Source organism: Heliconius melpomene, chromosome 21, assembly GCF_056956725.1.
Source record: "Heliconius melpomene rosina isolate 202511_hmr_F chromosome 21, ASM5695672v1, whole genome shotgun sequence".
In the NCBI taxonomy this organism is placed as follows: domain Eukaryota; kingdom Metazoa; phylum Arthropoda; class Insecta; order Lepidoptera; family Nymphalidae; genus Heliconius; species Heliconius melpomene.
The window spans coordinates 14,785,582-14,929,760 of NC_140409.1; the positions used below are offsets into that span (position 1 = coordinate 14,785,582).

At 38.9% G+C, this 144,179-nt stretch overlaps 4 protein-coding genes, 1 long non-coding RNA gene and 1 other non-coding gene across 15 annotated transcripts; 4 read left to right on the forward strand and 2 right to left on the reverse strand.

Moving 5' to 3' along the window:
- Positions 1-8,085: 8,085 nt before the first annotated feature.
- On the reverse strand, positions 8,086-51,309 carry MESK2 (misexpression suppressor of KSR 2). 9 transcript variants are annotated; one of them, XR_014879221.1, is made up of 12 exons: positions 48,841-49,234; positions 48,449-48,620; positions 48,153-48,230; positions 40,439-40,632; positions 31,981-32,098; positions 24,370-24,511; positions 22,559-22,705; positions 21,512-21,757; positions 20,426-20,510; positions 19,135-19,256; positions 18,275-18,372; positions 8,086-9,940 (listed from the first exon to the last, which is right to left on the reverse strand). XR_014879221.1 is itself a non-coding variant. In XM_085205579.1 (11 exons), the coding sequence occupies exons 3-11, from the start codon at positions 48,613-48,615 to the stop codon at positions 9,816-9,818; spliced, it is 1,302 nt and encodes a 433-aa protein (XP_085061705.1). In that variant the 5' UTR covers positions 48,616-48,620; positions 48,841-48,984; positions 49,244-49,260; the 3' UTR covers positions 8,086-9,815. The 9 variants fall into 9 exon arrangements, 8 of the variants coding, with proteins under 8 accessions (XP_085061705.1, XP_085061708.1, XP_085061707.1 ...); XM_085205579.1 differs by lacking the exons at positions 18,275-18,372; positions 19,135-19,256 and adding an exon at positions 49,244-49,260 and having other exon boundaries at positions 48,841-48,984; XM_085205582.1 differs by lacking the exon at positions 18,275-18,372 and having other exon boundaries at positions 19,120-19,256.
- Positions 51,310-79,009: 27,700 nt separating this feature from the next.
- Positions 79,010-105,211, forward strand: Fkbp14 (peptidyl-prolyl cis-trans isomerase Fkb14). Its single transcript, XM_085205612.1, has 4 exons — positions 79,010-79,286; positions 100,637-100,725; positions 101,752-101,939; positions 102,445-105,211. Exons 1-4 carry the CDS (start codon positions 79,099-79,101, stop codon positions 102,625-102,627), a joined length of 648 nt encoding a protein of 215 aa, XP_085061738.1. The 5' UTR covers positions 79,010-79,098; the 3' UTR covers positions 102,628-105,211.
- Positions 105,212-108,454: 3,243 nt separating this feature from the next.
- Positions 108,455-114,142, forward strand: LOC146527406 (heparanase-like). Its single transcript, XM_085205586.1, has one exon. The coding sequence runs from the start codon at positions 108,642-108,644 to the stop codon at positions 110,184-110,186; it is 1,545 nt and encodes a 514-aa protein (XP_085061712.1). The 5' UTR covers positions 108,455-108,641; the 3' UTR covers positions 110,187-114,142.
- Positions 114,143-115,869: 1,727 nt separating this feature from the next.
- hig (locomotion-related protein hikaru genki) lies at positions 115,870-122,579 on the forward strand. 2 transcript variants are annotated; one of them, XM_085205588.1, is made up of 9 exons: positions 115,870-116,236; positions 116,586-116,677; positions 116,970-117,072; positions 117,649-117,737; positions 117,985-118,144; positions 119,606-119,776; positions 119,965-120,095; positions 120,805-121,108; positions 121,513-122,579. In XM_085205588.1, the coding sequence occupies exons 1-9, from the start codon at positions 116,155-116,157 to the stop codon at positions 121,770-121,772; spliced, it is 1,392 nt and encodes a 463-aa protein (XP_085061714.1). In that variant the 5' UTR covers positions 115,870-116,154; the 3' UTR covers positions 121,773-122,579. The 2 variants fall into 2 exon arrangements, with proteins under 2 accessions (XP_085061714.1, XP_085061713.1); XM_085205587.1 differs by having other exon boundaries at positions 115,871-116,236; positions 119,965-120,099; positions 120,758-121,108.
- Positions 122,580-123,632: 1,053 nt separating this feature from the next.
- Positions 123,633-124,354, reverse strand: LOC146527408 (uncharacterized). Its single transcript, XR_014879222.1, has 3 exons — positions 124,230-124,354; positions 124,042-124,129; positions 123,633-123,750 (listed from the first exon to the last, which is right to left on the reverse strand). It is a non-coding gene; the product is annotated as an uncharacterized LOC146527408 (long non-coding RNA).
- A 9,084-nt stretch (positions 124,355-133,438) lies between these two features.
- Positions 133,439-133,734, forward strand: LOC146527409 (signal recognition particle RNA). The gene has a single exon (XR_014879361.1).
- Positions 133,735-144,179: the final 10,445 nt, after the last annotated feature.

A 144,179-nucleotide genomic window follows, 5' to 3' on the forward strand; every position in this document is an offset into this window, starting at 1 on the left:
TATATATATATATATTATATATATATATAGATACATATATATAATATATATATATATATATATATATATATAATAAAAGGAAAAAAAAAAAACTAAACTCCGCTTTGCAACGTGGAATATTGGCTCTCTAACCGGACGATGCAGGGAACTCGCAGATGTACTCATGAGACGTCGGGTCCAGTGTGCTTTCCTCCAGGAAACTCGCTGGAAGGGCAACAAGTCCCGTAACATCGGACAGGGTTACCGGCTTATATACACTGGGTCACCTTCGGGTAGAAACGGTGTAGCGGTAGTGCTTTCTGAAGAGCTTCAGAATGGGCTCCTTGAAGTTGACCGTCGCTCCGACCGCTTGATGCGAGTGAGGGTACTGATTGAGGGCGTTATCACAAACTTAATCAGTGCCTGTGCTCCCCAGGCGGGATGTAGCGCGGCCGAAAAGGAGACATTCTGGGAGCAGTATGAAGGGGTGCTACTTGCTGTGCCCTGTACTGAAGTGGTCTTAGTTGGGGGGGATTTGAACGGGCACGTCGGTAAGGCTGCTGAGCCGTATGAACGTGTTCACGGGGGTTTTGGGCACGGTCTTCGCAATGCAAAGGGAGAAAACATTCTGAGAACCTGTATTGCGTCTGATCTGGCCGTTGTGAATACGTTCTTCCAAAAGAATTCTCAGCACCTTATCACGTATAAGAGCGGGTCCCACTCAGCTCAAATAGACTACTTATTGACCAGACGGTGTCATATGGGCAGGGTAACTAACTGTAAGGTCATTCCAGGCGAAAGCCTAACGGCCCAACATTGTCTTCTTGTCATGGACTTTAACGTCACTCCGAAGAAGAAAGTAGCCGAGAAACGTAGGCCTCGGATCAAGTGGTGGTTGCTGAATGGACCGATGCAGACCGACTTCCTGGCAGAGGTGAAAAGTCACGATATTTCGACTAACACCGAGACTGCTCAGGATGCTTGGGATCGGGCTCAGTCGGCAATCATTGCGGCGGGCAGGCGAGTTCTTGGCCTTTCTAGGGGAGGACGTGTCATCGACAAGGAGACATGGTGGTGGAATGACGAGGTGCAGGAGGTGACTCGTGAAAAGAAGGCTGCCTTTAAGAAGTGGCAGGAATCCAACTCTCCTGAAAACAGACTGTAGTACACAGTAGCTAAACGTGCCTGTAAAAGAGCTGTAGCCAGAGCCCGCAGTGAAAGTTTGTCACCATTGAAGTAGAAGCTCATTTACAAACTGGCACGTTCCCGGGATAAAATGACGCAAGATATCGCAAAATGTCTTTGCGTCAAAGATTCCCAGGGCACGCTGCTCTGTAGTCATGCCTCTGTGAAGGAGAGGTGGAGAAGCTACTTCCAGGAGTTGCTGAATACTCAGCACCCATGCAGTCTTCATCACGACCCACCGCCTAACCTCGGACTTATTGCCCCAATAACCCTTGACGAAACACGTAATTGCCTTCGAGGCAAGAAGAACGGAAAAGCGGTGGGACCTGACGACATTCCGATCGAAGCGTGGAAATCGTTGGGCTCTCTTGGTGTGCTCATGCTTACTGACCTTTTTAACCATATCTTGAACACTGGTAAGATGCCGCATCAGTGGCGGCTTAGCTTCATTACCCCTATTTACAAAGGAAGGGGCAGTGTTCAAGATTGTGGTAGTTATAGGGGCATTAAGCTTATGAGTCATACCATGAAGCTCTTCGAGCGCATGATCGACCTCAGGCTCCGCCGAGAGTGCTACTATCTCTGAGTCTCAATATGGATTTCAGCCAGGATCGGGCACCATGGACGCCATTTTCGCCCTCAGAACTTTGATGGAGGCATACAGGGAAAAAAGGAGAGCTCTGCATGTGGCATGTTTTAGATCTGCAGAAGGCCTTTGACTGTGTGCCTCGTCAGTGTATCTGGTGGGCATTGCGATCCAAAGGGATCCCTGAGGCCTATATTGAGATTATCAGAGACATGTACCACGATTCCGCTTCTATGGTTAGGACTGCTGTTGGCATTGTTGATGATGTATGCCGACGACATAGCACTCATTGCCGAGAACCGACTGACGCTGGAGCGTTAAGTGAACCTCTGGAAGGGTACGCTTGAGAACGGCGGTCTTAAACTAAATGTGTCGAAGACAGAGTACATGGCCTGCGGGAGCCGGGACTCGAGCACCATCCTTATAGGTCCTGAGCCAGCCGTTAAGTCGGAGAAGTTCAGGTACCTTGGATCCGTTATGCACGAGTCTGGAGGCATCGATCACGATGTCCAAGGGCGGATAAGCGCTGCCTGGGCCAAATGGCAGAGGGCACTGGTGTGGTCTGCGACCGCAGAATACCGCCCAAGCTCAAGGGGCTGATATACAAGAGCATCATCCGACCGGTTCTTTTATACGGCAGCGAATGTTGGCCGGCATTATCTCGGCACACTCAGGAGCTTCACGTCACGGAAATGAAGATGCTGAGGTGGATGTGCGGCGTAACGCGGTCTGACCGCATACGCAACACATTCATTCGAGGTAGTCTTGGGGTCCGTGACGTAGCGGATAAGCTCCAAGAGCGTCGTCTGAGATGGTTTGGTCACGTTACGCGCCGGCCTAAGAACTATGTCGGATGCAAGTGCCTTGCTATATCAGTTCCTGGAGTGAGACCTCCTGGACGCCCAAGGTAGGGAGTAGGTTGAGTAGGAGGGCAGACCCTGGCAATAGCCGGGATTAATGCCAGGAGGAAGGAAGGATATATAAAATAAAAGGACTTATCCTCACCGACTGAGGTAAGACGCACGCACACCCGTAACCGCTGTGCATAGAAACCTGGAATTTGGACCGATGTTTACTTTCGTAATCTGGACATCTACTAAGAAGGGATTTTGAAAAATTTTAACCCTAAAGGGGTGAAATAGGGGTTGAAAGTTTGTATGGGAAAAAAAATTAATTGTCACCGATTTTTATAAATTTGAAATTTAGATTTTTAAAGGTATTTAATTGAACACTTGTTTCATCATTTTCTAGAATTCTCCCACTAAAGGTGCAAGTAAGGAGTTGAAAGATGGTATAGATTTTTTTTAAAATCGGCACCAATTTTTATAATATTTGAAATTCAGACTCTTAAAAATATTTAATTTACATGTGATTTATGGTTTTCTAGAATTCACCCCCTAAGGGTGCAAATAAGGGGTTGAAAGTTTGTATGGAAAAATCTTTAAATCACCACCGATTTTTATAAAATTTGAAATTTAGACTCTTAAAAATATTTCATTGAATACATGTTTTCTGGTTTATTAGAATTCACCCCTAAATAAGCAAGCGAAGCTGCGCGCGTCCGCTAGTGTTATTATAATTATATATTGTATCTTTTATAATTAGTGTATAAATTCAAATAGTTGTAAGTAAAGCCGGACACGATATACAAAGTGTAATAGCCACTAGCAAACCAAATAAATAAATAAACTCAAAGCCACGCATTGCCTTGTTACAAAACAAATTAATTAACAGCATCAGCTCTACAGCGCTTTCGCAGAGGGAACCTATTGTTAAGACACTCTTTTCCCCCTTTTCCGCCGAATACTGGTAGCATTGCGTGTTGAGTTGCGATACTCAACGCCACGGCATGCCGCAACACCAGACCAAAGAAAATGGAAATATAAATAAACTAGTGGGCCCGGACGCGGCTACGCCCGCGAAAATATAAGCCTAAATAATTAAAATAAGTTAAAAAATAATGTAAGTGGAGATTTATTATTAAAAAAAATATATAGAAGTAAAAGTAACTAAAGGAAATTCTTAATATTAGAAAAAGTACCTAAGTTTGCCGTGCGCGCGTACTAAACATTTTTCTATATTAAATAATTATTAATTTTGGTGAACAATATTAAATAAAATCCCAAATGATTAAAATTACGATATTTTAAGTGTATAACATAGGTATAGATAACCGAACTGAGATAAATTAATTATAAGCAGCAAATAATTACATAAAAATTAACAGTAATTCGAAAATATATAAAAATTTACAAAATCATCAAAGACAATTGCCCGTTCGCGTCGGTCATACTATACCACTCGTAGGCTAGCTCATTTGGAATCAGTAACATCTTAATTATTTATTAGAATGTTATACAGTAAACTATAATTTCCATCTAGATGAAATGCTAAAAGTGACTATTATATTTATTTTCATAAGGATGAATATCAAATTATAGAAATCATCAAATTTTTGTTAATGTATACAAATCTATATCGGCGCGCGCCATGTATGCATTAAGCAAACTCATTTTGGGTGACGTTTTCTTAAAACAACAAACTTTGCAAATCGTTGCTTAGCAACGCGTAGCGACCATTGTTATTAACATGGCGGAATAAATTGCATGTCAAATTAATTATTTTAATATATTGGTATATATCGAAAATATTACAAATATGAGAAAAAAAAAGTATCCTATGTTCATCCCGGGACCCTCAAGTATCTCTATACGAGTATTTTATCACAATTAAATTGGCGGTTTGGCCCTGATTGCGTAAAAGACAGACAGACAGACAGAGTTACTTTCGAATTTATAATATACAGTGGGTAAAAAAAGTATTTGCACACCCTAATTTTTAGATGTTACATCTACAAAAAAACAGAATGCTTTTAGTTAATTATTGTATTTAATAGCTTTATCTATATATATTTCGAATTGGTTAATAAAATTTCTCAGAAAATAGAAATTAGAGAATGAGACGGTATAAACACATATTTTAAAGTCAAATAAGTATTTGCACACCAACCGGCTTGTACGTATTTTGTAAAAAAAATCAATAATAAATGAAAGAAAAGACACTTAATATTTTGTGTGCATTTCATTAGCATCAATGATGGCTTGCAATCTCCCTGGCATCGATTCCAATAATTTGGACGTTGTTTAAATCGAGATTTGAGCCCATTTCTCCACCAAAGCACCCTTCAAATCATTTTTAAAAATTTCATTTTCCTCAAATTTTAATCCAGCAGATGCCATGAATTTTCAATTGGGTGGATGTCTGGCGTTTATGGCGGAGTTTTCAGCATTCTACGGACATTGTACATCACCCATTCCTTAGGTTTTCATAGCTGTATGCTTAGGATCATGGACCTACTGAAAGTAGTACGTCTCACTTACGCCTAATTTCGATGCGCTGCAAGACAAAATATCGCGCAACACTTTACCGTAATCTACTGCTTTCATTATTCCTTCGAAAAAAGCCAAGTTTTCCACACCATTTGCCGTCATGCAGCCTCAAACCATCACATGACCACCGCCGTGTTTGACTGTACTATGCACATGTTTCGCCTGCCGTTCAGTATTTGGCTTGCGCCACACAAATGTTTGTCTGTCTGTTCCAAAAAGATAAAATATGCTTTCGTCAGAAAAAAATAAAATTGTACCAAAATTCTAAAGGGGTATTTAAGTATTCTTTCGCGAAAGTTAGTCTTTTTGCTATATTGGCCTCACTTATGAAATAATTTTTCCTCGCTGTTCTGCTACGAAGACCACCATTACCCAGTACGTTTCTTACAGTTTGGGTACAGGCAACCTTACCTGAACTTGACGCGATATCATTTGCTAAGCTTTGAACGCTTGTAAATGATTTATTTTGTACCGATTTTAAAATTTGTCGCCTTTCTCTCGTACTGAGCTTCTTCGGAAGAACGGATCTTTCCCTATTTTCAACACTACCCATTTCTTCTCGGTTTTTTATAATTTACTACACAGTCGAGTAATTTAACTTTAAATTTGACCAGATTTGGCGATAACTTCAACCTTCAATCCGGAGTAAAATAATTTCTTCACGCGTCGATAACGACAGTTCAAATTCTTTCGGCATGTTGGCTTCAAGATTTTTTCTGAACACTAAACAAATGTATCGTTATTAGAATACGTTTCCCGATGTTCACATGTATACATACAATGTTCACATTTTACCTAAAGTGACAAAATGTCGCGGGAATAACATTGTATCTAGGGAATGGTTGGTGTGCAAATACTTATTTGACTTTAAAAAAGGTGTTTTTACCATCTAATTTTTTTATTTCTGTTTTCTAAGAATTTTTAATAATCAATTCTAAATATATATAGATTAAGCTATTAAATACAATAATTAACTGAAATCATTGTGTTTTTCTAGGTGTAACTTCAAAAAATTTAGGTGTGCAAATACTTTTTTTACCCACTGTAGGTATGGATATATAATTTTGTCGAGTGGGGATCGAACACACCACCACTCGCGTGTTCCTTCGCCACGACTGGTAAGCCTGCTCCACCATCGTAAGTGCATCCTCACTTACCACCAGGTGAGATAGCGGACAAATGCTTGTTTGCCTATCTACAATAAAATATACAGGTTGTCCCAGGAGTCAACGATAAAACGAAAACAGGTGATAGACCAAGTCGTGACAGTTATGAGAAAAATATAAAAAAAATCTGTGTCATGCATTTTTCATATTATATTGATTTAAAAAAATATCGGAAAAACCGACGCCCTGTGATGGTTTTTCAAGTCCTAAGACTACAAATATTACTCTTTTTTCATTTTTTTTTCTGTAATGTAATCATGAGTTCATTCTGTGAATTACAGTTTAAGATTGAAACATACCTGCATCGGTTTTCAATAAAATGCCGTGTTTTTGCCAAACATTAAATTCATAATATTTAGTACACCCAACTTTAACCGGCTGTACTATAAAAAAAATGTACTACACTGTTTTTGCAAGTAACTTTAAAAGTTGGCGCATTTAATCTGGATTCCGAAATGGTACAGTACTTGTTGGATTACTTCTTTGTTGAAGAGAGAAAAATCTAAATACACGATAATCGGGAAGACGTTCAACGTCTTGGTATCTTTTCCGATACATTCTAGCTGCAGCATTAGCATTACATAACCACTCTCCATGAATGAAATGCATATTGGCAATGTATCAAAGACGGAGTATATGGCCTGCGAGATCGCAGACTCTAGCACTATCCTTATAGGTCTTGGGTCAGCTCCTAAGTCGAAAAAGTTCAGGTATCTTAGATCCGCCATGCACGAGTCTGGAGGCATCGATCACGATCTCCATGGTCGGATAAGCGTTGCCTGGGCTAAGTGGCAGGAGGTCACTGGTGATCACTGGTGACACTGGTGGTCTGTGATCGCAGGATACCGTCCAAACCTTTTCCGACTTAGGGGCTGGCCTAGGACTTTTAAGGATAGTGCTCGAGTCCGGGCTCTCTCAGGATATATACTCGATCTTTGACACATTGCCAATATGCATTTCATTAATGGAGAATGGTTATGTAATGCTAATGCTGCAGCTAGAATGTATCGGAAAAGATACTAAAACGTTGAACGTCATCCCGATTACCGTGTATTTCGATTTTTCTCTCTTCAACAAAGAAGTAATCCAACAAGTACTGTACCACTTCGGAATCCAGATTAAATGCGCCAACTTTTAAAGTTACTTGCAAAAACAGTGTAGTACATTTTTTTATAGTACAGTCGGTTAGAGTTGGGTGTACTAAATATTTTGAATTTAATGTTTGGCAAAAACACGGCATTTTATTGAAAACCGATGCAGGTATGTTTCAGTCTTAAATTGTAATTCACAGAAGGGTTACTCATGATTACATTACAGAAAAAAAAATGAAAAAAGAGTAATATTTGTAATCTTAGGACTTGAAAAACCATCACAGGGCGTCGGTTCTTCCGATATTTTTTTAAATCAATATAATATGAAAAATACATGACACAGATTTTTTTTTTATATTTTTCTCATAACTGTCACGACTTGGTCTATCACCTGTTTTCGTTTTATTGTTGACTCCTGGGACACCCTGTATATATATATTGTAATTAATTTCCCCGAGTGGGAAGTGTTATTAACATGGCGGGATAAATTGCATATCAAATTAATAAATATTTTAATATATTGGTATATATCGACGATACGACAACGATGTTCGTCCCGATTGCGTAAAAGACAAACAGACAGTCACTTTCCAATAGTTAAGTTGGTACAACTTAACTTTACGGAAGCATGCTCGTGGATCAAGTCAATGGGAGGACAAGGAAGGGGAAGGGGCAAAACTAAACTCCAATTATTATAAAATCACAGTTTAATATATATAATAAAGTCACACAAAGTAACATAAAATATGAAAACAAAACGTAAGAAATTGTGATTCTACAAATCAATGATATATTCATACAATTGTACTTCTACAAGCGTTAATGTGGGCTTGAAGGTTGTATGTGTGGCAGACAGACAGACAGACAGACAGACACACAGGCAAGCCTCCACGCCGTAGACGACTACGCAGAGCTACGGAACACCTACAGAGTATAGAATCCAATTCGTTCCGACTATGACGGATCTCCACTCTTCTACGCAAGCAAGTGACAACCGGATATCGGGAACCGGAAACCAATATGGACAACCAATAGGGACTTCTCCGGACTTCGGGGATAACAGAACAGAACAGTCCAGAAGTCGGTGTATTGAATAAAAGGTCAAAAAAGAATGTAAGTTGGTCGTAACATAGCACCCAGCGACGTGATCTCGCAGCCCCTCTTATAACTATGTCGTAACGTTGCTAATGCCTAAACCGCGCTCCGAACCGAGTGACGCGGAGAGCTAAGTGTTATAAGTTAGGTGTCTATTTGAATATTTGATAAATGCTAATAATGTTAATAAGTGGCTTCTAAAAAGCCTTAATATCATAGTGATATAAGGTGCCAGCTGGCTCGCCCCCACGTGCCTCTATTTGAGGAATATCCTGGAACGTCACTAAATCGTGGATATAATACTTATAAAAGGCTTTCCATGCGTGCTTTGTAAAGTCCTCCATCCCTGCATTTGTTCATAACCTAAGCTGTTGTCCCGCGAGATATGTACACTTACAATTACTACCAATTCTTCCCATTTTGGGAATATCTGGTAATGTTATTACCAATGATTACCGAATATTCCCAAGGTGGGGCAAGTCATTACAAACCTTAGCATACAATACGACCTAACTGTGAGTTTACCCACCATCCTATATCTTTGGATAAGTCTCACTAAATAATTACTTACAGCTAACTCAAACTCGCCGCAAGCGAGTCTTTAACAACAGTTATTTAACAATAATTAAATAAAACATATCTTTATAATTAAATGGATAAAAAAGGAAATTACTAGCATATAAAGGAACCTTAATTATAAAAAATAAAAACTTCAGTTTATTAAAAATATATAAATAATACACGTGGTAAAACCATTAATTTGGTGTTCATAAACGTGAGAAGCCTCGTTTAAAGAAATATCCACGTGACATGTAAAATACATATAATATATGTATGTATGTATTTATGTATGTATATGAAGTAAACATTTCCAAAATAAATGCACTTTAGAAAACTTGGTATAGAGAGGGCATACATATGGTCATTAGCGTATCTAGAGATATTATCTGGGAGGGGTGGTTTTGGACTTTAGCTTTGAATAGATATGTTCGTGTAAATATTGTTTTTTTGTTTTTCGGGGCCAATTTTTTTGTAAGTAAAATTGCTGGAGTGGGCACCAGATTATTCTGGGTTGGGCACGGCCCACCCGGCTCCCCCCTTTCTACGCCCATGCATATAGAATGTATAATAAGTGAGCGCGAGCCGGTCCTCTATCTATACTTGCTAACTCCGTGTTGGTGGGACTCCCGAGCGTGTCGAAAGCGGGAGTTGTCCCTACCGTACACTATTAACTAATACATTTAAAAGAATCATCGATGTGTGGCAGGTGTGGTGGAGTTAGCGTTGCTGAAGCGGCGAGGGTAGCAGGAGACTGGTATGTGGTTCAGCAGACCACGGCCTCAGATATAGGATTCTCCGTGATGCGGATGACGGGCGAGTGGCGGCACGGGCGGCGCGCGTCCGACAGCCGACGGAACAGCACTATCTTTGTGGGCGACAGTGGCGCCACTGCGAATTAAACATCGACACAAATTAAACACAATCGTTCAACGATCATACAAATACTTTAACGCCGCTTCTAGCGACCAGTAAAGACAATAATCTCTCAAAATGCCCTTTTAATCTTATAAACGACTTATGTTGTAACAATAACTAAACTATAACGAAAATGTTTGCTTAAAACAAGGACAGGACCGTGAAGCTATAATAACATTTTAAACTTATTTCTTGTACATATACGTACTCATACTTCAATTAATTAAAACATTGTTCTAAAATACAAAAGAGCACTTTGGAAGTGTACATGTACAACTTGAGTAATTAAGAAATTTGTTTATTCGTATAGCGTAATATAGGTACGTTGAAGGTATAATGAGAACTTATGCAGGTATATGTTTTTTAATGAAAATTATTTTTACGAATGAAGTCAAAGTCAAAATATCTTTATTCCATAAAAATGCATAACATTCACTTGGACATGTCATAAAAGATAAAAAAAAATGGAAAACAAAATAACCAAAAAAAATGTGCAATTTTGACTTGAAAAAAGCCCGATCAAATGGTTGAGCTCATGAGAAGATACAGGCAAAGAAACTCATGGCCACTCTTTTTAAATGCCAACATTTGTTATAAATCACAATTAACAATTTTAACTTAGAAATAGAGCAACTCATTTCCAAACATCTTTATCGCGAACATAATCTTTAACAGAGTAATAAGCTTTTTGGCAGAGCCTGTGCTTTACCACTTTTTTAAATTTGTTCAGTGATAAATTAACCACGTCGTTTGGAAGTTTGTTATAAAAGTGTATACTTTGACCTACGAATGAGTGAGACACTTTATGGAGCCTAGAGAAGGGCACAGCAAGCTTATTTTTATTTCTTAAATTATATTGATGGAGGTCACTGTTTTTATTAAATTTATTAATATTCTTATGCACATATACTAAGTTGTCGTAAATATATTGGGAGTGTAGTGTGAGGATGTTAAAGTCTTTAAATTTATTCCTTAGTGACTCCCGCGGACCCATTTTATAGACTGCTCGGACAGCCCGTTTTTGGAGCACAAAAATGGTATCTATGTCAGCGGCACTACCCCAAAGTAATAGGCCGTAAGACATAATGCTATGAAAATAGCTGAAGTATACTAAACGCGCGGTGTCAACATCGGTCAGTTGACGAATCTCACGAACAGCATACGCTGCCGAACTAAGTCTACCAGATAAAGTTTCTATATGCGGACCCCATTGTAACTTAGCATCTAATGTTATACCTAAGAAAACAGTTTCATTAACTACTTTAAGTTCCTTATTGTTCATCAAAACCCTGGTTTCTACTTGTTGAACATTCTTAGTAAAGAACCTGATACATTTAGTTTTACTACTATTTAAAAGCAAGTTATTGGCACTAAACCAGTGCAATATCCTAGAAAGAGCATTGTTTACATCGTCAATTTCCAATTGCTGTCTATTAACCTTAAAAACTAAAGATGTATCATCTGCAAACAACACCATTTCACAGATATCTCTCATAAGGTGAGGTAAGTCATTAATGTACAAAAGGAACAAAAACGGACCCAGAATAGAGCCTTGTGGCACCCCCAATGCTACAGGTGACCCGTGTGATAGTTTCCCGTTGACATTTACCTTTTGAATCCTATCACTTAAATAAGAAGTGAGAAGATCCAAAGCAATGCCTCTTATACCATAGTGGTGTAGCTTCCTGATAAGAGTTTTATGCTGCACACAATCAAATGCTTTGGATAAGTCACAAAACACCCCAAAGGCATCACGTGACTCCTCCCAAGCCGCGAATACACTCTCTAATAATTTGACCCCAGCATCAGATGTTGACCTTCCACGAGTGAAACCAAATTGACCTGTGTGCAGTAATTTATTTTTATTAAAATAAGTAAGAAGCTGACTGAGTATCAGCTTTTCAAAAATTTTACTAAACGTAGGTAGTACTGAAATCGGTCTGAAATTTGTGGGGTCTTGCGTACTACCTGATTTAAACAATGGAGTTATTTTACTATATTTCATCAAATCAGGAAACACTCCACAATCAATACATCTATTAAAAATTGTAACTAAATCAGGAATCAAAATATCAATTAAAGAATTTATGATATTAACACCCCACAAGTCGGCTGTCTTTTTCATACTAATTGATTTGAAAGCTACACTAATGTCTGAATAATTTACATGACGGAAAACGAAACCATTATAAAATTCGGGAACATTGTCTTTAATTAACGATTCTGCAATAGTGGTGGAAGAACCTAAATCGTTTGTTAGACTGACTGGGAAAGTAGAGAAAAACTTTTCAAATGCAATGGCCACTTCCAAATCGGAATCAACAATGTGACCGTCAATACTAAGTTTAAAATTAGAATCTTTCACCCTAGTTCTCCCAGTCTCGGCATTAACAACCTTCCAAGTGGCTTCAATTTTATTATTACTATTTCTGATTTTTGTTTTAATAAATAAAGATTTAGCAATTTTGCAAACTCTTTTGAAAATTTTAGAGTAAGATTTTAAGTACTCTTTAAACTCTTCACCACTATTAAACTGTTTTTCATAATATAACATATACAGTGTCTCCCTACTCTTATAAATACCTGCTGTGGCCCAGTCTCCAAAGATAGGACTATCAGTAATTGTAATCTCTTTGGGAGTAAATATTGAATGAAATTTATTAATAAAAGAGTAAAAAAAAGAATTGTATAAAGAATTGGGAGGTAAAGTTATATCTAAAACTAGTAAATTAGTTAGTAAACTAACTCTCATACGTTCCAAACGACTAGCTGTGACAGGTACAACAGCAATTCTTTTCTTAGCCACCTGTTTTTTCTTACTATAGAATTCTACTAGCTGACCAGAGTGGTCAGAATCCAATTTATTAATAATGCTTTTGTAGCATGGAATAATGTCAGTAAATATGTTATCTATACAAGTACTAGTCGTAGGAGTTATTCTGGTTGGCTCCATAAATAAATTAAGTAAATTGTGTGACTTAAAAAGACTTAATAAATTAATGGTGGGACTAAAACTTTCCAAAATATTAACATTAAAGTCCCCACACACTAACAAAGGCTTACCCGACTTGGTAAGTTTGCTTAAGGCCTCATCCATTACTTCTAAAAATAATTTTAAATTGGCGGAGGGAGGTCTGTATACACATATAACAATGAATTGCTCTAATTGAACACACGCTAATTCGATAGAACATTCTACAGAAAGGGACACAATATCTTTCCGTTCCTTGAACTTAAGGTTCTTGTTTAATATTATAAGTGACCCCCCGTGTATTGTGTTGATTCTGCAGAATGAGCTTCCTACCCGGTGGTTTCTGAAATTAAACATGAGCTGGTTCACCTTTAACCAATGTTCAGTAATACACAAAATACTAATTTCCTCCGAGTTCATGAATAATTCCAGCTCTAGCTGCTTGCCCCCCGTCAAGCAACAGATGTTCTGATGAACTAATCTAATAGAATTAACATTTTTATTATTATTTTTGCACGGATATTGTGATGATGTGCAATGTGCGTGATTATTGTAATTTAATTGTAAAGCTGGCTGGATCAAATGGATATTTAATAATAAATTAGAGCTAGAGGTTGCTACCTCTGTTGTCTGAGAAATTAATTTAAATGTTGAGAAATGTCAACAGAGTGTAAATTATTAGACATAATGTCAGAATAAATTGGAATGTCAGTCTGCTCAATAGAAGCAGTTGAAGTAGTAGCCAAATTCTTGGCTGATAAGTCAAAATAATAGGATAGCACAGAAGCTATCTGTCTCTTAAAGCTATGACCAAAATAATATTTACTTTGAGTCAAAAATAAAGTTTTACTAACTATTTTGTTAGTGTCAATTAAATGAAATTTGTCATTATATGTACTTATTGTGTGCAGAGTAGAGTTTAGCTTATATCTGTAATTATTTTCCGCTTCTGGCTGATTTTTACAATAAGGAAATGTAAACAAAATTATTTTACTTATATCTAAGTTTAATAATGACTTACAATACTCATTTAACTGTTTTTTGTTTAAATTTCCCCTATTACTTGATAATATAACAAGTTTGTCACACTTATTAAATTTATAACTTAAACTTCTCTGCATGAGAACTTCAAAGGATGCTGACGGATAACAAAAACTAACAGCTGACTGTCCCGGTAAACAAGAATTCAAAATTGAACCCATATTCCTTCCAATATCATCACTAAATAAAACTATGTTTTGTGCATTAACTAATAAACTAGGTTCATGAATTGATGCACGAAATGACTGCTGTGACCTGAACCTACTACTACTATTATTATGAAGGCTGTCACACAAGGGGTCGGTCAAGGGGACACACACCGGGTACTTGCAGGTGATTGCTGTGATGAACGGGCACAATCACAAGAGTGATTGTTGATTAAAGAATCAAAACGTTCAGTGTTATTTGTGGACAGTGTAATAAGATTGTCCATCACCTTGGAATACTCTTGTATTTCGTTCAATGAATTGACATACTTTTTATTAAGTATATCAAGGGAGTCTTTTAAATAATTAATTTCACTTTGTAGTGCTTGTGTATCAGCTTCATAATTTAACCTACACTTATTTAGTTTTTTTGTGCACATTTCTAAATCATCATATAGTTCCAATTTCTCCTTACTTAATTTTGCACACTTGGACATATAACTATGTTGTTTTATTAATTTTTTAGTTTTGACAATAAACTTATTGATTTTTATGTATTTTTTTAGTTTGTTTCTACTGCAGTGAGGCAGACTTGATCCTTTTTTAAGATTGAATAACGATGTGTCATCCTTGGTGAGATCAATAATTGAGTGACTATGTCTGTCCAACACAGGAGAAACCAACTGCGGGGCACTCTCAACTAACTCATTATACAAGCTAATATTATGTGACACGGTAGCATTCTGAGCATCCTCCTGTAACTTAGTAATGAGTGTGTGAGCCTCTTGCAGCTCCTGCTCCAAGGTAGTTATCCTAATAAGGGCCTGCTCATATTCATCGCTGCACCGGTCAAACTTATCTACTAAATCTTTGAGAGTATCCCGTTCCTTTACAATTGTTGTTAATTCTATGTGTATAGCAGTCATTTCTTTCTTAAGCCTAGTGTTATTGTCTAATAATTGTAAAAGTTCTATTTCATTATCTTGCCTTTCACACTGTAATTGGGCACACAAATCCTTAGTGTTTTTTAATTCTTGTAAAGTCAGTTGGAGTTTGGACTCCTCCTGACGAGATAGTGCTCTGCGAGTCATCATTTTGAGTAAAGTATTTTTTGAGTAACGTTAAGGATTTGGATTATATGCAAATAACGGGTAGTTTATGCACGACGGAAAACTAAGCTTTAACTACTAATTTACGCAATTAAACCAGAATTAAATCAACGTTATATGGTTTCTATAGCACCTAATAATTAAAAACAATGATAAAAACGCGTACTTACAGTAAAATATACTTAAATATTATGCCGGCATACTACCAGTCACTTACACAAAGAACACTTTACAATTCACAATAAAATCTATTTAAAACATAAAAACTATTATAATTACGTAAGTAACACTATTTGCTTAATTAAATTTAGCAATTATTGTGGAAATGGGCTTCAAATTGAATTAAATTATATGAAATTAAAATTCTCAGTCGGAATCAGCTGTTAGCACCGGGGTTGCCAGAAGCGGAATCAATAATCTATCAATAATGATAGATGATAGTAGATGATGATAGATTACGTCGGGACTGCCGTTGCCAAGAATCGTGCCGCAATCACATTTCATTAAATTTATAGTATACTAGCGGACGCGCGCAGCTCTGCCTGCTTATTGCTTAGGGGTGAATTCTAATAAACCATGAAACACGTGTTCATTGAAATATTTTTAAGAGTCTCAATTTCAAATTTTATAAAAATCGGTGGCGATTTAAAGATTTTTCCATGCAAACTTTCAACCCCTTATTGGCACCCTTTGGGGGTAAATTCTAAAAAACCGTGAAACACGTGTTCAATTAAATATGTTTAAGAGTCTGAATTTCAAATTTTATAAAAATCGGTGTCGATTTAAATTTTTTTCCATACAAACTTTCAACCCCTTTTTCATCCCTTTAGGGTTAAAATTTTGCAAAATCCCTTCTTAGTGGATGTCCAGATTACAAAAGTAAACATCTGTCCAAAGTTCATGTTTCTATCATCAGCGGTTACCGCTGTGCGTGCGTCTTACCTCAGTCAGTGACGACAAGTCCTTTTATATATATAGACTAGTGGGTCCGGACGCGGCTACGCCCGCGAAAATATAAGCGTAAATAATTAAAATAAGTTAAAAAATAATAATAAGTGGAGATTTATTATTAGAAAAAATATCTGAGTAACCGAAATAAACAAACAAAAGAAGTAAAAGTAACTAAAGGAAATTCTTAATATTAGAAAAAGTACCTAAGTTTGCCGTGCGCGCGTACTAAACATTTTTCTATATTAAATAATTATTAATTTGTGCGAACAATATTAAATAAAATCCCAAATGATTAAAATTTCGATATTTTAAGTGTATAACATCGGTACAGATAACCGAACTGAGATAAATTAATTATAAGCAGCAAATAATTACATAAAAAATAATAGTAATTCAAAAATATATAAAAATTTACAAAATCATCAAAGACATCTGCCCGTTCGCGTCGGTCATACTATACCACTCGTAGGCTAGGTCATTTGGAATCAGTGACATCTTAATTATTTATTAGAATGTTATACAGTAAACTATAATTTCCATCTAGATGAAATGCTAAAAGTGACTATTATATTTATTTTCATAAGGATGCATATCAAATTATAGAAATCATCAAATTTTTGTTAATGTATACAAATCTATATCGGCGCGCGCCATGTATGCATTAAGCAAACTCACTTTGGGTGACGTTTTCTTAAAACAACAAACTTTGCAAGCCGTTGCTTAGCAACGCGTAGCGACGATTGTTATTAACATGGCGGAATAAATTGCTTGTCAAATTAATTATTTTAATATATTGGTATATATCGAAAATATTACAAATATGAGAAAAAAAAAGTATCCCATGTTCATCCCGAGACCCTCAAGTATCTCTCTCTATATGAGTATTTTATCACAATTAAATTAGCGGCTTGGCCTTGATTGCGTAAAAGACAGACAGACAGACAGACAAACAGACAGAGTTACTTTCGAATTTATAATATAGGTATGGATATGTCTCGTATATAATAATATATACAGGGTATCCCAGGAGTCAACTATAAGACGAAAATAGGTGATAGACCAAGTCGTGACAGCTATGAGAAAAATATAAAAAAAAATCTTGGTCATGTATTTTTCATATTATATTGATTTTAAAAAATATCGGAAAAACCGACACCCTGTGATGATTTTTCAAGTCCTAATACTACAAATACTACTCTTTCTTCATTTTTTTTTCTTTAATGTCAATCATGAATAATCCTTCTGTGAATTACAGTTTAAGATTTAAACATACCTGCATCAGTTTTCAATAAAATGTGGTGTTTTTGCCAAACACTAAATTTAAAATATTTACTACACCCAATTTTAACCGACTGTACTATAAAAAAAATTTAGTACACTGTTTTTGCAAATATCTTTAAAAATTTGCGCATATAATCTGGATTCCGAAATGGTACGATACTTGCTGGATTACTTCTTTGTTGAAGAGAGAAAAATCTAAATACACGATAATCGGGATGACGTTCAGCGTTTTGGTATCTTTTCCGATACATTCTTGCTGCAGTATTAGCGTTACATAACCATTCTTCATGAATGAAATACGTATTAGCAATGTGTCAAAGACAGAGTATATGGCCTGCGAGAGCCCAAACTGGAGCACTATCCTTATAAGTCCTGGACCAGCCCCTAAGTCGGAAAAGTTCAGGTAGAGTTTACTCACTTAGCCCAGGCAACACTTATCTGACCATGGAAATCGTGATCGATGTCTCCAGACTCGTGCATGACGGATCTAAGATACTAATATAATACTAATTAAATATTAAATTAAATCTTATTCTCTTCTCAACACTATAAAACATGGTTGCCTCTAAAATAACTGCTACCAGCAGCGGTTACCATCTTTCAGATTAACTTTTCCCATTCCAGTTGACTATGACAATAGACGACGGAATGCGCGGGCTACCTTATATTTACAGCAAAATATCACGAAATAGAGTTAAAGTCAATTAAGTTGTAAGTATCTATTTATTTTTTTCTAGGCAACCCAGGTGTAATCTATTCTACTATCATCTATCATTATAAAAAATAAATTCCATTATAAAACAGATACCTGCAGATTTATGGAATGGGATCTCGTACTATTTATTAGCAGATAGGAGTCTGTCACTAGCAGTTAGCGCCTCGTGGGAGCTTCGCGCGAGGTCGCACCTACGCACACGTACTTACATATATCTAGTCGAAATAGTTGATGCAGCAACAACTTATGTATTCGTAGCAATTAATGAATCACAATTAATATTAGAAATATCTGACTGACTTCAGTAAATAATTTTGTAAGTTGAATGTTACATATCTAATTGTGGTTCCATACACCTTTGCAAATAAATTATTTAAATATATACAATATATATACAATATATATACATATTTAAATTTAAAATGATTTTCCTTTACCTGATCTGGTTCGATAATAATTAATGTTTGTTTTGAAATCAGGCACCCACCCCCCCGACTGGAGACTGCTAACAACGGAGAATGCCTATTTCCATAATGAAGTGACGGCGTGTGGCACACGCAACAAGTATATTATATATGTTGTAGATAGTTAATATTCTTGTTTGTTGTACATTTTATGCTATGATGAAAAACTAATAAATAAACATGTATATGAATAAAACTTTTAGCACAATTTGAGGCCAATGAACACGTCACTATCTCCACAATAAATGGTCAAAGTTAACCAATTAAATATGTTTGACTGTTTGTTTAAATGTTATAATTAAAATAAAATTAAAATATAACATTCACACTGAAATTGCAAAACTGGGTAAATCCAAAAAGCTGGCCCGAGTACATAGATCAATCACTTGAATGGACCATAGCTTTTTTTAATTTTAAAGTGAAACAATAAAGTGTTCATTTTTATAAGAAAAAAGCAAAACGTAAGGGTTATACCTCTATATAACTTACTGAGCACGTCTAGCGAGTAGCGGGTGACGTGAACGAGGTGAGCGAGGCGAGCGAGGCGAGCGAGGCAGCCGAGGAGGGCCTACTACCGCTCGAGCCCGATATTTTGTGCAGAGCCAACACAGCTATACAGTAGTAAATAAAACAACGTCATGCTCAGCTACTGATCGGTGTTGACGAGGATATTCTGTTCGTGACTGGCGTCTTGAGACGACTTGACCCATCTCAAAACACACCATTACTACTGTGTTTTTGTCAACTAATTATTTCAGTAAAGTATACGACTTTGTACTTTTGAATTAACTTTAGCTTAAATAAATAATAACTTTTGAATATCCCGTCTTCGGTACTTCTAGCGAAGATGCGTGCATATTAATAACAATAGAGTACCTACTCTATCTTTGCATATATTGAGTTAATTTGCACACAACTTTAATTTATACAATAAATATAAAATGAATAACCAATGCAATATAAAATAAATGAGCATGCAATGACTGGGGGATAATTTTTAAATGTCTTTTAAATTCCAAGAGTTGTTCAACCAGAGACACCGAGTAATCATCAACTGTCCGCGATGTATGCGGGAGTGCCCAGAGATTGAAATCGCGTTATAAATTCCTTGCGTTTAAAGACATTTAAAAATGATGTTGTAAAATTACCGTGTTATAAAAAACAGAAATTATTTCCCCGCAAAATCTAGCTGCAAATACTGAAATACTCAAAGATCGAATGGAAATGAAGGCAAAATAAGAGTTTTGTGTGTTTGTTTGCGTGCTATTAACACTACAGACGTTGACACGTTGACATACGTTCTCAGCTTACAGACAACTAAAATGACGTCTTTTTCAATAAGACTCAAACACTAAATTGACGACAGATGTTGAACAATGGCACACTGTGTGTCATTTACGTACGATCCTTGAATGCAAAAATCAAGAATTGCATTAATTATACAAACTAAATCTAGAATGTCACACAAATATTTATTTTATATTCCAAAAGAAAATCTATATTTTAGAATAAAACATATTTTTTCATTTTCAATTAATTTGTAAAACACTGATTTATAGACTAAAAATTATACTTAAACTAAATTAAAGTTAAGCTGAAAGTATCGCCTGACAAATGAGCAACTTATAATTTTTTAAATGAAACTATTTAACTGGATTAATCGCGTCACTACGAATCGTGGACTACCCGTGACCACGGTGACCACGGATTACTGCAAACGTCGCGATTAATCCGGTTTAACAGTTTCAAAGTAATGCAAATGCAACGTCTCCATACTTACCGTATCCCTCGCCCTGCAAGAATAGGCGGAATGCCTCGGACACTTTGCCAGGCTGTTCCTCCAACACCATGGCGGCATCGGAGATCTAGAATAATTCATTAGGTCAACAGCTGAGCGGAGAGTTACTTGTGTCGCTTCAGTCACATCCTATTGTAGTAGTTTTTGAATTCTATGGTGAATTTTTGCATTTGTCAATGTCGGTTATTATATTACTATTATATTATTTATAAATTAGTAAGTAAGATCCGACATCAGAAGTCGATATACCAGGTCACTTGGAACGTTACCCGTGTCCTACAGAACTGATAGCTGCTTCTACTCTACCAACATATCTCTTTCTCTTCTATTCTCGAATGTATAATGTTCTCCAAAAGGAACTTTATACTGAGACATTTTATGAAAATACCAATTGACTTTTTTTACTTATTTATAAAGTAATAAGTATTTATTATAAGTTGGACATTTTGAGGTTGGAGGTTACATAAGAATGTCAGGAGTTGCTAACGATTTAATAGCAGTATAGCAGTTCGCATAGCAGTCTTGTGTAACCACCCAATTTTAGTGGCATTGTAGACACAAAGAATTTTGTTACAGTTCTAGACGTGTTTTAGATGAATGCTTTCTTTGTTACTTAATTACCCAACATCGCTGACAATGTTAACGGAATAATCAAGTACATTTTTTAATTAAAATACATTTATGCTATTTATTAAACTAAGATTTTTATGTAACTCGACGATTCAAAAGTGCTCGAAATTGCCTAATTATGTAAAGAATATTTTGATTTTGAATACTTTACTCCTAACCTCAGATAGATACTAAATTAGTTGTTAGTAAGTAAGAGATAATTTTACAGTTGATTTTTTAGCAGCTTCATGCTTATTTCCGTATACCGCAGGATAGGCAGAGAGAACCTAGTGTCCGACACTCCGACACTCCGTTCTGCATTTTGGCCCAAATTCGAGACACTATATGAATTCAACTCCGCGCTTACTTTTGCGAGAGAAAATCAAAATAATCAATTACTCCGATTGCGAATTGAAGCAAAACCCCCAGAGCCACGATAAAAAAAGATTGACAATCTACCTTCATCCAAGTGGAATTAGACGGGCAGAGGCGAGCATTGAGGGCCACAGTCTGGTCCACATGTGGGGATAACGCGGCTGTCAAGTTAAGGACCGGGGCTCGAATGGTGGCGCCCTCCCGCGCGATACCAAGGTCACTGCGGCGGGCGTAGCTCTCGATGAACATGGCCAAGTTCCCAGGATTCACGTGCCGGTGGAAGTAAGTCCGGTACATTTGGGCCAAGTCCGGGTTGCGCTCCTCCGGGCACTACGCAAGAAGCACCCTTGGTTGCTTTTATACTATATAGAGCTATGCTATGACTAGCAACATTCATATTGGCAATTAGTACTGTAAAATTGTTCGACAAGCAGAAATGATTAAACAACAAAATGGTGCGCAGACAGCCAAGTGCGTCAATGCAAAATTAATCATAAAAATACAATTTCTCACTTCAACGCACGCCTTTTAATGAGTTCATATTAAAAGTCCAATTAGTTTCATTTCACAATTCGCTTTCGCCAGATATTTGATAAAAGTTATGTCCTTTATAAAATCTTATTTCGTGTACCAAATAATATATTATCATATATCATACAATAGTGTCTAACAATGAAGCGCTATTTCAGTTTCTAATCAGATCTGCTGCCAAAATAGCAATTTGCATCAGGTTTGCATTCGCGGTGCAGACTGTTGAGACTGGTGTTGACCAGTGCAGGTAATAATAGTAGTAACGCGATGCCATCTAATGAATATATTTGTTTACTTTAAGTAGGACAATATGTATAAGTGCAGTGGAAAAGATTAATTATATATTATAATATTCCAAATGACGACAGACAGACAGACACGATATAAAAGAAACAAAAAGTAAAGTTGCCAATAAAGCGTCGATGGAGTAGTTGTTGTTACTTGATAAATAATAGAATCAATAATAAACATCAATAATTCCCTTACTTACCCATTACTACCCTTAGTAATAAGCTTGAAAATCTAGAAAACAACTTAGAACTTAAAAATGTTAAATTCGCTTTAGCCTAATTGTTATAAGTCCAGGTGTTAGATACTTACTCGTCCGAAATGGTACCACATCAAATAATCAACTGTAGTGAGGGTCATCCCGCGGGAGCGCAGGGAGCGGGAGCTCATCTTGTGTGAGGCCCATTCGAACCATCCAGACTGGGTGGACGAGCAGTTTATCAGGGTCAACGCATCCACCTGTCACGAACAAAGAAACAATAAAGAAATATAGAAAGAAACAAAAGAAATTTAAAAATTAGAGACGCGCTTAGCCTCGCCTGCTTATTACCCTTAGAGGTAAATTCTAATAAACCATGAAACACGTGTTCAATGAAATATTTTTAAGAGTCTCAATTTCAAATTTTATAAAAATCAGTAGCGATTTTAAAATTTTTGATACAAACTTTCAACCCCTTATTTGCACTCCAAGGGGATAAATTAAAATTAACTACGAAACATGTATTCAATGAAATATTTTTAAGAGTCTAAGTTTCAAATGTTATAAAAATCGGTGGCAATTTAAAGATTTTTTCAAACTAACTTTCAACCCCTTCTTTGCACCCCTAGGGAGTAAATTCTAAAAAACCGTGAAACACGTGTTCAATTAAATATTTTTAAGAGTCTGAATTTACAATTTTATAAAAATCGGTGCCGTTTTAATTTTTTTTCCATACAAACTTTCAACCCCTATTTCACCCCTTTAGGATGAAAATTTTTAAAATCCTTTCTTAGAAGATGTCCAGATTACGGCTGTACGTGCGTCTTACCTCAGTCAGTGAGGACAAGTCCTTTTATATATATACTAGCTGACGCGCGCAGCTTCGCTTGCTTATTTAGGGGTTCAATGAAATATTTTTAAGAGAATTTGAAATTTAGAATTTTATAAAAATCGATGGTGATTTAAGAATTTTTCCATACAAACTTTCAACCCGTTATTTTCCCTTTAGGGGGAGAATTCTAGAAAACGATGAAACACATATTCAATTAAATACTTTTAAAAATCTAAATTTCAAATTTTATGAGAATCGGTGCAAATTTTTTTTTTCCATACAAACTTTTAACCCCTATTTCACCCGTTTAGGGTTAAAATGTTTCAAAAGCTCTTCTCAGTGGATGTCCAGATTACGAAAGTAAACATCGGTCCAAATTCCACGTTTCTATCATCAGCAGTTACGGCTGTGCATGCGTCTTACCTCAGTCAGTGAGGACAAGTCCTTTTATATATATAGATATATATATATATATATAGATATATATATATATAGATATATATATATATATAGATATATATATATAGATATATATAGATATATATATATATATATATATATATATATAGATACATAGATATAGATAGATGAGATTGATATATTTTTTAGAATTCAGAACAGAAATTCTCTGACGATGTACCTAAGTGGTAAAGGAAATACAGGCATATTTTAGTTGGCAGTAGTTTGTAAGTTTACTTCAGCCAAGCCAAGCGGTGCCGCCAAGCCTCTTCGGGTTAACGAGCACATTTTATAAAAAGGTCTTTATGTGATAATTAATTTTCTATTATATTGTATTGTATGCAAAGAGACGTTGCTAGCAGCTACTACTACTACCAAACACTACACACTGCAGAGCGCCAAGCAATCACGATATTGATGACGATATACGATCATATAATAACTGTCATCACCTCACAGATTGGTGTTAATTATCCCAAATGTATAGGGTATAGCAGGGAAACATTATGTGTTGAGTGGCGTAACTTAACGCAAATGAAAATAGTGAATGTAATAAATTACTACTAGATATGGAGTAACGATTACAACTATAGTGTACACAGTCAGACTAAATAAGACATTCAGTTACCACACCTTCTCCGGGTTGCTGAGGGCGAACCTAGCGAGGATGTTGGCTCCGACACCGACACCGAACCCAATCAAGTTCTTGATACCGAAGTGTAGCAACACGAAGTTCAACTGGTTGGCCAACTCGTCCATGTTGGGGTAAACATAGCTGTAACAAAATCACATTTTTAGTAGATAGGTAGGCAGCTAAACTGTTAACATGCTAGATAAGTAAGTGTTACGACACTCCATTCCCCATTAAATGATGTAGGTACTAGTACACTGCAGTAAAGTATTCGAAAGGAATGGTATCTTTGTTGAATTTGTTTAATTATTTTTCCTTTCAAATACGATGTATTTATAAAAAATAATTGAATAAAAATCTTTCCATTACTACAAAAAAGTCACTGATTTTTTTTTTAAATAATTATTTTCTTCAATTTATTTACCGTCACGCACATAAAAACACGTAAGTTTACACACGTTTTTACGGGCGAAGAAAGATACATCTAAGTGATACCCGGGGCCCGGGGCCTTCATTGTAGTAGCAGCTAGAGTTGCGTAACACTGCGCCACTCGCCATTCCGCCGTACCGCTTTATTTGCGGGATACAGCGTGGATGCACCTAACAGTTCAAAGCGACAACTCCCGATATAACGTTGGTTTATTGCCTGAAGTGGTAAAAGTGTTAAATAATGTAATAATATTAAAATGTAAACAGCAACAGTAATTAAATAATAAACATATTAGGTAGGTATAGGATATAAAACAAGTAGTGGGTTCCCGCCGCGGCGCGCCGTCCCGAAGCACACTATCGAGCGGTTGCGTAACACTGCGGCACCGACGCGGCCACTTCGTAGCAAACCAGGCTCAGAGAGCTAGCGTCTGACTTGACGAGAGACCGTAGCGTAGGTTCAAATTCAAATAATTTACCAACTTCACTAAAATATCTCGGACTTGAGAAGGACAATGGTATCTCTGAAATAGGCTGGAGTTCAATTATTACTAAAAAGATTTTTTTCTTCGCTCTGGTGTCAAGGCAAAGCGGGGCGTTGAGTTCCCTGCTGTGTGCGGGATACATTCAAGTGTTACCGATAATTATAAATGTATTGTTACCGTAAATACGGATACACTGAATACACTACTACTAATATACCAATAACTGGCCACTTCTGACTAATGTAAGATCCGGGAAACATCCCTTACAGGTACGATATATTTTGACACACACTTTTCTGTTGTTTTTCTGTATATGTGTGTTTTTGTTTTTTTTTTTTTGTGTCGCATATAAGGTGTCGTATTAAGGCTGCTAGAGACCAATTGACCATAGCCACTATAAAGGACCCTAAAGGACCCTTTTCCGAACTTTGGCGTTTTGTTACAGACTAAAAGTAGAAAAAGTTCAGGTATCTTAGATCCGTCATGCACGAGTCTGGAGGCATCGATCATTATCTCCATGGTCGGATAAGCGTTGCCTGGGCTAAGTGGCTGGAGGTCACTGGTGTGGTCTGTGATCGCAGGATACCGTCCAAACCTTTTCCGATTTAGGGGCTGGCCCAGGACTTATAAGTATAGTGCTCGAGTCCGGGCTCTCGCAGGCCATATACTCGGTCTTTGACACATTGCCAATATGCATTTCATTCATGGAGAATAGTTATGTAATGCTAATGCTGCAGCTAGAATGTATCGGAAAAGATACCAAAACGTTGAACGTCATCCGGATTATCGTGTATTTCGATTTTTCTCTCTTCAACAAAGAAGTAATCCAGCAAGTATCGTACCATTTCGGAATGCAGATTAAATGCGCCAACTTTTAAAGTTACTTGCAAAAACAGTGTAGTACATTTTTTTTACAGTACAGTCGGTTAAAGTTGGGTGTACTAAATATTTTGAATTTAATGTTTGGCAAAACACGGCATTTTATTGAACACCGATGCAGGTATGTTTCAATCTTAAACTGTAATTCACAGAATGAACTCATGATTACATTACAGAAAAAAAATGAAAAAAGAGTAATATTTGTATTCTTAGGACTTGAAAAATCATCACAGGGTATCGGTTTTTCCGATATTTTTTTAAATCAATATAATATGAAAAATACATGTCACAGATGTTTTAATATTTTTCTCATAACTGTCACGACTTGGTCTATCACCTGTTTTCGTTTTATCGTTGACTCCTGGGACACCCTGTATATAATGGTATATTGTATTATATATTTATATATATGTATATTTATATATAAATACCCTAAAAATAGAGAGCTTTGTTGAATACGCACTATGCATTTGAAAGTTAATCGTTGTTTTGTTGTAGCTTGCAGTGGGGTCGGAAGAAAGTAAACTAGAGTTAAGACACTCCTTTCTTCTCAGTTCTTCTTACACCGCCCGATTTATGAGACGGAGAGAGTGTTGGGGGGTGGTGGGGGTGGTACTCGACACCACGAAGGTCGTAGTTAATTAAGACTGCGCCTCGACTGCGAAGTTACAATCCTTAGGTTATAATTATTTTAACAACCCTAGGCGCCAACTTCATCGGTTACAAATAAAGTTTCAGATAGCAATCTAATAATTAACGCTATCGTCACCATCAAACTCACTCACAAACAAATTGTTGACGGAGCGGTAGAAACGCAAGCAATATATTTTGCCTTTCTACTTGCTTGAAAACAATATTTAAAATAACCCAAGCATAAATTATTCTTGAAATAAGTATTTTTTATATTTTGGACAGAACTCCCTAACTCGGTCTTAGTAGACTGGTTAGTACTAGTGCATAGAAGTCAGGTCAGGTTGCTGGATGCTGGTTGTTACAACACAGCGGGTTGTTGTCTGTCACGCTTATCTCCGACTTACTTAAAACTTTCACCAATTGCTTTGTTTTAAGTCAACTTAACATCTAAAGTCTGTTTCATCAAAATCGGCTTATAAAAAAAGTTATAGTCATTTGAATGAACTCAAGGCATGAGTTTGCCTGCAAATATATAGCAATCCATATCTTTAAATCTGTATACGTTTGTGATAAATCCACATTTTTAACCGGGTTTCAAAACAAGGAGAAGGTTCTTAATTAAATATTTTCGATTCGATATTCGATTCATTTATTCGATTAATTATTTTGGATTTCGATATTGGATTATTCGAATCGTGTGTGCTATGTTTTGTAATATGCAATCATTACAGTTATTTTACAAACAATATTATAAATGCTTACCCAAATCAATAATTTACCATTTTAGGCTGTTTCTGAACGAGCAAATTAAATTATTCATTGACATTTTGATGTCTGTCAAATGTGTTGACATTTGACTGTCAGTCAATTCTGTTTATTAAATGAATAATCATGTAGATCACGCGGGCGAAGCCGCAGGCGGGCCTTTTTTACTAAAACATAAGTGAACGCTATACAAAATTAATTACTTTACACGAAAGAAACTTACTTACTCCATGAAAACTAAAAAAAAATGGGACAAGTTTCGACAACTGCGTCGCGGTGTAAGTAAATAGCTTACTGACATTGTTTATTCAGGCCGATAGCCTCACGCACCTCCCTTAACAAAGAAGGCACAGGCAGAAATGGAGAAACAACTGTTATACTATAGATGCCCTTGAGACCTTGGCACCCTTCCCGGTTCCCTTTGCCTACTCTTCTCTATGCGGTATTATAAAATCTAAACGTTTCCCTCAATGGTTATTGAACCTTGAACTAACTGAACTGCCGCCCGGCACGAGCCCACCAGTACATAATACGTATATACATATTTTATGTATACTCTTTCTGGGTTGTCACTTAGCAACGGCGCCGTGTCAACATTTCATTTGCATCGATTGAAACTGCTCATTGCTTTTATTGTGGACTCACGCTAAAATGGATGGTGGTAAGACGTGCGGACTAGACACAATGTAGCAATGTAGCGTTTAGCTTCACCCAACAGGATGTGTTGACAACAGCAATGAATAAAAAATGAAGAAACAACAGCCTATAATTCATCAGACTTCTGACACAACGTCTGTCAAAGTTAAAAAGAAAGAAATTTAGCTATGGCAATGCTTATAAAATTACACACTCAACCGAACGTCAAAGAAGCCACGAAATGAAGCTCCTGATCAAGAGAAGGAAATAGCTGATTCATTCACATACGCACATACACCTACTCACACATACACACACACACAATATGTTATACTTGACGTGATAATTACACTTTGTTTCATCGATCAATAATTATATAAGTCTAGTTTCTTTTTTCTTTTTTGTTTTGATAATTAAGTGATTCAAATGTCTAAATGAATGTCGTTATTAAAATTGTAAAGGGGCAAAGACGCTGGTGGCTGTGACACAGTTTATACTAGTACGGCTACCAACGCACTCCTCTTCACTTAAGAGGCAATTTGTAAAAATTAAGTTGATTTGAATAAATATTTATATATTATTATTTATTTCATTGAATAAAGACATCAAAGACTCTATAAAAAAAGTTGATAATTGACTCAATCCCAAAAAGACTGAAAAGTGAAACAATAGCAAAAAGTTCGTCGCCCAAACCAGCAGCTTTCTTCGGGCCTATCAAATTCAAAAGGAAAATTAATAATAAACCATTATCCCCCGTTTCTATAGAACCTAAAATTCAAACAGAAAATGGCAAGTTTATACCATCAATGTACGCGAGTGAACTGATTAAAAAATATGAAAAAAGAAACAAATTGGCGGAAGACGTTGCAGAAGATATTTGGACCAAATTGGAAAAAGAATTAAAGGGGTATCCATATCAGCTTTTGGACCAAAAGTTTCACTGCTTTCCCCACTCCGGGGAGGAGCCTAGAAAAGGTGGCCTAAACAAAGTTCGTCTCAGTCGACTAACCGCGATCGCCCGGTCACCATCTTAATGCGGTCGAAAGAAACAAAAATATACGAAACCTATTAATATAGCTTATATGTTTTATTTTATACAAAAAAAAAACAAATACACCTGACTTACCCACTTACATAAAAAAAATATTATAAATAAATAATAGCAATAACAATAGCTTATCTCGATTTTTTCTATTATTCGTACTTAGAGGTACCCACTGGCTGTGGATAGCCAGAGCCAGATCTCCAGAGCAGTAAGAGGATTTGTTGCATTTGTGCTTCGTAAGATAAGCCAGCCTGAAAGCCTGAAATTGTTACTGAACATATTAGTCAGTGTAAAGCTATAGAGCTAGAAATTGTACAAATATTAAAATGTAGGAAGAAATTCACTTTCTATATTTAGATTTCAAAGACGAACAAGAGCAAGCTTTTACATAAAAATGAAAGTTAGACAGCTTAGAAGTATAAAAAGATGTCACTCTTGCAGCTTTATCTATTGTAAGAGCAATAGAACATTGTCATTTTTTAATTTGGCACAAGGCCGATTATATGATGATCTTTTGATCGGTTAATTAAAACTAGAAGATCCACGCGGCTCCGCCCGCTTTAACTATACGAATTCAATATATTTGTCAAATTATTTTCAATAAGATCGCAATGCCAAAGGTATTTATTAAATTTATTTTGATAAGGATGAATACAAAATTATGGAAAATATATTAATAATAACCAGATATATTTTAATATATTAAAATATAACAATATTTTTGGAGAACATTGTTTGCACATAATGCATCATAAAGCTTCATCTCAAGACAAGCAACTATCTCTATATGAAATTATATCACAATCGGCTCGGCAGTTTGGCCCTGATTACGTCACCAACAGAGTTAGGCCTACATCGCGACATCTCATATATTGAATGAGTCCTTAGCGGTTGTAAACGAAATGTTTACTGGAAAACTGATATCGCATCAAGGGGACAGATCTGACGCCACTGGATTTTTTTCTCTGGGGGTAACCGACGACAATTGACTAGCTCAAGAACAACATTTGCGAGGAAATGTCCGCTATCCCACGAGCGATGTGCCAGCTAGTTTTTACGAATTTGAGGTTCAGATTCGAGGAGTGTGTACGTTTGATTAGTATACATCTCAGTAATGTTTAAAAAAATAAAATTCCCATGTGTTTACTTTATTATAAACTAGCGCCCGCCCGCGGCTTCGCCTGCGTGAACTATAAGTGACGCCCATGCAAAATTTGAGATTCCTAGCATTTGCAGTAACGAAGTTTCATACAAACTTTCAACCCCAAAAACAACCCCTTAGAAATCGAATATTACAAATTCCCGTCTTAGGGAGTACCTACGTCCTATAAATAACTCCTATGCAAAATTTGAGATTCCTAGCACTTGTAGTTTCTGAGATTTCGTGATGAGTGAGTGACCTTTAGATTTTGTATATATGGATAGATAAAGATTATCTTTCCTAAGCCTTGTAGTTTTTTTCTATGACGTGCCGTCTCACTATAACAACGTCAACAGACATGTACATACTGTCACTACAGCCTAGCACTGATCATCTCGAGAGCGAGCAAATAATATACTCGTCGTAACTATGACTTTATTTACATTGAATGTGGGTGTACTCGTATTAACGCAATCGGCGGTCGGCTCTGCCGCGTATTTGTGGAAATAATTGATCTTTTCTCTTATCTCTTAGTGTGTCACGCGTGTCACGTGTGTTACGTATAGATTATTAATGGAACTAATGGTGACATGTGTGTGTAGTAAGTGTAAGCGATTGTTTTAGGTTCGATTCCCACGCATAGCTTCAACGGTCAATTATCCTGGAAACAGGTTTACAGGGTTCAGTAGCAGCAGCGCGGCTGTCTGTATGATCTATAACGCTCGTCAGCGGCACGCGACTCTCTCTGCCTACCCTTCTATACACAATATTATTATATATTTTATTAAATTTATTATTCCCCACTTTACACCCCCAACCCTTTGCTACGCTTTACGTCCTATGCCTTAAGGTTGCCTGGAAGAGATCGCTGTTTTAGCGATAAGGCCGCCTCTTGTACATTTCTTTCTGATCTTGATTCCTTTTCTTGTGTTATATTTTTGGGTGTACAATAAAGAATATATTATTATTATTATTAATATTAGGTTGGTGTTGTTTTGGTCAAGAACCCATTCCGCTCCCCTGCAGTCGTTATACAATGAGGACTTGGGCGGCTTCGCCCGCTTGAACTATACGAAGATTTATTAAATATGGTTATTAAAATATTGTCAGTGTAGAGGGTGAATTCTAATAAGCCATATAACACGTGTTCAATGAAATATTTTTCAGAGTCTAAATTTCAAATCTTATAAATCTTAAAATCTTTTTCCATACAAATTTTCAACCCTTATTTTATCCCCTTATGAGTCGAATATTGCAAATTTCAGTGTTAGCAGGCACCTACGTCCTGTAAGTAACTCCTATGCGAAATTTCTGATTCCTAACACTTGTAGTTTCTCAGATTTCATGATGAGTGAGTGACGATTTTATATATGAAATAGGGGGTGGTTGCTCGGTGAATGTCTGTTCATGTTGACATGAGACACGAGGGTGTATTTTATACATATTATAATGTTTATGTATAGTTAGAGACGGGGTAAGATTTCAAACCAGATGGTGGCGCACATAAATAGACACAGCATGAGAGGCAACTAACCGCAGGTACGGCGTGTGGTGTAGGAAGTAGTACCTACCACAAAGGAGAGTCTACTCGTCTACTCACTCGTCGGGGAGGGTGGGGGCTCCTTCTTCTTGGCCGGGCGCGTTCACGTGGTACACGCAGAAGTTCTCGAGCAGGGCGCGCATGTCCACGTAGTTGAAGAACGGCTGGAAGCTGGTATCTGTGGAATATTAAATATTATTAGTTGTACCGAATTTTTCTACACAATTGCTTAGATTTAAGTTTAAGTTTGTAGGATAAATTTATAAAATAAATAAATATAATAGCCTATTCGAATATTGTACAGTTGTATGGATGCCTCACTACGCTACCCATGCTGTTGGTGTGCCTAAATAAATAAATAAATAGTGACGCAACAGTTTTCTCACTTTTGAACGTATACCAATCGAGTTAAAGGGACGCTGTATAGGATTGAACCCTTGCTTATAGAGTCGGCAGTTACATATTTGTTTATTATGACACTGTTTTATACTATAGCCTATTCAGGGACCCGAAGGTTACTTTCGGTCATTAGCTGCAATACGCTGAGAGCACTGTACTGTAGCAAGTTATGAAACGCTTTCAGATTTTCTTTTCTGACTGCGCGACGCAAAGAAATCATTCGCCATATTGTCAAAATGAAAAAACAAAACCGAACTACGTCAACTTGAATGTACGGGGATATCCCTGCAACATATAAGCCGATACGGTATACGATACATATTTAGCACGAACGTCGCGTCGTAAGAAAGCAGAGATATTGTATGGATTATATGGGACTCTGTGCTCCTCATCGACCGCCACTGGCCGCGAGACACAGGGAGAACAGTCGCGGAGTCAAGGGTGCCCCTCCACTGCCTAGTAAAACAATTATGTAAAGAATTTCAATACATACTGATAATATCTATAGCAATTAACTGTGGAGGTAATACCATATATAAAAGCATATAGCGGGCTTGGCCTCTGCGATCAAATGTCTATAATCTAGATAGTTGTGTCCAATCTGTCTGACCGCAGTACAGGCGTGAGCTGGGTTACTGTACAAGGAAACGATTACCGCCATAAAATCTATCGGTTCCTGGATCCAATATAAAAACCCATTTTCAATTAGAACTATTCCTCATCCCCAGTTCTGATGACGTTTTTTTAAATATTTTTTAAGTGCCCCTCTGTCCATTTCAGTCAAAAATACTAAATGTACAGACCTAATATTTTTACTGTTTTATTATATAAGAGATTAGTCACATACAAAATATGACGACGTCAATTTTTGGTATAAAAAATTGGTTAATTAGATGCTGTAAACTTTAGATAGGCAGAGAGAACCTAATATTGAGACATTCGGTTCCTCACGCACTGCACAATTTACAGGATCTTCCGGAAAAAAACTATCTCTTTGCCTACTTTTGAAAAATATAAGTGACTTGCGTGAATGAGTGAGCTATTCATTTACATAAGCAACTATCTCGTCACATATGTTACGAGACGCTTTGTTTGTTGGGTACAACTGCTTGAAGCCAGGAAGCCAGGTCCCCCCAAACGTATATATCTATATATATAAAAGGACTTGTCCTCACTGACTGAGGTAAGACGCACGCACAGCCGTAACCGCTGTGCGTGGAAATGTGAGATTTGTTTGCTTTTATAATCTGGACATCCACTAAGAAGGGATTTTGAAAAATTTTAACCCTAAAGGGGTGAAATAGGGGTTGAAAGTTTGTATGGAAAAAAAATTAAATCGGCACCGATTTTTATAAAATTTGAAATTTAGATTTTTAAAAATATTTAATTGAATACGTGTTTCATCGTTTTCTAGAATTCTCCCCCTAAGGGTGCAAATAAGGGGTTGAAAGTTTGTATGGAAAAAGTCTTAAATTGCCACCGATTTTTATAAAATTTGATATTTAGACTCTTAACAATATTTCATTGAACACATGTTTCGTGGTTTATTCGAATTCACCCCTAAATACGCAAGCGAAGCTGCGCGCGTCCGCTATATATATATATATATATATATGTACACCGGTCGTGGCGTAGCGGCACAAGGCTTATAATAATAGAAAGACATCATTAAGTCTTAAAAACGCTTCCATTTTTATCGCTCTATTAAACCACGATACCTAGGGAGCATCGATCAACATTGCATGTACCTACTATATACCTATTATATTTATTTTTTTTATGGAAAAAGGTCAAGGCAAACGAGCGTTCGGGTCACCTGATGGCGATCACCGCCCTCCACGGTGTTTTGAAGGTACCCATATCGTACCGACCACAGTTCGGTGGTGATCGTGATGGTGTAAACCGCACAGTAGTGGAGTGCCACGTATCCAGGGTTACCTATTGTAGTGTGGTGTATACGCTAACATATTACTATCTGGGTGAAATACATGTTAGCCCAAGCAAGGCCCAGCGCCGTGACAGCTGACTGGAGGACCAGCACGGAAAGTGTCATAATAGTAGATCAGATATGTTTACTCTGTATCTGCGGGATATAGAGTAAAGTGTTTTCTCTCCCTGAATTCCGCAAACAGTTCGTTCTCCGACTCCATCTGAAATCGAGCCATTGCTTGTTGATGAATGGCAGAAGTCTACGATGCACTTTGAAGACAAAGACCAGAGCCATAGGGGTTCGTAGTTACTTGAAAACAAGTATTTTTTTAATGAGATGATATGAGAAATTATAAGTAGTTTATCTAAATTGGCCAAATCGTACAATAAACAATGTATCCTATATCTTATAAAACAAAGTCGCTTTTCGTGTCTGTCTGTTGTTTCTAACTCTTCTTCTCCTAAACCACCCAATACATTTTGATGCGGTTTTCACCATTAGGTCGAGTATTTTTCGTAGAAGGTTTATATATAGTTTATTATTTGTACATTCTTATGTAAATTAACATAAATACGATATATATGTATAAAGTGCTACCCGTTGAGACACTTTCGCGCATGCGCTGCTTTAATGGTAAGTACTACATGAAAAAAATGTACTGGAGTATTGTTCCTCTTAATAAGATGTACAAAAAAGTCCGCGACGGCATATTCGTGTCTTTTAAGAATAACGTGTAGTGATCATTTTTCTGTCTAAAAATAATAATTTCAATATATTTTTTATTGTGAGTCATATTTTTCCATAATGGTATTAATCCTTATTAATTTTCTACTTACTACTTACTTTATTAATTTTCTACGTTAAACGAAGATAAAATTTGCTTTTTACAATATTTCGAATTTGCGAATAGTTTTACAGAAAAACACATTTAATTGTTGACACTTCCCGCCGTTGACACATCAGCTGTATGTTACTCAAGTTTCACTTATCCCTTACTAGTATATCTCACTGCATATCCCACCCTTACTAGCATTACTCAGCATATAAATAAGTACATTAGTTACGTTGGCCATTTAATATAGATCAAAACTGTCTTTTACTGTTTTTCATTTTAATAAGTACTTTAGAAGTTGTTACAATATCAAAAAATCCTTGCTGCGAAACGGCTCGCCACTCGCCATGCGACCGCCGCGTCCGCCTGCCTTACACGCATCGGTGGTTTAGTGGTAGAATGCTCGCCTGCCACGCGGGCGGCCCGGGTTCGCCGGCCCGCCGCCGCATATTCCCGGCCGATGCATTCTATTTAATTTTCCTCACAGGCAGCCACGTAATGCTTGCTTTTACAGGACAGAATACCCTCTTCAGCATTAACCACAAGCTCGAAAAACAACCCGCCTGCCTCTATAGCAACGAAGATTTAGAAGCGTTTGCACGTATTGGATAATTGGAGTTGAATGTATTATTTCAGCGCGATATATTTGGTTTCATATTTTTTGTAGTAGTTATTAGTAGGTAGGTTTTTGTTTATAATTTCTTCCCTTTAAAAATAGTCATTTAACTATCTAAAAATAGTCATTTAAATATATTTTAATAAGTACTTGAAAAGATTAATAGCACAGATTTAAAAATACGATACCTACTAAAAAATCCTTGCTGTGTAAAACAATTGGAAAATCCTTATACCCTGAGATCCGGCCGTTGAATCCTGCATAAACGAGTTTTCTTAATTAAACCTATATTAATGAATAATACATGATTAGTAGAACAGATTACACCTGGGTTGCCTGGAAGAATCCTGCCGCAATCATCTTTAATTACATTTTTTCGTAACTCGTTTTTGGAGAAAATTGCACCCATACGTTTTTTATATGAATCGCACATCATTTGAAAGATAATCGCATAAGGAATTGGAAAATTAAGGGTTGTCAGCTCTCAGTCTGCCGCAAGTCTAGGGTTGCCTGGTTTAAACATATCACTAAATGTTAATAATTTGAACTCATGTGTTTTTTTAATGAATTATATATCAAATTAAAGCTTATTTTTTTCTGAACACTATAAAACAGGGTTGCCTGGAAAATTCCTGCCGCAAACAGGGGTTGCCAGCGTTTGAAATATTTTATTCCGGTTCCGTTTGACTATGAGAATAGACGATGAAATGCGCGGTCTGCCTTATGTTTTAAAGTAAAATATTATATAATAGAAGGTCAATCTTAAAATCAATGTTTATTCTAATTGTTCACCTGTTAAATGATGATTTTAACCATATTAAGTACACGCAAAAAACTATTTAAAGATGAAATCATTCTTATTTTTCAAGTAAAATAATAATCCATAATATTGAGTCTTCGCAAAATATATTTTATAAATAATAATATTTAGTTAAATAACCCTTTTAAAACAACTAAATTATCTAATTAAGTAAATGTTTACAAATATCGATCTACTATAAGGTATTAATTACAACATGTTTCCTTAATATAATGAGAGGTGACAATTTTTGCGGATATTTTTATTATTAATTAAGAAAATATGGAAAATTACATTTCAATAAACAATCTCTCTCTCTCTCTTCGCCCTCCGCTTGTTTGATTTGACAACGCCGTCCGTATCCGTAGAAAGAACTATGGCGCCCATATTTTTGGTACGAATATTTACGTTTTTGCAAAGTAAATGAAAACTATTCAACTAATAAAAATTATTAAAAAATATAGATAAAAAATTGTCGCTAGCAAGAACTTGTCCGTCTATGCTGATAGTTTTTAAGGCATTTAGGTCTGAAAGAATTGTTCTTATAATTATAATAAAGCGTAATCACTCACTCAGTCTATTATATACTACGAAAATGCGGGTTGCATTAGGGTTTAATTAATTTTCACATTATCTTAAGTGCTGTGCAAACATACATTATATGGATAATCCAGTAGTAAAAGCGGGCGAAGCCGCAAGAGGGTCGCTAGTATTATTATAAGTATTAGTAGTCGACTCAGAAATGCCACTTTGGTCAACGTTGTAGTCGGTTCGCCCGCGCCATGCAAATATTAAACTCGCACCGTGGACAATGTGGTGGGGCCTAACAAGCAATGTCAGGGTATGCTGGCCATATCTCACGTTATATGGAGAGTAGGCCTCCTATTATTACTTATGTATTACCTCATATTTTCAAAACCGCTGTACGGTATCGTTAGTGAGAATCAAACCTACAGCCTGTCGAGTTTACATTCACTCGCTGATAACAAACATATTAATATAGATCTATACTTCTATACTAATATAATAAAGCGAAAGAGTTTGTTTGTTTGAACGCTAAGATCTCTGGATCTACTGGATCGATTTACTTTGTTTTTGTTTTGTATGAAAGCTGCATTCTTCAGAAGTGCTATAGGCTATATAATATTACATTACACATATGTACTAATAAATTAAAATACTTTCTAATTTGACATGCAATTTATTCTGCCATGTTAATAACAACCGTCGTTGCTAAGCACCGGTTTGCAAAGTTTCTTTGTAGTTTTAAGAAAACGTCACCCAAAATGAATTTATATTTTGATATTCATCCTTATAAAAATAAATATATTATATAATATTTAATAAATATTCTTATAGTTCAAGCAGGCGTAGCCGCGTCCGGGTCCACTAGTAATATATATATGTATACGTATATATAATATATATTTTTAGGGTTTTTAGTATCTTTTATGGTTCTGAGTATACGTGTATATAATAAAATTCCGCAGTGTATTCTTAGTTTGCCACTACCAAAATTTAAAATATCTGTAAAAAATATTCTAACAAGTAAAGCTTATTACACTGTTCAAGAATATTTAGAGGATAAACATGTATGGAATTAATGTCTATTGAATGTCAGGCAGGATAGCTGCCAGCTAATGTAATAGTAAAATATACCATTGACTTTGAAAAGAGCAACTGTTGAGTTTCTTGCCGGCTCTTCTCAGCAGAACTGCCTTCCGAACCGGTGGTAGCTTTTTGTTGACATGTACATTCGACGATTCAAAAGTGCTTTTATAGTTTATTTGAATAAAGAATATTTTGAATTTGAAATTTGAATTTTGTTTATTTGTTCTTATATTTGATTAATTTTATTTGAATCTTAAACTTGCTGATTAATTTGTTTTTATTTTATTAATTTATTTAATTTTTAATTGATTGTACCATTAATTTAATTTTAATAATTATTTATTATTAGTGTCTTTTACCTTAAATTATGAATATTATTAATTGTTTTTTTCGTACTTGTGTGACAAAATAGAATAAGTGAATAATTTATTAATGCATATATGAATCTGTTTTTTATCTTAATAATGTATAACTTGTGTGTAGCACGTGTAATTTATTATTTTTTGTGTTGTGTTTATTTTTAAGTTGTTATTTGTTGTTATCGTTAAATTTATTTTTGCATGTGGAGCCCACCAGTAAATAATTGAGCAATTAGAAATAATTTACTTTGTTTTTTCTTTAATGGCATGTAATAATTGTATCAATTGTTGGTGGGCCTTATAAATAAATAAATATAAAATGGAAAATTGCAATTCTTTATTAGTTCTGTCTGTAGTCAAGTAAATAAGTCTTTAATTTATAAATATATTTATATTTAGGCCATGGTACTCGCTATGGTACTGGGTATTTATAGAAGTGCTTGTTAAATGAAACTTAACTTTAAACTACTACACGAAGGTATCAGACCAAGAAATATATCGACAAGTTAGCTGAAGTGGATAAGTGGCAACTTATCTAACATCTCCAACCTTTTGAAGCTGAAGTACAAATTCTTACTTGTGAAGTGTCGTTTCTGGAGCATTTATGAAACTTTCAGAAATAATGTACTAGATATCTAAATGTACGAGATATATACTACTTTTTTATAAATGTATAAAAATTTGAACGTAGCAGGAATTGAACCAGCGTCTCTTAGAAACTTCAACGTTCAAGCGCTCTAAAGCGAGAGGACGTGTGATGACACCCACAATGCTCGTTACTGTACGTGGGTACTGGTTGCTAACCGACTAATATTGATTGGGGAACAAGTACGTCACAATGTAGCTTCATTTACCCTCAGAATGCAACAATACTACAACCTTTCTACAATATCGAAATTACTAAGCCTGTTTGTTTTACTTGGTGGTCCTACTTCAAAATTATAAAATGTTTGTGAAATTATTTCTTACTTTTAAGTTCGTTGTTAGAAGTCGGTTTGTCTTTAAAAAAATATTTATTTTACGATTTTAAGTGATGAGTAGATCTTAAAAGGATGCTTGTTAAATGAGTGATGGTGGTTGTCCGTTGTAAAATTTTACTTAATTAGGTGTTATTTTTGTGCAAACTAGCATTTTGGTATCACAAGAATATATACATAATAAATATTCGGGCGAATTAGAAACCTCTCCCTTTTTTGAAGTCGGTTGAAAATGAAAACATCCTCTTTTTTGAGGTTGGTTGAAAAGAAATGCAACGATGAGGAATCTCACAGCTAACATCAATTTTAACAATATTTTTACTGGTAACTGTTACAGTATAATTAAATTTTTACCAAAAAAACAAGCTTTCTCACTTTCGACCGGATTCCATAATCAGAACCTAACTAAACTTTCACCAAACTATCCGTGAAGTGTATTCTTTCAAATAAAAAAAGAATCATGGGAATCGGTTGGCGTGACATTAAGTTATTTGTCCATTTGTCGCAAACATACCGAATGCAAATTGTTTTGCAATTGGGATTTTCTCATAGATACCAGTCTTCAGAAATGGACAAAAATATTCAAATAAAAAAAATATCAAAATCGGTTCATCCAATCAAAAGTTATGAGGTACCTAACAAACAAAAAAAATACAGTCGAAGTGATACCTACCTCCTTTTCTTACAAAATGCGATACTTCTATAAAAGTTTAAAAGATTATGAAATGCGACGATAGATGCTATGTGCTTCACAATTTTATATTGTTTTCCACGTTGATACAACAAACTCTTCATTTCATCTGAATTATCTCTACTTTAAACAATCAAGACAAATATAATATAGCATTAAGCGATTAGCATCACAAAACGTATGAAAAAAGCACATTTCCATGGCAATTCTAAATTTTACCTATCTGTTACTGAGTGACTGACTGACAGAGCACAGGTCGCACCGGTCTATTGTTCATGCACTATGAAGGTAACTAACTACTTACAGTTCAATCCCATATCATGGTAGGTGATGATGGCAGGCTTGGCGCGGTCGCCCTGGATGGCCACCATGACGTCCCCGCGGTCCGTGTGGACCCTCACTTCCTGGCAGGCGGTGTCGCTGAACCGGCGAGCGTTTGGGAACTGGAGCTGGATGTTCTTCAGCTCGATGTCGTCCATGCTATCGATCGGCAGCAAGCTGTTGGGGATATTGGCGTTTCAGTCAGAGGAAGGTAGCTGAATTGACTAACATCGACTAAATAGTTATTAAATAGTTATTAGTAGTTATTAAATAGTTATTTATAGTTAATAATTCAAATTATCAATAAATGTATATAATGTAAAAAGTAAAGATTGAAAATAATATTTCGAAGCTATACAATATTGTAATTTCAGTAAATTTATTTGTATAATATTGTCAGGTCAGGTCTGTACTTGGAAGATATTTAAAAAAAGCATTATTGGGAACCTTTATTAACCTAATAGAACCGAAAACAACGATTTTTAAAATTTGGCTGTGCATTTGTTATCGCTAATCTCAGAATCGGCTTAACAGATTTAGATGCGGTTTTCACTGGATTCATTGGATTCTGGCAAGCTTGCGAAAACATATAGGGTTTACTTTATTACAATCGGTTCATAAATAAAAAAGTTATATCAATTTATAGTACTTAATTCGACAAAGACTTAAATTACTTGATGAGGCCATCGTGGCGCAGTGGCACAAGTTGGTGAATTTAAACACAACAGTTGTGGGCTACTCAACACGCAATGCTTCCAGTATTCGGCGGAAAGAGGGGAACAGAGTGTCCTAAAACTAGTTTCCCTTTGCGTAACCCTGCTATGTGCGGGTAACAAGGCAATGCGTGGCTTTGAGTTGAGAGAATTAAATATGAAACACAAATTAATTTCCAAAACACTTAAATTATGATTTCTTTAATGCGTTATGCAAACTAAGATAATTAATCAATTTTAGGGTTTTGTACCTCAGAAGGAAAAAAGCGGAACCCCTATAGGGTCACTTTTTTGTCCGCCTGTGAAGAACATTATACTTGTGATATCAGATATTCAGGATTACAGGTTTTTGCAGCACAGAAATTAAGCTTCTAATACAACGCTATCAAACGATATGAGCATTTATACATATTTTTTGCTTCATTTATAGTACTTCCCGTAGACTTAAGTTAATTTTATTTCCCAATCACAATCCTGAAATTGGTGCAGACTCCTCTGTTGAGGAGTCCGACTCGCGCTTGGACGGTTTTTTCTTAAATACACTTAAATAAACATTCGTATGTTGCAAGTGGGCGTACGTATAGCCGCACGGGGTCTATCCAATAAGTAAATTATTAAAGTAGACAAATACATATATCGTTGAAGCTGAAGTGGTGAAGAGTTACAGAGAGTGTTAGATGTAATGACCATAGAGGTTATATAAAGACGACTCTAATTACTGGCTGGCACTTTTTAAGGCTGTCAACGGCGAGTCAAGGCTGTCAATTGTTAGATAATTCCATTTAGTTGTTTAATAATAATCTATATATCTATTGTTGACGACATACCGAATGCACCATCCGCGTTCGTCTGTAATGAGACTGTATATCCCGCGTAAGTGTGGAGGTCGTGGCTTTTTGAATGTCAAGAACCTCTATAACCACGAGGTATGCAGTGTTAGAGAATATTTTCTCAAGATTGACGTGGATATGCACAAGGATGTGGTAACAGTTGACAAAGGCCTTACTCCTCTTTCCTTGGGCAAAGAGAACTGGCGTCGGCCTGTAGTATTTACTACTTCTGATCGCATGGCTATATGGAAGAGCAAGGAGCTGCATGGTAGATTCCATAGAGCCTTAGTGGGCCAGGACGTGGATACTGCTTCATCATTATCTTGGTTACAGTTTGGGGATCTTTTCGGAGAAACTGAAGGTTTTGTCTTTGCAATTATGGACGAAGTTATCAAGACACGGAACTACCAGAGACATATTATGAAAGATTATCGACATCTGCCGGGCGTGTCATCGACCTGGGGAGTCCCTCAGACATATTGTCTCTGGTTGTTCTCATCTTGCTAATGGTGAGTATTTGCATATACACAATCAAGTAGCCAAGATAATACACCAGCAACTTGCTCTTCAATATGGCCTTGTAGAATTGGAGGTGCCTTACTACAGGTACAATCCCATGTCAGTTCTTGAAAATAGGTTTGCTTTGCTCTACTGGGATCGGTCTATTATTACTGACAGGTATATTGTTGCCAATAGACCTGATATAGTACTAGTAGACCGAGTGGCGCGCCGCGCAGTGATTGTTGACGTTACTATCCCACATGATGAAAATCTCGTGAAGGCCGAAAAAGAATCTAAATATTTGGACCTAGCCCATGAGATTACCGCCATGTGGGATGTCAATGCGACTATCATTGTGCCGATAGTGGTTTCGGTTAACGGTTTAATAGCGAAAAGCCTCGACCAACACCTTAAGAGGCTATCGCTTAGCTGTTGGATCAAGAACCGGATACAGAAGGCAGTATTACTTGAGACGGCACGTATTGTGCGGAGGTTCCTCTCTCTGGAGCCCTAGCCACCGATGGCTTGGACCCTTGTCCCGCCCTCGGAAGAGTGGTTTTTTCTATATTTTTAAATGTATCTTTTTTTAATAATAATTTATATTTAAAAATGTAAAATTGATTCGCTAATTTAATAAAAGTATCTATATATATATAAAAGGACTTGTCCTCACTGACTGAGGTAAGACGCGCACAGCCGTAACCTCTGTGCGTAGAAACGTGAAATTTGGACCAAAGTTTACTTTCGTAATCTGGACATCCTCTAAGAAGGGATTTTGAAAAACGACCTAAGGGTGCAAATAAGGGGTTGAAAGTTTGTATAGGTTTTTTTTTTAAATCGTCACGAATTTTAATAAAATTTGAAATTTAGACTCTTAAAAATATTTCATTGAACACAGGTTTCATGGGTTATTAGAATTCACCCTTAAATACGCTAGCGAAGCTGCGCGCGTCCGCTATACTATATATATATATATATATATATATATATATATATATATATTGTTAGAAACTATTGGAAATATTAAATAAAGTGGGAAAGGTAATGAATTAAAACAAGGCTTCAAATAATTATTTAACAACCAAAGGGAATTATCTAGCAGTCTAATAACAATATCTGGTTCTAAAGAATCCATCGGGCAGAGTGACGTTAGCGATCCTTTTCTTTCAGTCGCCGTTGACAGCCCATAAAAGTGCCAGCCAGTAATTAGAGTTGTTCTTATATAACCTCTATGGTCATTATTTCTAATTATTTCTAACACGGCCTCTCCTGACATGGCAGCGTCCCGATGCCGTCCTCCGTTTCATTAGAAGGACCAACTTTGTCAGTATTAGTAGACCTCACATTATCAGTTTCGTTCTGACCTGTGATATGAAATGGAATTAGTTATTTCAATAAGTAACGAAACTAGTTGTCAGTTTATATCTGAAATCTGACCTTGAACATGTATCTTTGAACTTTCATATTAAACAATGACACAAGAATGAAAATCAAATACGCGTGGTAGGATTTACTTCAGATCTCTTTTCACGCAATCGGATACTAGATGCATTCTAGATACAAAATGAATTACAACGGTCTCTTGCGAGTCAATCCGACACCTACAAAGTAACCATTAACTCAGAAATAAAACAGACATAGTAGGATTTTGTGTCGGATCCTGTTCCCGCGCAACCGAATACTAAATGCATTAGAATTTACACCAATCTCTTGTGAGTCAATCTGACACCTACAGAGGTATACAGTAACTCAAAAAATGCAACACAAAATAATCTGTAGACTTTGGCGTCAGATCTCTTCTCACCCATGTGAGTCACTCTGACACTGCAGAAGTAAGACCGGACTTACTGGGTCTCTAGTCAACCTGGGCCCCACTGACGCAACCACATGCCTCCTTACTAACCTTTAGTTACTAACCTTTAGTTACTAATTAAAAATTACATGAGCACCATGTACAACAAAAACATGGTGAGTACACAAATAGTTTGATACATAGTCAAGAACAAATAGATACTAAATAGGAAAACTATCAATCAAAGAGAACAGCACATGTATCTGGTGCTCACTTTCCTCGCCATAATACCAGCCATGCATGTCATACCATGTACCTGGCAGCGGCTATTATTTTATTTTGACTCGGCCTAACCTGACCACGAGGAAAAGAATGTCTAATCTTTTCAGTTATTTGGTAAAGCACGTAAACTTAATCGATTTCGTCTCACTACGTGTCGACGTCATGAATATTGGGGTAAAATCGGAAACATAATATTGGTTAGATCTCACCGTGAAAGAGTTCACACTTCAAGCAACTGCTCAGCTATATTGCTCGACTGGTGCTTGTAGACCCACGGATAACGGCAACTCTGGTAACTGCGTTGGCGTTGTTTTTAGGTTGATGTCGATGGTGCAGGGGCACATTGTGCCGCACCCAGCACCAACGCGAAGTCTGACTTCGCGGCTTTATCTCGCGAAGTGTACTAGTAGGGGAGGGAGTTCGCGTACGGGTGTCTCCCTCTAGTTTTGCAACGTCAACTATCAGAAGACATTGCTATGTAACTCTACCCGATTACCCAAAAATATTGGAAAGATCAGGAATGGGATGGCTTAGTAACTAAGGCTTCTATCCCACTTCTGATGTTAGAAACTATTGGAAATATTAAATAAAGTGGGAAAGGTAATGAATTAAAACAAGACTTCAAATAATTATTTAACAACCAAAGGGAATTATCTAGCAGTCTAATAACAATATCTGGTTCTAAAGAATCCATCGGGCAGAGTGACGTTAGCGATCCTTTTCTTTCAGTCGCCGTTGACAGCCCATAAAAGTGCCAGCCAGTAATTAGAGTTGTTCCTATATAACCTCTATGGTCATTATTTCTAATTATTTCTAACAATATATATATTATTAGTAACTGTAAAGGCCCATGCGTCATATTTTTTTGGTAAATACTTATTTGTATAGTTCAAGTGGGCCAAGCCGCCCGGGGGTCCTGGCACCTGGAGCTTACGTTGCCTACATCTAATGACTGTTAAGTTTATAATGAAATACCATTTACCAAAACATGATTTTATTGCATGACATGATTTCAACACACTACATACTAGAGTGTGTGAGTGAGTACGCCCCACACTATATGTGAAGGTAGATGTCACACCGTGAGTGAATCGACCGCTTTCTCTGGCCCTGCGCCAGGACCAGGCCGGGACATTGGTGTTTAATGCTGTGCACCAACTAATTACATTTATATCCCGACATAAAATTTTTTGATAGAAAAACTTTCAACACTTCCACAAGCATTCGGTAACTTATCATACCAACAGCCAATGAAATCTTTCTTTACACCACAAATTGTTAAACTAGTGGAACTCACTTAAAAAATGTTTAATATAAGAAAATTAAAAGTAAAGAATAATTTTAACCTGTTATGGATATAGGTTAAACATCCATTACGTCGCTTTAATACTTGAAGAGTAGGACTCTAAAGGAGCGTAAGTGTGATGACCTCATTCCTGACACGGATTGCGCTTTTACCGTGTTCTACACATTAAGACTAAACCCATGGCCGTGCCCGTCGGCTACCAGTGAGTGCGACATGCGCGTGGGCTAGGCGTGAATTACGTTCTGGACGTAACAGTAATAGCGGTTAGTCAAGGTCGTCGCATAACATCTGAACCAAGTTTGCGTCGTAAATGCAGGCACCTTGAAATGCCTTAATGAAAACATTTCTCACAAACTCGTCTAGATATTCAACTAAAAAGATATGAATATACAAACTAGTTTATGCACGTTTATTATATCTTGTAAAAAAAGAACTTAGTTTTTACTTGAAAATTAGTGTCTTTTTGATATAGTACACTCATTTAAATAATATATACATTACTAGCGGCCCGCTCGCGGTTTTACCCGCGTGAACTATGTTATTATTAATTTCTGTCTCAATGACTACGTCCTAGTGACGTTTAAGCAAAATTTGAGACTCCTAGCATTTATAGTAACGAAGTTTCATACAAACTTTCGACCCCAAAAACAACCCCTTAGAAGTCGAATATTGCAAATTCCCGTCTTAGCGAACACCTACGTCCTATAAGTAACTCCTATGCAAAATTTCAGATTCCTAGCACTTGTAGTTTCTGAGATTTCGTGATGAGTGAGTGACTTTCGATTTTATATATATAGTTTTATACTTAGATTACAATGCAAATAAAATCGATCATATCCAAAAGATTTCTATAAAATGTTTTTAACAATAAAAAAATTAAAAGTCAGCTTCTCGCTGTATCCCGCACACAGCAGGGTAGGCAGAGGGAACCTAATGTAAAGACACTCCGTTCTCCACTTTCTGTCGAATTTTGGAGGCATTGCGTGTTGAGTGGCAGAACTCAACGCCGCGCTTTGCCTCGACACAGAAATGGAAATATAAGCGAAAATAAATATTTCATTTCCTCTATACTAATGGGGCTCGAACCCACAACCGTCGCGTTACAGCCACACCCTCGTGCCGCTGCGCCACGACGCCCTCAAAATTAAAAGTAATTACAAAAAATCTAGAATACTGAAATTAATATGAACAATTCATACTATCCCAGCAATTTTAGAGGTATCTCAAAATAGTACAATACCCACAAGAAGGAAAGAAAGAGGGCGTCATGAGCTGGAGCAATGAGACGGGCGGACGATGGCGATCTCAGAGCATTGTGAAGGGCGAAACTAGGCTAAAGCAAAGAACAAGATAAACTGAAAGGATATCCTCCTCGAACTCTATTCTAAATTCCATTTATTTATTTTCAATATGTGCAAGTGCGATGTAGAGTGCCCGTCTGAGGACCACACAAGAGCCGAACTTCACGAGAAGGGGATACAATCAAGTTAACGAGGCGGCGGAGGAGGTTAAGCACGGCGTTGAGTTCGGCCACTCATCGTGCAATATCTGCCGATAGCCGCCACCATAACACCTTTATAAATAACCTCAGTTCTGTTGATTAAGTAGACATGTTAGTCACGTGTGCATGTCACATCATTGTACAGTTGCTAGATTTTATCAGAAAATTACTTTGAAATGATCATTTACAAAACACCGTTAATGATTGCTTAGACGTGTTCCCTTGTCCGAATTGTTGACCAACACGCATTCTAATTAAAGAAGATTCGTGTATAAATATTATCTACAATTCAAATTTATTTCAATCATAAAAACCATTAAATGTTTGCTAAAATACATGTGTGTGTGTATGTGTGTGTGTGTGTGTGTGTGTTTGTGCCATATCAATAGTGCAAGTGCACAACTCGTTATATTATATGTCATTATAATAAGTGGAACCAAGATGGCTGGAAGACTGTCCACATCTAGAAATACCCAATGCGCAATTATTTTAACATAAGTTAAGAGTTTTTAAGCCGAATTTATGGGAATATGGCCACTCTTTGGCCAATTTATGAAATAATGCCGTGCCCATAAATATAAATAAAAAAATCAATAAACAAAGTTTTAAATATAAAAAAAATATTTTAAGAAATGTGTGAAAACTAATTCACCACATTCACAGTTGCAGAAACATAAACTAAATAAGTTTATTAAAAACATACTACATACTATAATGTAGAGCAAATATTTCTATAACTACCATTCCCAAATAAACTTTCAAAATAACTTACCTCAGCAGAGCGGTTTCTTCAGAGTTAGCAGTTGGCATTTTTGCTAGGCTCTGATCTGCCTCCTCTAAACTCCTCTCTCTGAAATAGCGCATTGAGATATACAAAATGCATACTAGTAACTAAACATCCAAGCCTCATTTACATTGCAATATCTCTATACTACACTTATATAATAGTTAGTTTGTTATTCATGCTAGGTATGCATGCGGCAGTTAGAGAGTGCAAGCTCCCCATGATACATGGTGAAGTATAAGAATAAAAATTATAAATAACATATGTAACAGTGCAGTACTCACTCTGTCAAGGTGGTGGGCACATGGTTGAAAATTGGTTTAAGGCAACATTTAACCTTCGTTCTGAAGCAGGCTACTCTCTGGACACTCCTTTCATTTGATAATGTAAAACTTTCAAAGCCCTGCTCGAGGGGCGGGCAAGACCCACCTTTCAGCCATTCTTGCTCCATTCTAACTTAATATGGCATTAAAAACAAAAATAAATTAAATAAACATAAGAAAGTTAGTGCACTTTGTTAGAAAAAATCAAAATGAACAAAACGTTAGAACGACAAAGTTTAAATTGAATGTCCAACAAAAATAAGTTAGTTACGTGAACAACGTGCTGGACGTGCGGGTTAAAAAGCCAGTTTTAATTAATTTAAAAGTTAAATGATATAGTTAAGACGACTTACAGTTAGTTTGGTGAATGCTAGCAAGTAGTTTTAGCAGTAGTGGCTAGCGCCGGTCGTCGCCGTTTGCTGGAGCACTGAGACAATACACTACCGACGACGAGTGACGACTGAGGAGTGCCCCTGCCGCCCTGCCGGCCTGCCGGCCTGCCGCCGTACGTAGTACGCATGCGCGTACAAACACGTCAATTATTCTATTTAAACCCGGGAAGTGGATTTTAACCGCAAATAAACGAGGCGAGTCTATGAAAACTTTACATTTTCATACTATACTAAATATTCTAATCAAATGAAATGAACATTTTTCAATGCGTATGGAACTAGAACTGCTAAGTAACATACATACATAATATATTTAGTATTTAATAAATAAAACGCTGAAAACTTATGATATTTTGGTACTCACTTTCAAAATGGTTTGTTATTATTGAAAATGAAGTAACACTAGTGATCTAGTGTTGCCATCACAAACGCTTTGTAAGGTATTTGTCATTTATTATTTCATAAATATTAAATGTACGATATTTGTTATGGATATATTATGTTGTTAAAAGTAGAATGATGTTCAAAACTCATTAGACTTGTTTTAGAACAACAACAACAACATAGCATAACTTCACGCTTTGTCCCTAGCGGGGTAGTCAGAGAGAACGGAGCTACGGTCGCCAAACGCTGCGGTCTCTGCATACCTCTTTCACCTCGTCTACTGTCATCATCTTCTTCATACATGCCCTCCGGGGAATCCTCATGCTTTTAACGTAACAAGGGAGTAATAATAATATATTAAAATACAAACAATAATATATTAAATTATATTTATATTCTTTCAATAAAAAGACTTATTTTTACCACTAGCGCCATCCAGTGTAATTTTTGGTCTAACTAACGTTACAGTCATATACAAAATGTTTCGTGGATGCTCCACTATGAACAAAAAAATTTAAGATAAAAAATGTAGATGACGCTTATAATAAACTAGCGGGCCCGTGCGGCTACTCCTGCTTGAAATATACATATGTTTATTTAAAATAAATAAACGACGTTAAACGTTCGAGTAACTTGATATGGAATAAGAAGACGCTGAGCCGTCAGGCTTTCAGGCTCAGGTTTTACATACGACGGTTTTATTTCTTTCGATAAAAACACAACATTTAGGAATGCCAGTTGAAAAGCCAATGCAAAATCAAAGTAGTTTTTATCCACAGCAGACCAGAGAGTGCTGTTTGTTTGTTTGTATAATAAAATAGAAATGGCTTGAGCTCTTTATTGTGATCATTTGTGTTACCAGTATTATTAAAATGTCTTATGATACTTAAAATTTTTATTATTTAGTAAATATATTTTAATTTACTATTTGGCTGAAACTGACCACCTAACTGAACTCTACAAAGAAGAGGCTTGAACAAAATACTAATTTTGTCAAATCCTGAAAATATCGAAAATACCGGGAGCCCGGGCTTTTTCTGAAGTCGATATTGAAAATCCCAGTTTTGCTCGAATGGTCCTAGTTAAAACATAGATTATATATAGCCCTACAAATGTCTATCTATCATTGAGAACTTGTGGCTGCTTGAGGCTTGCTGCGCGGCTTGTCGTACGAGCAAATATTGTATGATGATGACTAATATGCATGAGTGCGCAAGCGCGTAATACAACTCCGCTCATGTACTTATTGCTGACCACTTTAAATGTACTAGTTTTTAATATAAATAAATAAATAATAATAAAAAAGTTCAAGAATACTATAGCATACTCGTGGTGCATAGAAATATATTCCAAAGCAGGAATATAAGATATGAAATAACAAATAAAAATTTGTTTATAAATTTGTTCACAAGTGAAACCCCGATGTGGCAGTGGCGCAGCGGAGCAGCGTGTGTCCGAGCTGTCTCTCACTTCTTCACATTTTGCCCTTTACTTTATTGTAAGTTCTTACTCTGGTTCACACTTTATAAGAGTAGGTCCACGGGAGCACCTACCGTATATTTTATACAAAGGTATCAAAAACCATGAATGTACCTACTCGTACTCGTGTAAATGTTCGTTTCTGAGCCCCAAGGTAATAAACAAATTGAAATATTCAATATTTAATATTAACTTTTGAGGTAATAAACCCTAAAAAACGTCGATAAAAATTACTTGCATTTTTTATTAGTTGGCAGAGTATTTAACGCCATTTACCTTAAATATACAATATACCATGAATATATAAACACAGCCATTTTATTACACGAACAACCAGTTATCGAGACACCTAATCAATTATTAATCTTTTAATAAAATGAAATGTAAGCTTTAACAGTAATAACTTACCATTTGACAGGTGTACTGCAATAAGGTAGTGAAGGTTCACTATCGGCAGAGAGCACCGGCATCGGCACCTCGTCGTAGACAAACCCTGGGTTGTCCATGTCTGTATGTCTGCATTCACTCCTACAATGTACTGGCGCATGCGGTACTGCGTCCGAACTAAATGGTATTGATACGCTGATAGAATCATCGTCGATTCAGCATTAGCGGAGTGGAAAAATGTGTGTAGTTGTGTGCGTACACTGACACCTCAGCAACTGCCAAAATGGTTGCCGAGGTCACTCCTCACTTAAAGAAATTAAATATTTATTTAAATGTATCTTTCCATTTCTTCGCTCTGGTGTCGAGGCAAGGCGCGGCGTTGAGTTCCGCCACTCCACACACAATGCTTCCAAAACTCGGCGGAAAATGAGGAACGGAGTGTCTCAACACTAGGTTCCCTCTGCCTACCGTGGGTATGTGCGATTTCATTGATTATAAGGGATTTTAAAAAAAAATGTACTTTCTTTATACAGGGTGGAATTGTCAGCACCACTTTAAATGAAACCACAGTTTTAACTACTCTATAAAAGCTTAATATCATTCAGAAAAAAAATAATTCCCAAAAATGAAAAAGTTATTTTTTCAAACAAAATAAATAATAAAATTATCGTTTTAAAATAAAACGCCATTTGTAAAGTATAACATAGGCACGCACACACTTACCTGTCAAAGCGGCAACGACGCATACGTATACGTATGTGTGCGTCACATGAAATACAGGTATGGATAAAAATCGTAAAATGAAAAAAAATTCTACGTCCAAACTCTTGAGGTAACTTGATTATATTTTTTAATTCTGGGTTTGAAATATTTTACCCTATATGCAGTTTCAGTAAAAGAAGCGCTGCCTCTTCCACCCTGTATACCTACAGATTAAAAACTGTCTAAAAGAAAAATACCAGAAATATTTCATTGGCTATTCAGTCGTCTACATTAGACTACATCAGCTATGAACAGGATATTTGCATAGTGTTGTCGTCTAGATTATTTGAAATAAATAAAATATTTACTTTTCCCTGGATTGTTGAGGCAACGTTCCTGTTATTACTACAAAGTGCTTTTGTCAGCACCATTTTAAATAAACCACAGTTTTAAGTACTCTACAAAAGCCTAATACAACTAAATATATTTTTTCCCATAAATAAAAAAGTTTTTTTTTTCAAACAAAATAAATAATAAAATTATCGTTGTAAAATAAAACGCCATTTGTCAAGTACGACGACAGATATATACGATACAGAAGATAGACAGACAAAGCATAGCCGAAATAGGGAAGCACGAAGAGAGGTTTCCTGAAATTAAAACGGGAACGGGAAAAAGTAAGATTTCACCTTTCATAGTCCACGCAAACAAAGCCACGGACTGTGACTCGTATAATAGTAACAATTTTATAGTTTTAGAGTATAGTACGGTGCATCGCACAATCTCTCTAAGATTATCGAAAAGCGTTAAAACCAAACGTTACGTTACATACACACTGTGCAGTGTGCGTCCAGCCTTACACTGCTTACTAAGTCACTGACTACACGGTTAATTAAAAATGATTTATACCACATGATATACCTACCTACCTAGGTAGTCGTAAGTGCGCTTGTAGTAGCGCGTAGTGTACATACCTACCTACTCAGTAGTAGAAGACCAACTTACGTAACTCTTTTTTCATTAAATACGATAGAAGAGATTCGGTCCCTAGTTCATCTGTTGCTACTACGTCGTATACCGCCGTATACCGCGTATGCCGCATTGTACGATTCAATAGGCCAAGGTCCGACACTCATTTGTATGTAGGTACATGTAAATAAAATTGGTGTCTTTTTATATATATGACGGTGCGTTGCTATGTATTAGTTTTAATTATAATTTCGTAATTACTACATTTCGATTTTAATTGATTTATGTAATGGATTATATAAGAAGAATATTTAAAATGGAGCGGGTAACCCCGAATAGGGTAGTAGGTGTAGCCACGAAGAATAGCAGATGTCATTGGTTGACAGCTACGGCGTGAGATGTTCACCAATTAACCTATTGGCTCCTAATCTATTGTAATTTTGTTAATCTTGTGAGATTTATTGTAAAACTTTTATGTAAACGAGTAATAAGACATTGTAGACTATAAGTGTGACTTTTATTTAAACATCTCTGTTGCTACAACGCCCACAAATGAATTGTAACAGCCAAGACCGCTATGAGGACCCTTCTGATGCTTCTACATATATATATATATAGTACTTTTGATGATAACCTAAACTAACTAACACTAAAAATAAATAAATATTGGGAAAAGATGCTCTTAAACATTTATTATTGAACATTAATAAAAAAACCAGTGCTAAAATATAAGAATGTGGGAGTTTATTCACTGTAAATAAAAAGTGTATGTAAAATAAGGATTGCGACGACATACTCGTATGTGTGTGCCTGTGTGGAATTAGAGAAATTGTGGGTTGTTAGGCGGACGCGGACTCAGAGCCAAACTTGGTCTTATCAGATCCCGTGTAGGGGTCAGTTGCTGTCCCGCATTTTTACGTCTTTCATATATTTATTTGAAAAAATATTTTGTACACCGACGACATTCCCATCCAACAGGACACAACGCTGGCACTTTACGCCGATGACATCGCCTTGTATACGAAGTCGCTGAACCCCAACCATGCAGCCGTGAAGATACAGCGCGCCCTCACCCTGCTGCCAGACTGGCGGAGTGGAGTGGAGGCTCGAGCTGAACATCGCATAGACCCAAGCGATCAGATTTGGTACCCAGATGAGACAGCCATCTCCGCTAAGCCTGCAGGACCAGCAGGTACCCTGGAGCAGCCGAGACCTGGGGGTTGTGATAGACAGGAAACTCAACATGACAGGGCATGTCAAGAAAGTGGCCACCGCAGCGAGAATCGCGCTGATCTTGTTGCGCCCGCTATTCAAATCAAGATTGCCATTGAAAACGAAGTTGTCATTGTACAGGCCAGGTTGTGTCAGGCCCCACCTGACATACGCATTACAATTGTACGCTCAGTCGAGGCTCTTCCACGGATCGGAGGACTACTCGCGCTCCACCGGTGGCCAACCTCGACTATTTTAATTACAAATGTGTTTAAGACCTATTTGCCTGTTGCTGTTATAAGGGAAAGGGATCCCTTAAGCCTACAGATGTGGTCACAAGTCCACGGCACTGCTCCAGACCACTACTGAACATTATTTACTGTTACTGCTACTCAGTAATATTGCGCCGCAGCTAACTAACTAACTAACTAACAAGAAATGCGTTACTAATCGCTCGAATGTACTGTGCATAAGTAATCGATTATAAGCGCCATGACGCGCTACCTGACGGCTACTAGATATATGTAGTGCTTATCCCGCCGTATCCCGCCGTATCCCGCATATTACGGGGTAGACGCACATATGACAACAATATACAATTACTGTATTGTCGATTCTATTCACTTTTAAATCTTAAATAAACACGTAATAATGTTATTTAATATTAATTTGAATACAATATCTACTTACGTGTCCACTCCGCCTCGTCAGCTGGTTGCCAAGTTAACACTACTCGTATAACAAGTATCTATCATCATATCTGCGATACATCATGAAATGCGATATACCGTAAGATATAGTTCTAGACGAAGCCATAGGCAATAATGCAGGCATGTGCCTCTTCTTTTCTGCCGTCTGCGTCTTCTGCGGTCTGTTCTTTTTACTTTCTCTGCCATTTCCATTTAAGTCTTCGAATTTAATATCTTACATGTTGTGTTTTGTTTTTAATCCTAATTGTAATATTTTTCACTCTATCCCATTTTTTAATACGTAATATACTCATTTCCATTGCCTTTTGGCAGATTATAATTTTGCTTGTCATGTTTTGACTCGAAGTCGATGGTTGGCAATCATTTGTAAGGACGGGTAATATAAAGGAGTTTGCTTTTCGTGTTCATATGAAGTTTTTGTCTTTTATAGAATCTTTTAAGGTCCAGTTTCTTTTCCAAGCATTTATAATTATTGGTTCCATTTCTTTAAGCATATATTCTTTTTGGGATATAAGCCAACCCAGATAGATGCGATGCGAACAATGGCCTCGATCTTAGTCAACGGTTTTCATGAGGGAATAGCTATAAACCGGCTAACGGTGGACGAAGCCCTCATGAACCACTTCGGGGCCATTGTTATGGCGGCCAGACTGTCAGGAGCGAACGAGGTCACACTCATCGGAGATATCAATCAGCTGCCTTACATCGACAGACAAAATCTATTCGAATTAAGGTACTGTAGGCCTAGCTTGACAACCAACATCACATGCGAGTTGCCTTGCACACATCGGAGCCCAATGGACGTCGCCTATGCCCTCGCCGGAGTATATAACAGCATTTACTCCGCAAGCCCCATTGTCCACTCCCTAAAGGTTCTCGGATATACCGACGCGCGAATACCACACTGTAACGACGGCACCCTATATCTGGTCCACACGCAGGAGGAGAAGAGGCAGCTGAAAGACCAGGGATATGGAGCTGGAGCAGGTTCGCGAGTCATGACTATCCATGAGGCCCAGGGGCAGACCTTCGCAGACGTCGTCATCGTCCGAACCGGACGCGCACGGATCCGAGTACATGAGAGCGTCTCTCACGCAGTCGTCGCAGTGACGAGACACACCAACACCTGTGTCTATTACTCTGACGATGGCGGTGACGCAATAGGCAACTTCATCAGCCGAGCGGTGGGCGCTTCATTTACGGAGGTGGTGGAGGCGAACCTAAAAGGGGCAATGTCACAAAGAGACGATAGGGTGATAGAGGCACTGATCCAAAAACTTAAGGAAGGCGTTCTGCATAAGCCAGGCCAAATCTAAAATTCCACACCTATATACATAATAATTATACAAAAGACTATAATAATATATGTAAAAAAAAAAAAAAAAATTGTCGGTAGGGGTCTCATCCAACCCCTCTAGTATAAGCTCTAGATATAAGTACAGTTTAAATTGTCCCAAAATTAAGTACGCCACATTAAAAGAACTTTCTTAAAATAAAAAAAAGGCACGGGCAACTATGCGCCCGTGGATGTAGTTTTTTAAAATAATAAAAAAAAAAACCCAGATAGATGTACTCTTCACAGGCAGCCAGGTAGTGCTTGCATTTCTCAGGGACAGTGCACCCCCTTCCCTACCCCCCTGTAAAAGCCAATAGGGCTAACAGCATTAACCTAAATAAAAAGATGCACTCTTCGTAGTAATTAATTTCGATGTTTCTTCATTAAATCCGCTACCTTCTCGCTTTCTACTGCGAGCTCATTTACCATTATGCTGATGTCTTCAGGTATTTTGAAGAGAACTATGTCATCAGCAAATATTAAATGCGTCATAGACTCGCCACTCACATTAGTTCCGAAATTTCTCCGATCTGAGCTGTACTAGCTTCCTATAGCACTGACAATATTGACGTTTTACTGTTATATTACGTTTTAAAAGTATAAACGCCCGGAGGAAATTATTTTACTTATTTGCCTAACCTATAACTGATGAGCGGGTTTTTTAACGTATACTAAAGATAACTTTGCTATAACAGGTTATTATCATTGCTTAAAGCTTTGGCTACTTTAAGATTAACTACATAAGTAAGTACATATGTTAGAGTTGTCAAGTTTCCCGAATAGCAGAATAGCAGAATAGGCAGAGGGAACCTACTGTTAAGATTCTCCGTTCCCTACACCATGTCGAATTTTCGAGACATTGTAAATTTTGCCTGTAAAGTGGTGGAAATAACCATCACGGCGGCCTTTAATAGGAAATTATTAGAGGTTCCACTACAACGTCTATTTGCTCTGAAACGAAGGGAGGGTATGCGGTATAGTAATGTACTACTGTAGGGGTATTGTGAACTGTCAACTATATATACGAGTCGGGAACCGCTCTGCTCAACACACCACTGTACCACACCGGCGCGGCGTCAGGTAAACGTTATATTTTCATAATAAAGAACCTCTAAAAGAGGCCTAAAGGTTGTTAGTTTTCAAGAAAATCAATTCAACGGCGCTCATATCGTTAACCTTTTATAATTGGCTCTGAAATTACTTATTAATACTTCATAGAAATTTTATTTCAATATCAGAATATTATAGAAAGTTAATTGAAGTGGACTTATGTTATACTTTACAAATGGCGTTTTATTTTAAAACGATAATTTTATTATTTATTTTGTTTCAAAAAATAACTTTTTTTATTTTTGGGAATTATTTTTTTTCTGAATTAAGGCTTTTGGCTATAGAGCAGTTAAAACCGTGGTTTCATTTAAAGTGGTGCTGACAATTTCTCTGTATAGATATAACGCTGACTGACTGACTGACTGGCGACTAACCGGTGCTGGTTCCATTCTATTTGTATAGACATAAAGCATGGATTGCGGATCCGCGGGCAATGGCAATGTTCCAGAGGGCCGACACCACGTGGGACAGCTGCGGGATGCGGGATGTGGCGGAAGAGACGGGCGCGGGAACCTCCTCAGGTCCTACCATATATAATTATATTAAATTTTCACTCTTTTTTTCTTGTATCGTATAAAATAGATTGCACTTAGCTTAAATTTAAAAATATATTATGTGTATAGTGTAACAGTAACTGTAAACAGCACTGAGAACACTCCAGGGCAAAAAGTAAAAGTAAAACGATATTAATCATTGTTTATAATTGTTGAAGTTGGTGGAGCTCGCACACCTTGGACTTGGGCCACACCTTAAACGTTTCTTTATTTGGGCCTCCGAGCCATTTGATCCATTTCATAAATTTGTTTCATAAATTTTCCTCTATACCCTCAATTTACTGAATATGTTGAGGTAAAATATTGTTGTGATGCCAGCTCCGGCCCGGTAGGTACCTCTGCCTCGACTACCTGCAGGTAGTAGGTACCTACTACCTGCCGGTCATACGGGCGATGCCGATAAACAAACAGCAAGCAAACACCGAATAAACATCTTCAAACTTTGATCTGAGCTCGAGTAGGTAGGTAGGAGTACTTGTTGAAGAGCTGAAGCGTCTCAAATTTATTTATTTTTCATACAGAATTACAAACTTCTATGGCTTTTTTTTCAAGTTCACTTTATCTATACTAATATAATAAAGCGGAAGAGTTTGTTTGTTTGTTTGTTTGTTTGAACGCTAAGATCTCTGGATCTACTGGTCCGATTTTCATTGTTTTTGTTTTGTATGAAAGCTGCATTCTTCAGAAGTGCTATAGGCTATATAATATTACATTACACATATATACTAATATATTTTAAAGTACATTCTAATTTGACATGCAATTTATTCTGCCATGTTAATAACAACCGTCGTTGCTACGCGACCGCTACCGCGACGTTTTGATATTCATCCTTATGAAAATAAATATAATAGTCACTTTTAGCATTTTATCTAGATTGAAATTATAGTTTACTGTATAACATACTAATAAATAATTAAGGAGATGTCACTGGTTCCAAATGACCTAGCCACCTAGCGGGTGGCACAGTATGACCGACGCGAACGGGCAGATGACGTTGACGGTTTTATAAATTTTCATACATTTTCGAACTTTATTTGTTGTTTATAATTAATTTAAAATACACTTTGATTCTCTTCTTATTTTATTTGATATTGCCCGCTAAAATTATCCTACTTAATAGAGAGAAATGTTTAGTTATTTCGTAGAGTCGATATCTATGTACGCACGCACGGACAACTTTAGGTACTTTTTCTAATATTAAGAATACCTATCCTTTAGTTACTTTTAATCCTTTTGTTAGTTCATTTCAATAACTCAGATATTTTTTTCTAATAATATGTATCTACTTATTATTCTTTTTGATTATTTGAGCTTATATTTTCTTACTAATTCTATTGAGAATTGAAAATAATTTCATGAATATATTTAATAAATATTCTTATAGTTGAAGCAGGCGTAGCCGCGTCCGGGTCCACTAGTACGTAATAAGAAATAATAAAAGGACTTGTCCTCACTGACTGAGGTAAGACGCACGCACAGCCGTAACTGCTGTACGTAGAAACGTGAAATTTGGACAGATATTTACTTTCGTAATCTGGACATCATCTAAGAAGGGATTTTGGAAAATTTTAACCCTAAAGGGTCGAAATAGGGGTTGAAAGTTAGTATGGAAAAAAAAATTAATCAGCACCGATTCTTATAAAATTTTAAATTCAGACTCTTAAAAGTATTTAGTTTAACACGTGTTTCATGGTTTTCTAGAATTCTTTCCATAAGGGTGCAAATAAGGGGTTGAAAGTTTGTATGGAAAAATTCTTAAATCGCCACCGATTTTTATAAAATTTGAAATTTAGACTCTTAAAAATATTTCATTGAACACATGTTTCATGGTTTATTACAATTCACCCCTAAATACGTAAGCGAAGCTGCGCGCGTCCGCTAGTATATTATATTTTTTTTCAAGAAGGCTTCTTTCTATTGTGAGTTCAATGTGACATATGATTGTTTAGAAACAAGTGGTTATCTTTTTATTTATTATTTGTAGACAAAGTAAGAATATATGATAATTATTAGTTATCATTAGCTACACACTTCGTTGGTCGTTGCTCGTCCCGCGGCGGCAGGCGTCACGTCACGCGTCACGCGTCACGCGTCACGTCGCCTAGTAACCGGATTATGACACTCGAATTTTAAGGAAAACCCTGAATTAATAATGAGTGTCATATTTTGTTTACTTGAGATGGTATTGTGGGGAGTAGGAGTCGTGGGTTCGATGTCTGCCGTGTCTGTCTGAGGAAGGAACCACTTGCAAAACAAATGAAACATCGTTTCGTTTCAGAAGAGGTTTTTGCCGCTCGGAATGGAAGTGAATAGCTCTCAGCTATTCACTTCCATTCAGCTTTTCTTAGCGCTGAATGCGGAACGGTAATATTATCTTTTAGAAGTAGACCTCTAGATTTGGATCATTCATTAAATTAACGTGCTAGTATTTTTAAAGAATGTATTTGATAAATAAATAAATATATTTGAACCCGACTCGTCGGAAGCCGTCCGTTATGTATACTTACATATACTTGTACGTGTGTGTTATTGTAAATAAGCTGATCTACTGCACTCACTAGTCTATTGATAAGTCACTCCTTTTTCCTTAATTATTCGTATTTTTAGGGTTTCGTACTTTTAATGAAAAAATGAATCCTTATAAGATCACTTTGTTGTCCGGCTGTCTGTCAAGAGCCTTTATCTCAGGAACGCTAGTACTATCTGCTACATCTATTTATCTATCTATTTTTTGTTACATTTTCCCCGCAAGAACAGTTACAACTACCTACTTAGTGTTTATCATTTGTCGGGCCATTTCGATTTTGACATTATTAGGACTTTGAATACCAATTTAGGCAACTTTTGTCTATCTGTAAATGTGACGGTAGTAGATTCGATTCTCATTATTGTCATTCACTCGCTCTGACAACAGCACCACTCAACGCAATGTCTCGAAAATGATGTAAACGAATACGAAAAATAAAACACTGTCTTAACACTACGTTTCCTCTGCCTACATTGTTACATGTGAGATACAGCGTGAACGTCTCTTCGTGATAGAAAAGTTAATTCTGTATATAAGGTATAAAAAACTACATATAATAGAAGCTGAACTGGTTGTTCAGCTTGAGGAGCTTGAGGAGCTACATATTTAAAGACCATACCATAGACCTAGTCTATCAAAAATTCATCCATTTCTGTTCGGTAGTTTTTAACGAACAGACATACAAAATTCTGCTAATTGGTTTTTTTAGCTTCTATAATCGATATGTCAACTGACTTAATTTTTTAACCGACTTCTGTAAGAAAAGGAGGTTATCAATTCGACTGTATTTATTAATTTTTTTCATGTTTGTTACCTCATTACTTTTGGCTGGGTGAACCGATTCTGATATTTTTTTTTATTTGAAAGGTAGTGCTTCCCGTGGTCCCACTGTTTAGTCCATGTCTGACAATGGTATCTATGAGAAAATCCCATAAGTTTTAAATTTACATTATTTGCGTGACAAATAGACGAATAACTTAATGTCGCGCCAACCGATTTTGATAATTCTGTTTTTATTTGAAAGAATACACTTCAAGGATAATTTGGTGAAAGTTTGGTTAGGTTCCGATTATGGGATCCGGTCAAAATTGAGAAAGTTTGTTCTTTTTGGTAAAAAAATGATTATACTGTAATAGTTACAAGCAAAAACGTTTTAAATTGATGTCAGAAGGGAGATTCCTGATCGTTGCATTTCTTCTCAACCAACCTCAAAAAAGGTAGATTCCCAATTCGCCCGTATACCTACTTTTTAAGTATGTTCTTGTCAATATACCAAAATGTTACTTTGCTTAAAAATAATACCTAATTAAATGAAGTTTTACATAGGGCAACCACAACTACTCGTTGACAACCACTACCACCACCATCACCACTCTTTTAAGAAACATAATTTTAAGATCTACTTCAAAATTATAAAATCTTTGTCAAATTATTTTTCACTTATTAGTTCGTTGTTAGAAGTCGGTTTTTCTTTTTGTTAAAAATTAATTTTTATTATTTTTACTAGCGACCCTCTTGCGGCTTCGCCCGCTTTAACTACTGGATTATTCATGTAATGTATGTTTGCAAAGCACTAAAGATAATATGAAAATTAATGAAACCCTAATGCAACCCGCATTTTTGTAGTTTCAATAAGGATTTTCCAATTGTTTTACACAACAAGGATTTTTTAGTAGGTACCGTAATTTTAAATCTGTGCTACTAATCTTTTCAAGTACTTATTAAAATATATTTAAATTACTATTTTTAGATAGTTAAATGACTATTTTTAAACGGAAGAAATTATAAACAAAAATCTACCTAATAATAACTACTACAAAAAATGTGAAACCAAATATATCGCTCTGAAATAATACATTCAACTCCAATTATCCAATACGTGCAAACGCATCTAACTAAATCTTCGTTGCTATAGAGGCAGCCGGGTTTTTTTTCGAGCTTGTGGTTAATGCTGAAGGGGGTATTCTGTCCCTGATGAAAAGCAAGCACGACGTGGCTGCCTGTGAGGAAAATTAAATAGAATGCATGGGCCGGGAATCGAACCCGGGCCGCCCGCGTGGCAGGCGAGCATTCTACCACTGAACCACCGATGCGTGTAAGGCAAGCGGGCGCGGCGGACGCATGGCGAGTGGCGAGCCGTTTCGCAGCAAGGATTTTTTTGATATTGTAACAACTTCTAAAGTACTTATTAAAATGAAAAACAGTAAAAGACAGTTTTGGTCTACATTAAATGGCCAACGTAACTAATGTACTTATTTATATGCTGAGAGTAAGGGATAAGTGAAACTTGAGTAACATACAGCTGATGTGTCAACGGCGGGAAGTGTCAACAATTAAATGCGTTTTTCTGTAAAACTAATTTTATCTTCGTTTAATGTAGAAAATTAATAAAGTATTTTAAAGGATAAGGATTAATACCATTATGGAAAAATATCCCTCCCAATAAAAAATATATTGAAATTATTATTTTTAGACAGAAAAATGATCACTACACGTTATTCTTAAAAGATACGAATATGCCGTCGCGGACTTTTTTGTAGATCTTATTAAGAGGAACAATGCTCCAGTACATTTTTTTCATGTAGTACTTTACCATTAGAGCAGCGCATGCGCGAAAGTGTCTCAACGGGTACGACTTTATACACATTTATCGTATTTATGTTAATTTACATAAGAATGTACAAATAATAAACTATATATAAACCTTCTACGAAAAACACCCGACTTAATGGTGAAGACCGCATCAAATCCGTTGAGTGGTTTAGAAGAAGAAGAGTTAGAAACAACAGACAGACACGAAAAGCGACTTTGTTTTATAAGATATAAGATAAAATAAGATAAGATAAGATATCTTCCATTTAAAGAATCGACTTTTCTATCCATTTATTATAGACTAGCAGGCCTGCTTGAATCATACGAATATTTATAAAATATATTTATAAAATTATTTTTAGTTTTATTCTTTAATTTACCTCTTGTAAATTCTAATAAGCCGTGAAATATGTGTTCAATGAAATATTTTTAATAGTCTGAATTTCAAATTTTCTAAAAATCGATGCCGATTTAAAGATTTTTCCATAAAAACTTTCAACTCCTATTTCATCACCCCCATTAGTGGGTGTCGTTATGAAAATAAAGATCTGTCCAAATTTGACGTTTCTATCATGGGCGGTTACAGCCGTACCGAGCGTGCGTCCTACCTCAGTTAAATATTATATATCAGAGGCCTAAGATGCATAACAGAGCCGCCATCGTAGTACAGAGTAACCTCCAAAAAAATTAAACAACGTGTGATATATATCCTCTCTAGAATATATTTTTTTATAAGAATATAAAAGTAATAAAAAAGAGCTTCAAATATTGCATAAAAAGGTATCCTGTAGTTCCGCACAAAAATTGGCGGTCTCGAGTTTGTTTCTGAAATTCAAGCCTAGCTTAGGCAGAGCCCTTTCATCTGATCCCTTTTCTCAAACACATTCCCTGATATCTGGTGCCAGGCGATAGTTGTTCCTACACCTAAAGTGTCTAGCCCCACTTCCTTTACAGACTATCGCCCGATCTCTATCCTTCCGTTCCTGTCCAAAATACTAGAACGTATAGTCCATGAACAACTCTCCTCCTTCCTTACCAAAAATCATATCTTATCTCCCTTCCAGTCTGGTTTCCGCCCTGGTCACAGCACTGTCACTGCGCTCAATAAGGTCAATGATGATATAAGATATGGAATCGATAATCGACAAGTAACTATCCTCGCTCTCTTAGACTTTTCTAACGCTTTTAATACAGTAGATTTCGAAATCCTCTTAGCTGTTCTAAAGTCTATTAATATTTCATCAGAGGCTATTGAATGGTTTTATTCCTATCTACATGATCGAGAGCAGTACATTCGTTTGAATGAAAAACTGTCATCTGTTTGCCGCCTTAATGCTCTCCTCCTCTCTCCTTTACTTTTCTCCATCTTCATAAATTCCGTCACCAAGCTTTTATCCTTGCCTTTTCACTTATACGCTGATGACTTACAGATTTATACAACCACGGACGTACAAGACATTGCGAGAGCTATTAGTCTAATTAATTCCAACCTGCTAACAATTAGTACCTGGAGCAAGTCTTACGGTTTATCTATAAATCCTAAAAAGTCTCAAGTGTGTATTCTCGGCAATCCTAGACAACTATCCAAGATCAATTTTCCTACCCTTCCTCCTACAGTCTTCGACACCTGTAATTTGGAATACTGTTGCACTGTCAAAAATCTAGGTATCATGGTGGACAGCAGTCTCCCCTGGGCTCCTCAAGTTTCTAAATTGAGCCGCAAGTTATACTGCGTTATAGGTAGGTTAAAAAGATAGAAAAATATTCTGCCAATCAAAACTAAAATAACGCTAGCCCACTCACTTTTGCTACCTATCCTAGTTTATGCAGACACCTGTTACCTGGATTTATCGCAGCAACTCCTTAACAAGTTGGAACGCCTTCAAAACCTGGTTATTAGATTCATTTTCGGACTGAAGAAGTTCGATCATGTCAGTGAGTATCGTACTCGACTTGGCTGGCTTCCTATTAAAGACCGTCGAAATCTGCACACTCTTTCTCTTCTCTACTCTATCCTGTTCCACCCTGAAACTCCAACCTACCTAAAGCAGCGTTTTTCCTTTCTCGGTTCCAACTCCCGTCTTCCACTATGTCTCCGCTCCCAAAAAGATAATGTGCTGGAGATACCTTTGTGCCATACTCGTTGTTACAGTGAATCGTTCACGGTACAAGCAGCGAAACTATGGAATGCCCTTCCACGTACTATAAAGCAGTCTAAGTCTATAAGAGCGTTTAAATATAAAAAAAACTATTATCTACAATTGTAGTGTATCATTATTGTATATTTATGAATATTTATGTATATGATTTATTATATTTATGCATTATATGTATTATACTCTATTTTTATATTCAAAATTCAAATTCAAATTCAAAATATTCTTTATTCAAATAAACTTTATAAGCACTTTTGAATCGTACATGTCAACAAAAAGCTACCACCGGTTCGGAAGGCAGTTCTGCTGAGAAGAGCCGGCAAGAAACTCAACAGTTGCTCTTTTAAAAGTCAATGGTATATTTCACTATTACATTAGCTGGCAGCTATCCTGCCTGACATTCAATAGACATTAATTCCATACATCTTTATCCTCTAAATATTCTTGAACAGTGTAATAAGCTTTACTTGTTAGAATTTTTTTTACAGATATTTTAAATTTTGGAAGTGGCAAATTAAGAATACACTGCGGAATTTTGTGTAACAAGAACTTGGTGTAACAAGCTTATCTTTATTTCTCGTTTCTATCGTATGACTGTCGCTATTTTTTCTATGACAATGTATATTTTGTCGGACAAAGAGAATATTATAGTATAGAAATTGGGAAGCAACTGTAATAGTACCTGCATCTTTGAAAACATCTCGCAGAGAATCTCGAGCTCTTAGATTATAAATATATCTTACGGCTCTTTTTTGGAGAATAAATATTGAATTGATATCTGAAGCACTGCCCCATAGCAGCATTCCATAAGATAAAATACTATGGAAATAGCTAAAGTAGACAAGTCGGGCAGTTTCAACGTCCGTCATTTATCTTACTTTCTTAATTGCGAACGCGGCAGAGCAGAGTTTATCTGCAAGTGTTTCCAGATAAGCGTTCCACTGGAGTTTGGAATCTATAGTAACACCTAAGAATTCTCCTTTAATTATTACATTAAAATTATGTTTTTTAACATTTGGTAAGGCAAACTCGATGCATTTCGTTTTTTTAGCATTTATCATTAGATTATTAACATCAAGCCAACGAAGAATATGCGATAATGCACTATTCACTTCGTCATAGTTTATTATATTTCTGTCAACCTTAAATATTAAAGAGGTACCATCCGCGAAAAGTACAATATTACATAGGTTCTTCACATAAAAAGGCAGATCGTTAATATAAAGAAGAAATAAAAGAGGACTAAGTGTAGATCCTTGTGGAACGCCCATCTTTAGAGGAGATCCAGATGATTTTACATTATTTATACTAACCGTCTGGATTCTTTGGTTTAGATATGAGGCAATAAGGTCAAGGGCAGTATCCTGTATACCATAATGTTTTAGTTTTAACAACAGAGTTACATGGTCTACGCAATCAATGGCTTTGGATAAGTCACAAAACACTCCAATTGCATTTTGTGACCTCTCCCACGCGTCAAAAATGTGCTTTAGGAATGCAGCACCCGCATCCGTAGTGGACCTACCTTTGGTGAAACCATATTGCTCACTATGGAAACAATTGTTAATATTTAAGAAAATTGTGAGCTGGTTGAACATTATTTTTTCAAATATTTTACTTAAGTATGGCAAAACAGAAATCGGTCTGTAATTTCCAGGCTCAGATCTATCTCCACTTTTGTAAAGCGGCACTATTTTGCTATATTTCATTAAATCAGGAAAAGTATCGGATTCTACACAATTGTTAAAAATTAGAGCAAGGTATGGAGCAATATTAGGTATAATTGAATTAAAAACTTTAACAGACATGCCCCATAAGTCACCAGTTTTCTTTAAATTAAGGCTTTTAAAAGTTTTATCTATTACCGAAAACATTTGACCACAATGATCCGAGCTAAGATTAGTAATAATTTGTTTTTCTACAGTCTCACAATGACAAAAAACATTATCTATACAAGTAGCGGACGTATTCGTTATACGAGTTGGTTCAGAGAAAATATTAAACAAATTAAAAGATTTAAATAAGTTTGAAAGACGAAGGCTTAATGATGTCACTTGTAGTATATCTTTATTAAAGTCTCCGCATACGATTAAAGATTTACTATTCGAACTCAAATTATTCAAAACATCCTCCATTTTTTCTTCAAATACTTCAACCTGAGAACTACCTGAGGGGGGTCGATACACGTATAATATAATATGTCTATTGAATTCAACGCAGGACAATTCAATGGAGCGTTAGTCGGAGAGAGCTACTATATCTGGTCGCGATTTACAATGTATATCATTTCTCACTAATATAAGCGAACCGCCGCGGATGGCCTTTATATTATATATATATATTTATATATTTATATATATATATATAATATAAAGGCCATCTACCGCGGATATATTTCTAGTATATATATTTATATATAGTTTTTATTTTCGTGTACTGTCATAATTATTTTTCCCACGCACTATGCCCGCACCCCTCTATCTATTCCTACAATTCGGTTGCCTGGAAGAGATCACTTTTAGTGATAAGGCCGCCTTTTTCACATTTTATTATTTTATAAGCTATTATTAATTTTGAGTTATGCTATGTATAATGGTGTGAAATAAAGAGTTTTATTATTATTATTATTATTATTATTAAACCAGCGGCTTTAATATCAAATTTTGATTTTCCTGAATAGGGCTATACTTCTGGTTGACATCATTTTTATTCCCTTGATACTGTCGAAATATGCGTGTTTTGCGATATAAACAGCCATAATTTTTTTAAAGTAAATATAGAAAAAAAACAACAAAGTGATATTAAAAAGGTTCCTTTTTCCCTAAAAAGTTACCGTGTGATCCCGGCCTAGAATAGGATCACCCTGGTACTGATGGTGTCGTAAGAGGCGACTAAAGTACGTGTGGTAGAGTCACGTCGCCAGCAATGGCAACACGCATGGGCAGACTCGACCGGATCATTACCACCCCCGGCATTTAAAACCGGCGTTAAGTAGTGGCTTTATGCCACTGCGTTGCGCACTAGGTAATGCCGGGCTCCGGAGCCCAACCCCCACCCCTCCCTAGAATATGAAAGCGGCACTTAAAGAGAAACTACCCGAGGAGGGTAAAAGCACCTCTAGTGCTGGAGAATCCCTCCCTGAGTCCTCAAACGATATGCTCTCACAGATTCCCTCTGCAGAGGTCGTGATACTTGGCGATTTTAACGCGCACAAAGCCAGTTGGCTTGGATCACGCACCACCGACCACGCGGGGAGGGCCGTTTTTGATCTTGCTGTGGCGAATGGATTGTCCCAATTGGTTGAGTCGCCCACGCGACTCCCGGACGTGGACAACCACAATGCCTCCTTATTGGACCTTCTGCTGACTTCACATCCGGAACAGTACCAGGTTGCCGTCGATGCTCCTTTGGGGTCCCAGTCGCAGAACACCCGCAACTCGTCGCGTTTGGCACTACAAGTCAGCAGATTGGGATGGGATGCGTACGTTTTACTCATCCTATCCCTGGGGACCGGTTTGCTTCTCTTCTGATGATCCTAGTACTTGTGCCGCTGCTGTTGCCGACGTGGTTCTGCAGGGCATGGAAATTTATATTCCTAGCACTGTAGTGCCAATCGGTGGCAAGTCGCAGCCTTGGTTTGATACGTCTTGCAAACTTGCTGCCCTTAGCAAACGCGAGGAATATCAAATCTGGGCTGAGGCACTGGTTACTAAGGATCCGAAGGTGAAAGCCTCAAAAAGAGAGTATAACAGGGCCTCTAGATTCTTTAAGCGGCAAATTGCCAAGGCAAGGTCCGAGCATATCGCCAAAATCGGCGAGAAGCTTGAGAGCTACCCGTCCGGAACTCACCAGTTTTGGGCGCTCTCAAAGGCGGCACTCGGCAACTTTAGCCAGCCTTCGCTTCCGCCTTTACGCAAGGGGAATGACATCTTGGTCCATATGGCGAAAGAGAAAGCCGATCTCCTGGGCGCTCTCTTTGCCTCGAACTCGACTTTGGATGACCAAGGATCAACGCCGCCGACCATTCCGCGGTGCCAGAGCTCAATGCCTGAGGTTAAGTTCAACCAAAAAGCTGTAAGGCGAGCTCTGTCCTCTTTGGACATCCATAAGTCGAGCGGGCCAGATGGCATCTCTCCCTTAGTGCCCCGTTCTTGTGTTCCTGAGCTGACACCGGTGCTTACGCGTTTGTTTCGGCACTCTTACTCAGTCGGCGTAGTCCCAGGTTCATGGAAGAGAGCTCTTATCCACCCGATCCCGAAGAAAGGCGATGGTTCCGATCCATCTAACTACAGACCTATTGCCATTACCTCCCTACTCTCAAAAGTCATGGAGAGCACCATCAATAGCCAGCTCTTGGTTTATCTAGAGGATCACCGATTGATTAATGACCGTCAATATGGCTTCCGCCATGGTCGCTCAACCGGTGATCTTCTGGTTTACCTTACCCACCGTTGGGCTGCGGCTATCGAAAGCAAGGGAGAGGGCTTGGCAGTTAGTTTGGACATGGCGAAGGCCTTTGATCGAGTGTGGCATGGGGCGCTCCTTGCTAAACTTCCATCCTATGGACTTTCCGAGAATTTATGCAGGTGGATCGCCAGCTTTCTCACTGGGCGCAGCATCAAGGTCGCTGTCGACGGTTTTTGCTCCAACCATATGCCCGTGAACGCAGGCGTTTCCCAAGGCTGCCTGCTGTCCTCCACGCTGTTTCTTCTGCATATCAATGACATGCCATGACATGACATGGAGGATCCCTAGCATTCATTGCTATGCAGATGATAGCACGGTGGACGCTGTTTACTCCGGCCGCGCAAGTTTTTCTCGGGAAAACGTTGAACAGTACCGAAATAAACTTGTGTCTTCTGTTGAGGCATCCCTCGAGAATGTCTCTTCATGGGGTGAAAAGAACCTGATTCTATTTAACCCCCCGAAGACACAGGTTTGCGCGTTAACCACAAAAAAGCCCCATTTATCGTATCGCCAGTCTTTCAGAACACTCCCCTTTCAGCCGCGCCCAGTATCAGCATATTGGACCTTAATATTTCGAGTGACTGCCATCGCGATCATCTGGAAAGCAAGGCCAAGTTGACCTCGAAGAAACTGGGGGTCATCAATAGAGCGAGACGGTACTTCACGCCAAAACACTGATTGGCCCTATATAGGGCCCAGGTTCGGCCACACATGGAGTACTGTTCTCATCTCTGGGCTGGTGCACCCCAGTATCAGCTTGACCCATTTGATTGCATACAACGTAGAGCTGTTCGAATCATTAAGGACCCAGTAAGCTGTGAAAGGCTTGACACTTTGGCTCTGCGTAGAGACGTCTCCTCGCTGTGCGTTCTCTATCGCATTTATCATGGTGAGTGTTCTGAAGAACTGTTTGACCTGTTACCTACCGCCGAATTTTCTAACCGCACAGCACTTCACAAACTTAAATATCATCCACACCATCTGGATGCGTGGCACTCCACTACTGTGCGGGTTCGTAGGAATTTCCTTCCACGCGCCACCGAACTGTGAAATAGCCTACCCGCGGCAGTGTTTCCAGGTCGGTACGATATGGGTACCTTTAAAAAGAATCAGATGACCCGAACGCTCGTTTGCCTTGTCCTTTTTCCATAAAAAAAAAAAGGTACGGAACCCTAAAAATCTATTCGAAGAATTAATTCCTGAGATTATCGTGTTCAACCAGATAAACCCTTGTAGTATTAGTTTAGATACGACGAGGATATCATTACCAAAATAAGTGTGTCTTATGTCCATCTCTACGCATCTCCATCTTTCAGCGGTACAGATAAAATAAGTTTCTGATATTGTATACCCCACATTAGTTTTTAGAACAACATTTAGTTATAAAAGCTAGGAACAGCGCCCAAGTATCAGCTCCGGCTCCAGCGGCTAGGAGCTGCAGCTGACCCTCACTTCAGCTGTCTTAGTTACGGTTACAATATCCGTTGAGAGTTACAAGTTGAGAACTGAAAGGTACCCTTGAACCGCGTTAAACATAAACTTTAGACGTTATGCTGTGCTCGACACCCCCGTTGTGGCGGTGTTCCACGGCAATTAAGAAGAGAAACTTCTTGAATATATTGACGTAACTTACGACGGTCGTGGGTTTGATCCTCACTCGAGGGAATGAATTATCTATATATATAAAAGGACTTGTCCTCACTGACTGAGGTAAGACGCACGCACAGCTGTAACCGCTGATGGTAGAAACGTTAATTTTGGACAAAAGTTTACTTTCGCAATCTGGACATCCACTAAGAAGGGATTTTGAAAAATTTTAACCCTAAAGGGGTGAAATAGGGGTTCAAAGTTTGTATGGAAAAATTTTTAAATCGGCACCGATTTTTATAAAATTTGAAATTTAGATTTTTAAAAGTATTTAATTGAACACGTGTTTCATCGTTTTCTAGAATTCTCCCCCTAAGGGTGCAAATAAGGGGTTGAAAGTTTGTATAGGTTTTTTTTAAATCGTCACCAATTTTTATAAAATTTGAAATTCAGACTCTTAAACGTATATAATTAAACACATGTTTCATGGTTTTCTAGAATTCACCCCCTAAGGGTGCAAATAAGAGGTAAAATTCTTAAATCGCCACTGATTTTTATAAAATTTGAAATTTAGACTCTTAAAAATATTTCATTGAACACATATTTCATGGGTTATTACAATTCACCCTTAAATACGCAAGCCAAGCTGCGCGCGTCCGCTAGTCTATATATATAAAAGGACTTGTCCTCACTGACTGAGGTAAGACGCACGCACAGCCGTAACCGCTGTGCGTAGGAACGTGAAATTTGGACAGATGTTTACTTTTGTAATCTGGACATCCACTAAGAAGGGATTTTGAAAAATTTTTACCCTAAAGGGGTGAAATAGGGGTTCAAAGTTTGTATGGAAAAAAAATTAAATCGGCACCGATTTTTATAAAATTTTAAATTTAGATTTTTAAAAGTATTTAATTGAACACGTGTTTCAGCGTTTTCTAGAATTCTCCCCCTAAGGGTGCAAATAAGGGGTTGAAAGTTTGTATGGAAAAATCTTTAAATCGCCACCGATTTTTATAAAATTTGAATTTTAGACTCTTAAAAATATTTCATTGAACACATGTTTCGTGGTTTATTAGAATTCACCCCTAATTACGCAAGCGAAGCTGCGCGCGTCCGCTAGTTATCTATATATATAAAAGGACTTGTCCTCACTGACTGAGGTAAGACGCACGCACAGCCGTAACTGCTGTGCGTAGAAACGTTAAATTTGGACAAAAGTTTACTTTCGTAATCTGGACATCCACTAAGAAGGGATTTTGAAAAATTTTAACCCTAAAGGGGTGAAATAGGGGTTCAAAGTTTGTATGGAAAAAAATCTAAATCGGCACCGATTTTTATAAAATTTGAAATATAGATTTTTAAAAGTATTTAATTGAACACGTGTTTCATCGTTTTCTAGAATTCTCCCCCTAAGGGTGCAAATAAGGGGTTGAAAGTTTGTATGGAAAAATCTTTAAATCGCCACCGATTTTTATAAAATTTGAATTTTAGACTCTTAAAAATATTTCATTGAACACATGTTTCGTGGTTTATTAGAATTCACCCCTAATTACGCAAGCGAAGCTGCGCGCGTCCGCTAGTTATCTATATATATAAAAGGACTTGTCCTCACTGACTGAGGTAAGACGCACGCACAGCCGTAACTGCTGTGCGTAGAAACGTTAAATTTGGACAAAAGTTTACTTTCGTAATCTGGACATCCACTAAGAAGGGATTTTGAAAAATTTTAACCCTAAAGGGGTGAAATAGGGGTTCAAAGTTTGTATGGAAAAAAATCTAAATCGGCACCGATTTTTATAAAATTTGAAATATAGATTTTTAAAAGTATTTAATTGAACACGTGTTTCATCGTTTTCTAGAATTCTCCCCCTAAGGGTGCAAATAAGGGGTTGAAAGTTTGTATAGGTTTTTTTTAAATCGTCACCAATTTTTATAAAATTTGAAATTCAGACTCTTAAACGTATATAATTAAACACATGTTTCATGGTTTTCTAGAATTCACCCCCTAAGGGTGCAAATTAGGGGTTGAAAGTTTGTATGGGAAAATTCTTAAATCGCCACCGATTTTTATAAAATTTGATATTTAGACTCTTAAAAATATTTAATTGAACATATGTTTCATGGTTTTCTAGAATATGGGGTATATTAAGGGTGCAAATAAGGGGTTGAAAGTTTGTATGGAAGAATCTTTAAATCGCCACCGATTTTTATAAAATTTGAAATTTAGACTCTTAAAAATATTTAATTGAACACATGTTTCATGAGTTATTAGAATTCACCCTTAAATACGCAAGCGAAGCTGCGCGCGTCCGCTAGTTACTAAATATTTTCATTCCTTCGATCTGTCACCAAGGCAAAAAGCTCGGCGTTGAGTCCCGCCACTGAATACGTATTGTACAGTCTCTCTGTCTAGCCTGCTGCTGCTATGCGGGTCACAGCGTGAAGGTGCTAGGCAAAGAGAGCCAGACTGATAATGTAAATTAATTTTAAATAAACAACATTCACTACAATGCGGTTTTGACAAGAATTGCGCCCACTCTCACATTCGGCCACAGATCAAGGAATATTTATATATTCTAGCTGAAACAGTGGAAAACAAGCCTTAGCCTTTTTACGTGAGTCGAAGTTGGGCGACAGCGCGCGGTGTTCTATTATTCAAATATTAGTTTCCACCCGCGCCTCTCGCCGCGGTCGCTCCTCGCAGCGGCCAGTTAGATAACCGCGCTTGCTTGCTATTTTTAACGAAAAGTATACATTTTTTACCCAACTTTGGTAAAAATTAGTTGTTTAAATTGGAACTCAACGCTTTTGATTTAGCAGAGTGGGGGGGACCCCCGCCCCACCCGCAACGTTAACTGACATAACGAGCATGGAACATTGAATTATCTTAATCTCAGACGAAAGTGAAAGTTGGCATACAAACAAATGAATATATGAATATACCTACGCTTACATACGTACGTACAGTATGTACTGTACTGTACTACTACTGGGAATCACACATATAACAAACATTGTATACCTACAGAAAAATACTTCAACTATCCCATTCGGAATAAGAGATTGTCGAAAATAGGGCGATGCGTGGGAAAGGAGACTCTTGACACTAGGGTTCCTCTGCCTAGTTGGCCTACCACGCCGATGCGGATGTGGAAGATGTCTTAAGATAAAAACCTGATAATTCCATGTGAATATACAATGAACTTTCCATTTTACTATTTAAGTTCATCCGCTTTCGCGTTCGAGTTAACAATGCAAACACCATTTGTTGCAAACTTTCACGGGGAACCTGTTCGCGTATCAATTAAGCCTTTTCGATATTAGTCAAGAATTACACTATGAAGAGGTCATAGGATACTGACTTTAGATACGCTGATATTAGTTAATAGTCGTTAGGCTGGTGTACCGATATATTGATAGGTAATATCTATATATATAAAAGGACTTGTCCACACTGACTGAGGTAAGACGCACGCACAGCCGTAACTGCTGATGATAGAAACGTGAAATTTGGACAGATGTTTACTTACGTAATCTGAACATCCACTGAGAAGGGATTTTGAAAAATTTTAACCCTAAAGGGGTGATATAAGGGTTGAAAGTTTGTATGGAAAAAAAATTAAATCTATACCGATTTTTGTAAAATTATAAATTCAGACTCTTAAAAATATTTAATTGAACCCGTGTTTCACGGTTTTTTAGAATTTACCCCCTAAGGGTGCCAATAAGGGGTTGAAAGTTTGTATGGAAAAATGTTTAAATCGCCACCGATTTTTATAAAATTTGAAATTTAGAGTCTTAAAAATATTTCAATGAACACATGTTTCGTGGTTTATTAGAATTCACCCCTAAAAAAGCAAGCGAAGCTGCGCGCATCCGCTAGTATATTTATATTTATAATCTAAGAGCTCGAGATTCTCTGCGAGATGTTTTCAAAGATGCAGGTATTATTACAGTTGCTTCCCAATTTCTATATTATAACATTGTCTTTGTCCGACAAAATATACATTGTCATAGCAAAAATAGTGACAGTCATACGATAGGAACGAGAAATAAAGATAAGCTTGTTACACCAAGTTTTCGCCTCCAAAAAGTTAATAAATCCTTTATGGGTCTGAGTATACGTGTATATAATAATTCCGCAGTGTATTCTTAGTTTGCCACTACCAAAATTTAAAATATCTGTAAAAAACATTCTAACAAGTAAAGCTTATTACACTGGTCAAGAATATTTAGAGGATAAGCATGTATGGAATTAATGTCATTTCAATATAGTATTGCACAAAATAAGATTAAAGAACTTGAGCAAATCCGCGATCTGGTGTGTATTATTTGATAAAAAATTAACATTTGTACCTCACATTGAACAAATAGTAAACTACTAGGGTTCGTATTAAGGAACATTAAAGGTTTACGTGATAACAGAGTCCGGATACTGCTGTACACATCTCTTGTTCGCAGCATATTAGAATATTGTTCAGTAGTATGGAGATCTCACTTTGCGAGCCATTCTCTAGTAATAGAACGAATACAAAAAAGATACTTACGGTACCTATTATTCTCGAACGGAATTTCAAAAAAGATATTACCTTCTTATTGTCATTAATTAAATCATTTCCGAATGATTTCTTTAGAAGAATGTAGAAGGCGGTTAGATATATTTTTTGTCTCTAAAATTGTTACCAACGAAGGGCAGTCAGCCCGAAAAACAGTGTTTGGATCAAACTCTCCTGTTCCTAGACTTTGCAAGTTGGTTAATGAGTACAGTGACCTATTTGACATTAATGCTGATTCAACTAGCAAGATTCGATTAATATTGGACACCAAAAGTCAAATATGCTAAAAATATAATTTTTTTTTTTTAAATTCTCTTTTTTGTTCTGTGTTGTTTTTTGTTCTGTGTAGTTTATTTTAGGTCTAACATAGCAAGATGTATCTACCTGTAAGTGTTTGTTACATTTAGTCTTAGTTCCATGTACTATGTATCGTTTTTGTATGTATTGATGTAAACAAATGTTGGTGGATCAATAAATAAATAAATAATAAATAAACATATACACAAAAAGGTATTAATAACCTCCTTTCTTACAGAAATCGGTTAAAAAGGTGGCTCTCTCATGTAGGGTTCCAAATCAAACATAAATTACCTACCTCTAGTGAAAATTACTTTGTTTTTCATAGTGTTTGTGTAAATGACAAACTTATATTTGCGGTTATTATTAATGTGAGAAACTGAAAGAACGGATGTTTTTTCCACTTTCACCCAAAAAATATGGAAGGGATTTGGAAGAAACTATACAATAACACAGCTTGTACAATGTTCTTCTATAGTAATGTCTATCTACTATCTACATAGGAGTATATTTTTACTAATTTAATAAAAGGAAAGACTTTGTTTGGTTGAATGCGCTAATGGCAGGAACTACTCGCTCCGTACTTACGTAGCCGCCGATGCCTCACGGCGGGATGGAATGTAAATATAAACTAAGTACTCCCCAAGTTAGCGCTTGATTCGAACTAACGATCCGTCGACGCTCGGCAGTTATCAGGCTGGAGACGGTGACGGTGTGATGACGGTATCTTGGAATATCTATCTCCTTTTGATTACGACGCAGCTGGATGGATCTAAACTATTTTGAAGGTAGATGTGCAAATGAGGTACGATCGCACGGTCACACTTACTCTCCTGCCTCAAATGTCCATTCACCTGTTTACATGACGACTTGACTGAGGCAACAGAATCCGCAGTCAACGTGGCTAAATACTGGCAAACGGTCTGCGATACAGAGTTAGATGATATTTGGCCGTGCATAGAGGATGGTGGTGTGTTCGATTCCCAATGGTGGGAAACTTTATATTTTCATTTCCTTAGTTTAAACACTATATAGATAAAGGGTATCTGTAAAAAAACAAAATTGTGATTTGTCACTAGGAATTCCCTGTCTTTTTTCTCTGAATCGACAGGCGTGTAAAAATATAATAGATCTACGATTTCTTTATTATTTTGAGTTTCAAAAGAAGGTTTAAGAGTATCGTTATGATTGAAATAATTTTAAAAAGTAATAAATAGTCACCCCTTCACCCTTGAATATTTAAAAGAACATCACTGAAAAGAAAACGGAGAAATTGACACCACAATAAAGTCGAAAATATCTAGAAAATGTTAATATATGAAAAATTCAAAGCGACGAGCGTCAAACTCCTGTAAGTGTAGTTCGCGAAGTAATAATGAGTGAAGAGTTTCTTAGTTTTGCAAAATTCCGTTTTTGCTAGGAAACTCGAATTTTGGTATCCTTAGTAGGTACTTACTTTGGAATTTCACGTAGGCGTCTGCCGCCAGTGTACCGTGTACCGTGTACAGGGTACCGTGTACCATGTACCGAGTACCGTGTACAATAGGGCACAATGAAAGGATTCCACTCTACTTTACAATGGCTGCCTATTCTTTATAAAATACTTGGAGGTGGATTAGTTAGGATAATTGGATGGATTTTTTTTTTGGGATAAATTAGACCTTGAATTTTCTACAGAACTGAGTTATCAGCGCGTTATAAGCCGGTGTCAACCGGCGAAAAAAAAATACAAACCCACGGCCTTTGCGTGTAACTTTGAAAACTGCCATTACTAGGCGACGATATTAGTAGTAGTTAGTATTTGTATGTTTAAAATGTAAATTCTAAGTATAGAATGGTATAATATGTAAACTCACTCGCAATGAATCCAGAATTCGACAAAAGTGGTAAACGGAGTGTCTTAACTAGGTTCCCTTATGTGTGCGGGATGCAGCGTGAAGTTGATTTAATTTTTTGGTTTAATTTAGAACGCTATTAAACTCGAACCACAAACTTTTATAAATTACAGATAATTTTAGAATTTTTATATCTCATTGCTGCCAGGCATCATTTTATAGTACTTCAGTTGGGGGAATGAAAGATTGAATATTTTTATTTCCTCGCTTGGGTAGCAGGTAGCCTCAATTTGAGTGCATTCAGAGCTGACCGGTGACTAACAACTAACAAGCAAATATTTACGACGCCATTTCAATAGTGGGTTCGTTACAAATTTATAAATTTTGTTCTTTTACCCAATTTTTGAAAGATTTTTTTAAGTTCATGCTACCGCATGTATATAGCGGCCTAGCAGGACAGACGGCTGGCAGAGGCAACCTGTGTTACCACAATCTGTTCCGTACCTAAGTTTAAAGCAGCCCTCACCAGTGGCCCGTTTTTGCGGGAAACCGCGTGAAACTCCAAAAAAATATTCTTATAATGACATATCGTCAACATAGAACAGCAATATTAACCCATTTTCTCTTTTAAATCATACTACTTTAATAATTGTAGTAACACTTAAAAAGAATTAAATCATAATTGTTATTACTAATTGGAAAATACTGATAACACTGCTGATAACAGGATCCAAATATCGAAATTAACCTTACACACATACTATCTGACCGTATATACTCGTATCAGTAATTATTATCAACCGCCGGCTCGCATACCAAAAAAAAACTTAAAAGTCATGTAAAAGACATGCACACCTAAATTATTATTATTATAGTACTTTACGTTATGACTTATAAAAGAAATCTTCAAATATTAGCGGTTTTAATAAGGCAATTTTAGATTCTAATTTTAGACAACGAGTCATGTTTCAGGTGGTATGACATTACGGTAGTTTCATTAAATCGAACCAGCGACCACCGGCACACAGACGCCACCCGCCCATATATATATAGTAGAGTTATCAAAGACAGTTTCGGAGTAAAAGTGGGACGTGGACTGTGGAGTGTAATCACGTCACCGCACGCGTGGCGGACTGAAGAGGCGCCGACAGACATACGCCCACCTCGCTCTGGCGTATACGATAAGCTTTGATAGAGCGGGACAGAAACCCCTCAGCCAATGCAGCGGCGACCAGTAAACTTTCCGGCAAGTTGGTCGGCCGCTCAGGCCTCAGTCGTCACTTCGTCAGTTGGTTCCCAGCGGTCGTGTAGAGCGCGCGTTTACTATCTGGCTCCACAACTTTTCGTAAGTTCAAAATGTCATTTCGCTGTATACTCGCGCTGCTGGCTCTCGCCGGAGCCACGCTGGCCGGGCCCGAGGTCACCGAACTGAAGGTAGAGGTGGTCAGCGTGCCAGAGGGCTGCACGGCCAAGTCCAAACACGGCGACATGCTGACCATGCACTACACGGGCAAGCTCGAAAACGGTCACAAATTCGATTCCAGGTTAGTGTACTTTACAGTTTGCTGCCCACACTGTGTTATACAAGTTTCCCATGCGTCGGTCCCAGCATTGTGGCCTCTAACCTCTACTGTGAAATAACAACGCATTGTTAGAATGTATACTTGTGCATGTTAATCTGTATTCGTTATCTTATTTTTAGTTTCACAACGTTTTTACTAAAGAATCCTTTACAGTGTCCGAGGGGTAGGGCTCTTAAAACTACGTTCACTTTGCCTTTCCTGCTGTTCGCGGTATACTTCGTGGAGCTAAAGCATATCCAAGTGAGAAGTAACTGCTGCCTACTAGGAAATAGGAAAACAAACATTGGCATCCGGACTGAGGCCGGTCGTTCTGTGTTAAGCTCCAAGCTCTTATTGACAATAAATAATCATTAAAAACACAAACATCACTATAAAGTATGTTCTAAAAAAGTTTCTATCGGGATTATTATTTATTTAATTGACACCAATTTACATAATTAATGAAGTAGCGAGGATAATAACGGTAAGCGACTTGTACAATAACTAATTAGTAGCAGGTACGTACTCGCATGTCGCTCTCGGACCGCAAACCTCAGGAACTAGTTAACCATTCATCTTAACACATTATTTATTATATTTAAATTGTTCGCGAGATACACATTGTTGTGTGCTCTCAGCTCTACGCTCTACGCTCTACGCTCTACGCTCTATGCTTGAAATGCCTATTATATTATTTATAATATATTTTGCTAGAAAATAGATTGATTCCGAAAAAGTGATCTTATTTAAGGAAGTACTTTAATGTCCCTATCAGAAAACACATTATCGAGAAACTGCCTGTCGAGTGGTGGTTATCCACCCCCCGCGTTGTATCTACCAGATCGAGGAATTAAATTTCCTCCGAACGCTGGTCCACTGCGCCTCAGTGACCTCAAATTCAAATTAGAAATGTATTGACACTAGGTTCTCTGTGCCTTGTGTCTATCCAGCGTATATTGATAGGAAGAAACGGAGAGAGTGGAGAGATATAAAAATATCAAATTGTTTCTCCATTTAATATTGAATATATGAAGTAGGTTGACTGGGGACGAAGGCAGGCAGGTTGCAGTAGACAGACAGCACTGCGCCTTCAAAGGATGTCAACATCAGAGATAGAGTGCAGTATTGAGGCAACGAGCTTATAAAGCCTCTTCCTTATAACTACTTACATATTGTGCTCTGAAGCATATTCACTCTCGTTTCACGCTGTAGCCCGCTCACGGCAGGGGAGACAGAGGGAATATAGTGTCAGACGTGCTAAGGCTACGTTCTCCGCTTTTGTATTACATCTCCAAGGAATAAGTCAATGTCAATTTATTTTAGTTAATATTAAAATTTGATTCAGAAAAATAATAAAAAATATAAAGAAAAATGTATTAATGAAAACGGATATTCTTATCTTACTCGCTAGTATAGCGCCTTCTTGTAATTGGCAAAGTTTTATTGAAGAGATGAAACAACTAATCGTTCAGTCACTTGTCTCAAATGCAGTTGGACACGCTACCAGCTCTCATCCAGGTCGTCGATCTTCAATTGGGTTAGACTGGCCAATTTTAAATTTTCTGTAGAAAGCCCGATCAACCCCGACCGGAAAGAAACTGGTACTGGAACTGGTGGTATTAGTTTCGACAAATTAACACGAATAACAATGACAAATTAAAATGTAACTGTTATGTTACAAGATATATTGTCTCCGAGTATGTGTTGTGTATGAGGTGACACCTGGATGATGACAGGTCCTGCCTAGCATCTAAACCGTTGAACTGAGCTGAAACAGTTGAGCGAAAAACGGACTACGTATACGTATCAAACTCAGAAAGATTTTTTAATTAGAACTAGTAGTTCCTGAGATTTGCGCATTTAACTAAACGAACTCTTCAGCTTTATAATATTAAACCTATATATATAAAATCGAAAGGTCACTCACTCATCACGAAATCTCAGAAACTACATGTGCTAGGAATTTCAAATTTTGCATAGGAGTTACTTATAGGACGTAGGTGCTCGCTATGACGGGAATTTGCAATATTCGACTTCTAAGGGGTTGTTTTTGGGGTTGAAAGTTTGTATGAAACTTCGTTACTACAAATGCTAGGAGTCTCAAATTTTGCATGGACGTCACTTATAGGACGTAGGTACTCATGGAGACAGAAATTAATAATAACGTAGTTCACGCAGGCGAAGCCGCCGACGGGCCGCTGGTATAGAATAAATATAGCACAACCAATATGCAAAAACACTTCTACCCACAGTTAGCATATCAGTGTAAATAGCAATGAAAATGACTTTAGTTATCATTCGACGAGCGCTCTGCAGTCCTGCAGCCCTGCAACCCTGCAACCCTGCAGCCCTACAGCCCTACAGCCCTACAGCCCTACAGCGCCGTCGGGGGGCTTAGTTGAGGTAGATGATCTATTTACTATGAATTGTCTAATTGCTATTTAATGTTTTAAAAAGTAAAAAATAGCTTCTATGATCATTATTTAACTAAGTAAAGTACCGACTAACCCTGTGCCCCTGCGCCACGACGACTTCAAAGGATTTTAAAGTGAAACCAGTTTTGTTTAAAATAAAATCATTAACTAAATACTATAGTCATTTCCTCGCTCCGTAACACCTTGTGTAACGCAATGTCTCGAAAATTAAGCGTAACTAAGGGAACGGAGTGTCTCAACACTACGACCCCTCAGCCAACCATGATCTATGCGGGATACAGCGTGCACTTGCAAATAAAAAATTGTAGTTTATATAATGTTGTCTTTTCCTCATGCAGATACTTAATTAATATAATATGGCAACAAAAAGTGGTGACGTCATTTGTCAGTAATGTGGCCCCGTTGTTAGTTTTAAATGATTCAGCTAGTAGGTACTTACTTGTACAATGATGAAAGAATGTAAATTATTAAATAACTAGAAACCTGCGTCGGGTCTGCGTGGGTCCGTGATAGCAAATATATATTAATCTATATATAATAATAATCACTATTAAAATTTTCAACTATAGTGTTTTAAATAGTTTTCAATCACTTGGAGTAAAAAACATGCTATAGGTAATAATAATAAAAAAAAATAAAAATAAAAATGTTTATTGTTCGGACAACACATGATCCAAATATGTTAGTAATAATACAATAAAACTTAATATATAGTGTTAGCAGTTAATAACTAATAGTGACATTGTAATGTCACACATATGCCGGATCAGCGGACAGTCCTCGCTGTCGGCGATAGCCCTATATATTGATATAGAGAAAATTATTTCGTTACTGCGTGACAGACAGACAGACTTGGAGAGTGTAGGGGACTTCCCCATATTCTCCTCCTTCCCCAGGCAACCGAAGCTGCGGTCTATAGCCAACTCTCTATAAAGCGCGTGACAACAACAATCGAAGCATTAATTTAACTTCGTCAAATAACCAAAATGACAAAATTGGAAATGAATAACAAAGAAGAAGGCCAGCTTTACCATTACAGGCTGATCATCTTTACCATTTTGATTACTTGATGTTTGTGTTGTCCGTCTGCAGCGGCCGCTAATACAAAATTAATGAAACTTCTCGTTCAAGAAAATGAAGTTTCCATTTAGAAATCGATCTGGTGCTAATTAATTTGATATTGAACGATTGTGCGTGCGTGTGTGAGTCTGTGGCCTCTAGAATTCGGCGGCAAGTGAGGAACGAAGTAACTTAACACTAGGTTCCCTCTGCGTACCCTGCTGTGCGGGATGACGCTCTCCAAGGATCACGGCTTCAAATGCAATTTCTTATACAAAACTTCCTTAAATTAGCTAACACTTAAAGAGATGTACTTGATAGTGGTTTCCGTCTGAAACAAGCAATTTAGTGATTGTTACTTGACGCGTTGTGCTAAGATTGCCCAAAGATATATCGAAGGTAACCGTGGCTCTCGAACAAACTCGGGAACTTCATTCGGTAATAATCTAATATTAAGATACTACATTAACATATTCCATATATGTATTTACTTTCCTGAATTCAATTGATTGTTCTGGTGCAAGGTATCGCATCGAATGAATTAGTAGCAGTCTAGCAGTAGCAGTAGGTCGTGCTATCGTGGCGATGTGTGGCAAATCCATTTGTTAGTGTTTACCACGTCACCCCGTGTCACGCTTCCAATGGAGTTAAATATTCATATTAATTATATTATTTGTTTTACGTGTAGATATCTATTTACATATATATGTATAAGTATATATATATATATATATATATATATATATATAGTATATATATATATAGTATATATATATATATAGTGTATATATATATATATAGTGGTATAGTAACCGATACGAATACAAAGATTGCTCCTTATTTAACCCATTTCACCAGCGTGTGTGCGGGCCGGTGGGCGGAGAGCCAGGGGAGTCTCGAGGAGTCGTTGTCAATTATGCATAAATTATTATACCTTCAATTATGAAAAGGCAGTTATGCAGTAAAGGACACAGCTTTCTTTTATACTGGAAGTAAAAATAAATCACTGTCGTCCCTTGTCCGTCCTTGCATCGCGCATATGCGTGTGTGCCTATAGAGCAGGGTAAGCCGAGAGGGTCAGTGTAGTAGTGTCAGATTCTCCGCTTTCTGCCAACGAGAGATTGTGTGTTAAATACCGCCGCTTTGCCGCGCCTTGTGTCGCCTGGAGTGGGGATCGAACCTTCAATGGCGTTCATAATATTCTTTTATTTGACTATCCAAACAACACACAACCGCTGCACCGCCGCGGCGGGTGGTAGGTGGCAGGCGGTGGGTGGTATGACGGCATATGACGGCACCTACACAGTTTCCCTTCAATTAAGCAAGAATACATTTAATTCAGCAATCTCCTTTGATTCGCAAATGACTGTACTAGCGTTACTAAGAGCATTACCGATTGAGACGATGACACGGAGTATGTCTCCATATGTCTGCCATCAGTGAGGCACAGAGAGTGACCTACACGAAATGCAAATCTTGAAGGTGGATACTTCACTACAATATATATATATTTTTTATGGTAAAAGGACAAGGCAAAGGAGCGTTAGGGTCACCTGATGGTGATCACCGCCGCCCACGACCCCGTGCAGCACCAGAGGAGCTACAGGTGCGTTGCCGGCCTTTGAGGTGGAGATAGATGCGCTTTTTAAAGGTACCCATATCGTACCAACCTGGAAATACTGCCGCGGGTAGACCGTTTCACAGTTCGGTGGCGCGTGGAAGGAAATTTCTACGAAACCGCACAGTAGTGGAGTGCCACGTATCCAGATGGTGTGGATGATATTTAAATTTGTGACGTGCTGTGCGGTTAGAAAATTCGGCGGCAGGTAACAGGTCAAACAGTTCTTCAGAACACTCACCATGATAAATGCGATAGAGAACGCACAGCGAGGAGACGTCTCTACGCAGAGTCAAAGTGTCACGCCTTTCACAGCTTACTGGGTCCTTAATGATTCGAACAGCTCTATGTTGTATTACACATTATTACTTAAGTACTATTTACCGACTTCTCTTATCACCTTATCAGTGACTCTCTCTGCTCCCGGTCATACGAAAAATGCTTATCATTAATATTACTTGCATAAGCAGATGCGCTCGCGAATTTATCTTTTTTTTACAACTTTTTTGCTTATCGCGAGTATCAGTGCTGGTCTTCTTGCCTCTAGCGGCTTTTGTTTGATATTTTAATGTCATAATAAATTACTCTTTATAGTAAGAATAGTTTCTAATCGAGGCGGAAATCGGAGGGGGAAGTGTCCACCTATCCTTCCCCCCGCCCCACCCTCCCTCAGCATAAGCGAAGTTGCGTTGCGAACACTTGCCTTGCGATCTTGCGAATAGCGTAACATTCAGTTATGCATTAGAGGTGCAGGTGGAGGCATCACCGTCAGGGTGGACTACTGTCCATCAGAGAGCGGACAATTGTTGCTGCTACATCACGAAATACTGGCACTAAACTACAAAAACTAAAAAAAGTTAAAGCTCAATAATCAAGTGCTATGTACTCGAGTAAGAAATCTTTCAGAGCTAGAACTAATAAGAGATTCTGTACGTTTCAATACTTTCAAATTAAAAAATACTGTGTTATATGTGTCTGGAATTTTTATTTTTTTACAATTCTCACATCTCTTCATTCTCCACTTATCTTCTATTCAGACGCAATACGCAACGCGACGGTTGTAGCAATGTTCGCTAGCCGACGGAGGAGACGGAGTGTCCTAGCATTAGCTAGGTTATGGGGTGATGTTGCATCACGGCTCCCCGCTTTCACCGTTACGAGACACGAGTACTTTGCAAACCAAAAATAACCTTCATCTAACCAATGCAATGCAAACGAAATATGTTTCAAATTAAAACTATCGATAGTTGCCTAAAGTTTGTATAAGTTGATTAAAGGTGCAGGCCTCTACTGTTGCTACCTGATGCGGTCGAGGACTACGTGTGCCTTTGAATAAGTACCTCCGCTCTTGAGGTAATAGTGCAATAGCAATACTCGTTTCGGTACAATTGGTATACTGGTCTTACCAGATATTTACATCCTGGACCCCACTAACCCCCTAACCCACCTGCACAGTGTACAGTGTACAGCTGGAGAACAGAACTGCATCCAACCATTCGTCGTCATGTTCAACCGGACGTGAATACCTGCCTCGCTTAAATTTGATAAAATCAATTTATCGATGTATCGATATATCTTGATAACAATTATGTATCAATTTTCGAATGAAACTCTAAAAATACACATGACATGTCTGAATAGAACAAAGCAACACGAGTCCCGGACTCATGAGTAGAGACTACTACTACAACCTTTTAATGAGATTATGTAATATGTTACCTTATTTAGGGTTGCCCCTGCTTCCGTCATATCAAGCAATATTGGTTTAAAATAGAGAATCATATTTTAGAGGCTCGAGAGATCTTACAAATTTACAAAGCTACTTGCTTTATAACGGTTCAGGGGGTTCTCCCTCTGAACTTGAAGTCTCCTTCCTACGAATGCACTTCTACGGCACGCACGGTAGCGTAAAAATGACACTAACTAACTAACAAAAGTTAATTTAATATAAATAAATTATAGCTTTAAATAGTTTCATTTCTGCTTTAGTAATACGAAATACTTACATTTAACGCGCCTGAATTTCAATACCTTCATATGGCGCCAAAAGGATCATATTAGTATTCCGCAGGTAGCCCGTTCGTTGCCGGCGTCGTTTTACCGAAGCCTACATGTAGTGAAAGTATAAATTCTGTGTATGTTGGTATTTTTTCCATATTAAATATTTAAGAGGAGTAAACCTCGCCTCGGCCGTAAACCCCTCTGTCGTGAATCACGCGAGCTACGCCCGGCGGACTACCGCCAGCCCGCTTGCCCGCAAATGTGTTTTATACTCTACTGAAATTTTATTGACCTTCGATAATTTACTTAACATAGTCAAATTGTAGCATTATTTCAAATATTCTTTAAATTTCTCCGTCTATTTAGTCATAGTAATAAGTCTAGAGACAAAATATCGATGTTTTAACATCAATGGTGCAATAATGAAAACATCTTAACATCGATGTCAGGATTTGGTCGTGTGCACGTCCACACACAGTATTTATTAAATTCTGAACACCTCCTCACACTGTGGTAGTGGTGTGTGTGTGTGTGTGTGTGTGTGTGTGTGTGTGTGTGTGTGAACTACTCAGTTCTCTACCTAGTCTGTGGTCTACGACCTGACTCGTGTCACTATTAATATGTCTATTTTATTTTTAATATATAAAGAAATATTGTAAGCAAAAAAAAAATACCTACTACTTTTAGAGTTTTATAAATTGCCGTTTTATTAACTGCTCAAAGTGTGCTGCACAATCGACTGGAAGTGGGTTCGATCCCCCCTCGAGGAAATGAAATATTTATTTAAATATATAGCTGAAGCGGGCGTGGGCGTGACAGCGTGAAGCTGTGGGGAAAAGAAAAGAAAAGAAAAGAAAACATCGATGTTACTTCGCTAGCTTCGACTAGCTTCGATGTTGACATCGATGTCAACACCTATGTTTTTCTAACATCGGGCATCCCTAGTTCCAAGCTTATCGCTAAAATGCCTAAGAAACCATAAACGACTGAAATTACTGACGAATGAAATTAGCCTTAAGAAACATTACCTTTCCTTGAAACACTCTTGTGTTCTGTTCTGTAAACGTGCACGGTAAGTGTTCTCACTAGCGCTTTGATCGCAGCGCCGTAAAGCCGCGGACGCCCCTGACTGACAGCAAGTAGGTTTTATGCCTGGAAATCTGTGTAAACACTACTACTTTTGTATATTATAGTTAGTATAGATTACAGCATTGCATCGACGACGCCGTGAGCTCGAGAGGTATACGGAGACCTCTCGCGGCCGCAGGCGCTAGACCTGCTAGTATACAGCGTATACAGCGTAGCAGAGAGGAGAGAAATCCGCTCTCTCCCGAGTTCAACCCAGTGCGGCGGTGCGGTGCGGTGTACCGACTCCTGAATTATTAGCCAACTTTGTTTGATGTTTCACCTCCTTATGTTACTTTACTTGTCTGAACTCATTACGCCATTTAATTAGTAAAAACCATCTAAATTGTATGATGTTATTGTTATTGTACTCGCGGGGCTCCGCCTCTCGCTGTCGTATGTGTGACTGTCTGACACCCCAATGTAGACTACTACTACACTCCAGCACTTTCTGAAGAGTATTTATTAGAGGATAGCAATATAAATATGGCGCTAGCATGAGCTTTAAAGTAGAGACCGTCCCGAACTGACTCACTCAGCAGACACACAAGCAGGTTGCACTAAATCTTTACACTTTACATTACATTTAATTGCCTTTCTATTATTAATAAAATAAAAAATATTTATTTAAAGCGGTAAAATAGAATGTAATTATAAGCAAAGAAGACAACAATATCTACGTGAGTTATCAGAGCTGACCTCAATTGTTACACCAAACAAAAAGCGTCAGTTCCCGGCGTTGTCCACCGCCACTCTCTCTCAATCTTGAGTACTAGTACTCAACAGAGAGAGAATAAGAGAAAAGGCTATTTACTTAGTGGCACTCAGTAGTAGATTCGAATCTCATCTGAGGATATCCAGTTTGTACAGGCTATTGTACAGGTATGTAGCTAGTTTAAGTAATAGACTCTGCTGTCGTATCTTTTGGTGTTTGTAAATGGACGCCACTTAGGACGGCGTTCAGTTCCGCCAATAAACGCAATGTCTCTCTCGCTCTACCTGCCTGATAAGAAGCGTAGCGTAGCTAAGAAATTTAAAATAAAATGTACTTTATAAATATTGAAACCAATCTGTATTCATTTGTTTATTAATTTTAATTGTTGATAATCAGTATGGGGATTTGATTTTATTTACATACTAATGGAACTTCACTGTAGCGTTCGTCGCTGCGTTCTTTCCAGCGCAGAGATACGAGTAAAGCGACTAAAAAAAGGCAAAATCGATGGACTTTTGCAATGTATTGATAAATCACTTCGTTTCCTGCTTTCCACTAATTTTAGAGATACGATGACGCTATGAAGCGAAACGAACCAGTCCTTCAAGTGTTCAAGTGTTGGACTGCGGACTGTGGGTGTCCACATGTTGTGTATGTGATATGTGTGTGAGGAGGGGCCCCCTTGAATAATACAGGGGACGCGGATGGTCCGAGGTCCGAGATCTCACCTTTTATTGCGGCGATTGCCTACAACATCGGTTTGACTGAGACACTTGGGTATTGTTTCTAAATATAATATATTTATATTTTAATGTCTTGACGAAATTCTAGAAGCAAAGAAATAAATATAATATTATGTCACATAAAAAATGTAAATGATAAAGTGAAGTTTAAAAGAAGTGTATCTCTTTAATGCCGGCCTATCTCCAGACACCCCCCCCCCCTCCCCCTCCCCCCACACCGCCCCTCGCGCCCCCCCCCCCCCTCTATATACAAGTAGGTACGAAGAATCTTTCCAACACTAAAATGTCACGTGGATAATTTCTTGATGACATAACAATGTATGCAATATATTCTTTTTTGAAGAATAACATATAATGTTTTTAACAGAATTCGAAATGGCTAAAACAAGTGTAACACCATCGAAGAGGAAGCCCCCCTTCCCCCACCACCACCACCACCATGCCGCGGTTGACAAATGCTCTGCAAGGGGTTATCCTACCTTCTTGCGTGTTTTTATTTGGTAACAAATGTCCTCGCACTCCATATCATACACTAAGATATATTGTTATAGCGTAAGCTCCTAACGCCCTACACACGCGTGTACGCGTGTACGCGTATGTAGGGCGTTAGGAGCTTATACGCTTTGCTTGGAACCTAGTGGACAGCTCCTGTCATATGTAGTCGTGGTCGTGGTCGTGGTCGTGGTCGTCGTCGGAGCAATGTTCGTAGAAGCCTCGCTGAGCACAAGCATTGCGCCCGCTGTTGGCTGCAGCAAGTACATACAGGACATACAGGTGTTTTTTGTCTGTACTGTTCCTCCCAAACAATATTGACATTTTTGCGGACTCCCCACCACCACAGTTATTAAAAAAATAATAATTTTATGCACTTAAGTTAACAATAAAAAGTTTAATGATATTAAATATTCAACTATTATATTATTTTAATTCGTGTTTTTAAAGATGTTTAGTACCCTTTTGTTTATTTGTTCTTTCTTATATTTGATTAATTTTATTTAAAGTTGCTGAGTAATTTATTTAGTTTTTAATTGATTGTGCCATTAATTTATTTGAACTTATTAAATTAATTTGTGTAATGTAATGTTATGTTAATAAGAGTCTTAATTTCTAATTAATTGGTTTTTTCGTTTATATAGTTTGTGTGTAAACGATTGAGCAATTACTCGTAGAAATGACTTTGTTTTTTTTCTTTTAATGGCATGTAATATTTGCGTCAATATAATGAACATATATAATATAAATTATTAATAACTCAATATCTATCTATCTTAATATACGCGCAAGCTGAAGGCCGATGTAACGGAAGTGATGGAGACTGGAGAGCTGGAGACTTTAGATTTAGTTCAAGTGACATTTCATTTATTTATAAACACGTACACAATGACAAACGAAATGATTGCTTTGTTTTTATATTATTATTTTATTTATGAAATTCATTAAAAATGAATACTCAAACCTACACGGACGGGTGTGTGTGTGTGCACATCGGCTCACTTTGTACAGTTACTCGTCGACTATATGTAAAATTGGTTTTACTACAGTAACAGTAACAGTAACAGTAACAGTAACAGTAACAGTATCTAAAGTTAGCAACGCCTGTAATTAGCGCGTAAACTGCACACTTCATAGTTAATAGTTATTCCATGTAATACACTACAAGTATTGAAGTTAAAGTGAATTTCCCCTCAGTTTCAGTGAAACTAGCGCCTCATCAACTCTTATAAAAGTTGTGTAAGCCAATCACAGTGTTCTGGCTCTAACAACTGTATAGGTGGTCTGTGAAGATAGTTTAACTATTAAACAAAACGATATAAAAATCGGTCAAGTGTGAGTCGGACTAGCTCACCGAAGATTCCGTACCATTTACAGGACTGTGGGTCAACGGGAAGTACAATTATGTTACTCGTATCTTTTCTTTGTGACTATATAGGGGGAACAAATTAGAATGAAGACGGCTTCGCGTTAAAGATGGCTCAAATGTACTAAAATAAAGTCGATCTCTCGAGTCGGTGTACTCGTATGTATCTACACTCTGTTAGTAGAGAGTAGTAGACGCGGAAATAACTCTCGCCTATAAGGTTTTAGAGAAAGTGGTTTACTTTCAATTTCAAGCACTTATGCACCTATGGGAAGAAGAGAGAGAGTTCTTAATAAGTGCGTCGTTCGAACTGTCGCACTGGGGGGGGGTGGAAGTGGCTGAGTGGCCATCAGCGGCTGATAACGATAGGCTTGAACTTAGCGCGGTGCTGATGCTGTCACTCGACTGCACAGTAATGGAGTTCATCCACAAAAAATGTATGTTTGTACACGTTGTTGTATAGCTATTAAGTCTACGCAACATCTAGGCTATAGTTTATTTTGAAAATCTGGATACCTGATGTAGAACCTTAACAGCCTGTCTAAACTCTAAGAGATATAAATATAGCGTCTTAGTAAAAGTTGATTAACATAACAAGCACTTTCTGTCCATATAATAAAAATGAGGATTTGGAGCACCTCATATGGAACCAGCCCAGCTACACCTTAAGAAATATGAATATAATGGCTTCGGAATAGTTGATCGGCGTGGTCAGTGTTAAATGAAATGAGGTTATTATTCTGACCTAATAATTTAAACTAACGTAAGCTAGGATAACTCCACGCGGTGAAGGCGATAACAGTTGAGGTCTATTTTATAATGAAAAGTATATTATTGAAGACTTAGCCTCGCCCCTGAAGAATAAGTATGATCCTTGACGGACGCTCTTGCATCCCCCGATCAACACAATTCTTTTATAGTCTTTTTCACTTAGTTGTACCCTCTTTTACACGAGTTCCTTATAGAAACTACGATAATGTAAAAAATCATATAAGAAGTCATTATAATCGTTAGTCAATTCTGTTAATCAAATACATAATCATGTAGCTGAAGCGTCGAAGGTACTCGCTGTACTTCAGATATAGCTCGTAGGTATGTATATATACAATTATGTGTCTGTATGTAAATATGGCTATTCCGAGTGAAAGTGGCGGGGCCGGTCTGACGTCACTCAGTAGGTATGCCTCCTCACTACTTTGTACGCAATGGTAGCGGGTTCGTATATATACAACTAAAAAGTAACCAATTAATATGCTGAAGAGAAATATATGCTTATATTATCTATGTATATATAAAATCGAAAGGTCACTCACTCATCACGAAATCTCAGAAACTACATGTGCTGGGAATCTCAAATTTTGCATAGCAGTGACTTATAGGACGTAGGTGCTCGCTAAGACGGGAATTTGCAATATTCGACTTCTGAGGGGTTGTTTTTGGGGTCGAAAATTTGTATGAAACTTCGTTACTACAAATGCTAGGAGTTTCAAATACATACTCGTCAAGTCTTTGTGTATTTCAGGTTGGGTGTGTGTTGAACGAATGGTGCTACTAATATACCTCGACTTGAACTCAAGACCACCACGGCTAGACCCATGCCAATACTAAATAAAGAAGCTCTTGAAGTTACTGGAATGAAATGCTCGAAGAAACGAGTTTATATTTTGAGATGTGTCGAAGTCTGCCTTATATATTATTTACTTGGGGGGAGGATGTGGGGGGGGGGGGGGTTCTTCACCTGCCAGATATGATGCAACCAACACACATTTTGGTGTTGTCTCTTCTGTTATACTTTATTAGAGATATTAAGTGTTCTTCACAACTGGACTTCAACTTGATAATGGAAGGTACACTCTGGTACAGAGGGCAATCAGAGGCTCCTCACTGAGCGACCTTTCCCCGCTTTAACCATAAATATAAAATGTACCGATTGCACCAAATAATATATTCGCAATAAACAGATAAACGGATAATAATTAAACCGAAAATTGCAAGGGTCTTGGTGGAATTTTACTATTTTTTATACGGTTTTTCTCCATTTTGGAAAATAAATAAAAAGGAGTTGCATGCAGTGAGAAATCTCTCCGTTCTTCACATTTTGACGAAATCGAGAAGTTCTGTACATATAGATTGAGAGGAGATCTCTCTAGGGTTAAAAGTAAAGCGTATAAGACGATGGCACTCAAAGTTGCATTTATCTAACCGCGAATATATTTTATACGAGCGGCCCGGTCGCACTATAAAATGTTTATATAAGTGTAATTAAGAAAAAACCAGCCAAGCGCGAGTCGAACACGCCCACCGACGTTTGCGGACCAGTACCGGACTATAGATATAAGTTTGTAATGATCTGTTACTTGGTGCCCAAGTTGATAACTGAAGGTCCACGGGAAGTACCTACCATATAGGTTTTGATTAAAACGATGCATAAATACTCGTATTTTTTGAGAGGGAGTCATTCTGTCGAACAATATACTTTAAATTGATATAATTTATGAACTGATTGTAATAAAACGAACACTAAATGTCCAGTGAAGCCAGAATCCAAAAGCGAAAGCTGCACTGAAGCCTGCGGTTTAGCCGTTAAGGCGTTTTTGACATTGGCATGGTTGTAGAATACGCAGAATCCATAATACCAAAATCTCGTATGATCTCATGGAAAATGAACCAGCAAGCTCCAATTGAAGTGTAAAGCTTTTAACGACTGAGTCAGACGTTATAAACACGGTAATCAGTGTTAAAGTTAGTACATTTAATCGAATTAGCTATCGGTCGGCTTGTCTGCCTGCCTTGCCTGGTTAATAAACAAAACTCGTAAGGAACGAAGTTGAAAAGTGTATCTCCACTATAGAATTATACAAGTATGGAGCGCGGGCCGCGATAACCCATTGTTGAATTTTTAAACGAACGGTTAGCGGTAGCAGATGCAAGCCAAGACACGCCAACTTTAATATTTATAGCTCACAACTCCTCTTTGTGGGTTATGAGACATTGGGCTGAGATACTGTGTTATTGAATTTACATTTATATAAGTTACATGTCTACTAGCTCTGGGACAATATACTCGTATTCTGTTTTAGTCAGACTAGAGTCAAACCTGTGCAATCGTACCTAGCTCGTACCTAACTCGAGATCTCAGTCCAGTACGGTCCAGTTGATAGATGGCCGCCCTCTTCCAATAAATATTAAATTTGATCGCGGACTCGTCCGTCGCTCTCACTCGCAGCTCCGAGCAAATGATGTATTAAAACAGAAGATGCATCGCCCCCCTCGGATACGTGACGAACGCGAGGAAAGCGAGGAACGCGAGGAACGCGAGGAACTACCAAGTAGAAAGAACGCTTAATGCCGTGGCTAATATTGATTAAGCTTGGTGTACTGTGTCTGTTGTTTCAAATTAGATACGAGTATGTTCTCAATATTGGCAGAATTGTGAAAGTTGTTATCTTGTGTGAACTGACGTGACCGACTGACTGACAGGTACGAGCGGTGTGAGTATTCTCAGAAGGTGTTGGAAGGTATTACGGGAGTAAATGAAAAGCTATGTACGTAATATTACATTTTTGGTCTGTTATTTGAATGCATCTATCATTTAGGGCAGGCAGAAATAACTAAGTGTTAAAACTCACCGTTCTCTACTTTTCATTCATTTATTGTAACTCAATCACTATCAATGATAAAGTTCACTTGAACTTGTTACGATTCCATACAGTCAAACTCTTCACAACTGCGCAGGCATGGTGTAAACTGTAAAATTGTGTAAATCTCCAGAATTTATTTTAAAATGCAGTTTGAAAACTTCAATACATAATAATAAAGTTACCGCATGTTCTCTGTCTCCAAAATTTATTGAGCATCTTTGAAAGTCTTTGTGGACCCTCCCGTAATCCTGTTACTGGCTGGCGTACATTTTTCATTTTCCGCCTATACTCGTATCTCCCACATAGCAGTCCCCTGCTAGTCAGTCAGTGACAGCATAGGGTTACCTATTTACTTACGTGTTATATTATACAAGTAATTGTTCTACTAACCACTCTAATTGCATAGCTCATGTGTAGCTCTGGTGTAGCGCGGGGTCGTCCTTCAATGGCAGCCCCAGATGTTCGAGCTCCGGTCTTCGACAACTTTAATTGCATATGTTTTTGCAGGTGACCTGCGACCCTGCGAGTCAGTCAGCTAAGTGCATAGCGTTGTTTGATAGTGCAGCGGTTACTTTGTCTACGGACATACATATGAATTATTAAGTGGTAGTGGTAGTGGTAGTGGTATGTGTGTCTGTGCTAGCTCTAGATCGAGTTTTGTATGTTTAAAGATAGATAAAAGTGGTCCAAATGACATTCACTCCGACTAGTATCGACCAAGCCTGCAGTCCTGCAGTCTAGTTAGCAGCACAGCACTAACTAGTATCGTGCTTGTAACCGTGGTGACCGTAGCAGTTCTGTATCCGCCTCTTGTAAGATATGTAGTGTCAGGTGGTGGTGGTGGTGGTGGTTCCACACACACTCGCAAACACAATCTCACTTTCCACTCGTGAGTTCGTGACGACTTTCAATTCACTTTGTTGACCTCGCTTTCACGCCGTCCTACACAGCACGTACACATACATAGTGACATATACTTGTATTGTGTAAATGCATAGAATACTAATAAGAACCTAGTGGTAAAACACTCCACTCTCTTCTTTCGTTGATTGAAGGAACCTGCAACTATTCTGAATTGGTGGTATTCCGAGACAAAGGGTTTTGGGTGTGTGTTACTTACATTACAGCGCGAAAGGAAGAAAGGTTATTCAGCGTCACAGCGGTGTCGCGTCTCACAATATATTTATTGAAACTAAAAAATGTATAGTGCTCTCCTCTCAGAAACTCTTACCTAGATTAAGTATCAAATAAGTAAAATCGAGTTGAATAAAATATAATTTTAAAGATTCATCCTTCGCAGCAGAGCAGGGTGTGTGTGAGTGTGTATAATATTGAATGATCAGTACGAGCCCTCAAAGCTCTCAATTGTCTTTCTAGCAGTTACCTGAACTGCTAACAAGACAGCAAGTCGCTCAGTTGACAGCATTGTCCTTCTAATTGTTCATTATAATTATTGTTCTAATTACAATTAATGCGTACGTCATACAGTCTCGTTTTTGAAGCCGGTGTCAGCTAAATATATCGAACAAAATGATGTAACAAAGGAGCGGAAGACATGTTCCGAATACCTACAAAAACTGAATGCGATAGAAACGTTAAGTAACTTCCCGGTTGTAAATAACGTGAAATACGTACTTTACCTTACCTCTGTTAGTGTACAAGTTGTGTGTGCTGCTTGGCTCGAACAACACTCCTTTCTCCCTTTTAATGACTTATAACGTTATATTCAAAATTAACTCACAATTTGAACCAAAAAGCATATTAGGTATTAATTTGCATTAAACCATTCGTCCGTCTAATTTTAACTGGCATTAATTATGTTTAAATTTCTATACTATACGTACTATACGTAATATACAATAAGTACAGTATACTCGTATACGATAAGCGAGTATACGAGCTGAACTGAACAAAGGCCGGCCGTAATAGCGTTTCATGCGAATTATCAGATGCCTGCCTAAATGTATGGATAATTTACATTGAATTATAATAACGTTTATACTACGTATATAACGTTTATTTGTTTATTTTTATATCTGTGGTGGGTCTGGCTCCTCTGGAATTGGATTTCAACCTGCACCTACGCCCTCGGCGAGCGCGTCGTTATCAAATTGCTACTTGTATTTGTTTTATTAGATCACCCGTCAAGCCGAGACAATGGAGTTATTTATTGTAGATTCAATAAACAATGCGCAATATTTGATTGTTTGTGAATGGCGGGTAAACAATATCGATACCTGCCTAAGTGACACTACTCATCGCAGTGAAGCAAGCGAAGAACAGAGCGTCCGGACACTAAGTTCTCTCTGCCTTCTCTGCCGTCGCATCAATATTGCACCACAATGTTGTTTATTATAATAAATTGAAATCAAAATATACAACTAAAATGCTTCAATGGAATACGCAGCAAGATATTGATCTCTTGGGAAATGGAATGACTTTTATAATATACTAGCGACCCTCTTGCGGCTTCGCCCGCTTTTACTACTGGATTATTCATATAATGTATGTTTGCAAAGCACTTAAGATAATGTGGAAATTAATTAAACCCTAATGCAACCCGCATTTTCGTAGTTTCAATAAGGATTTTCCAATTGTTTTACACAGCAAGGATTGTTTAGTAGGTACCGTAATTTTAAATCTGTGCTACTAATCTTTTCAAGTACTTATTAAAATATATTTAAATGACTATTTTTAAACGGAAGAAATTATAAACAAAAACCTACCTACTAATAACTACTATAAAAAATATGAAACCAAATATATCGCGCTGAAATAATACATTCAACTCTAATTATCCAATACGTGCAAACGCTTCTAAATCTTCGTTGCTATAAAGGCAGGCGGGTTTTTTTCGAGCTTGTGGTTAATGCTGAAGAGGGTATTCTGTCCCTGATGAAAAGCAAGCACCACGTGGCTGCCTGTGAGGAAAATTAAATAGAATGCATCGGCCGGGAATCGAACCCGGGCCGCCCGCGTGGCAGGCGAGCATTCTACCACTGAACCACCGATGCGAGCGCGGCGGACGCATGGCGAGTGGCGAGCCGTTTCGCAGCAAGGATTTTTTGATATTGTAACAACTTCTAAAGTACTTATTAAAATGAAAAACAGTAAAAGACAGTTTTGGTCTACATTAAATGGCCAACGTAACAAATATGCTTATTTATATGCTAAGAGTAAGGGATAAGTGCAACTTGAGTAACATACAGCTGATGTGTCAACGGCGGGATGTGTCAACAATTAAATGCGTTTTTCTGTAAAACTATTCGCAATTTCGAAATATTGTAAAAAGCAAATTTTATCTTCGTTTAACGTAGAAAATTAATAAAGTATTTTAAAGGATAAGGATTAATACCATTATGGAAAAATATGACTCACAATAAAAAATATATTGAAATTATTATTTTTAGACAGAAAAATGATCACTACACGTTATTCTTAAAAGATACGAATATGCTCTCGCGGACTTTTTTGTAGATCTTATTAAGAGGAACAATACTCCAGTACATTTTTTTATGTAGCACTTACCATTAAAGCAGCGCATGCGCGAAAGTGTCTCAACGGGTATGACTTTATACATATTTATCGTATTTATGTTAATTTACATAAGAATGTACAAATAATAAACTATATATAAACCTTCTACGAAAAATACTCGACCTAATGGTGAAAACGGCATCAAAATGCGTTGGGTGGTTTAGGAGAAGAAGAGTTAGAAACAACAGACAGACACGAAAAGCGACTTTGTTTTATAACATATAGGATATTTACCTTGTACCTTGCAGTAGTGGTTGACGAATGTCATTTTAAAAAAATAGAAAAGCTAATTTAAATCTGCTTTCCTTGAGAGCCATTTGTATTACGATTCTTAAAATATACTATAAATATATATATATATATATATATATATATATATATACAGGGTGTCCCAGGAGCCAACGATAAAACGAAACCAGGTGATAGACCAAGTCGTGACAGTTATGAGAAAAATATAAAAAAAAATCTTTGTCATGTATTTTTCATATTATATTGATTTTAAAAAATATCGGAAAAACCGACACCCTGTGATGGTTTTTCAAGTCCCAGGACTACAAATATTACTCTTTCTTCATTTTTTTTTCTGTAATGTAATCATGAGTAATCCTTCCATGAATTACAGTTTAAGATTGAAACATACGTGCATCAGTTTTCAATAAAATGTGGTGTTTTCGCCAAACATTAAATTCAAAATATTTATTACACCCAACTTTAACCGACTATACTATAAAAAAAATGTACTACTCTGTTTTTGCAAGTGACTTTAAAAGATGGCGCATTTAATCTAGATTCCGAAATGGTACGACACTTGCTGGATTACTTCTTTGTTGAAGAGAGAAAAATCGAAATACACGATAATCGGGATGTCGTTCAGCTTTTTGGTATCTTTTCCGATACATTCTAGATTGCAGCATTAGCGTTACATAACCATTCTCCATGAATGAAATGCATATTGGCAATGTGTCAAAGACCGAGTATACGGCCTGCGAGAGCCCGGACTCGAGCACTGTCCTTATAATTCCTGGGCCATCCCCTAAAGTTGAAAAAGTTCAGGTACCTTGGATCCGTCATGCACGAGTCTGGAGGCATCGATCACGATCTCCTTGGCCGGATAAGAGTTAGGACGGACGGATCACAGACCACACCAGTGACCTCCCGCCACTTAGCCCAGGCAACGCTTATCCGACTTAGGGGCTGGCCCAGGACTTATAAGGACAGTGCTCGAGTCTGGGTTCTCGCAGGGCTTATATTCGGTCTTTGACACATTGCCAATATGCTTTTCATTCATGGAGAATGGTTATGTAACGCAAATGCTGCAGCTAAAATGTATCGGAATAGATACCAAAAAGCTGAACGACATCCCGATTATCGTGTATTTCGATTTTTCTCTCTTCAATAAAGAAGTAATCCAGCAAGTGTCGTACCATTTCGGAATCTAGATTAAATGCGCCAACTTTTAAAGTCACTTGCAAAAACAGAGTAGTACATTTTTTTTATAGTGCAGTCGGTTAAAGTTGGATGTAGTAAATATTTTGAATTTAATGTTTGGCAAAAACACCACGTTTTATTGGAAACTAATGCAGGTATGTTTCAATCTTAAACTGTAATTTACAGAAGGGTTACTCATGATTAAATTACAGAAAAAAAAATGAAGAAAGAGTAATATTTGTATTCTTAGGACTTGAAAAATTATCATAGGGTGTCGGTTTTTCCGATATTTTTTAAAATCAATATAATATGAAAAATACATGACAAAGATTTTTTTTTGTATTTTTCTCATAACTGTCATGACTTGGTCTATCACCTGGTTTCGTTTTATCGTTGACTCCTGGGACACCCTGTATATATATATTCTAATGTTTGTTATTTAGAAAGAAAATACTGAATTGATCTAATGGATGGGGTACTTTAACATTAGTTTCTAGTAGCTCTGCTAACAATGCTCTCCGCGGGAGGAGAGTAACAAAGTGTGTGAGTGGAGTAAAATACATATCTGATGTAAACTTCATGAAACCAAACCACAGAAATAACCATTTTCTAAATATGAACTTTAGCACGCGCGAAGTGTTAGGACACTTCGTTCTTCCATTGAGAACATCTTGAGTGGGAGAACAATTTTTCTTTATTTACTTTATTTAGCTTCACGCTGTATCCCACTACTATAAAACAGGGCCGACATTGGGAACCTAAAGTTAACACACTAAACTCCGTACCCTACGCATCGCCCAATTTCCTCATATTGCATGTAGAGAGAGTATTTTCACCAAAGTGAGAATCGCCGTGTATACTCTACGAGTATAAACATTTACAACGGTGTTTGACTTTGAACCCACAGTCATCGGGATACTTCACAAACACACCAAAACGCCCAAAACAACATTTAGCTCACACACATACAATTGAGATACAGACAGTATTTGAGTGTATTGAATAATGCAAATAGTCTTGTCAGTCTGATGTTCATAGAGTTGAGGATGCTTAGTGTTATAGCACCGAGTGGGTTCTCTGCGACCGCGACGGGTCGTTGGATGTATATTGCAATAAGAGAGTTACCTACATAGTATATAAAAAGACTAATTGAAATCCTCTATTCGTTACAGCTTAGACCGCGACCAACCCTTCACCTTCCAAATCGGCGTTGGACAAGTTATTAAAGGATGGGATCAAGGTTTATTGGACATGTGCGTTGGTGAGTACCAAGAACAATTTATAAGAAAAATAAACAGCTTTACTGCGTATCCCGCGAAGTAGCCAGAGAGAAGTTGTTTGAAATAATCTGTAGTAAGGAGTTTGACGACCGTATTTCTTAAGCAGCTTCCTGTAATGGCTAAGCCGTATACATATATAGACAGATTTAATCTAATGTTGAGGCATTCTATAGTGGTCATGTAAGGATGTTGCGGGAAAATAGACAAGATAGAGACAAAGATCAAATCCAAAAGTGGGGTGATGGCGTCTAACTGCGGTAGGTACGGTATTTCCAAAATCAAATAGTACACCCACATAGACAGAGCCGGGTAATTATAAGTTGTAACGACGCATTCTCTGCAACAAGTTCCTAGTCGCGCGCCGCCCTCGCCGCCCTCGCCGCCCTCGCCGCGCCGACAGAGCGACGTCTAGTTAAATTCCACATGCACGAACTAACTCCTACAACATAACTGCTGTTGGAATAAATCAAACATTTCTTCCCTCCGGTCACAAGAAGCTGTAGCGTGCACAAAAGAAAAGTGTGTGTATTTCCTTCTGTTAGAAACTTGACTTTGAAATAATTTTTGTTAGAAATAAATGTAAATAAAGAACATATATAACTACCAACAGTCCCCATATGTCATAGTCAGTTCAATGCTGACTTTCGAGATCATCGCGCCTATTATGTTTTAAATAACTTTTTAGGTATTTCATAAAAGTTGTCAACAAACTCTTTTATATGTGCTCACGCTCTTTCTCTGCTCTCTTAGAAGTATATTTTAGACTATTGTGCTGTAATTGTGCTAAACTTCACTCGTAATATTTATAATATATTTGGTTTCCTTGATTCAATTTGACAAATACCCCCAATGGATGTAAATTTGCAATACTTCTTTCTGCGTGGCAACAAAAGAAAATAACCTATCATTAAGGCATCTCTACGTATCCTGCAAAATGCAATGGTTTAGAATATAAGCACTATTGTCTTTGACAAGTTATAAAATTAAATGTCCATTGAATTTTCCAGGTGAGAAACGCAAGCTGGTGATCCCGCCATCCCTCGGTTACGGCGAACGTGGAGCTGGTAACGTGATCCCCCCTAAGGCCATGCTCTTATTCGACGTCGAACTTATCAACATTGGAGACTCCCCTCCTTCCACCAATGTCTTCAAAGAGATCGATTCTGACAAGGACAATATGCTGTCCAGAGAAGAAGTGAGTATTGAGTTAGCCTTCCTCGCGCTGGACTCCGACGGCGATAGGGAACTGTCGCGGGAGGAGGTCAGTCTATGATGGATTAAGATTTGGTTCCCCTAAAGTACTCGTAGTTCGGTGTCGGAACTTCTCAGACGTTCTTGAGAATGATCTTTTGACTGACTCTTCTTGTATAGGCCTGAATTGAATGTATATTATATCTGAATGTCAACTTTTTATTAACTACTTTTTTTTACTATTGAATTATGATTGTCTTCTGATCTTCGTCGCAATGCCTGAAGTCGATTCATACTCGTAGAATATCTGTGATTTATACGGTAGATTGCCTATTGCTTTTATACCTACATCTTGTCATTGAATATATAGAGTTCTGGAACTTGTCAATGTAAACATAATTGTATATAAATTATTATTATTATTTTATTTGATTATTTCTTTATGATAATTTGAACAATTTCATTTGTTTTCTCGTTTTAATTATTATTAATTATTTGGCCAATGCTAGGTAAGCGAATACCTCAAGAAGCAAATGGTGCCATCCGACGGCGCTGAGATGAGCGAGGACATCAAGCAGATGCTGGAGAGCCACGATAAGCTGGTTGAGGAGATCTTCCAGCACGAGGATAAGGACAAGAACGGCTTCATTAGCCACGAGGAGTTCTCTGGACCAAAGCACGATGAACTCTAAATTAATTATAATAATATAAATAGCAAAGTGGTACGCACTTACTCCACATTCGAGTAAGTCCGAGTAGAAGAGACATTACCGTCTCTACTCAGCGAATGTCTCAAATTTAATTTATGCTTATTACTCATAAAATGTAATAACGTAACAATATGTTAGGTAACGTTCCGTTGCAACATCACTCGGATTGGTTCGACAGGCTTTCTTCAATTTCATTTAAATATTTGTACTTAGTGTGTTTATTTTAAAGTATCATAGACAATTTAATTTGTTTTTATAATACTGACATTTTAAATATTTTTTTCTTTTACATTACTTTAAATATCTAAAAATATAATATATTTCATTTTAATAGTTTATTTAATTTATATTTTTTGAAACTGTTTTTTTTGTGGTTGTAAGTTTAAAGTCCTAAAAATTGGAAGATTTCGAAAGCAATTGTTTTTTACATTTAAAATACATATATAAGTAAGAATCATTTTAAGTAAGTCGTTATCAGCGCGACACTGCTCAATAATCGCTTTAGTTCCAAATTACAATATAAAGTTAGTTTTTAGTTCATTAATAGTTTAACCCTACAAGGCACTTCGACTCTAATAGTTCCTACAACAACACAACTACACAACTACACAACTACACAACTACACAACTACACAACTACACAACTACACAACTACACAACTACACAACTACACCACTACACGACAAGTAGCGGCATCTGTTGACATCTTGATCTTCTATCAACAGCAATGTTATAGCTAATTAACGGCTCTTTACCTAAAAATGTTAATCGTGTCATTAAAAAAAATAAAAAATACTCATTCGACAGTTGTGCCTCAAAAACAAATATTGTGAGTTATAATCAAGTGTATATTTTGCAGAGGTAAGTTGTTTTTTATATTCCAATAAGTAAACTTATTAGTAAATCATACTTTTATGTGTGTTCCACATACACTAAGTACGTAAATTACGATAACTTTCCTTATAAATACTATGATTTTTTGCAGATAATGGCGCGAGGAAGATTGCGTGACGGAAATAATGAGGGTTTCTTGGCCGTTCCTTCTGGGAGTGAAGACGGACAAAATTTTTCTGATGTCATCGTCACTTTCAGCAGAAAATTATGATGACATCGAAAAGATACAGTCTATCCAAAACTTTCTATCAGAGCCACTTAGCGAAGTGGAAACATCCTCATCCCCGCAGATCAGTGTTCTCCCATCAACGAGGTGGTTACGAATATTGTAAATAGTCAGCCTGAAATATCAGACCCTCAGCCTAGTACATCAGGTACAACTACACAAACATGTACCGTTACAAAATCTCATTGAACATTGACGATCATTGATTATGAGTAACACAATTGGTCATGAATCTCGAATACTTGGCTCTGTAATGGTGACAACCGAAGAAAAAAAAGAAAATTTATTTGGAAGAAAACATCTTTTCACTCACCTCCTATTCCAGTAAATGTATTACTAGAAACACAAATCTAGAATCACCCATTATAGACTTTGAAACTCCCCTTCAATATTTTTACGATAACTTTCGTACGATAACAAACCAGTCGTTTTATCATCGTCGTTTGTCGGCCGAAAGCCAATAGAAACAGCAAGAAGATAATGCAAGGAACAAAAATATTTATATACAAGTAGATTGCCCTCAAATAATTAAAACATATGGGTGGTGTGGACCTCCTAGATTCATTCCTAGGGAAATATAAAATAAAAATAAGGACTAGAAAGTGGTACTTGAGGCTATTTTATCATCTTGTTGATGTAACTCTTGTCAATTGTTGGTTATTGTACTGAAGAGTCGGGGAGTAGCGATATACGCCAACGCCACTGAAACGGAAGAACTTCAAATTTGAAGTATGTTAAAGTTTATGCATGTACGGGCTATCGATAAACAAAAAGAAAGGTACACCAAGTTTATCTGATGAGGTTGAAAATAAAAGGCTGAAGCTAAATACATCAATCCTACCACCTCCTCGTGATGTCAAACTTGATGGGTTTGAGCATTTTCCTGTTTGGGGTCAAAAAAGACAACGGTGCAAATATCCTGGATGCAAAGGAAAAACATACACACATTGCGATAAATGTCACGTAGAACTTTGCTTCAATGAATCTAATAATTGTTTCAGGTTTTTTCATCAATACACAGATTTATTATATTAATTATAAGTATGATTTTGCAATATATAAAAAATAAAATATATAAGTAATAATGTCTTCATTTAAATAAGTTACAAGTAAAAAAAGTACATAGGCAACTATTTCCTAAGCACTTCAATATGTACTAGTTAAGGCTCAGTGTACCACACGTGGAACTGAAATAAAAAGTTATTTTTTCCTTAAAATATAGTTTTATTTTTATTTGTTTTTTCGAAGATAGGGATCTTCTGATCACTAATTACAACGAATATATTTTTTTCACGCACAAAATAAATTTGAGCCTTGTAGAGTTACAACAATACATTTTGTCAGTTTTTTTTTATTAATTTTCTCCTCATAAATACAGCATAATATGTAATTGTAATTCATTGAATCATTCCGCCATTGTTGAATAAAGTAACACTATCGGGTAATATCGTATTTTTATTTTATACCTTAAAACCTTAATCATTGAGTGCATATATATTATGTATATTAACTAAATTATGAACATACTACCACCACCGCGTACCACAGCATTTGGCGGTCCGTTCTCTCTGACTACCGAGAATAAACCGTGAAGCTATGTATGTATGTATGTATGTATGTATGTATGTAATAACATACTTTTTCTCCAAATTTTTATAAGTTTATAACAGAGATACGAGTGACATTCATCTTTAAAGGTGGTGAAACCCAACGCCGGGCCATGTCTAAAAAATGTCTAGAAAAGCTTAAAAACATTTTAGAATAAACCATAACTCATAATATCTTATGGTGCATCGCACTAAGGAAGCACTAGCTATTATATTATGTCACATCAATATCTTTCACGGAGGTGTACCAAATATGACAGCTAGTAGAATGCAACGACTATCTATCGGGCTTTCATATTGTAGTTATCAAATGACAGAAAAATAAAATAGTCATTCTATTTATGGTACGGGCGGCGAGGAGGGAGCGCGGCAGATTAAGATACTGGGGATTCCTTGTACTCGGTTACGTACTTCCACCAAATATGAGCTCCATATGCATGGCCGCGCGTCTAGGATAAAGGATCAGATTAGTAAAAAAAATTTGATCATCTGACATTCTCAAGCGCATCAGATTAAGGTATATTATTAGGTTCCCTCTGTCTACCCTGCTGTGTGTAGGATACAACGTAAAGCTGATTTGTTTATTTTATTGCTTTAAAGAAATATTAATAATTGTCAGATTAAGCAAGTCTCTTCAGATATTGACATGTCACGTCTAGGGCATGAAGATGATATTTATCTTAATCTGACGCGCTTGAGTATTTAAAAAAACGAATTTTTTTGCACATTCCAACAATTATAGCCAGCTTGGGTAACATCCAAATCGTCAGATTTTTTTTTCACTTAACATCCCCTTAGAAAATCGGTTAGAAAATCTGTTTCATTATGTTTTTTGTCATTTTTAACTCTTACGCACGTACCTCTATCATGGAAACAGTCAGATTAACATATTTTCATGTTTAAAAGTTATGATATTAATGGTATCAATATCTGACACGCTCGAGTATGTCCATGGAACAGTTTTTTTTACATTTTTTAAAATCTATAACCGCTCACCCCACCGGTCAAAAGATACATATTTATATGACATTTTTTTCTTGTTATCATCTAAGCTTCACAACCCAACAGGTCTCTATGACACTCGAGCAAATCCCGAGTTGGCATCTTCCTCCACATCTATTAGTGTGTAGGTACTCGTATCTATATACCAGCTGAATCAATTCAATAGAACCCTAACAAATGTACTTTGGCAAGTATTTCAATCGTATATACTTAAATAAAAAAGTTATACCATTTTACAAGTTTGTTATAAATAATTGTTTTAATTAATTGGCAACAATTTAGCTTTTCAATTTATGACATATATATATACTTATTGATTTTAAAATGATATTATTATTAGCGGAAGTAATACAGATTCGTAAATTAATAATTATGTATTTACAACAGGCGAAGCCTCGAGCGGGGCGCTAGTACATAATACATAATTTTTTAAAATTTTATTTTGTTGAATGTAATTTCACTTTTTTTCAAGAGTAGTATTAGCACCGCCATCTCTTGGTGTTGCTCTTAGCTTAACTATAACTGCTTAGTAAATTTTTTGGAACAACTGAGACAAAGTTATAATATTATTCATTTAAGGGATATTTACATTTATTGAATTGATTTATAGTTTAGGCATAAAAGAATAATATTAAATAAATTTACACGTAATTATTAGTTTTAATTATTGTTCCTTAGGTCTGCCATCTAGTAGCAAAGATCAGAAGTACTTTACATCCGAGAACAGCAGTTTCGTAAATAGAGCCAGAATTATTTTAGAGAAATAACGATATTCTACAAAAATATTTTTTATTAATTTAACACTTTTTAATATTAGATTTAACACTAGGTTCCCTCTGCCTATCCTGCAGTGCGCGGGATGCAGCATGAAGCTGATTAGTATACTTCACGTTTTTATAATTACTCATTGGATAGGTATTACCGAAATGGCTCTGAAAGGCAGTTTTTTAGTGAATGAATGAATGAGACGATGCTGTTTACCTTCCACATTCAAAACATACTAATAGTATACTGTCAACGTCATTACAGCAGTAAATTGTTACCGGAGGGTCAACCATACCAGGCCACAGAACACATTTACTCACATGCACCAGGCCACGACAGTGAGTAGCTCCCTACTCACTAGGGATACGGAACCGATACTGTACTCATGAGTAGTATTGAAAAAAAAGTTTTGTACTCATAAAAATATCGACACAAAAGTATCTATACTTCGAAATATCGGGTAATTTTCTTTGAGCATAATGCGTATACGCACGTAAGAACTCGATGCTACAGTAAGTAATGCCCTTACGACATTGACGTTTACATTACATAAGTGGTTTCAATAGAACAGAACATAAATAAAAAATATATACGTTTTTATAAAGAAAATAACTCAATTTTTTTTTCACAAAAACGTATTTTTTGTTTTCTTTGCACTGTCATCGGTCCTTGCTAGTGTACAAAATTTCAAATAAAAATGACGTTTAAAGGTTCCGTTACAAACATATAGAAGATATAGATAAATAGATACTACCGAAGCCGATACTCATTACTATTATAATTCTTATGAAGTAGTAATTGGAGGATGATTTAGAAGATTAAAAATATTTCCTAATTACGATTTACGATCCTCAAAGGATTTCAAAGGAAAAGTGCAGTGGCGTAGCTAGGGGGGGGCGGGCATCAAAAGGAAAGGGGCATGAAAGTCGACGATTTTTTTTTTAAAGGTAGCCAATGTCACATTGTAGTGTCTGACGCTTGATCTACGTGAGACTAGAAGACATGTTGAATCTTCTTCAAGTCCTAAGCCGCACCAGGCAGCAAATACCCTAGCTACGACATGCAGTGGATGTGAGTGAGGTGTTGCTATCATAAATATGAGACGAAAGGCCCGATTAGTTAAGTAATTTATTCAGTACGATGTCTATTAAAAAGTACTTAATAAATACAAGTATCGAATACAAAGTATCGAGTACAAATATATTGGTATCGAAAGACAATGTACTCGATACCACAAAGTATCGATACTTTTATCGCGTCTCTTTTTTTTTTAATGGCCTGATTTGCGATGACAGACGCAAAATAATCTGCCAGTGTCCCAGTTTCGCGTCTCTACCAGTGGGCTCAGTTGCCGTCGCTGTCAGTCTGACTGACACTGACGGTGACATTAACATCTTGTAAGGAGGTTCCTTCAGTCAGCCTTCAGAGCAGTAAATATTCAGTTTTAATGATTCTTCCGACATAGTCCCCCTCTGTGAGACACAGCAGTCGTGTCTTGAAGATGCTGTCTAATAGACGGTTAGTATTAACATGTGCTATAATTTTCTGCATCAACATCGCTCTCTTGGGCCTGTTCGTTAAATATAACATTGGGGAAAAATGCTACATTACTATAAATATCCACCAAAAAAACCATCCAATGATGCCAGACGACTTTCTCAGTGTAGGGCTGGATACCTCGGAAATAGAAAATTACAAGGACGTTGATTTTAATGATACCAAATTTAAAGAGTTGACAGCCGCGTTGGCCCCAGCGCGGCTTCGCCTCGGTGGCACCATGTCTGAGCGGTTGATTTTTACCTCCGAAGATGAATTTTCAGCTTCATGTGACCAGTGTCATGAAAATTCTAAATCAAATAGCACATGTTCAGCTGTCCAGAACCTGTGTGCTCATAAATTCTTACCATTTTTTATAATGACTGGTAAAAAGTGGAGTGAAATAAATGAATTTTGTAAAGCTACAAATTTAAAATTGTTGTTTACTTTCAATGTCCTTCTACGCAGTGGGGAGGAATGGGACAGCCAAAATGCTATTGACATTTTAGAATATTCTAAGATGAGAAATTTTGATATTGATTTTCAGCTTGGCAATGAACCAAATTCATTTCAACATGTCTTTAAGATAGCCATTAGCCCACAATCCCTAGCCCATGACTATAAAAGGCTACGTAAACTCTTGAATCATCATGGATATAAAAAATCTCTATTAGTCGGCCCTGAAACTACCAGGCCACAGCAACATCAGCCTAATTGCCTCAAGTACATGGTAGAGTTTTTAGGTAACGGTTCACATTTTATAAATGCTAGATCATGGCACCAATACTACTTAAACAGCAGAACTGCAAAACTAGATGATTTCTGGGATCCAGATACTTTTGACTTACTGAAAGAGCAGATTGAAGTAATGCTGAATCATACAAAGAAATACCATAATATACCCATGTGGCTAAGTGAAACTAGTAGTTCCTATGGAGGGGGAGCCCCAGGGCTCTCCAACTCCTATGCTGGGTCACCGCTTTGGATGGATAAGCTCGGATTATCTGCAAAGTATAATATAACAACAGTGATAAGGCAAAGCTTGTATGGAGGTAATTACAGCCTGATTAGTGACAAATTAGAACCTTTACCTGACTGGTGGGTCAGCATCTTATACAAAAAACTTGTTGGGAATAAAGTTTTGCATATAAATTGTAAATGCTCTCGCTACCAAAGGATCTATGCACATTGTACTAACAAACAATACACAAGTGACTCGAGTGCCATCACCATTTTTGCTATAAATTTAAAATTAGACAAAATTAAGTTTCTCTTGAACGGAACAGCTTTTCATGGCAATGATTTGGATATAGATGAGTACATTATAAGTGCACCTTCAAATAATAGGAGGACTAAAACTATACTTTTGAATGGGTGGCCATTGTATTATGAATCTCCACAATTGGATCTGCAGCCTCATCATATTAAACATGGCAAACATGTGTCAATGCCACCATATTCCATCGGATTTTGGGTAATAAAAAATACATCTGTTAAAATTTGCAAGTAGATATAAATTTTATTTTAATTATTTTCATCATAAGTATAATGTATAGGAAATTATCAAAAATATATATTCTTTACATTTAAGTTACATTCCAGTGACACTGATGCCTTTCTAAAGAAAATATATTTTCCACAAGAAGTAGCTTAATTATATATTGCTTTAGATATAGTAAGTTGTGTAAATTAAAATTTCTATAAAATATCTATAACTTTTAGATAACTAAAAGCAAAAAAGTTACTATAAAATCCACTTTTAAAAATCCCTGGTAATTCTCTTCAAATTTGAATGATGTCTTATTGTAAATATAATGGTTGTAAATTTGATTCCCGCTTTGGAGAATGAATTATTACAGAGAATGAGCTAAGTAACAAAAATGCTGAAACTCTTACCATTGATTTTTAATGTATACTTATCTAGATTAATATGTAAACTGTCTGTAAGTCTTAGATCTTCACTGACTGCCTTTAATCATAATATAAAATGTCACTTTATCTTATGAGTTCTTTAAGTAAAAACATATTTTTACTAATATTTAATTTCATTGATACTTTAAAAAATAAAATTAATAAAAAAGAAAACATTCCCAATGTCCATTAAAAATAAAATTATTTTATAAAAAATAAATAAAAATGAAGCTATAATTTTGGCATTTTTAGGCTTAAATCCATTTTTAAACATACATTACAGACATAGTAATAGGTTATAATATAGTATATAGTATATATATATATATTATAGTAGTAATATACTATAGTAGTAATGTTATGTGATACGGAACATGTTACCACCACCCACCCTACAACCAACTTGAGGTAATAACGGTAGTGACTACATTTATGATGACCTTTCATACGTTGTGGCGCAGTGGCGTTGTGGTACAAGTCCTTGCAGCACGCAAGGACTGCGATATGAGTTAGTGCGATATTCCAATGAACGAGTGTATCAGCTATCAGCTTTCTGTGCGCTGTTATGGTCCGAGGTGCCGAGATGTAAGACTGATTAGATTAACAATATTTATTTATAACTTCAATTCAAGATAGTTTGTTGTTGTTGAAGTTATAATTCCGACTTCACTCGCTTTATCAAGAGTTGCAAGGTAATTTTGATAATATCTAGAAATTGTTTAAATTTGTTTTTATTTTTTAATAATTTACCATCGATAGGTATCGATCAGTGAGTAACTTTTGGTGTATAGTGGGTATTTGCAATGTACACAGTAGGTAGGTACGAGCCTACGAGGAGGTACCTACCTATACTTATATAATAATATATTAGTATAGAAATGTTCGTGTAGTATATTACTTTTTTTTATTTAGTAGCGTATTTTATATTTGTTAATATTATTATATTATATTTTAGAATGTAACATTTTATTTTATAATAGTATTTTGACTAATTAGTTTAAGTGTGGTTTTAGCCTATTTATTTGTATTAAACTCTTGTATTATTTAATTTTTACTTTATTTTTACATTAAATTTACAAATAAACTAAACAAATTATCTTATTGATCAGACAATCATGTGGTGGTGATGGTGGGAATTTAAATATGGCGAATAATATTTTTTGTCATCTTCATCATCATTTTAACTAAAACCATGATTACAATATATAATTCATAATTCATGTGAGTCATCGCAGAGTCCCACCACTCCCACCACTTCCACCACTCACACCGGCCGGTACTGTCATTGACCTTTTAGGAAATTAAAACTTTTTGATATTAAAGATGGACGCTTAAGAATTTAATTTTTAATAGACTCCTTATCAAAGAATTGTAAGTAAGCTTTTGATGACAATGATTGCTAAATATAAAAAAGCGAGTAAAAAACTCATTAAATTGATTGAATTGAATTGTATTAATATATAAAATGTATACTGATTCACAAATGTTATGATGGCAAGTAATACCATTGTTCTCTTCTTATTAATATAGTTACCTATACTCAAATTATACTTAAATTAACAAAAATGAGGATAAATGATGTTCGGTATGTTATTTAATATATAGAGCTAAGTTTAAAATGTATCAAACGTGCCTTTAAATATTTTTCTAAATACTTGTGAAATTTCCAAACACAGACATTGAGATATTAAATTTTAGAGTATTCATAAACAGGTAGATTGGGTATACAACAGCGAATAGCTAATCATCTATATTTTTTATTGGTCTCCGTACTCGTAGGCAAGGAACCGACCCCCGTTGCTCCTCTTGCCAGCACCCTCAAGAGTTACCAGGCACAGCTGTGACATGTGTTGTCATCAGTTTAGGCTTTAGGATGCATCATCATTCACATGACATCCTCATATCTTCACGGCCGCACTCAAAGCATTAAGCATGACGGGAAGCATACTTCTCAATGTCATTTAGGCGCTGGCGTACCGCAAGGAGGTGTGCTGTCTCCCTTACTGTTCTCCATTTTTATTAACAATCTCACTCCACATATATCAACATCTTATCATCTCTACGCCGACGATTTACAAATTTATAAGACGGTACCTGCTAATGACACACCCAGAGCGATAGATGAAATTAATTCCAATTTACAATTAATTAGTTCTTGGAGTAAATCGTTCGGACTATCTATTAACCCAAGTAAATCTAATGTATGTATGTTTGGGCATCCTAAGCAGTTATTTAAAATAAAACCAAATCTCCCTCAAATCCTTTTTGACAATGTCTGCTTAGAGGTTAGTGATAGTGTCAAGAACTTAGGAGTCAGAATGGACAGCACATTTTCTTGGTCGCCTCAAATTGCCGAGCTCAGCCGTAAGATCTTCTGTGCTATAAGAAGTTTGAGAAGATGGAAGAACCTACTACCATTAAAGACTAAAATCTCATTGGCTCAAACTCTTCTTCTCCCTATACTTGATTATGCCGACTCGTGTTACTTAGATTTATCTCAACAACTACTAAATAAGCTTGAACGGATGCAGAATCTTATAATCCGATTTATCTTTGGATTGCGAAAGTTTGATCACGTAACACAATACCGTACTCAGCTTAAATGGCTCACTGTAAAAGACCGACGACAATTACACTCTCTCACTCTCCTTTTCACAATCCTTTACCACCCTGTCACTCCTTCGTACCTCAAAGAACGGTTTAAGTTCTTGGGGTCGAACGCCCTCCACTCCCAACACCTTCGTTCCCGCAACAACAACCTCCTAGAAATCCCCTCATGTCACACTAAATGCTATGGAGATTCTTTTACTGTCCAAACAGTAAAACTCTGGAATGCTCTGCCAGGTGAAGTTAGACGATCTCCGTCAGTAAATATTTTTAAGCGTAGGCTTAAAAATTACTACTTAGAACAATATTTAAAATAAAGTATCATAATATGTACGTATGTATACATTTCCGTATTATTTTAATATGTATGTTTGTATGTGTCTATGTATGTATGTATGTATGTGTATGTATGTATGTAGTTTGTGTGTATATGTTTTTATATTTGTATGTATGTGTATTAAATAAATATATATATATTATTTATTTAATTATATATTTTTTTTTTACTTTGTTAAATAATACTTTTTGCGCTACTACTTACTACTATAATTTCTTTCATAAGTCCTGCACTTTTAATGGTTGCCTGTAAGAGATCACTTGCAGTGATAAGGCCGCCATTGCACATGTTAATTTAAGTACCTATGTATCCTTCTTTTTCTTTTTCTTTTCTTTCTTTTTTTTTTCTGTGTAAATTTTATATGTATATATTTTCTTTTCATGTGCAATAAAGTATTATTATTATTATTATTATTATTATTATCATTGTCGTTTAACTTCAGTATAACGTTAATACGTGTTTTGTCATTTATACTATTAGCACTGCCATTATATTGTAACAGTTTTGTATTTTAGAAAATAAAATTCCAAAAATGTGACGCAAAGCATTAAAAGATATAGACGCGAGCGCCGGCAATTAATCTTCATAAAATAAAAACGTTTAACTAACAAGTGTTTCATTATTTTTATATTATTCAGCTAATCTTGTTTTTTTTATTTAATCATGTTCCCGCTACCTAGGCCAGAAGTTTAGTGGTAAGTCACTCCGTTTTCCACTTTACAAAATCACTTTCGTCCTAGGCCATACTTACAATAGACTTACCTTAGAACAGAAGTCAATATTTGGTAGAGCCATTTTACTGAACTGAACCTGAACTTTGCGCTACTTTATTGAGAGAAGCGAGCGGAGGGCTCTACTGAAGACTTTTTACAATCTTTGCCAATAGGCTCCCAAACGGTTTGACCGATTCAGATGAAACTTTGCAAACATATAGATATGACCACGTGACAAATTTCCCCATAGGGTTACATGTTAAAAATGTTTGTCTCTGGGTAACGCTAGGCGCCTGGCGAGTATCTACTTGTGTCACCGTAACATTATAAACAACAACAGGTATAATATTTGAATGACACGAAGTACCATCTCATATTACTTTGTTCCAATTGTCTTCAATTAGTAGCAGATCAATAATAGAACTAACATTTACATTTACCTACCAATCACTCACCGACTACAAGTCACCAACAATCACTCATAGGTATGTGTATATAGTGGCACCCAGTGACACTCAGTGACACTCAGTGACACCCAGTAATCTATATATATAAAAGGACTTGTCCTCACTGACTGAGGTAAGACGCACGCACAGCCGTAACCGCTGTGCGTAGAAACGTTAAATTTGGACAAAAGTTTACTTTCAAAATCTGGACATCCACTAAGAAGGGATTTTGAAAAATTTTAACCCTAAAGGGGTGAAATAGGGGTTCAAAGTTTGTATGGAAAAAAAATTAAATCAGCACGCATTTTTATAAAATTTGAAATTTAGATTTTTAAAAGTATTTAATTGAACACGTGTTTCATCGTTTTCTAGAATTCTGCACCTAAGGGTGCAAATAAGGGGTTGAGAGTTTGTATGGAAGAATTCTTAAATCACCACCGATTTTTATAAAATTTGATATTTAGAGTCTTAAAAATATTTAATTGAACATGTGTTTCATGGTTTTCTAGAATTCACCCCCTAAGGGTGCAAATAAGGGGTTGAATGTTTGTATGGAAAATTCTTTAAATCGCCACCGATTTTTATAAAATTTGAAATTCAGACTCTTAAAAGTATTTAATTGAACATGCGTTTCATGGTTTTCTAGAATTCACCCCCTAAAGATGCAAATAAGGGGTTGAAAGTTTGTATGGAAAAATCTTTTCTCTATACAAACTGGATCTAATCTGGATTATTATAAAATTAGAAATTTAGACTCTTAAAAACATTTCATTGAACACATGTTTTATGGTTTATTAGAATTCACTCCCAAAATACGCAAGCGAAGCTGCGCGCGTCCGCTAGTTATTATATGTTTCTCGACATATCTCTGCGTTGGCGTGACGAGGAACGAACGAACGAACGAAACCGATCCTTTTATAAATCATCCTACACCTACAATAGTGGCGCCGGTACGAAGTAGAAGTGTTGCCATTACAGACACGTATATTCTAATATGTATTAAATGAATAACATTATTTTAGCAGAAATATTATTAACACACATTTTATATGCCATTAAGTAATTCTCTAGTTTGTACATTGAAAGCGAAATAGATGATCGATCAAAATAATATAAATATATATCTGTAGATAGCAAACGCATCAATGTTTATTTTTATTTTAGATATGATTACGCTTTGTTAATGTCAAAGTAACAATATTAAACATGTGTAAAGTGTTCAAAAAATATATTTTTAATTACACATTCTATATACAAAGTAAATCTAAATAATACATTTATTATTTTATTATTATGTAGACCTTGTTCGACTGTTGCCAGCTGCCAGCTGCCACCTAGCATCTGGGACCTGAGAAACGCCAGTAGTGCTTACTTCCTCGCCGGGCTGCCATCCCGTGAGAGATGCTCACGCACTCATTTATTTAACAATAAAGTGTATTAAATTTCAACAAAATTCCTTTCAAAATGATTAGAATAATACTGCTGCTGCTCTACTGCTGCGTCACAACTGCTTCGTGTACGCCGACTAATGATTCTGATATATTGGGTAATTGATGTTTCTAATACGATTTCTTGTTTTTTTAAGGTCCTTTAATGAATTGTTTAATGTTAAGAGTTAATTCTATGAAATACCATGAGTGAGATGACACATCATAGAGTTGGGAGTTCAATACAATGCACAGATTGCGCAGATGCGCTCCACCCAGGAGCCATTGTGATAGCATTCAAGGTTCTTGAAAATGTCCTTTATACAAGATACATGCGTGGCGCGTGGCGCGTGGCACATCCGTGGACGGAGGAAATGCTGTATTAGACTTGTATAGCCTAATAAGTGCGTCTCCGTTGAGACACCATGACCACATTGATCTATTACTTTAAATATGAATCTATTCCAGATGATTTCAAATGCTCTCTCCCGGATGTCACCACGGTCGACGACAATCTCGACATAAAAAGATTCAGATCAGATTTTTCTAAAATATCAGAGGTAAGTTTTATATTATTATCAGAAAAACTCCAATACTATTAAATATTTAATTATACGTATGTGCAATGTAAATGTAATACAAAAAAGAACAAATACGCGCATCTGCAGTTCTTACATATTAGTTACATAAGGAGATATACCTAATTATTTAAGAAATATGAATTGACGTCCATGCAACTTTAAGGATTTTTTTATTTATTATTAATATTAACTAAGTTAGGCGAGTGGCGCAGAGACAAAAGAGTGCTTGGATTTGAGTTAAAAATATTTTACAAGCTTTTTTTAAATTAAGGTGAAGTTCCCGGGATTGATTGGTCCTACAAATGAAAGGCTCATATGCAAGATCAAATGTATCGACGGCAACTGGGTTGGCCCCCTCTGCTCCCAAACACCTAGTAAATATTTAAGTTTACTTAAAAATATATATTATAATTCTTTGCAGAAAAGATGAGGTTTATTTAAAAATAAATTAATTAAATTGTAAATTTATAAAATATATAATAGCGGCACAAGGGTGTGACTGTGACGCGACGGAAGCGCGTCGTCGAGTTCTGCCATTCATCACGCGATTCCCGCACGGGTAATGCAATGTCTCGTAATGCAGTGTAAGTGGAGAACAGAGTGTCTGAACACTAGATTCCCTGTGCCCTGTGCCCTGTGCCCTGTGCCCTGTGCCTACTATGCCAAATGCGGGATATAGTGTGAAGACAAAGAAATATATGTATACAAAGTGGTTTTGTCAGCACAACTTTAAATGAAACCACAGTTTTAATTATTCTATAAGAACCTAATATATATTTTTTAAAAATCACACACAAAATAAATAATAAAATTATTGTTGTAAAATTAAATGTAAAAATCTATTTACGGAGACACTAACAAAAAATGTAGCAACTAATATAATATTATATTTATGTTATAATTGTCAATAGTAGTAGGAACATTGTCATTTATAGGTAAAACATTTACAGATGGTAGATTCCAACCTATACTCCGCGAATGTCTTTATCGCAATCAGAACCCCCTTATGGCTGTAGCATTCAAAAACGATTCTATTTTGGTAAGTACTTTCATATATTACAATCTAGAGATCTAGCCCGATAAGTATTTGAAAGCTGCACTGGCTGCACTGGCTGCACTGGCTGCACTGGCTGCACTGGCTGCTGTACCCACTGCCACCTGGACAAATACTACTAACAAATCAGCTTCAAGCTGTTTCAGGTTGTGTGATGTAAGCAGGGTAGGCAGAGTGCAGAGTGCAGAGTGCAGAGTTGGCCTCATATCGTAGGTGGTGATGGTGGTTACAGATCGACACATATTTCCCACACGGCTCAGTAATAGTGGCAAGGTGCAAGCACTTCGGCCTCTACAAGCTGACGGGGGACAACATGCTGCGCTGCGAGAACGGGGAGTGGTCCTCTAAGATGCCCAAATGTGTGCCAACTTCTGTTATTACTAATTATACAGGTTGGTTTGATTCATTTTGCTTAAGTTTTGTAACTGATATCCACAACACCTTTCAAAATATTATTTAATAAATCGTTAGAACCGTTTATAGTTGCGGTCGTGAAGAACCCAAAATCTTTTAGAGATTCAGAGGTAACCGAGTTAAGAATGTTATATAATGCCACCAGAAGGTTATTTAGATAAATGTAAACTCGATGATTGCATTGTCTACTATTGGTATAGTGCAAATGTCACGGAGGTAGTCGGCAAGGACATGCGCGATATGATAGATAGGGGTGTACCGGCTCTAAGCACTTTATGAAGTAGCCCCGGCCGCGCAGTTGAAAGTGCGTCGCCGGTGCTATGTCGAGAAAGGCTACTATTGCACTCTCCTTTCTGTTGATCGTAGTGTACCCACTGGCCACCTGCAGAACAGTTTAGTGTCCGCTCGTCCAACTGCTCGCTCAGTGGGTGGATATGCGACTAAAGAAGTGGGAGGAATAACTTCTCGAACAGCTTGGCGACCGCATTTAGGAGGGTTATAGGTCGGTAACCCTCAGGGCGTCATGGCCTCTTTGTAGCCTTGGGCAGAATGATGACCAGGGCCTCCTTCAACGCCCGGAGGAAAGAAGCCAGACGGGCGCAGCGGATGCGTTTTTATGAGCAAAACATCGTGGGGTACGGGGGACGCATGGCGGACTGCGAACCGCTACGGATTTTTTGTATCTTGGATTTTAAATGAGTGTTACAACTTCTAAAGTACTTATGAAAATGAAAAACAGTAAAAGACAGTTTTGATCTACATTAAATGGCGACGGTAAGAAGTAAAAGAGTAAGAGATAATTGAAACACGCGAGGATACACCTGTTTATAGCCGGCGTGATGTCTCAACAACTAAATATGTTTTTCTCTAAAACTATTTGTAATTTCGAAATAGTGTAAAAAGCAAATTTTATTTTCGTTTAACGTAGAAAATTAATAAAATATTTAAAAGGATAATAAAAAAAATATATTCAATTTAAGTACTATTTTTAGAATGATGGTGGGTGGTTTAGAAAAAGAAATAGAAAAGCACAGACAGAGAATTAGGGCGACTTTTAAACAAATATTCAATTTCATTAGTTTTAAAAAAAAGTCCGTGCTACCATATATCTATCTCTAATATCCCAAGATCCCAGGTCCCCCAGACCTACATCATTTTAGCAAAGCTAAAATTTTGAGATCTTTTAGTCTAATAAGTAGTTATCTTCTAACATGTAAAAAGAATAAATTAAGGAACAGAATAATAATCTGCACACATTAATAGCAATAGTGAATAAGGAAAGATACTCACAGAATAACGATCTTACATGTATTTACTCAATCGCTGACCTCAACCTTAAGACATGTTACCTCGACGACGGGTTCCGTGGATGGGTCGATGGGTTCCGACACCGCTCGTACACCGAGACATTCCTAACTATATACTTAAACTTTCCAAAGGTGGTGCACCACCAACCATCCAGTACATAGCGGTGTCCGGCTCCGCCATAGTGGAGCTCAGCGGGGAGCTCTACGTCTACCCGGGCAGCACTGTGTGGCTGGACTGTATCTGGCCGCGGTCTTTGGGCAGGCCGTACTGGAGTTGGACGCAGTCTTATAGGCACTATGCTGGTGTGTTTTTGTGTTGTTTGTTTTCTTTTAGCAACTCTCGTGGTACCTACTCAAGGGAATTAATTATTTTGTAAGTAAGTGTAATCTGAAGAGAGATATTGTAATCCCAATCTTAAAATTTTTGAACCCAATCTTTTGTGATTCTATATTGGATGTGGATAACATATACGTTGTACATTACCACGCAGCCTGGGCGAGCCATACGGGCGAGACCGACCTGCACTACCGGCTGGTGCTGGCCCGCGTGTCGGGCCGGCACACCGACACGTACACGTGCACGTCGCCCGCCGGCACCACCAACACCGTCGCCGTTAGAGTTGTTAGTGAGTCCTAATGCATGCTGTGTACTCGCGAGATTGATATATTATATTATATTAATTTATGCATAGTGTTCGAAAGTTAAATTTTGGTTAAACTTGCTCGAAAGGAAAAAACGGAACGTTCACAAGATCACATTATTGTCCGTCGGTTTATTGAAAATTGAAATTTATATGAAATACTTAGGTGTACCGTCCCTTGAAGCTGTAAAAAATATCAGACTTAAGCCAACGCAACCAAAAAGATACAGCCGTTTATGCCAAAAATTTTAAAAACTCGCAAGGGAATTAAAATTTACCTACTAGTGATCTCAGAAATCTTCAAATTTGGTACGAAGCAACGTGTTTTAGCACAGATAAAGGAAAAAATTGCGAAAAGTAAAAAAAATATGGGTATTTAATAGAAAAAGACATTTAAACTTATAATTGTAGTTCATTTCATACAAAATTAGTTTATACGTAATACGTCAGCAAATTTCAATTTGTCATCAAAATTGTTCATCAAAATAATAATTTTACAAAGATGTTATAATTTTGAAGTCGGTGTCAAGATAATGCTAACCTTCCTACGATATCTAATGACTAAGCCTATTTGTACTTGGTAACGATCGTAGCGGTGTTTGGCAAGTAGAGTAAGATATTTAATGGTGTCTGTGTGTTCCAGACATAGCTTGCCCACCGATTAACGTGTCGTCACCCCATGTCCATCAGTTCGCACAAGGGTCGCGGCTGGGAAACTCTGTCCACTTCAGTTGCCGCGCTGGCTACCAGCTCAACGGCTCTGCTCTGGTCAACTGCATGGGTGACGGGCGCTGGTCGCCCGCGCCGCCCACGTGCGTAGAGACGCTGTGCCCGGCGCCGGCGGTGTCGGGTGCGCTGTCGCTGCTGGAGGCGAGCACGGCGCACGGCGGGCGCGCGCTCTTCGCGTGCGCATGGGGCTACCGCCTGGCGGGGGCGCCCGGGCTGGAGTGCGAGGCGGGCGGCCGGTGGAGCGGCGACCCGCCCACCTGCCTACGTCAGTCGCATACTAAATATTATACGAGGCCACTAATTGTTACTGTAAAGCCGACTGGTTGTGGGTTCGATCCCCACACGAGGAGACGAAATATTTATTTACATTTATATTTCTATTTCTTCGGTCTGGTGTCGAGGCAATGCCTCCAGAATTTGACAGAAAGTGGGGAACGGAGTGTTTTAACACTAGGTTCCCTCTGCCTATTTTGCTGTCTAAGTGATATAGCGTGAAGCTAAAAAAATAAATATTATAAGTAGTTATAACGATTTATTTTATTATTAGTAATCGCCTTAATTGTTATTACTTTACGTTCTTTGACAACATTGATGTGCGCCACTGGGCCTCAACCTTGTGTCAATAAAGCTTATTTATATATATATATATATTTCTTTTTTATTTTACAGCTATCTACTGTCCAGACCCTCTCGTGCCCGAAAATGGCCGCCTCCTGACGACGTCGTCAAAAGAATCGAAATATCCCGTCGGAGATCTCATCATGTATTCCTGTGAGAAGGGTTATGAAATTTTGGGTGAATCATCAATCGTGTGCACTGAGAACGGTTTCTGGTCGCATCCTCCGCCATTTTGTCTACCCCCCTCAGAAATAAAGAAGTCAGACACTATCTACATCGATAACACCACGCTAGTCAACTTTGAGGAATAAAGTGTGGAAAAGGACAACAGGACTTCACTAAATGTTAGTATTCATAAAGAAATGGCTATAATATATACCTACGTAATTATTACAGTAAGTGTACGAACACTCATTCTCTCGCCCTAACGAAAATTTGGGAGTGAACGATTGATAGTTAAGTAATTTACATAGAGGTACGTAAGATTACCGGATGACATGTGTCTGTCTGCTGCATGCACATACCTACTCGTATATGTAAGTTGTCCACTAAGACCCTGCCTGTACCGATGATTGTTGGCAGGTACAAGTGACACCTTTTGAGTTTTGAGTATATTCTAGGAACTTTAGGCTCTTTACATATTATGTTAATGTTTTTTATGTTTATTTACACTATTTTAACTATAATATTGTTATACATTTTAAAGTTTAATTTACAAGGTGTAAGTGTAAATCCAATATTTTATTAGATTAAGTAGTCCAAATATTCTAAACTAAAATTTAGGTTTACATATTATGTTAGCGGAGTACATGTCATGTGTGTTTTCCTGAGGAAAAGTACAATTTAACATAAATAATGTTTATATTTCTTAGATTACATAGTCTTAGAAACATCTATAATCCAAAAGTCTATACCTACTCTAAATAATTATTAGGCATTTGTGAACGAAAAAGGCAAGTCTAAACTGTAAACCGATTTTAATAATATTGATTTAAGTACAATTGAATGTAACTGGTCTTCTTGAACGTTTGAACCATACTGTACAGTACAAATATTTACAGTATACACTGAGTTATTTGGAAATATGACAATTCTCTTAATAAATTATTGCAGCATCATTCGGTTTTTATTTCTGAAACGCTGCGGTGTCCGGTTGAATACATGGGCTCTGTGATTAAATTATACTTACACAAAGATAGAAAAATAAACATAATGAAGGATTTCTCTGTATTTAACATATATGAATGCTGTTGCTAAACTAAGGGCCTACCGCGCTGCGTGCAGTGTGCATTGTGCATGAACCGCCGCCGACCATTTACCGTATCTGGAGATATCTTCTGGGGGTGGCCTGAACTATAGCTTTGAACAGATATGTTCGTGTAAATGATGTTTACACGAACATATCTGTTCAAAGCTACAATGTCTTGAATTTGTAGAAAACGGAGGAGGGACTTAACTAACACTACTTATGTGGGATATAACGTGAAATTTTATTAAAACGTACACATATACTTATGTCTTTAATATTTTCTAATCTTAAGGTAATAAACCGGTTAAATGAACAAAGAGTTAAAACAATTTTATTTAGCATTTTCACCAAATCACATATTGTACAAAGTTGTGCGTAGCCCCTAAACAGTGTATCTCAATAGAGACAATATTTAGAGACTATAGAGTTCTACAGATGTCGCCACTCGCCACTTGTTTGACATTTATGCGACGTAGTGACGTATGACGTAGTGACGTAGGACGTAGTGACGTATGACGTAGTGACGTATGACGTAGTGACGTATGACGTATGACGTATGACGTAGTGACGTATGACGTAGTGACGTATGACGTAGTGACGTAGGTAAATAAAAGACCGACATTATGAGGCTTTATTTCTACAAATAGTACAATATTAATGCTTTAAAAATACTTTTACATTTTAAAACAAAATAAATTCAAATTACTTTTGACTAGTACATCAAGTTCGATGAATTTGAATGTTTCTTATTTATCGTATCTGATAAATTATAATTTTTGTAAATAAAACAAAGACTTTTACAATAATATACAAACAATATTAAAACTATTGAGTAATGACAAAGTCCATCATATTTACAGTATTAAAATTCAAAATTATTAAACGAATTATTATTATTTAATCATACTAACAAGTACTTAAACTGATAGCATTTCAAAATAGAATAAATATGAAACTCGGACAAATGCTAAATACTCTTCTTCTGTACATTGCCTGCTGAAGTTGATTATTATTGTAACAATGATTCCCGGGGATGAAGCCTAGATAATAGGATAAAAATATATTTAATATAATATTTTAAAACTTGTAATTTCCTTATTGAGATTTTTTTATAATAATGCAAACATTCTACACCAAACGATATAAGAATATACGCCCAGTTCCATGTAGCTATACATATTTTAGTCATACTGATAAGAAGACAGGCCTTCTTGTTTATTACATTAATAATGCTTCCAGTGCTTTAACTTCAATATAAAATAAATAAAAAAAGATTTTTTGATAGTATATGAATAACAGACAAAGAGATATTAATAAATAAATACCTTTACCTTGCAGGAAACATTCCATGGTTATTTTAAGCATTTAAATGCTGAGAATACTGTACTTCTAATAAATGTAACCTTGTTAGTGAATAACCTAAAAAAATATACAAAATTATTATTATTTTCATCATAAGTAAAGTTTGTAAATTTTATTTACTTTAAGATATACATTTTTGAAAACAATGATTACTAACTGTAATCTTATAGAAGTACCTATATTCTATACAGTTAGAATAAAAAAAGAAATACATGTTTATTATAATACTAGTAGCACATAAAAAATATTATGTGTTATGTAAGAAGTTTTGTAGACCTTAATTTACTTTTATTATTGATTTAAGATTGTTCAAAAGATGTTTTTGCACTAACTACACTAAACTTTATGCTTCACTTCAATAATAAATTAAGACGTGATAGTCTTAAATTTTTCATGTAATGGAATAAAAATATATTTAACAAAATAAATCTTGTTTAACTTTCACTAACAAATTAAAATAATAAGAGAAAAAAATGATTGTTTACTAAAGAAAATTATTATTTCCTAAAGACATCATCGAATAAAACGAGAATGAAAAGAATTAGGTGCCATGTGCATAGAAAAACGAATAGAGCGAAATATAGAGTTAAACCAACCAGTTGAACAAGCCGGCTTTCGTCCTGGGTTTTCGACAATCGACCATATCCACACGCTCGACCAAATAGTGGAAAAATATCAGGAATTTAACCAACCACTTTACCTTGGATATATAGATTATGCAAAAGCCTTCGATTCAATTTCTCATAAAAGTATTTGGCAAGCTCTGGTACATCAAGGCGTCCCAACCGTATATATAAATATTATAAAAGACATTTACCAGAAAAGTGTAAGTAGAGTAAAATTAGACAGACTTGGACCAAAAATATATATAAAAAAAGGAGTAAAGCAAGGTGACCCAATGTCACCTAAAATATTTATAGCTGTGCTCCAAAACGTCATGAAGGGCTTAGATTGGAGTAAGAAAGGAATACTAGTTGGCAGAGAGTACCTAAGCAATCTCCGCTTTACGGATGACATTGTACTCTTCGCAAGTACATCCAAACAACTAGAATCGATGCTAATAGAAATAAACAGAGCAAGCCAAGCCATAGGTCTACAACTGAACACTTTAAAAACAAAAGTTACTACAAATAGTTACCAAAATCCTATAGCGGTAGACGGGGCAAATATTAAATACGTAAGCGAATATGTTTACCTTGACAAACAAATCTCTTTCAAGAAAACAAGGCACGACGACGAATTAGAGCGTCGAATAAATGTCACATGGAAAAAGTATTGGAGTTTAAAAGAGATATTAAAAGCAAAATTTCCACTAAAGCTGAAGAAAAAAGTCATTGACTCGAGTTTGCTACCATGTCTATCCTATGGTGCACAAACATGGACCTACACGCATAAAATAAAAAAGAAAATACGTTCCTTTCAGCGTGCCGTGGAACGAAGCATCCTAGGAATCAAACTCAGGGATAAACAAAAAAGCGAGAATATAAGGAGAAAAACTAAAATTATAGACGCAGTACAATACATGCAAAGCTTAAAATGGAAATGGGCAGGTCATGTTGCTCGGACAACAGATAATAGATGGACAAAGCGAGTCACCAAATGGAAGGGCCCAAGTGGTAAAAGAAGATCAGGAAAACCTAAAGACCGATGGGTAGACGACATTCAGAAAATTGCTGGAAAGGAATGGGTACAGACGGCACAAGACAGAAAAGTATGGAAAAATTTGGAGGAGGCCTATACCCGAAAAGGGGCTATGTCTTGAACATATATTTGTTATAGTTTTAATTTTGTATTATCAAGTCATAGAAATAAAGGCTTATTATTATTTTTATTTTTTTATATATATTTCTTCTCTAAACGTAATTTCGGTTAATATGAACCCCACGAGCTTCAAGCCAAGTGTGGTCCATTTCCTGGAATTGATTGGGAAGTAATGTCTTCCTGTAAAAACTTCCTGACAATGCGACAAGTATTAAGGATTGCGGCTTTTTGCATAGTTATGTATATATTTATAGGTAACTTTATCTGCTCTAAATAGTGTAAAAGACTTTTTGGAATAACTCCTGTGCTGGAAAGCACCAATGGTACAATATATACTTTGTTCATTTTCCATATTCTTGTAACTTCTTCTTTTAATTCTGTGTATTTATTAATTTTTTCTGTTATAGATTTTTGCAGATTATGGGTATTCGGAATTGTGATATCTATCAAGTATGTTTGTTTATTTATTTTGTCTATAAATGTTATATCAGGTCTATTGTAGTGTATTGTTTTGTCAGTTAGAATTGTGCTCTATCATAGTACATCTTGTAATTGGGGCTTTCCAACCCAGGTTTTGGTACATATTGATAGTATGGGTTAGGTTTATCTTGTATTAACTTATTTATTATTGCCAACTTTTGATGAACGATTTGTACAACTTGATTGATTGTGTCTATGAGTATAATCTGTCTGTGCTAAGGAAGAACAAGCGCTAGTTATATGCTGGATAGTTTCCGGTTGTCGATGACATTTTCTACATTTATCATTTTGTATATTGCGATCCCTGACAATAAATTTTCTATAATTTTTTTTTTTGTTGCTATGATTTGATCTTGGATGGCAATCATAAAACCTTCAGTTTCTGGGAACAAAGAACCTAATTTTAGCCATTTGTTCGAAGCCTCCGAGTCAATATGCACCTGTTCCAAGTCATGAAGGTGTCGACCATTATTATTATTATTATTATTATTAGGTTTAGGTTAGGTTTAGGTTTAGGTTTAGGTTTAGGTTTAGGTTTAGGTTTAGGTTTAGGTTTAGGTTTAGGTTTAGGTTTAGGTTTAGGTTTAGGTTTAGGTTTAGGTTTAGGTTTAGGTTTAGGTTTAGGTTTAGGTTTAGGTTTAGGTTTAGGTTTAGGTTTAGGTTTAGGTTTAGGTTTAGGTTTAGGTTTAGGTTTAGGTTTAGGTTTAGGTTTAGGTTTAGGTTTAGGTTTAGGTTTAGGTTTAGGTTTAGGTTTAGGTTTAGGTTTAGGTTTAGGTTTAGGTTTAGGTTTAGGTTTAGGTTTAGGTTTAGGTTTAGGTTAAGGTTTAGGTTTAGGTTTAGGTTTAGGTTTAGGTTTAGGTTTAGGTTTAGGTTTAGGTTTAGGTTTAGGTTGGGTTGGGTTGGGTTGGGTTGGGTTGGGTTGGGTTGGGTTGGGTTGGGTTGGGTTGGGTTGGGTTGGGTTGGGTTGGGTTGGGTTCCCAAGGGAGTTGCTGGTCTCCTACTGGGCGCGTCCCCCGGTGGCGGATAGGGGAAACCACTCGCACTTGCGGGCGAGTGGACCGGGAATTTATTCCCGGCGCGGACCAAAACCAGCTAGGCATGGGCGTGTCTTTAGTCCATTGTTATGGACACGGCCTAGGGGAGCACACCCCGACAGAAAAGCCCCGCTGTGGAACAGCAAAAACAAACATGTCGGTACAGCAGAATTTTGTTTTACCTCAGGAGGGTTCCGGTCTCTACGAGGCTGGGGAATCCCTCCGTGCTACGGCACGCAAGCCCCACGAATCTGGGGGGGGCCAGACTGACCGATATGTTGCTGGGGAGGGGCCCGAGATGGGCGGAGTGAGTGTGGAGAAGGACGGAGGAATAGTTGTGCCCGGGATGGGCGGAGTTGGTATGGACGCTGAGAAGGGAGGAGTAGTTGTGAGCGTCGAGGGTGCGGGAGTGCACGAGAGGAGTGGTGCTCTGGTTGTTGAGCCAGAGGAGAGATCTGTGGGAGGGACGAGGCCTAGGAGGTCTGATAGTCCGGCAATTTTGCCAATGGGAGGTGTGCTGAAGACGGCGCATGTGGTAGTGGAACGATTGGACCCGGAGGAGGTTGCTTCGATTATAAGTGGAAGGTCCAGATCGTCGATTTCGTCGCGGGGTCGTTTCTGGGCGGCCTCTGAGTCGGACGCGGATAGCGTTATGTCAGTCGGTTCGACGAGTATGAATATGGATGTTGGAGGAAAGACTGAGTTCCGAAAGGATAGAAAGAGGCGCCGAAATAGAGAGGGCCTCTCGGAGTCCTCGGATGCGGATGAGGAGACGGTGAAGCCTAAGGCTAAAATAGCTTCGGCTAAAAGGAAACAGGGCCCACCATCCGCTCCTAAAGACAAGATTGACTTGGCTGTTGCCAGAAAGTCGCCCATTGATATCAAGCGCGAAGAGCGTCGGCTGAGGGCGGAGGAGGAGGTAGCGGATATCACTGCTGCAATACAGAGCCGCGCCAGTTCCAGGCTCTCGGATGTGTCGATTGGATATCGCCCCGACGAGCCTCTAGTCTCTGACTTGCACTGCCAAGTATCAGATAGCCTGGCAGTCATAAACCGGGTTGCCAGCAGGTCGGGGAACCTGAAGGGTACCTTTACGAAGGCCCTGAAGGAGGCTGCCGGAGCGATATCCAAGGCCGTAAACACCTTGGCCAGCAGGACCGCGTCGGAGGAAGTCCATCTCCTCAGAGCCTCGAACACGCGGCTGCAGGCAGAATTGGCGGACTTGAGAACAGAGTTTGCCCGCCTAAGAGCGGACGTGGAGCGCTCCGGACCGGTAGAGCAGCCAAAGGCAGCGGCGAAGGCTCTATCTGTCGATGACATAGTGCGCACTGTGATGGTGGAAGTGGGCACTATGGTCAGCACGAGGCTGGAGGCCTTTAAGGAGCGTCTCCCTTCGGAAGGGAGGTTGCGGCCACCACTAGCGGCCGACAGAAGAAAGGAGGCTAGTCAACAGCATGTAAATGCGGAAGCTGTCGTTACCACGTTGATGGCGCCAGCTAATCCTGGGCCCTCGATAAAGGCCCGAAAGGGTAACAAAAAGAAGGGTGCGACAAAGGCAGCTTCGACGCCTGCCACAACAGTTGAGCCTCGCCCTCTTCCCCCTGTTCCAACAGATATGACAGAGGGGTGGAACGTAGTGGCGAGGAAAGGAGCCAAAAAGAAGGCGGCTCCTAAAGGGAAGGTAGCGGCACAAAGTGGCAAGCCAAAGCCGCAGAAGCCAAAGTTGCGGCGACCTAGATCGCAGGTAGTGGTACTTAAGGTGCAGCCTGCCGTCGCCGACAAACTGAGCTACACCGAAGTACTAACCCGGGTCAAAGAGAACATCAAACTCGAGGACCTGGGTATAAGCGACTTGAGGTTCCGGGTAGCATCCACTGGTGCTAGAATGTTGGAGTTGCCCGGGGTCAATAGTGGCGATAAGGCGGACGCGCTGGCCGAGAAGCTGCGCGGGGTGCTCAACGCTGAAGAGGTGCAGGTGTCGAGGCCAGTAAAGTGTGCAGAGCTGAGGGTGTGTGGCCTCGACGACTCTGCAACCTCTGAGGACGTCGCGCTTGCAATCAGCCGAGTTGGCGGCTGTGCTGCGGCCGACGTCAAAGTCGGGGAAATCCGACAGGACCGGGTCGGTCTGGGCACAGCGTGGGTTCGCTGCCCTATCGGGGCTGCGCAGAAGGCGAGTGGAGGGAGGCTCCTCGTGGGATTCGTTTCCGCGAGGGTGCAGCTGTTGCAGCCCCGAATCCAGCGTTGCTACCGCTGCCATGAAGTTGGCCACATGGCGGCAAAGTGCACCAGCGAAGTCGACCGTAGCAATCAATGCTTCCGGTGCGGCCAACCCGGGCATAAACAACGCGAATGCTCGGCGGATATGCATTGCCCGGTTTGCGAGGCGGCACAGAGGCCAGCCAACCATAAGGCAGGAAGCGCCGCCTGCGCGAAGTCCAGCGCTACCCACAAAAGGGGAGGGAGGAGAAGACGTACGGGGCCAGAAACGCCGGCTAGTACAGTTAACCGAGCCAGGGAAGGGGAGGTGCAACAAATGGAAGTTAGGTGATGGCTCTTCGTGTGTTGCAAGCGAATATAAACCACTGTGCCCGGGCCCAGGACTTATTGGTCCAAAGCCTGGCGCAGTGGTCTATCAAGGTGGCGGTTGTTTCGGAGCCCTACAGCGTTCCCGACAGAGACAACTGGGTAGCCGACAACTCCGGGGTGGTGACTATTATCACCCAGGTCGCAGCGGGCTCTCCGCCCTTCTCACGAGTAGAGAAGGGTGCGGGATGCGTAGCTGCACTTGTCGGCGACTTAGTTGTCGTAGGGGTCTACTTTTCCCCCAATCGAACTCTGGCGGAGTTTGAAGAGTTCCTTATACGATTGGGGGAAATGGTAGAACGATTTCGTCCGGCGGAGGTGTTAGTGGCCGGCGATCTCAACGCGAAGTCCAGCGTGTGGGGCTCCGCAACGACGGATGTGCGTGGTGTGACGCTGTCGGAGTGGGTTGTTGCCACCGGTTTGTCTGTGCTCAATCGAGGGACCAAGAACACGTGTGTGCGAAGGCTGGGCGGATCCGTCGTGGACGTTTCGTTCGCGAGCCCGGCCCTAGCGCGTCGTGTTCGGGGCTGGCGAGTGCTGGATGATGTGGAGACTCTCTCGGATCACCTTTACATCTTGTACGAGATCTCCACACATTCAGCGGTGCAACCAGCCCCCTGTCCAAACTCGCGAGAGTACGGACCGCGGTGGCAACTGGGTCGTCTCGACAGGCAGTTGTTGGAGGAGGCCGCGATAGTGGAGTCCTGGCTGCCCCAGAGCTTGGCGTCTGCAGAAGACGCCGCATCCTGGGCGCAGGGGGCGCTGACGCGTATCTGTGACGCGTCAATGCCCCGTTCCGGGCGCCGCCCTCAGCGGCGGCAAGTGTACTGGTGGTCGTGGGAGATCGCGCAACTGCGTAACACCTGCGTTGCGGCGAGACGCCAGTACAGCCACTATCGCAGACGGGTACAGAAGGTGCAGGAGGAGGAAGACCGACTGTACCGCGTCTATGTCGAGGCGAGAACGCTGCTGCAGGAGGAGATCGGTCGTGTGAAAGGCGAGTCGCACGACCGGTTGATCGCGGGGATAGACCAAGACCCGTACGGCACACCTTACCGAATGGTGCTCGGTAGGTTACGGGCTTGGGCACCACCACTGACGCAGACACTCCGACCGGACATACTCCGAGGGGTTCTGTCGTCGCTATTCCCGCAGCGGGCCAGTTTTGCACCACCCAGTATGGCCCGCCCTGCAGCGCGTGAGGAGGTAGAGGAGGACGACGAGGACAGCGTCACACCACCGGTGGAGGAGGAGGAGCTCGAAGAAGCTGTACGCCGATCTCGGCTCAAGAGCACCGCCCCGGGCTTGGATGGCATTCCCGGCCGGGCGCTAACTCTGGCCCTCAACACCTTAGGGCCCAGAGTGCGAGGACTATTCACTGCCTGTCTGGCTCAAGCCATAATTCCACAGCGGTGGAAGACAGGCAGGTTAGTCCTCATCAAGAAGGAGGGTCGCCCGGCGGATTCAGCCTCCGCCTACAGGCCCATCGTGCTCTTGAGCGAGATCGCCAAGCTCTTCGAGCGTGTTGTAGCCAGGAGGCTACAACACCATTTGGAGGGGACAGGTCCGGACCTCTCGGACCACCAGTATGGCTTCCGTAGGGGGCGATCGACGGTGGATGCCATACTGGAGGTAAAGTCCTATGCGCAGGATGCGGTGGCCCGAGGCGATGGAGTCTTGGCGGTGTCTTTAGACATCGCCAACGCCTTCAACTCCCTGCCATGGCCCTGCATAAAGGAGGCACTGTTATACCATCGTGTGCCTCCATACCTGTGCCGCGTCATCGGGGCTTACCTGTCCGGGAGGTCTGTGACCTTTCCGGCTCCTGGAGGAGGATGGGAGGAGTTTGTGGTGTCGGCCGGTGTTCCACAAGGATCGGTGCTGGGTCCGATCCTCTGGAACATCGGGTACGACTGGGTGCTGCGGGGCGGCACCCTGAGGGGGATAAAGGTCCTCTGTTACGCCGACGACACGCTGGTCTTGGCGCAGCAGAGGACCTATCGGGAGGCGGCGGTCCTCGCGACGGCTGGAGTGGCGGAGGTTGTCGGCCGCATAAAGCGGCTGGGCTTAGAGGTCTCCCTCAACAAGTCCGAGGCAATCTACTTCCATGCTCCTCGAAAGGGCCCACCGGCAGATGCCCACATCATCGTCGGTGGCGTCAAGATTGACGTTGCCCGGAGCATGAAGTACCTCGGACTTGTTCTGGATGGTCGGTGGAGTTTTCGGGGCCACTTTACATCTTTGGCCCCGAAACTGTTGAAGACAGCGGCGGCACTGGCGCGCCTTTTGCCCAATGTGGATGGGCCGAGCGCCTCTAGCCGTCGGCTGTACACCGGAGTGGTCAGATCGATGGCGCTCTACGGTGCTCCCGTATGGGCGGACGCCTTGGACCGGCACAACATCACCCTGCTGCGACGTGCGCAGAGGGTGATGGCCATCCGGGCGATACGGGGGTACCGGACCATCTCCGGTGAAGTGGCGTGCGTGCTGGCTGGAGTCATGCCGTGGGATCTGGATGCTCTGTCTCTGGCGTCGGTCTATTGCCGGCGTCGAGGCCTTGTGTCCGGGGAACCGGCAAGCCAAGCACGCACTGAGGAGGCGCGGGAAGCCGCGGTTAAAATGTGGGAAACTCGGCTGGCAACACCATCTGCCGGCCTGAGGACGATCGAGGCTGTTCGTCCAGTGTTCCGCCAGTGGTTAGCGCGGCGTCACGGCGTCCTAACCTTCCGCATGACACAGGTGCTCACGGGGCATGGCTGCTTCGGGGGTTACCTGTGTCGGATCGCCGGAAGGGAGCCCGACGCTCGCTGCCACCACTGCGACGACTGCCTCGATGAGACGGCCCAGCACACGTTGGAGGTGTGCTCAGCCTGGGCGTCTCAACGTCGCGCTTTGCGCGACGTCATAGGGGACGACCTTTCCCTGCCGGCCGTGGTCAAGGCTATGGCCGGCAGCGAGACGTCGTGGGACGCGGTCTCATCCTTCTGCGAGGCAGTGGTGCTCGAGAAGGAGTCGGCGGAACGGGCGAGGGAAGCTTTTGCCGAAGTCGCCATCCGCCGTAGGAGACCGGGTCGCCGGAGGGCGGCACACGACCGCCGCCTTCCGCCCTAATGTGCCAGAGGGCGGTCAGCTTGGGGAAGCTGGCCGCCTACCAACCTGGCCCGAGTAGGCGCGCGCAGGTTGCTCCCGCGCGCCACTCAGAGCAGGCCGTCGAGGGTGCCCACACACCCTTGACTCCGCGACGTGCCTAGCAGGCTCCCGCCGCCGCGTTTCGTGGACGATTATAGTCCCCGCGTCTCGCGGCCAGTGGCGGGCGAGGAGGAGCACCGTGAGGTTTTAGTGGGTATTGGGATCGGCCTTCAGCCGGTCTACGAGTCCCACATAACCCGCTCGAGTCCCCACTCGGGCCGGTATCCGTAAAAGGATTTCCTCACGTTAAAAAAAAAAAAAAAAAAAAAAAAAAAAAAAAAAAAAAAAAAAAAGGGTTGGGTTGGGTTGGGTTGGGTTGACTGGGAGCGTGGCGTCTCCTGTAATCCGGCTACTCGGAGGTTGGGTTCAGAGGATGGTTTGAGGTCGGGAGTCCTGGCGCTGTGTGGCCCATGTTGACTGGACGTCCACACTAAGCCTGGTGTTAATATGGACCCTCCGGAGGAGTCCGGGGGGTGCAGGTTCATTAAGGAGGGGCGAACCGGGCCAGGGGGGAAACCCAGCAGCCAAAAGTCCCTGCATCGGGCAGTAGTGGGATAGCGGCCGGGAGTGGGCGCGCAGTGACAGCCCGACCAATACAATCAGACCTGTTCCTTTTTGTTGGCCCTCTACGGTGCTCCCGTCTGGGCGGACGCCCTGGATCGGCAAAACATCACCCTGCTAAGACGGGCGCAGAGGGTGATGGCCATCCGGGCGATACGGGGGTACCGGACCATCTCCGGTGAGGTGGCGTGCGTGCTGGCTGGAGTCATGCCGTGGGATCTGGATGCTCGGTCTCTGGCGTCGGTCTATTGCCGGCGTCGAGGCCTAGTGTCCGGGGAACCGGCAAGCCAGGCACGCACTGAGGAGGTGCGGGTAGCCGCAATGGAGTTGTGGGAATCTCGGCTGGCAACACCATCTGCCGGCCTGAGGACGATCGAGGCTGTTCGTCCAGTGTTCCGCCAGTGGTTAGCGCGGCGTCACGGCGTCCTAACCTTCCGCACGACACAGGTGCTCACGGGGCATGGCTGCTTCGGGGGTTATCTGTGTCGGATCGCCGGGAGGGAGCCCGACGCTCACTGCCACCACTGCGACGACTGCCTCGATGAGACGGCCCAGCACACATTGGAGGTGTGCTCAGCCTGGGCGTCTCAACGTCGCGCTTTGCGCGACGTCATAGGGGGCGACCTTTCCCTGCCGGCCGTGGTCAAAGCTATGGCCGGCAGCGAGAAGTCGTGGGATGCGGTCTCATCCTTCTGCGAGGCAGTGGTGCTCGAGAAGGAGTCGGCGGAACGGGCGAGGGAGGCTTTTGCCGAAGTCGCCATCCGCCGTAAGAGACCGGGTCGCCGGAGGGCGGCACACGATCGCCGCCTTCCGCCCTAATGTGCCAGAGGGCGGTCAGCTTGGGGAAGCTGACCGCCTACCAACCTGGCCCGAGTAGGCGCGCGCAGGTTGCTCCCGCGCGCTACTCCGAGCAGGCCGTCGAGGGTGCCCACACACCCTTGACTCCGCGACGTGCCAGCAGGCTCCCGCCGCCGCGTTTCGCGGAAGACTCACGTCCCCGTGTCTCGCGGCCAGTGGCGGTCGAGGAGGAGCACCGTGAGGTTTTAGTGGGTATTGGGATCGGCCTTCAGCCGGTCCACGAGTCCCACATAACCCGCTCGAGTCCCCACTCGGGCCGGTATCCGTAAAAGGATTTCCTCACGTTAAAAAAAAAAAAAAAAAAAAAAAAAAAAAAAAAAAAGGGTTGGGTTGGGTTAGGTTTTTTTTTTTTTTTTTATTTTTTTTAATGATCCAGTGATCCCCTGGCTTGACCAAGGCCATTTTTTATCTAAATTTTTATTTAAAGAGACTTTTCTTTTGGAAAGATAGGCTGCCTATTTGGTGCTTTTTATTTTACACAATACTTATTGTCTAATTTATACTTACATTTTTATATGTTTTAATAAGTACATTAAGTGCGGTTTAATTTTATACATTTTCCACAATACTTATTATCTAATTTACACTTACATTTTTATAGATTTTATTTATACATTAGTTACGGTTTTTATTTTATACATTATTATTTAATAAAGGTTATATTTAATGCATATTGCTTACTATCTGATGTTTATATCTGGTAGATATAACCATCAGGTTATATCTGCTATATAAAGTTTCTTATACATATTTTTTAGTACTTGTAGTCGGAGTACAGGTTTTTTTTTTTTTTGTTTTTTTTTTTTATTTATTTTTTTTTTTTTTTAATTTTTTTTTTATTGCATATGTGCTATATACAATTAGTATATCAAATATACTCTTCTGTTTATTGTGGGTTTTTTTTTTTTTTATTTTTTTTTTTTTATTTTTTTTTATTTTTTTTTTTAACTATATTTTACCTGTGCTTCCTCTTTGTCTGCTGTAATACACTTTGTAATATGCATACAAAATCCTATTTCTATAACTATATCTATATTTACAATTATTTTTTGTCAGCATATTGTGAGGGTTTGATTCAGTATGAATCTCCTCCTCCATATAAGTATAGTAAGTAGTATAAGTAAGTAGTAAGTTCCGTTTTAGTTTGATGCAAGTATAAATGAGTGCGAAGGTCGCGTAAGTGTTTTCGAAGTGTACTTTTGTTATTCCCCAGGTGCTCCAGGCGTTTTCATCCCCCCCGCAGATAATGTCTACACCTCCCAAAATGTTTATAATGTGGCCCACGTGCCAGATGTTCGGTTTCATGTCCTTATTGCGTTTGAAGCATACAGGGGTCACCCCCAGGGTCCGTGCGTCGGTCCTGAGGGTTGCGGCAGCGATGGTCTCGGCGGTGGGTATTTGATTTCCAATAGTTTCATTATTGTCGTCGAATACCACCACCGAGCCCTTGACCGGTTTGGTACTGTTTAATATCTTTTGTATTATTCGGTACCCCGGTCTGCGCTTTACGCACCCCTCAGTACCGACGCACGGCTCCCGGATCAGCCCCACGCTGGCCTTCCTCCTACTTGCTTCGAGTATGAACTCCTGGAAGGCCAGCTTACTTCTCTGTAGGTTTGACTGTAGGAGCTTAAACGTCTCTATACCATCCTGGTCGCCTGGAGCAACTTTAGCAATAAGCTACAGTGGACCTTGCCACTCTGTCCCATCTATTTCTAACTGGGCATGCCTCGTCGAAACTGTTATGCTCTTGCTTGTCAAGCTTTGCAGCTTGACAGTTTCGACAGGTTGGCTCCCCCCCTGCCAACCTGATTGGGCAGTTTGCCCTCAAGTGAGGTCCTGTGCAGTGGCTGCAGATGTCAATGGTCTCGGTACACAGCTTACGGCCGTGACCGAAACCCAGGCATCTGGAGCACTGGATGAGGGGAGTCTGGTCCTTTACGACCACCCTTTGGAGATCGATATGGACCCTCCCAGCATCCGTCAGCGCCTTCCAGATTACCGGTGACACCTGCAGTACCACGTGGCACTCAAGTTGGTTTCTTGCTCTTCTTCGGTATTTTATTTTCATTCTGCACTCCTCTTTTGCAATATGGCCTATCAAGTGGGAATTTTGTGTTTTAATTGCGTGCAAAATGTCGTCGTCCGAGTTATAACTCAAGACGTTCTTTATTATAACCAGAGGGTCCTTATTTTTCTTTTCCTCTACTGTTAGATCCGGCTGGCCTGCATTCAACCTTCCTTTCACCTTTTCCAGGTCCTCCCTGTTTGTACACCCTATGACGACCTTCTGGTCCTTGGCTTTCCTGACCCGGTCCACCCTGATGCCTGTCGACTTGGCCTCGACAGCAGTGCGGATCTTGCTTATCACATCCTCACTGCTGTCCTTGGCGTTTGTCGACGACACCACGATAGAGTGGATCGGGAGGTCGGCTGGACCCCTGGTCGGCATAGGGGTACATTTCATGGCGGCTTTCTCTGCATAGGTAGGCCCTTCCCTTTCCCGGTGTTCCCTTGCTTCCTCTCCTATCTTTCCCATCTCCTTCCTCATGTTCTTGACCTCCTCCATGGTCTCTTTGACCATGGCTTTCTGTTCCATAATCTCCTGCATGACCTCTTTACTATTTACCCCTTCTTCTGTCCTTGCTTTTATTTGGAGGAGTCTGTTACTGAGCTGGAGCCTGTCCTCGCTCAGTTTGAGAATAATCTCGTACATCCTCCCCAAATTTTCTATCACTGTCTCTTTTATTATGGTTTTAATGTTTCCTGACTGTTCCAGGTGCAGCTTGGCGTCCTGGAAAAGACGGTTCGCCACCACTCTGAGGTTCTCAGGTTCCTCCTCTGAGGTGTGAGCCTGTTGTACCTCCCTGGGTGGGGCCGCCTTGGGAACAGTCCTCTTCCTTCCTTCTGTTTCTAACATCTCTCCTTTTTTTGCAGGTCCTGATGAGCCGGTCAACTTGGAGCTGTTCTTCGTCGACATGTCTGGTAAGTATTTATATGTATATTGTTGACAAAGAAAATAAAGAAAAATAAAGAAAACCAAAAAGTTTTAATTTCCACCACTGGTTCCTGGTCTAAGTAGTCTGGTAAGTATTTATATGTATATTTTTGACGAAGAGAATAATTAAAATAATAAAACCAAAAAGTTTTAATTTCCACCACTGGTTCCTGGTCTAAATAGTCTGAGGTGTAGGGAGCCGCAGACTATCCCTTTTATTTGTTAGAATTGAAATTTTATAAGTATATTTATTTATTTGATATTGAAACCCAACCCAACCAAACCAGTCAGTTTGTGTGTCTTTGTTTGTATATTGTAAAAGTGTATAGTATATGTATATATATGTATACTTTGTCCAATATTGTCAAAAACAGTACTTAAAAAATTTTTAGATATTCAATATCTAGTCTTAAAATTAATAAATGCCGTGGTGTAAAAAGCCACGGCCGTCTCCTACACTATACTTAATGTCTAGATACCTAGTGTAATTAAAACTAAAATTATGACTAATAAAAAAAAAATTTACAAATATATTAAAATATAAAATAAAATTATGTATCTTAGCTATCTCAATACTCTGTGTACAGGACACAGTTTGTTGATATGCTTTTATTTAAATTTATTGTTTACGTAAGTGGATTCCGAAAAAAACTTTTTTATTTATGGACCGATTTTTATGAAACTTTTTTCAATTTGTAGGTCTCCACTAAAAAATGATCCCCACCAAAAATTACGTTGATCCGGTTTTTGGAAGTCAAGTTATAAACGAAGATACACTTTTGTGACCTTGTTCTATAAATAGAACAAAAACTGGCGCTTCGACCAAAGTTGTTACTTTTTTAATAACTCAAAAACTACTACTTAGAAAAATCTGAAAATTTCAGGGTATATTCTTTGGAAGTGCTGCTGTGTAGGTATACAAAAATAAATGGGGGTTATCGCTGAAATTTTTTTGAAAAGTGATGTACAAAATTTGGAATAGTAAAATTTAGAAATTTAATTTAGTAATATCTATATAACTTGCTCTGTGGTTCTCGGATCTTCGATCTTCTTTCGGGGGTGTCAAGAGAAAGTCCGTACGCGTCGAAAGACACCCTTGCTGTCACTCTCCGACTCTCCGTTTCGAAGTTAGTCTCCACGTGGTTTTTAGAAAAACTCCAGTATCTCCGGGGTGCGCGGGGGAAAAAATCCCAAATTTTGTGGGGACTTGGGGGGTCACCAGGCACACAGGGGGGAGTAATAAAAAAGGGGGGGTACCGCTTAAAAAACGGCGCCGCACGCACTTTTGTTTAAAACCACGTGTTTTTTAAGCGTTTTTGTGGGAAAAACCCCGCTAACTTTAGTTCCTGCACTCGGATTTTCACAAAAAACACTTAGTTTACAGGGATACTTCCCAGCCCATCCCTATGTGGTCGGACATGTCACTGAGTTCACTAATAGTATTTTTAATTTAATTTTTAAAACTAAAAAGTGTCTTTTTTCACAAGATTTTAATAGTTTTTTAATGATTTTGGTCACTCGCACTTGTCCAAAAATAACTTTTTTGGCACCGTCGGATAGGGTACACTTCCGCGCAACTTTCAGTGTCACTTTCACTATAATCGCACTAGTATATCCCGAGTTATGAATTTTTTCGTCCGAAAAATCTTGTTTTGGTAGTCTAGGGAGCCGCGTTCGTGTCTGATCGCTACGAGGGCTCAACCGGGAATCCGGGGGTTGGGTTAGGTTAGGTTAGGTTAGGTTAGGTTAGGTTAGGTTAGGTTGGGGTGCTTGGTCGGATAACCTCCTCGTGTGTTCGCTCGCTGTTGGCCCTTTCTCGAATGCTTGTCATTCGGGGGGGACGAACAGTGTTGCGGGCCGGTGCACCCTGGGCGGCTAGTAATTGGTGCCCACAGGATTCGTCCTTGGGTAATGATTGCTAGCTGGCTAATAATCCGACGTGGTTCTCCGCGTGTCCTCTGTCATGCAGAGGACACAGTGTGAGGAACCGGAGGGCGCGCGTGGTGTGTACTCACCCTACCGCCACGCAGGTGCAGTGATGTGCCAGCGCCGAATATATCGGAACTTCACTCTTGGTTGCGGTCATGTCTCGTAATCAGGAGTGGAACCGAGGGCCTTGCCTTTACCGGCCGGGCTGCGAGGAAGAAAACCTCTATAAAAAATTACCCCAACCCAAGCGGCGAAGCAGCGCGAGGGGTTCATGGCTGATGGGGAGATCAGTCGCTACTGCTGGTCCCGCCAGGGTACCGGCCGACACCCTGGCGTAATAGGCTTATCCGAGTACAGGGGGCACTGCTCGGATGGACCGTTTTTCCCCCACACTCGTGGGAACAACATGGAATTTCAAAAAACAAAAAACCAAAACGATGAGGTGGAGTATGTTGGGCCCGAGAGGGGCGGCGATGTGATGTTGCCTGAGAAGGGCGGAGTAGTTGAGCTTAAGGCGGAGGAAGTTGTTGGTGTTGTTGCGGCGTCTCGGAGAGTGTCGGTTTCGAGCGTCGCTGCGGAGGGGTCAGTTGGAGATGGCCAGAACGTAGGAGTGTGGAAGGAGCCAAGAGTGGTTCTGACCAGATTGGACGCCGGTGACGGAATGTCGACCGTTGGCAGTGTCAGGTCGAGACGAGGGTCCGGATCGTCATATGGACGGCTGTGGGGAGCGTCAGAGTCCAAAGACTCTGATACCGAGAGTTTTGTGTCGATGGTGTCGGAGAGGTCAAGGACACGGGCACAATTCTTGAAGGACAGGCGGAAGAGGCCTCGGAAGCCGATCGATCAGTCGGGGTCTTCTGGTGAAGGAGAGCCAGATAGACCGGCGCCAAAAATGGTTGCCATGAGGAGACGGAAAGGTCTCGGTGAGGCAGAAAGGAAGGAGTTGCTGCTGAGGTCAGAACAGGAGGGGTCGGACGGCGCTGCGGCCGCCCTGGCCAGGGCTAGCTCCAGGCTCTCGGACATGACTCTGCCGTCCGAAAAAGAGCAAGACGAGGCCATACTTGCCTCTGACTTGAAGAACCAGGTGATAGACAGCCTTGCGGTGATAAGAAAGGTTGCCACCAAATCGGGCAACCTAAAAGGGACCTTCACCAAGGCTCTAAAGCAGGCGGCAAGGGCCATAGGAATGGCTGTTGATGAATTGGCTCAGCGTACGGCGACGGAGGAAGTAGCTCAGTTGCGCGCTCACAACAACAAGCTGCGCAATGAAATGTCTGAGCTACGTGAAGAGGTCAGTCTATTACGGGCTGACCTCAAAGCGCAAAGGAGCCAAGTAGTGGGACCTGGCAAGAGTCAACCAGGGTGTTCCGATGAGCTGAAGCGCTCTTTAATGATGGAGATCGGAACAATGGTGAGCGCCCGGATAGAAGGATTAGAGAATCGGCTTCTTCCGGCGAGGAGCATGCGTCCCCCGCTAGCGTCGTCAAAGGGTTCGCAGGAAGAGACCGCCACAACATCGGCGAGACCAGAGGTGACAGCGCCAACTACTCTGGTAGCTCCCGCCAATCCTGCCTCGACAAGAGGTCAGATGCCAGGGAAGAAGGGCAAGGGAAAGGGCAAGGGTAAAAAGACCCTTGCAGCTCCGGTGAAGGACGTCTCGCAGCCACGTCCAATTCCACCTGCGCCAGCTGACTTGTCAGAAGGGTGGAATGTGGTTGCCAGAAAGGGAGGCAAAAAGAAGCCTGCTACTGCTGCTGCTGCTCAGCAGCAATCCAAGAGGGGAACGGGGACAAAAGCGCCAAAGGCGCCAAAAGTTCCGAAACTTAGACCGCCACGGTCTGCAGTAGTAGCTCTAAAGCTTCAACCCAGCGCGGCTGAGAGCAACTTGACCTATAGTCAGGTGCTCACCCAGCTGAAGGCCAAGGTTGACCTCGGGGAGCTAGACATCTCGGATATGAGATTTAGAGTAGCCTCAACTGGCGCGAGGCTACTCGAAATCCCGGGGCTCAACTCGGGTGACAAGGCGGATGCTCTTGCGCAAAAGTTGCGGGCAGTGCTGGACGAGAGTGAAGTTCAAGTCTCCAGGCCCACTAAATGCGCAGAGCTCCGGGTTAGTGGGTTGGACGACTCCGTAACGTCCGAGGAGGTGGCGGCAGCTGTCAGCAGGGTCGGTGGTTGCGACGTCGGTGCCATCAAAGTTGGGGAGGTTCGGCGTGACCGTGCCGGTCTTGGCACAGCCTGGGTACGCTGTCCGGTAGTGGCTGCCAAGAAGGTGAGCGGGGGTCGCCTATTGGTGGGTTTCGTGTCGGCGAAAGTGACGCTGCTGCAGCAGCGGGTGCTGCGTTGTTTCCGCTGCCACGAAACGGGGCATGTAGCGGCAAAATGTGAAGGTGTGGACCGGAGCTCGCAATGCTTTAGATGTGGGCGTCCTGGGCATAAACAAGCTGTGTGTTCGGATGCACCGCACTGCCCGGCTTGCGAGGATGCGCAGAGACCTGCAGGCCACTTAGCCGGCAGTGCAGCATGCGCGAAAATCTGTGCGCAATCGAAGCGCAGCAAAGGCGGGAGAGGGAAGGCGACGTCGAGCCAAGCCCAACCTGAAGCCCATTCTAGGGCCGCGGAAGAGCAGCCTATGCTCGTTCAATAATGGCCGAACGAGTTCTGCAGGCGAACATCAACCACTGCGCCAGAGCCCAAGACTTATTGGTCCAAAGCTTGGCGCAGTGGTCGATACAAGTGGCGGTTGTTTCGGAGCCCTACAGCGTTCCCGACAGAGACAACTGGGTAGCCGACAACACCGGGGTGGTGGCTGTGATCACCCAGGTCGCCGCGGGCTCTCCGCCTTTCTCACGAGTAGAGAGGGGTGCGGGATGCGTCGCCGCACTTGTCGGCAACCTTGTTGTCGTAGGGGCCTACTTTTCCCCCAATCGAACTCTGGCGGAGTTTGAAGAGTTCCTTATACGATTGGGGGAAATGGTAGAGCGATTTCGTCCGGCGGAGGTGTTGGTGGCCGGCGATCTTAACGCGAAGTCCAGCGTGTGGGGCTCCGCAACGACGGATGTGCGTGGTGTGACGCTGTCCGAGTGGGTGATTGCCACCGGTTTGTCAATACTCAACCGGGGGACGACAAACACGTGCGTGCGAAGGCTGGGCGGATCCGTCGTGGACGTTTCGTTCGCGAGCCCGGCCCTAGCGAGTCGTGTTCGGGGTTGGCGAGTGCTGGATGATGTGGAGACTCTCTCGGATCACCTTTACATCTCTTACGAGATCTCCACACATTCGGCGGTGCAACCAACCCCCAGTCCAACCTCGCGAGAGTGCGGACCGCGGTGGCAATTGGGTCGCCTCGACAGGCAATTGTTGGAGGAGGCCGCGATAGTGGAGTCCTGGCTGCCCCAGAGCTTGGCGTCTGCAGAAGACGCCGCATCCTGGGCGCAGGGGGCGCTGACGCGTATTTGTGACGCGTCAATGCCCCGTTCCGGGCGCCGCCCTCAACGGCGGCAGGTGTACTGGTGGTCGTGGGAGATCGCGCAACTGCGTACCATCTGCGTTGCGGCGAGACGCCAGTACAGCCACTATCGCAGGCGGGTACAGAAGGTGCAGGAGGAGGAAGACCGACTGTACCAATTGTATGTCGAGGCGAGAACGCGGTTGCAGGAGGAGATCGGTCGTGTGAAAGGCGAGTCACACGACCAGATGCTCGCGGGAATAGACCAAGACCCGTTTGGCACGCCTTACCGTATGGTACTTGGCAAGCTACGAGCTTGGGCTCCGCCACTGACGCAGACACTCCGACCGGACATTCTCCGAGGGGTTCTGTCGTCACTGTTCCCGCAGCGGGCCAATTTTACACCACCAACTATGGCCCGCTCTGCACCGCAAGAGGAGGAGGACAGCGTCGCACCACAGGTGGAGGAGGAGGAGCTGGAGGAAGCAGTTCGCCGATCTCGCGGCAAGAGCACCGCACCCGGCCTTGATGGCGTTCCCGGGAGGGCGTTAACTCTGGCCCTTAACATCCTTGGGTCCAGAGTGAGAGGACTATTCTCTGCCTGTCTGGCTCAAGCCATAATTCCACAGCGGTGGAAGACAGGCAGGCTAGTCCTCCTTAAGAAGGAGGGTCGCCCGGCGGACTCGGCCTCGGCCTACAGGCCAATTGTGCTCTTGAGCGAGATCGCCAAACTCTTCGAGCGGGTTGTGACGAGGAGGTTGCAGCGTCACTTGGAGCGGACAGGTCCGGACCTCTCGGACCTCCAGTATGGCTTCCGCAGGGGGCGCTCGACGGTGGATGCCATACTGAGGGTGAAGTCCCATGCGCAGGATGCGGTGGCCCTGGGCGATGGAGTCTTGGCGGTGTCTTTAGACATCGCCAATGCCTTTAACTCCCTGCCCTGGCCCTGCATTGAGGAGGCACTCATCTATCACCGAGTGCCTTCATACCTGCGCCGCGTCATCGGGGCTTACCTGTCCGGGAGGTCCGTGACGTTTCCGGCTCCTGGAGGAGGATGGGAGGCGTATGAAGTGTCGTGCGGTGTTCCGCAGGGCTCGGTTCTCGGGCCACTCCTGTGGAACATCGGGTACGACTGGGTGTTGAGAGGCGACACCCTACGAGGAGTTGGAGTCCTCTGCTACGCCGATGACACGCTGGTCTTGGCGCAGCAGAGGACTTATCGCGAGGCTGCGGTGCTCGCGACGGCCGGAGTGGCCGACGTCGTCG

Bases quoted from the DNA above. Each gene is read 5' to 3' on its own strand.
- Fkbp14 (XM_085205612.1), top strand. From the start codon at position 79,099: ATGTCATTTCGCTGTATACTCGCGCTGCTGGCTCTCGCCGGAGCCACG. The intron at 79,287-100,636 runs GTTAGTGTACTT...TATTCGTTACAG, and splicing joins GGTCACAAATTCGATTCCAG to CTTAGACCGCGACCAACCCT. The intron at 101,940-102,444 runs GTGAGTATTGAG...GGCCAATGCTAG, and splicing joins ATATGCTGTCCAGAGAAGAA to GTAAGCGAATACCTCAAGAA.
- MESK2 (XM_085205579.1), bottom strand. From the start codon at position 48,615: ATGGAGCAAGAATGGCTGAAAGGTGGGTCTTGCCCGCCCCTCGAGCAG. The intron at 24,512-31,980 runs GTGAGTAGACGA...ATTTTGTTACAG, and splicing joins GCCCCCACCCTCCCCGACGA to CTATGTTTACCCCAACATGG. The intron at 22,706-24,369 runs GTGTGGTAACTG...TGTTCGTGACAG, and splicing joins CCCTCAGCAACCCGGAGAAG to GTGGATGCGTTGACCCTGAT.
- hig (XM_085205587.1), top strand. From the start codon at position 116,155: ATGATTAGAATAATACTGCTGCTGCTCTACTGCTGCGTCACAACTGCT. The intron at 117,738-117,984 runs GTAAGTACTTTC...TGGTGGTTACAG, and splicing joins TCAAAAACGATTCTATTTTG to ATCGACACATATTTCCCACA. The intron at 120,100-120,757 runs GTGAGTCCTAAT...TGTGTGTTCCAG, and splicing joins CGTCGCCGTTAGAGTTGTTA to ACATAGCTTGCCCACCGATT.
- LOC146527406 (XM_085205586.1), top strand. From the start codon at position 108,642: ATGCTGTCTAATAGACGGTTAGTATTAACATGTGCTATAATTTTCTGC.